Below are 120,055 nucleotides of genomic sequence, written 5' to 3' on the forward strand. Positions count from 1 at the left end.
AGGAGGAGTTCCAATTGTCCGTTTTACATCTCAAATCCGGCAAAGCACATCCCTCTACCACGTGCATTCCAATGTCCAACTAACGTATAAATTATCTGATGAACTTTTACTCCAGATTTGGTCAAATGGCAATTAAATCAAATAAAACGTGATGCGGCCGACTGATGGAACTTTTCTCGATTTCCACAGCATCCGAAAATGCCAGCCACCTGAGCAGCAATCAAGAAATCCACACACACACACATACCTATATATATATGTATATACTCGTATATATAAGTTGTATATGTTAAATGGACTGCAATTGAATATGTTAAGCCGAATCAGATCGCCGCACGCTTCATAACAGGCGTTGACGCAAAATTCAAATTGGCGCCGTTCGCTTTTGGTTCACTTACTTTTCATTTGATTTGATTTGATTTTAGTTGGCGACAATTGCCGAGAAGTCCAAAATTAAGAGACTCAATGAAAGCGCCCAGCAGAGGATGTTAGGTAAGGTGGTGGTGGTGGTGTTGGTGGTTATGGTGGTTAACTGTAGCGGGTGGCGACGGCCGTTAATGGCACCAATATGACGATGCCGAAGATTATTGAAATGGTGCTGGTGTTGCTGTTCGTGATGATGATGATGATGAAGATGCGTGTCATAAGCAACAATAAACAAAAGGCCAATGCATAAGAATCTGCATATTTATGGATCATGCCGCAGCGGTCAAACGGTCATTGGCCTGCTTGCGTATCGCCTCGACGCGTCGAGCATCGCATCGTATCTGAATCAGTATCTGTATATTTGTATCTCTAGACAGTATACTCGTAAATCGCTAAAGAGAAACATTTTGAAAAATATATGACCACGATGGTCATCTTGAGGGTGATTTATTTTTTATTCCACATAAGAAAAGAGGAAAGCTTTATTACAAAGGCATCCGTGGCAGCCATTCGTGGATGTTTTCAAAGGTGAAGTACTTTTCAACTTATCTATTATCCAAAATGGATTGCTTTGGATCCTTAACTTGTTTCTTAATATGATTGAATTGTGCTATTGGTTGTACATTCGAGAAACTATGGAGTAAATACTATAGATCAAAAATCATATTTTTGTAGTTTCCTTCACAATTTCAATGGAGCCGAATGCTGTAAAGATTGTTTCAACGTCAGATTATTGAAACCCTCTAATGATCTTTAAAATAGTTGTGAATCAGGAAAAGATTGTTGCAATGTCAGGGAATGGAAACCCTCTAATGATCTTTCAAATAGTTGTGAATCAGGAATTTTACTTATATCAGTCGGCTGTGCGTAAGTGAATTTGTGGTGAAGAGGTGCCGGAGGATCTTTTATTACACCTTATCTCAATCCGGAACAAGGTTAAAGGAGGCGTCTCTATTGATTTAATTGATTATGTATTTGGGTATAAAATGGATTACGAATTTTTCGGAGGCTTTAATTTTTCTTGTGACCCAATGGACGATCCTAGAACTAACTAAACAATAGGCAGGTTAAGTAATTAGCATAAATGTGTAGAACTAATCAAAATACAATGTTTATATTAGCAGAGAAGCCCATGTAAATATAAAGTCAATAGCTATTCTATTCCAGTTACCTATGACGATAGAAGAAGACTGTTAGAGCCGTTTGAATGTTAAAGATGTGATTAAAATTTCTTAAAGTATTTTCGACCTTTCGATGAATAGTTTTAAAAATCGGTTACACTTACTTATTTCAGGTTTGCAAATAATTTGCACAGAAATCTGTATTATTTTTTGAGTTTGCTCAGAAAAGTGATTCCCGAAGCAGTTTGTTCTCTCAAAAAAGTAGAATATTTATTGCCTTCATATTGGTTTAGTAGTTAGTTAAATTTTTGCAAATTATTTGCTCATAATTGTTCTTAGGTTTTGGGACAGTATTTGAAGAAACTTAAATCTTCCTTTTACATTCGCCATTTGATTGTAAGCTAATCGTTGACAAAATTTGAAGTAGAAAGCTATATAAGCTATAGAAATACTGCGAAAACAGATAAGTCATTGACGAGACCAGCTGTACAAATATATTTGAACTTCTACTCGTTTGCTTACGTCTCTTTTTCCCAAGGCAGCATATGCTCAATAGAAGAAGTAGTTTCTATGACAATGAGAAAAGTCTAAAAGGTTTCTTTTTCAGAGAAATCTTTGGTAAATTTCTTGCACCAACCTGGATGCCATACCCTTACAAAGGGCAGCTGGCTATCAAATATCAAACTTGATTGTTTATAGGGAGTAACAAATTTATCGGGAGGGAATCAGCATGCTTTTAGTAAATACTGTTCCAAATTTCACATTGCCTACATTAAGGTAGAATTGAAACGAATCTGTTACTCTACACACTGCCATGAAACTTTTTAAACGCTCTCCACTGTATTTGTGTCAGTACAGTATCTGTAACGACTACTGCGGTGGATTGGCACGTATGCAGGCCTCAGAGTCGCCTATCGGCGTCTTTCCACCATGTGGCACAGCTTACGCAAAATTATTTATAAAAACAGACAGCAGCGCAACAACAACACCAGCCAGAAGCGAAGAAATAGTGATTTGGATTCTTGCTATCAATCAGCAACGATACGACGAATGGAAATCACTCGAAGTTTTTGCTGTGAGGAAATTCCGCATCCATTTGCATACGTGTATTGTGACAAACGGCTTCTAAGTAATTACTTGGCACTTGTGTCTGTCTGTCTGTCTGTGGCTAACTCTGAACCTTGCCCATGTCCCTGTCCCATGTCCAACATCCACTGTCCATGATTGGAGCTTTGTTACAGCTGTGTTATTGATTTCATAATTTATTTTCCAGTTCGCTGTCAATGGCCGCTTAAATCAATTCATCCAAGCAGCCGTGCAAGTGCATAACAAACGCGCCGCATTTTGAATGAATTACGAAACGCGGCAACAACGCAGGCGGTGGCAACATCGACTTCCATGTCGACATCTACGAGTGTGATGGCGGCAACAGCATCAAAACTTATAAACAAATGACAAATCAATCTGCCGGCAATCAAAAACAACTTCCCTGTGTAGCTGCAACTACAATTTTCACCCAATAAGGAAGCAAAACGGCAGCCAGAGACGCAGTAGCAACAACAACTACAACAACAACCAGAAACTGCAGCCAAGCAAAACATAAAGCAGCAACAGTCTAGGCAGAGCGCCAACCAACTTGGCCCTACACATTAGATATGGGCGCGTGATTAAAATACGACGATCACGTGAAATCTTACAACACATATAGCAGATACACCACCAGCTTTGTAAGCGGTTTTCCAAAATTTCTTTTACTACCTTACTTTCAATTTTGGCAAAATTTAAGTTAACAATCGAATGGGGAATGCAAACAGGAGACTTACGTTTGAGCAATTATTATGCTATGTGACCAGCTATGGACACAGAGGCAAATATTTACACTACCGTGTGCCAAAAATATACTCTACTTAGGAAATCACTTTTCACATCAAACTTCTGAAATAATACAGAATGCTTGAGCAAATTATTTGCATGTCAATTATGTTTTTATTGAAAGGCATAATGAAGGGTATATATGTATGTAGCTTCGAAAAAAAAGATAATATGAGCATTAAATGCGAAAAAAAAGCAGAACGGCGATGTCATCTTTCAGAGTCCACACCGCGTTGCCAACTCAATTCAGAAACAACACAAGAACAAAAAGGCATAAAAATGGCAAAGGAATTAAACACTTTATAAGCCAAGGTAAAAAGGTTTTCATTAAAAATACATAAGTATATTTTACAAAATGTTTTAGCACATATGTTTCAAACTTACCATTATCCTGGCCATTTAAAAACATTAAAAATTTAGATAGCTCTTGCCTTTTTACATACATGGAGGCGTGGCAGACCCCACAAAGTATATATATTCTTGATCAGCATGACAAGACGAGTCACCTAGATCTCAGAGACTATAAGAGCTAGATACACCAAATTTTGCACAAAGATGCCTTATGTGTGTACGCTATACGAGTTTGTTTAATTTTTTTGATCCCCCCCCCCACTTCTCCCCTATGGGGGTTTTCCCGATTTTCCATTCGTAAAATCGCCTATATCTCGGAGACTATAAGACCTAGGAACACCAAATTTTAGTCCCAGGTGCCTTGTGTGAATACGCAGATGAATTTAGATCCCTCTCCCCTCTCCCAAGCAAATCGCGATTTTCTCTAACTCCCGTAATTCTTGGAATTTCGAACTTAACCTTAGCAAATACCTTCAGTTAGTTATTATGTGTCCGTACGCCAAGTTTTACCAAGATAGACCGATTTAACAAGAAGTTATAGCCATAAATATATTTGCTGCTGCAGCGCTGCTCAAGCGCTGCCCGCGGCTGTTGATGTTGCTGTTTGGTTGACTGCTAACATGTTTACACAGACACGAATAGATGCGCATAGGCATACATACACTCACACAGACGAAATTGCTATGTAAATGTGCAATTATACACCCTTTACGTGAGTTCGAATACCGAGAAAGGTAAAATCGATCAAATTTTTTTTTTAATTTTCTTAATTTTTTGTATTTTCTATAATTATTGTAAACATATGTACAGAGTATTTCAAAGTCGGGACACCCGACTTTAGCTTTTTTACTTGTTATTGTTGGTTCTGCATTTATTTTTACTCCACAAGCGCGTTCAATAAACATAAATTGAAACATTTTTTACGCACACAGCAATTTACGCGTCGATCAATTGCTCAGAAAGAAGTTTACATATCAGCTGCTTTGACTTCATTGTTGCCCCGCATTGTCCTGGTTATCGATTACAAGCAATCGCGACAATATCAATATCGCGCTTTATCGCTCTAATTGGCACGCGAAACGACCTACTGATGCCGTTGCGCAAATATACATAATTGTTTAAAGTTCGCGTGTGTTTTTTAAGTTGCTAGCAATTGTTTAACAAAATACTATTTAGTTGTGGCCATTAAAATCAAGAAAGCGTGTTGCGAAAATTGTTGATCAGTATTATACATACAAGAATGTGTGTATGTACATCAGAAAAGCATACATACATATGTATGTACGTTCATTTATGCTTATTGTTTTCGTTTATATTGCAATTACATGCTGATTCAAGAAATATGATTTACATGTGTAAATTAGTGTAATAACATGTGAGCAAATAAAAGTTCAAACATAATTTCTCATTGTTTACGCGTACAAGTTGCGTGCGGCGCATAACGCGACTTTAAAGTTAACAGCTTAGCCTTAACAGCAGATGTAAAAGAACTAACAGCTGTAAATAAATAACCAGATAACAGCAACTTAATGGTAAGTGAACATTGCTAAAATTTTCAAAATTGAATAATGTTAATGTTACATATATATTTGGCATTTCTTGACTGCATTATTTACATTATTATATTACATTATATTCAGTTCAATATATGTGTTTAAAATGTAACAAAAATATTTTCTATTATTTGTATTCAAAATTATTCGAATTAATGAAACAACGCCCACAAAACCTCAGCAGTGCAGAAGTACAACAAAAACTGCAGCTACAGTAGGCCAAAGCATTACTTTGACTGAAAATTCATACTTTCTGTACCCTGACTGCAGACAATTTTCCCCTATTTTAGGGATATTACAAAAATATACAAATACATTATACGAATTTTTTACCATACTTAAATTAATTCGAATTGTAACTGAAGAGCTCCATGCCTTGTTGAGAACCGAAAATTTTAAATTTTCGGCATTTTTACATAGGTATTCATTGGTTTTTATTTGAAACATCAAATAATCTCAATAATAGTGCTACATATTTTAAAAAGTAAATACTAAATACAGCTTTACACCTGCATTATTATGGAAATTCCATGTTTCATAAACTTTAATAAAAACCGTTCGATATGAATTAAAATTAAAATAATGTTGAATTTTATTTGTGAAAAGCGATTCAAAAATTTGAAATTCATTGGAAACTTCCAATTTTTTTTTAAATCGAACACCAAACATGTAGTATATTTATTTTGTTCTGATTTACTATCGGCTAAATATATTAATTTTGATAATCAAAAATCGTCAAGATTATAAATAGAGCTGCTTACATCAGGAATCTCAGAACTTTATCATTACAGATCAACTGATTGGTAGATGGTAGATTTCTAAAACTCTCAACAGTTTGTTGGTCTCTAAGTATTTTAAATTTAAAAGAGTAAGCTTATTTATGAATTTCCTTTTGAAGAAACATTTCGGCGAATTTCCTGCTTTCCGACATTTAGTTAGTTAATATACATTTTAGTAGTATACTGTTTGGTTCTTGTTCACGCTACACTCCCATCTCTACTAGTCTCATTTGCGAAAGCATGGCAAAGCTCTCTTTGGTGGTAAGAGTAAGCGACTTTGTGGCTACGATTGTGGATGCGGCTGCTGTCCAGACCAGTTGTTGTTATTATTATTGTTGCGACTAGCACGGCAACTTTGTTGTTGTGACTACCAGGCGGAGACGGCAGCGTGGGGCTCACAACGTCAGTTGGAAGTAAAAATAACCTCAGCTAAGTTCACTGGGGCGAGGTTGAATGAACTCCAAGACGAAGTGAAGTAAAAAAAGGCATAGAAAAACTTGTGACGGCACTAAATGTTATTGTTGGTTGTACGAGTAGTTGTTGTTGTTGGTAGCAACTTGCTTGCAACTTGTTGCACAGCCCCATGAAATGACCTGTTGAGCCAACCTGCAACATATAGCAGCTTCCCAGCGGATATATCAATGAAGTCGTCAGATATCATACAATTTGTTGTAATCCAACCGCTGTTGCATTTTGTTCAATTAATATTTTTCCATATATTTCTTGTTTTATTTAGTTTGCGAGCAATTTCGCAAAGCGCTGCAGACGACATACAATTAACTTATCGCGAAAAATTTCCGGAAACTGCCCACACAATCGGCAAGCGGCAAGGAAATGCGCGCAGACCTCGAATCTGAGTATAGCTGTGTGTGTGATGTGTGTAGTATCACAGACGAGGCTGCCTTTTAATATGTTTGTTGACATCCAATTAGAGCGATTTCCTTCCTCATTAAGAGCGCCGAGTGAGCTCGCGAGCTGGAACGGGAAGCGGGAGTCGAGAGTCGGGAATCGGGAGCACAGCGACTGGGACGTTGCGCAGACGTTGACGTTTTGAAATTTAACTCAAGCGTCAACAAAATTATAGCAAACATGAAAGAGATGCAGAGACACACTTGGATACATATATACAAGTATATGTATAAATATTGCAGTCGGTTGGCTGGCAATCTCAACGGCACGACAAACAATTAGAGCTGCTGTGGACATTGTTAGCAATGCATTTTCATAGACATGCCATGGCCCTCACACACAGCTACAGATACCACACTAAGAGCCCCAACACTCCTCAACAATTAGAGCTGGGCTAATGCCGAAGCTAAGGCTGAATCTGCTGCACGCTTAAAGTACAATAAACCCAGATACCAGCGCATACATACACCATACTTATAGATATACACAGATATATATATACAAGTACAGAGTAGAGTCGTGGGGTTTTTGAACTTGCACATTCGCCGGCGCTTGCCTTTGGCGAATTTTCTTTTTTTATGGCCATGGCGCCACTTTATGGCAAACATTTAGCAGCATTTAGCAGACAAATGGCTTGATTATTGATGCCTATGCGGGAATAGTGAAAGTTTTTGCACTTTATAGTGCCGTCCATAGGGTGTCTTGTTCTTACACATAATGCACTCTTTCTCGCTGATTGAATATGTAATTCTCAGTCATACATTTGCATAATCTGGCATATCAATGGATTGTGCTTCATTGCCCATGTAAATGGACTAGAATTAGCATTTTTTTCGTTCCACCTAACCTATACATATTTATAATGTTTCACACACGTATATGTATCTGAGAAATAATAAGAAAAGTCAGCTTTACTAACGAATATATTAAAAAGTTATCGGCTTAAAGTCAGAGCAAAGAACTTTAAAGTAAAAATAGTGTAACTGAAACTATTTTAGTGCAGTAAACCAATATAAAAGTCTTTTAGTATATGTAGGTAGAATCTAGTTATACTATGTATGCCAGTCCAAAGGTATTGAAACAGAGTAAAAGTTAAAGAATTCGTATTGAGATGTTAAATCGTTTAAATATACCAGAATTTATTGCAATTTAAATGACTTTTTCAAAAATCAATTGGATGATACTTCAAAGTATCTATTGTAGTTGAAATCCATTTTTCATTTCTCTTTCTTTTTTTTTTTTTTGTTAAGTTATAAGCAATTTCGTGAATTTTGGAGTTGCAAATGAATATATGTTGTTTGTTTTATTCGATTTTGTTGGACAAGCATCAACTGTACAAACAATTCATGTACAAATATTATTCCATTCCGCAACGATATTAAAGACGCGCTATTTAATTGTTCGCTTAGAACGTATCTGAAGAGCATTTGTTAATGAATATACATACTCGTATGTACATTTATCTGTCTTCTTTGGCCTGAATGATAAATAGGCTTAAAATAGGTTACCTACTATATATTAAGATCTAATGCAGTTTAAATTACTTTGAAAAGAACAAATTATTTTAGAACCCTAAAAGAATATTCCTTAGTGGAAATAAACATTTGATTCCACGTCCGATGGCATATAGAACTTCAACATCGGACCACCCGTTAAGCAATATTCATATAAGACCATTAATTTAATGTGCATTCACAAACTGCATTACAATTGCATGTGTCGATCCATCGATGGCTTTTGGAAAAATGAAATATTCATCAATACCACCGCCTGGTTGTCAAATTATAGATTCGAAAAAAGGTTCTATGAATAAAGAAGAAGAAGCATATACTCATTTAATCTTCTTCATACCTCATTTAGTTGAGGCTACAACTTTGCCGACCGTGGCAGGACGTATGCTTTTGGAGGTTTCCGAGAGGTTTCGAGGGACTTCGAGATGTTTTGAACGTCATCTTCACTTGCTTATAGCCTGCGTTGATATTGATTCGAATTTCCAATTCGACAACTGTTAAAGTAACGACGTATTCCAAACTTTATGCTTTAAAAAATAATAATGTTCATCGATAATTTCATATTTGAATAATAATTTACAAATCCTTAATGCCCCTCAAATTTTAAATTGCTTTACATCCACCATTGCATAAAAGTAGTAGCGTCAACAGACAGCCAAGGAGACTGCCGACAATTATGCCAATAATAACTTAATAAGTATAACTTTTGTGTTCATAAAATTTTTTAGCGTTTCTGGTAATTAAGGGATTTCCCAAAATGAATTAAAGCAGCAAGCCAATAGTTTGAATGTTATCCATGATAAAAGCACTCTTCCACTATAACTTGACGAATTGTTTATAGTGGAAGAGTGCTTTTATCAGTAATTTTGGCTGGACTTGTATTTTGTCTCACACATTATGCATCTTCCCGATTTATTCAACTAATTTAATTGGGCAGCAAAAAAGCCTTAAATTATTTCTGGCCTTCTTGTCTTGCTTTCCTTAAAAAGGAATGTTTTTTCTTATGCTGCTCTTGTGTAACAGCTTATTAGCCCGAGAATGTAACTGTTTGATGTCGTTGTGTGTGGTGTGTATTGACAGTGATTTGGACTCATGCAGCTATAGATGATGATTTGGGGAATGCTAAAGTTGACTCTGCTACTCAAATAGTCGAATAGTAGCTATGTGGTGGTGTTGGCCGATAAATACATAAGGACCATTCACTACATGCCAAGCTGCGCCAAGCCAAAACACATCTATATAGTAGACTATACTATATATCTCCCCCCTGCTATTTATATATAGACATAAAAGCCGACTATATGCCATATACATATTCCATTTACTGCACATAATACAAACGGAGGCCAAACACAATGTAGCTGTGTGTGAGAGAGTGTGTTTGAGTGTGTGTGAGAGTGTGCCTGCATAACAAATCTAAACATATGTACTACACATAAATATGTGTACCCCTGCTCGGCTAACTGGGGGGCAACATTATCCAGCGTAAATGGGAGAAAGAAAAAATAACAGGAGCGCTAAGGGCAAACAGGGTGAGTGTCGACAGACAGACAGACCGGCAGGCAGACAGACATACATATTTATATGTATATATAGCTATAGAAGACAGAGATAGGTAGAAGTACACACACACAGAGGCAGACTTGCAGTAGAACAATGTTAAATAACACGGAACGTGGAGCGTGTCGTCATGATACGAGTGCGAGTACCGTTATGCGGCAGAGGCACTCCAATAGCGCACACCACCCCCTTTTTGTTGCTGATGATACCCACGTAAATGGTCTGACACTTGCGCGCATATCCTGCGAACCTATTCGCATTTCATATACTTACATCATTGCGTTTGTATTTGTTTGCATGCGCCCCATGGCCGGGGAACGGGCGGGGCATGTGTGCAAGCAGCATGTATGTGCAGGATGTTTGTTGTGCCAACCCAAAAAGAATTACATTTAAATACATTAAATTGTGTAAATAATATGCTACACATGTTGCCACTCCATTAAATACATGCCACAGATATACTCGTACATGACCGTCAGCATGAATATACCAGCCTCCACACACATACTTGTACAAGCTATAGCTATAGCTGCTTTTATATGACTATATCATTGGGTGGGGGGTGGTTGTTGCATGTGTTACATGCGGTTGTAGCTTTACATGCCATGTCCTTGTCCGTGTCCGTGTGCCCTGCACATTCATTTGACCAGCAGTTTATTCATAGCTTTTATCAATTTTATTTAATTCCACGCGCATTCTTTTTCTTTCTTGTTTCTGTTTGTTTTTCTTTTTTTTGTGTTTTCGTGTTGTGTATTTTTCGTGCTCTCTCACCTCGAAAATTTGGTTAGTCGATTGTTGGCTGCTCGGCTCTGCTGTTAGCCTGTTAGCGTATCCTTTAAATGCGACTTGCGCGACGGCGCTGCCAGGCAACGCCCCAAATGACTGCTGAAGTGCCTGACAACAGGGCCAGGCTCTTTTGATCCTCTTAAGTTAATTAAATTGAGTTATGCCTGGAGCATGCTCAGGCGCTCGACATCAAAGCGTCTCTTAAGTGAGTTTATAATCTTCAAAGCTCCAGAAATTCATTTGTAACAGGCACACAGCGTCCATTGCCAGCATTTCCATTGCATTGCATACTTTCAGGCGCCCACCAAGTCGACCTCACTCGCTCAATTCGGTGCTTTGGCTATGGCTCTGTGTGTGTATGCGTGTGTGTGTGTGTGTCGCCATGCTTCTTAAATTGTATGTTGGAATTTTATTTACAGAAACTCTGCGCTACGTGACAGCATATGCCATCAGGCCACCCACCCAGTCAATGACACTGCCCTCATGTGCACACAAATACAGTGAAGCATCGTTATGAACAATATTCTGGCATGAAAGGCAAACAAGTAGCTTGCTTAACAAAACACTAAATTAAAATGTCCTGGTTATGTACCAAATCTTAATCGAAAACTGAAGCACGTGTTTGTCCAGTTTAAAATTGAGTAAACCACTGGGCAATTTTTCAAATATATAAGTAAATACTTCTTTTTATATTAGGAGCTTCATCCTGTAATATAATCTGCAATGTTTAAACAGTCCTTTCCTACAAAAATTATTGCAGCTAGAAAAGTACGATTTTAAAGTATACAAGAATACTCGCATTAGAGACTGACTTCGTTTGAATAAAATTAACAAAATTTCAAAGGTAAATTGCTCGCTCCTTTCTATCTTTAATATGAAATAAATATTTTATAAAACGTTCATGCAAACTAATTTGTCTATATAGGTCTTAAAAAGGGATCATTATTTTTTCCAATGATGATTACTTCAGATTCCTTATTTTCTCTCCATTTCTCTTTTGAAAAGTTATATCCACAAATCGGAGAATCGTGAACAGACAACTGCAGCCGAAATTATATGTATATGTTACACACTATCTATATTTACAATTGTAAACGTTGTATATATTTAAATGGTCGTTGGACATATTGAAAATTTAAACAAGTCTGTTTAATTTTCTATAATTAGTAAGCATTACAAATACATTGCTCATATTTAATGATAACGACCTATTATTTTATACAAAGATCAAAATAATATATTTTCGAATTTCGAATAAAGTGATTTTAAATTTAAAAATAAATGCTTCCACTACATTAGTTTTCAAAGTTTTTTTTGGAAAGTAGAACAAATTTTGGTAGAAATTAGTTGCTTCTCTTGCCGTAGCGTAACTCTATCCAACCATCTAACCTTTCTGGGTTTTTATAAAGCCTATAACGAGCATATGTGTATTAAATAATGCATTGCTGAAATGAAAATAGTTGTATATCTAAAATGTTGTTAGATAATGCGTTAGTTGGCTGCATTTGATCAAATTCTGAAAACTTAATGTTATTAATTTCAATTAATAATTAATTTAAAAGTTCACTAAAGGTTCACAAATTTTCCAACATTCGGACTACAATAAGTATTTCAATATAATAATTAGTTTAGATTAAATACGTGGGTTTTTTGTAAATTTCCTTCGCTTAGCCTTCTCCACTGTGCTCTTTAACGCCATACTGCTCAGTCCCCCATGAAAGTGTTATAGAGTTTGTAAGTATGCTGAGTATTCAAGCATATACTATAGTATGTGTGTATAGTATATGTAAACCACCCAGCCATCCATAAACACATACACTGCTTACACTCGAAAGCGATTGACAAAAAGGCAGGCCCCCAAAGATATTAGACGAGCATGGCCCATGCGCACAGCTGTCAGAGATGACAGAACACACACACATACACCCACACAGGCACACAAACACGCACACTCGTGCATTTGGTGAGCATTTGGCTTGTCTCTCTTAGCTTCGTCAATGTGCTAATGCCGAATGCCGCCTACTTGGGGTTGCTGCTCGCCTGTTAGCTTCTAATATCAAAATTCCCGGCATGTGCCAAGCTTAGAAATTTCTAACGCTTCGGCATCTGCCACCCCCCATTACCTGTCCGATTGTGGGGGCACGTGGCGTGCTTTAAAAAACCAACGTTGGCTCACCTTTTCTTCCATTTGCGTGTATTTTTATTTTGTTTGTTGTTTGGCGTGCGGCACGGCACCTACGGGAATTGAGGGCGCCAAGTGTGCTGCGACTTTTCCTGTGTGCCGGTTGTGCACAGGTAAATTATGCAATCTTTATCAGCTCAGGTGAATGTACCTAAAAAATACCTGACTGTGTGTGCGGGCCAATGGCAATTATAAAGAGGTGTTGCTGCCGCAGGTGAGTTCGGATTGTGGCCAATAGCTTGGCGCTCATAATATGTAATGGATTTTTCATATATTACCACAAGGCGCGCAGCATTTATTGTAGTGTGTGTGTGTGCGTGTGTGTTTGTGTCTGTGTGATGGTATTTGTATAATACAAATATATCAAATTTTATTTGCGAACAAAGCCATTATATGCACACTACCCCTCAAAATACACACACACGCACGCACACATACCCAAACACTCACACCCATACATATGTACACATACGCTGGACGCAAAACTAAAACTATGAAACTATAGTGTTTCAAAACTAACAGTATTACCATATCAGGCTATCAGGTGCTCAGCAACGAGTAGAATAGTAATCCACTATCTCAGTGTTCAGCTCTATACAAAATAGTTGCGCTCTCCCACACACTCGTGCATATGTGGGTGTGGTCTACGCACTAAAGAAAACGAAAGTGTCCTGCGCGCTCGTTACAAAAAACTACACACATGCGAAGGAAGCACAGCTACTTTGTCGGCTTTGCAGGACGTGCCAAGCAAGTCTCAAGGAGCAAGCAGCAAGCAACAAGAGTAAACAGTAAAAGCAATCCCCTCCCTTCACTTCGCACTACTCGTCCATCTAACACTGGCATGGCAAGCATGCTAACAGACAAAAATATAGTATTTCCTTAGCATTTTTCTGTAGCATACATTCAAGCGCCAGCAACCACCAGCCGTTGAAGGGCTCGCCCTTAACTGCCAGCGTATGCGTGTGTTTTTTTTGTCTGTGTGAGTGTGTGTGCAGTAAGTGAAAGTAACCCTTGCCGTGTCAAAGAGTCGGGCGCATAGAACTTATCAATAGGCAGCCCTCGACAGCAATTGGCGAGTAAAGCGCGCGCTCCAGTTCGGCGTAGGACGCACAAATATTTTTGGAGCTGCTATAAAAATACCGTCATTAGGCCAGCAGAGTGCCGTGCAGGCAACATCGGCATTCCAATGCGTGTGTGCAGAGCCAAAAAATGCCAAAAATTGTTGCACAAGTTCAAACACATTTTTGTGTATTTTGTAGCCACACGTGCCGCCGTTGGCGCCTCAAAAATGGCGGCCCCATAGCAACGATTCAAGCTAGAGAGCGTAAAGGCGAACTTTACAAATACATTGCGAGCAGGCGAACAGCCGTGGCAGGCAGAAAGTTCTGCTCTTATTAGGGGTTTTTGTGTGTTTGTTTTGGGCTATATATTGAAATGCGGCCGAGCCGGAAGTAAGCTAAATTATTCACTTCCGGTGTGGCGCCTGCTATGGGGCGTGCGTGCCTGGTAATTGAAAATGCAGTAGTTCCGCATGTGCGCGGCAGCTGTGGAATTCCATCGCATGGCGGGCGTGGCGGCAAAAGCTATTGATCCGTTGCATGTGTGGCATGCGGCCAACATAACAACAGAAGGCGGGCAGCGAGCATGTTTGTGCAAGTCAGCTGCCATAAGCCCTTCAAAATGGCGTTAAGTTCGAGCTGGCGAAGTTGCCTGCATTTCATCAAAATGGCGCCCGTTTCTTAAAGTGCCAACTTGTGGCTTTTAACGAACAGGTGTACAGCGTCCCCAGGCAGCTACAATTACAATTATTTTCATCTTGTCTTCAAAACATTTTTAAATATTTATATAATAAAAATAAACCGTCCTTTGTATGTTTGGGGAGGCAGGCACTCAGGACGCTCGCCTCTGCATATTAGTTGATTTAAAAAAATATTTTCGAACGCTGTCGAGCAGGCAAACATATCCAACGATATGTGTTTGTAGATAAAGGAAAAAACTGAGTTTCTTTCCAGGAAAAAAAGAAAACAAACACTCATCCATGCATACGTATGTGTGTGAGCGAATTCTGGTTGACTTTTATGGCCATTTAACACATCATTAAAACGTCAAGTCATCAATCTTCTCGCGCATTTGAACAGGCTCGCAGGCGCCATTGCCCATAGGCTGACCCTAAAAGCCGCCCAAAACAGCCTGCAGCCGAATTCAAATACTTTTTCGGCAAGTGCTGCGCAAGTTTTAAGAGCCCTCTCTCTCTCTCTCTCTCTCTTACTCGCCTTTCATCTCTCTCTCTTTCTCTAAGCTGAAGCCTTGGCGTCGTGAGCCACTACACCGTGTGGCCTAAAACATTGCTAGTTGGTCTAAACGACCATTAGAAAATTTCCATTTTCGTCACACGGTGTCAGGCACACAGCAGACGAGGGCAGAGTTGCCAATGCCAACCAAAGCGAACAGCTGAGCAGCTAAGCAGCCCACTTGGCAACAACGGAGCCGCATTCCAATCACCCGCTGGAGGTTGCTTGGCGCCTGTGCCGCAGATATTTGCATAGAAATTTTAGAAAAAGAAATGCTGCCGGCTTAGAAGTTGCTTAGAAAGGCAGACGTCAGCAGTGGCAGAGCAATGACCCAAGGTCATTCTGACAGTCGGTGGCTATAAATTTTGTATTTTAATGCGAAAACAGTCAACTTAGCGACGTCGATTTACAACAGGCGTCCAGCATTTGGCAGCAAGTCAGCACACGAGGTGACAAAGGACATGCGCATTGCGCGCTTACCAGGATAGGGATGCAAGAGTGTGTTACTAGCTACAGTGGAAAGGGTACATTAGCTATATAGAGCAATAACCATCAAGCTCAAGTTATATAGGTTAAAAATAAAAAAAACAAAAAAATACAAAACTCAGTTTAGAGAGCAGCAGTCAGAAGACTAAGTTATAAATACAAAAATAATGGTAATCGTTTTATTGCTAGATTTTACTTGGGCTTATATTACGAATATTATTTAGCTCAGCTTAGTAACAATACCAAAAGTTGCATCGCTGGATTTTACTTGGGCTTATATTTCCAAAATTTCTGAGCTCAGTTTAGAGAGCAACAGTCTTCAACTGAGCAGTGAGCAATCGCTTAATTTTTGAATTGGACAGATAAAGCAAAAGCTTCATTGCTGGATTTTACTTGGGATTATATACCCAATATTTCTGAACTCAGCTAAAGGAGCAACAGTCTTCAACTGAGCAGTAAACAATCGTTTCATTTCTGAATTTGACAAATAATGAGAGTAAGGACGTGTTAGTGCTTGTCGGATTCTTAAAGCATGAATCATATTTTCTCTCTTGCACATTTCGAAAACTTCCTTATGAACGTTTTTTCATTACTTATGTATAAATTTATGGTACTATTTCAGTTTCATACAATGCTTCATACAAGTAGTGAGATTTATCTACTGGAGTAAGGGCATTAGAAGTTCGTTTTGTTGAAATTCCAGCTTGTCTCCTATTAGTTTTTGTGTTTCCTACGCTAGGGGTGCCAACGTCGTCACCACCCACGCAACAAGAATTATGAGTGGCTACCAGGCAAGACATGACATTCGGTTGGCGGGACTTGACACCCCAGATACAGAGGTAGTTGTTACACCCACGACTTACTGCCAAATTTTGGGTGCCTAATACCGATGCGATAATGATAAGAAATTTTTATGCGGAGCACGTGGTACGACCAGGGCAGTAACACACATCCATCCATTAATACACACTGAGATACTCTAAGATATATCCTCTGCATACATTATCAATGCAAGTTTCGTCGCTGTTTTGGCGCCAAAAGCTTGGCGCTGCCTTGCGTGGGCGTCACATGCCCATGGAGAAAAAGAAATGTTGTAGATTCTGTTAGCAGGCACACAGAAAAGACCGAGTCCTAAACTTACAAAAACATGCACATGCATGTGCGCAGGTGCCGTGAGAGGGAGAGAGAGAGAGAGAGAGAGTAAGAGTGTGGGAGAGCCTTGGGCAGGATATGCACACTCATGATATCTCCCTCCCTTAGTCACACCATGGGCTCACAATGGCGTCTAAGTTATTAAATTGTTGACTGTTGACTTCATTCTAGTTACAATACACTACCACAAAAAGGGGGTGAATTGAGGAACAGAAACCTTTGTAAAATCAGGCATTCGCCTTTATTCCAGGTGATAAGATTTGACTTCCCAAGGCAATTGCAGTTGCATCTGTGAAAAATAATATGAACATAAATAATATTATAATTAATATATAAGTATTTTCGGTTACTACTTGAAAAACTACTCTGTTGCAATTACAAGAAACAAATATTGTGCGATATTCATTTAGGTTTCTTGATGTAGAGATAGGAAAGCAGCTCAGAACTAATAAAGTAATAAAGTAAAGGCCTTAAGCACCATTTAGACGAGCACTTATTCTATCACAGCTCTTTCTGGCAAATAATTTTGATGCCTTTTTATACCGAAAAACTGACTGTATCAGCTGTAGTCAACAATGAACTGACTTTCCCCACCCCATTTTGTTAAAGTTGGGTAAAAAATCCTGGATAGATGGAATTCAAAAGGGAAGCTCGTATGCTGTTATCTATTTTATTTAAATCATCTTTCTATCTGAGGCTGTCCCAGAGAATCCGAAAATTCTTTTAATTGTGCTATCTATTTTATTTATTTTATTTAAATCATCTTTCAATCTGAAGCTGTCTTAGAGAATCCGGAAAGCCGTCTTTTTTTATCTTTTAATTGTGCTTACATTTATTATCCGTCAACTATCTATTTTATTTATTTTATTTAAATCATCTCTCAATCAGGGACTGTTAAAGAGAATCCGGAAACGCCGTCTTTTGTTATCTTTTAATTGTGCTTACTTTTATTATCCGTCAACTATTTATTTTATTTAAAACATCTCTCAATCAGGGACTGTTAAAGAGAATCCGGAAACGCCGTCTTTTGTTATCTTTTAATTGTGCTTACTTTTATTATCCGTCAACTTTTGTTTGCTACTCTACAACATTAGGAATGCATTCTTTTTTCTGCGTGTACGAATATGTAACAACTAAGCCCTAGGACCACCCATCGCGCCCACTGTGCCACCACCTCTCAGAGAGACGCATATGGAGCATACAGACATACGAGTATGTATGTTTTGAGTTCTGAGTTGTGGTTCGCCATACGAGTACTCCGTGTACATACATATACGTGTATGTAAGGCCTGTTGGGCAGGCTGTTGCTGCTGTTTTGTAAGTGATGCCTCTAGTTGCGCCACATAGTAGTAAATTGTTGCGCGGGCTTAACAACGCTGCTTGCCTATTACCTTTTACAGAAATTTGTGCTACAAATTGAACAAAATTTACATGGTTAGCGGTGCTCTGTCCTCTCACAGGCTTACACTTCCACAAAACCACATGACATGGTTAGTTGGAGTGGGGGAGGGGGAGGGGGGCGCCAACATTGTAATGGCTTGTAATTTACTTTTGCTCACAACGCTGTGGCCCTAATACAAGTTTGCATATTTCTAAATTCTAAGCACATCTGTTGAGCAGACGCAGCCGCAGGGTCGTCCTAGAAAATGAGAGTAAAATGCGCACCCTTAATAAACGCACACACACACACAAAAGACTGGCGTTTAGCATAAAAAAATAAGCTGCGGCTGCTGTTGCTACGCCTCCAAAAAAAAAGAAAAGAAATAGGTAAAAAAATCATTTCCTCGATAACATCAAGGACTCTTAATAGAGGCGCAGACAATTGGCACCCCGACCACAACAAGGAAGGATCTTTTCACTTTTTTCTACTCAATCTATTTTTTTTTTTTTTTTTTTTGAACTCGCGGCTGCCACACTTCCTGGGGTACACAAGATGCTGCAATTTGAGGGTGCCTGCTGCTTTGGCCGCATCTTTCACTTTCAATAAGAGACGGAACAAAGCAAAACACAAAAAAAAACTCGTGAAAAAAAATATAGAAAAAACCAAGGCTGTGTCTGTGCGTTCTGTTTTTTTTTTTCTTCTTTTTTATGCAAAAGACAGCGTGTCCTGTGCCATGTGGCGCATGCCAGACGCTGGAGGAGTAGTTTTTTATGCCAAACGGATATGCGATACTTGGGCGTAGGCAATAGGGAATCCCTCACTCTCTCTGTCGAGTCAATGGCTTTTGTGGTCGCTTAGCACGCGTTTTGGTTTAGCGTTGCAGCTGTTGGGAAGCGAGCCACCGAGCCTTTGCATATGTGAGGGGTTTTGGCCAAATAGCAGCTGCCACAAGCTGAAGATTGTAAGGACGCCCCCAGCTCTGGCTGACTGGCGACTCAATCAAACGCTGTCCACTTAAGGACACGCTCAATTGAAGCGACACTTACATAGCTTACCTGCGCTCACCTCACCTTTTGACCCATCAGCACGAAGCCATTGAAAGCCATTCAAAGGGCTTGTCAATGCCATTCGTCACAGTTTTGCCTGCAGCCAAACAATGAGACTGCCCATCGTCCAAGTGCAATGTGTCAACGTCTGCGTTAATAATGCGATTTGCATTTCCCTTTCTACGCCTGCATTTGCTGTCCTTGCACACATACATGGCTGGCCTTGCCTGGCCTGCTGCTGTTTGATTGAGCTGTTGGCCATTATGCAGCCTAATCCTCACCTTTCACTGCCTGTGTCGCTCACATTGGTCAGCATTTTCTGTTCCGGCTTAGTTTAATTTGGCCATTTAAAAGATCACATGCTCATCTTGATTGACAGCCACATGCCACTGAATAGAACCAAAAAAAAAAAAAGAACAAAACAAAAAAAGTAAAAGTAAAATAAAGAGCAAAAAGTCTTGGTATTGCCGAAACCCGGGATTGAACCGGGGACCTTTAGATCTTCAGTCTAACGCTCTCCCAACTGAGCTATTTCGGCGCCATGGCGCAAAAGTTCCACAGACCCACTCGCTAACACACGGCCCCCAGCCGGCCGTCGCACACGCCTGCCTCGGAGCTTATCTAATCGGGTTGTACAAGTAGTATTAATAGAACTTTGCCGGCTGGTCGACGCTACAGTGTGTGCGTGACTAGCGTACCGGCCCAAGGTCCAACTAATGGCATTAGAATAATGCTATCAAGCAATGTAAATTGCTAACACATTTTACTATTTTCATGAGAAGCTTCCACGGCAATGTTTGGAAACTTCTTTAAAAGATATATTTTGTAGTGACTTAAGAATATCTCCGCTTAGCATTTTAGAGTCGAAAAGAGCTTACACTTAATATATATGTATGAAGATTATGCTATCGACCATTTACATATAGCACTTAAGAGTGATGATCCGAAATGTACCAAAAAATTTGCTTCAAATTTATACTTAATGTAGTTTTAGAAAATCGATTTTATTGAAAAATATTATTAACCACAAATTAAATTTATATAATTTTTGGTCACATAATTTTTGGTTATATAATTTTTGGTTATATAAATTTTGGTTATATATTGATTTAGGTTTTAATATTTAATTCAAATTTTTGTACTGAAAATTATACAAACTCTCAGATTTGTATTTCATTGTTTTAATTAAAATTTATTTTAAATGTTAAAATATGATCTCTTTTTTTAGGCTTTCTTCTCTGATTACAGGCAGAAAGAAGAAGCTCAGACCCTATACAGTATATAGAGTGGCGAACACATATGCCTCCCCCCACTCACTTACGGGTTTAAAAGCTTTTTTTGTGGTCGAAATTTCTTCGTTCCTGGTCTGTTCACATTGCTTCTTGTTCCGACTTGTTTCTAAAACGGCTGACCCCATATTGATCAAATTTGTTATGTAGACTCTGCGAATCCGTGGGCAACACGTGTTTATTTTATTCTTTTATTGATGCCTGTCCTCCTGCCTCGACTATTGCTTCCATCTTGTTTTGATTTATAAACTAGTCTGGCTATTAAAAAATTAGTTTAAAGAATTTTCAAATTTGTAGAAAAAAGGTTGATATGCTCCTAAATAGCATAAAAGACAGTTTAGTTTGACTAAAAAGTAATTTAAAGAAGGTTGATGGGACTAAGCGCTACGCGCTAAGTGCGAAATATTCATTTTTTTTTTGGACCCCTTTCCTTTAGAATCGAACGTCTATTTTACCAATTTTTTTATCCAACCTGGAACTAAATAATTTACTCTAATACCATGTTGCATATATGGTCAGCATCCATCTCTGCCTGTCCATGTATTTATCATATTTGGTACTGAACACCAAATTGCTGTTCTTGGAATGAAAATGACTCTTAGTCTCAAAAACATTTTCTTTTATAACGATAACACAACCAAATTTTATAGTTTATTTCCTTTTATAAATATACCATAGAGCCGTGGTAGAATTAGTATACTTAATGAGGCTCGCGTGTTGTTGCATCCCTTTTTAATTTGAAAAGTTTATTTCTTTGGTAAATAATTCAGTCCTTAACGTTAGCTGATAGGCGTGCAAGTTGGCAGTCTGAAGATGTTTGAAATATTCATTATTTGTTACACATATTCGTACTTAGTATGATTGAAAGAAAACTTAAATGCATTTAAATGGGTCTACTTATCAGTCTTTTTTCGGTCTCAAATTAAGCTTAAGATCGTGTTATTTTTAAGCAATTAAATCAATTGCAGTAACGCAACCAAAATCAGAATCAATATCTGTAATCGACGGTGCAGCGATTTATTTATACTTGTATACCGATGCATTTATCAGTACAAGCTGAATATAAATGCGTAATGAGATCCAGTAAGAGAAGAGAAAAAGTCTCTATACAAATATTATTGTAAAATATTTCATAACCACTACTTAAGTTAATTTGGGGACCAGTGTAGCTTACGCTAGCTAGAAACCCACAGTCAGCACCCAAATCATGTTTGTTCCGCTACGACACCGCATGGCATCTAATAAGGCAGAAGCTAGAGTCCAGAGAGATGGCCAGGGCCGGGGGCGGCGTTTGGAGTGTCGCACAGCTTTGCTGTAGCAACAAATCACACAACGACCGTGTCGGCAACTATGGCTATAGATATATGTAGCTATAGCTATGACTATGACTATGGCTATGGTCATGCAAGTTGAGGCCGAGCGACGAGCAAACCAAACCAAACCAGAAATGAAGCTGAAGCTTCGTGTTGTCGTTGTAAAAATGTTTGCTTGCACGCTTTCCAATGGATGTTGTTGTTGCTGTTGCTGCTGCTGCTGGTCGTGCTTTGCGGTCATTGCCCCGCTGTGACGTCACCGGTTCAATGGCAAAATGTGACCCAGATTGTCTGAGCTGCACAGCTAAGCTATAAGCTGCCTTTGTGTGCGTGCTTGTGTGTGTTTATGTGTGTATGTGTGTGTGTCTGTGTTAGCCTGGCGTGTCCAAGTGTGTCTAAGAGCGTACACCTCTAGAACCGAAAGAAAGAGAGGCAGAGCAGGCCTTGCTCTTAGCAGTTTTTCAACTGCCAAGTTCAATCTGAAGCCTCAATTGTAATATCCGTAACTAATCCACCATAGAATGCTGCCAGCTATGTGAACATTACCAATTTTTTTTCCAGCCGTGGGCGCTTTACAATTCTCTTCCCTCTCTCTCTCGCTCGCTCTCTCTTCGAAATGGGGACAACATTACGTCGATGTGTTGTTGTTGTTGTTGTTGTTCTTGTTCTTGCTGGCTGCCCGACCTCAGCATTGCGATTGTATTCCTTGCACTGTAATTATCGGCGATGTGCATGTCCACACGCTGGAAGTGGCAAGAGCATATATGCACCTATACTGGTAGTATATACGAGTACGTATTGAAGAGGAGGAGGACGGGGATCTGACGGGTCGGGTGGGTAGGGCGGTGCTTGGTTGGCCGGCCGCAGTGTTGCGTGTAATTTGTTATTTTATTTTATTGTTATTATTACCACATGCGACGTGCACTTTATTTTCATTACCAGTTGGGATTCTTTTCATGCATATATAAGTCTCATGTAGCCATGTTTGTATCTGATGCATGCACCTCGATGCTGTTGTTGTTCTTGCTTAGATATTGCACGTGCGAATGTTGCAGTTGGCACTGGGAGGAGTCGTCTGTCTGTGGCTGTGGCTGTGTCTGTGTCTGTGCCTGTATTTGTTTTTGTGTTTAGGTTTGGGTGTGCACGTTCGTGGCTAGGCTTTAAGCACCTACTAGTCTAATTAGAAATGCATAAATGGAAATTATGACTATAAATATAAATATGATAATTTCTTATGCAGTTCTCGATGGTGTTATGTAGGTGCTGTCCATAAATGAACGAATCGATCGAAAGAGAAATGTTAAGTACTTTCATAATTAGGCGAAGCTTTTGGCATTTTTATTAATTATCCCTTTATTTGTTTAGTTTGTCGAGTTGAAATTGCTTGTTCAATGAATTATCAAGGTGGTCTATTGAACTGTTAAATGACGATCTATTTTATAAGTTAATTAAGTTGTTTTTACAAAGAAATAATCTTTCAAAAGAATTGATGCATGATATAAAATTTGCTAAACTTGGAATTAATTTAAATTTCTGAAAAGAATTTTGTTTAAATGGCTTTACTTATGTTCCACACAGTTATTTATTCCAATTCGGTTTCAATTCAATAATTTTTCTTTTAAAATGTATAGTCTGAATAGAAGATTGAAGTTTACTAATAAAACACTGCTATTAAATTAAGATTAAATGTAGTTTGTTAAGGAACAAATTTAATACCGATACTGTTGGTTAAATTTCAGGACCAATTTTTTGTTTAAATATGGTTGAACTAGTATGTGTTTAATGCAGTCATTTTTTGAATGTACGTTTTTCCAGTACATTTTTACAATCCTCCCAGGTATAATTAATATCAGTGTTATCAGAGTTCTCTTTTGAAGCTGACAATGCATTAAATCAGTTCCAAGTCGATTCGTTTAACACCCACTTCCAGCATTTACTTACAACCGAACACTTCCTCATCAACTCAATCAGTCGATGATGTCCCCCAACTGTCCAAATGTCAATTGAGGCTAATAATGTGCGCAACTTAAACGCGCGACAAATCAACGGCAATCTGAGCAATTTTGCACAATTCATTAAAACGGTTTTGATTTGATATTGGCTCTGAGCAATTAATTGCACTTTTAACGAGCGGCGCTCAGTGCTCTCCTCCTCTGTCATGGCCAATGAGGCAGGCACCTCTCTTTCACATGTAAATTTGTAATATTCATGACACACACATGACAGGCAATATGAGCACAAAGACAGAGAGGGTGAGAGAGAGAGTGTGTGAGTGAGAGAGTTCAAACCGCAGGCAAAGGCGAGCATTTTGAGAGAGCTAGGCGAACAGTCTGTCAGTCATTCATACGAGAGAAAAAGTGCGTCTGCTTGGGGCATTAAGTGGGGGGAGCCCCCCAGACAAATGCTCGAAATTAACAATATTTATATAAACAAGTTATAAACAATGTTCGCCTAAACAGTGACAAACACTCACATACACACACACACACACTCGCACAAACACTGATGCTTAGGCCTGTTTTTTGTTTGCAGTCGAAACCAGTTCGCAGCGCCAACAACTTTGGCGCTCGGTTCCAAGTCACATGGGTAGTGTCGTCGACTGCGGCAGCAGCAGCGCCAACAGCGACGCTGACTGCATTACATGAGCGACGGATGCATGAGAAGCAGCAAAGCTGAACAGCAGGCAACGGCAACACTTCCGCATTACTTCGAGTTGTGTTGCTCAATCGACGTGCAGTTTGACGTCGACGTCAACGTCAACGGCACTGCAGCTGTGTGCATTGCCGGATCGTGCTCTCGCGCTCTTTGGCTCTTGTGTGGTGCTCTTTAAGACAGCTTTGCTGTGATAATTGTCGTAGTAATCAGCTGTTTTTGTTTTGCTTGAACTTTTGCCGGTGACTGAGCGTTGTGGGATGTTGCATTGGGGTGGGTGGGGTGTTGAAGAGTCCAAAGGTCGAGTTTATTTATTTTTCATTTCATCGCTCGTTCTTATGTTGCAAATGTCGCACCTTAGCATTAGCCATACCGCCGGGCGAGGGTGATTAACCGAATCAATGCACTTGCAAATAAATTGTCAGTAGTTCCTGTGCCACCCCACAATCTTGTGCTCTCTTGCTCTTCCAGTCTTTCTCTCTCTCCCTCTCTATCGACTCATCCATGGTGGTCATTAACGAAAAGTCAGCGCTCAAAGAGCGCGACTTACTGGCTGTCTGCTGTCCGTCTGTCTGGGGTCTGGGCCAGAAGCAGGCCAAACAGGAACGTGTTTCCAAAGCCATTACAACAAAATGTCGGCTTGTATATGAGAGTGTGTGCCAACCCACCGCCAGCGCACCGCCCAGCGGTTCCAGCTTTTGACTGTGGTGCCCTGGTCGCCACTGACAATGAAACGAAAATAAAATACCATTAAAAAAACTGCCGAAAAATTATACATGAATATGTGTACAGCCAAGCAACATGAAGGTGAACTTTTCCCCAAACTATTCATCGAGAGCTTTCATGCAGAAGCCTCAGTGGTTTATTTTTCGTAGTTTTCCGATTTCCTGTGGTCTGAAAACTTGCACAAATCACTAAAGTAGATTTCACAATCAAGTTTTTTTATTATTTAGTTATTTTATTGATGGAATGTAAACCTATTGATTGGCTTCTTGGTTTCCTTTTTTTATACTCGTTAAATTTGTATAAAAAATGTTACCTTTGATGATCGTTATCAACAACAAGTACTGGATGAAAAAGTTCTTAAAACAATTTTAAGCTTAAAAGAGGATTACTTTCAAGGTATTATTATGTTGAACGCCTTCGAATGTATCTAAGAATTCTTTTGATTGATATTTGCAGTATTTTATATGAAAAATTTAGTCTTGTTTCGCTATATTCTTTATTTTTCGGAATTAGTAAGCTTACTTTTTTGGGAGATCTTCAGACGAAACAGAATGTCAATAGCTTTGTCTTGCTTCTGAGCACCCATCTTTGTTTAATATTCTTTCCGACCCGGTTGTATAATATTTATAAGCAAGCTGTTGTTACAAGTATAAATCTGTAGAATTTACAAATATCTATGTTTTCTTCTACCATGAATTTAAGACTCTTCGACTTCCTATAATCTTGCATCTGAAACATTCTCCATATTTCTGCCGATCTGGTTGCAATTTTTGTTTAAACAAGCTGGATTGAACAAGCTTATAGCTCCATATAACTTGTTTTAGATCTGGATGTAAACTCCATTCTACCATTTTTGGGAGATCTTCATAATGACTCCTAGACTTTGCATCAAAAAATTCCAGCTGAGCGATTTCTCTAACAAGCCCGCATTGCATTGATTTCTAGAAACCTCTTTTTTCTATATTCCTGCCGATCTGATTGCGAATTCTTTATAAATAAGCTGGACTGTACAAACGTACACATCCATAGAATCGAAACGCACTTCATTATGTTTGTGTGTGTGTGTGTGTGTTTGTCAGTCAGTTGGTCTGCTGGCACTTTGTGTCCAACTATCGGCCACAGCTTGCGTTTGGTTACAGCACGGCATTGTTGTTGTTGCTGTTGTTACTTACATACTTTGTATGCTGCATATATGTATATAAGTATGTATATACATAAAAGTTTGTATATGTGTGTGTGTGCGTATATTTTTTTTGGGAGGTGAATGGCCGCAACTGTCGCTGCCACTTTGGTAACACCGTGGCGCATTAAACGTAGCAGCAACCAAGACCAAGACCAAGAGACGAAAGCGTCGTCATCATGGCAGCCAGTTGGAGTTTTGGCAAAGCCATCATGGGGCGGCAGCTCAATGTTTAATTTACTTTGCATTTGTTTGGCCAAACCAGCGACGCTTATGATGATGACGCTGCCCTGCCTGACTGAGTAACTGACGCGCTGACGGACTGACTGACTAACTGACGGACGACTCTGCCCTGCCGCCTGGGTTGGAGGAACGTAACTCACGCGTTTTTATGGCCCCACCAAATTTTTGTTGGTTTTGTTTTCATTGTTGTTGTTGTTGGTTCTTTGCTCGGTGTATGCCGCGCTTGCTTCCCACACTCTGATTCCCACTGATCCTCAAAGAGTTTGTAGTGTGTGCATGAAATGAATAAATATGCGATGTGTGCGCGCACTTGGCAACACAGTAGCTTATATCATACGACTACACACACACAGATCTATATTTGTTCAAGTATATAGTATAGATACATATATAAATTTATGAGTGAGTGATGTGTGTGTGTCTGTGATTGTAATTGATACAGTGCTAAGTAGCTTTGTTGCCACCGCTGCCAAGCACGGTACAAAATTAGACCAAACCTCTGCGGCTGCTGCCGCGGCCGGTTGCGGCTTAGACGCCACGCCACTGCGATAAATGAGATTGCTGGCAATTAAGAGCGGCCTTTACAGTTTGTTGCTGGGCCAGAATGCCAATAGGTGCCATCATGGGTCTCACACTCTCAGCAGAAACTACTATATGTTTATTCTTTGGCCACTCAACTGAGGCTTTATACACAAGAAATACATTTTTACACTACATCTTTACAATATTCGCCAAATTTGTTACATTTTGCAAACTCAAGACAATACAACTAGACTTTTTTAGGATTGTGGTCAGAGATTTCCCCGGACATTTATTTATTTTCATCGACAAACAATGCAGAGGATGTAAAAGAAAAAAATCAATACGATAAAGAAATTAAACTAAATAAAACTAAACAGATAAAAAAGCCTATAAAAATAACAAAAATAACGAATAAGGAATCGCTGGGGGAATTTACTTAAATAATAAAAGATAAAATATAATTAAAAGCTAAAGGTGAAGAACCACCCATCTGGTGGTTATAGATATCCGATAGAATAGAAAAAGAGTTCTTTTGGGAGCAGACGAGAAAGATAAATATAATGCGAAAACGATTTTGAAAAGCGTAATCAGTAGGCCAACAAGACAAGATAAATGAACACCAATTTTTTTTCGGTCTACAATAAACAAAAAGTTTAAACGCAGTAAGACAAACGAAAAAAAATTAAAATTTTGATTAAATAATGCACGATGCATTTCAAAAATAACTTATGCATATGATCAATGAAAAAACTTCAACAAATTCAACTAAGATTCATTTTAAGGCGAAATAGTTCGTCATAATAAAGAACGTGTGGTCGACTTTATATGGCAACAAATTTTCTAGGGGGGGACAACGCCCCCCCCCCCCCCCCCCGCCTACGCCCTTGAATATATGTATAGTACGTACTTATATCATAAACAAATGTGATATAAATTGTATAGTGCCTTGAGAGATGCTGAGGTTTCATCAAAATTGTCGCATTTTATCAAAGAACTTCCATAGGAAATTGGGCAACAAGTTATTTGTTTATGGGGATATCTAAAGCATATTACTTTTTAATTTCTAATACTAAGGGAAATTGCCTATTATCGCGAATGGTGTCTTTCTAATGAAAGATAAGATAGTACGAAAAGAGAGCTATATAGATTCGACGCAAATGAATATAACTTCTTGGCTTGATACTTATTTTGGGCTTAATATTTTTGTTGAATGTGTTTGTTTAACGTTACTCTGCTTTGTGTATTTATTACCTCTCCATTTGATGGGTGTATATCTTCCTTCAGGGAGTGGGCTTTTTAGTTTTTCACCTCGAAGTGTATTCTTCATTAGACTATCACAAATTTCATTCCATTAGATTTAAGACTAATGTTGTCTTTTCTTTGTACTCTCCTTTTCGACTGTCCATAGGTGTCATTTTCAAGTTAAGTAAATAAATATAAATACTTACCGATTATAAAGAGGAACTCATGAACATAAAATTTGCCAAAGATATCCTCAAAAACAAAACAGAAAGATCCTACTAATAGTGATTTTCCTATGACAGCTTTATGATATAGAATGCCGGTTGTGATGAAACTTCAGAATATCAGTTCACATCAGCAGATATCCTAATAAACAAAACAATTTTTAGTACTAGCTGTAGTTATATGATTAAGTGAGGGGGTTTTCCTAAATGGTGAGACGCTAGAAGTGTTTTAAATACCAAATTTTCGTATGATAGCATTCTTTTGTGGTATCTATTTCTCACCGCTGGGATACAGGATGATAATTATGATAAGAAGAACCCCTCTGCAAGGGTTCAAACTCCTATAATAAGACTATAATAACGCATTTCCGGGCGTTAATTAAACAGATTTGCCATTATGGGTCGTTATTGAACTCTTTTTTTTTTCTGTGTGTAGCTTAGAAGAACAGATGAGGCTCAAGAATCTCAATCAGTTGCCGATTCCTGGCCACATTTTCGTCATAGTTTATGCAACGGCTCGGCCCATGTTGCTCTTATTGTTATAGTTGTTGTTATTGTTGTCTGCGTGTGCAAAGTAAAACTAATTTTGTTTTAATTTCTCCTTTCAACACATGCTCGCGTGTAATGTGTACGAGTGAGTATCTATATACATACTATAGTATATGTACGTCGTATACCCCGCCTAGAGGTATTTGACCCTATGGCTCACAGCTGATTTATGGGAATTTATACGTCGCTCCTCTCCTCGTAACACGCCTGTCTCTATGTCTCCATGTCTCTCTATACATTTGTATGTATGTATTTATGTATGTGCACATACATACATATCTATGAGGCCAGCTTCTGCTTTGGCCCCAGAGTTGAATGTACGTTTTGCGTGAAAGTTTGTATGTTGTGTTTGTTGCTTTGCCGGCTTCATCTACGGCCAACAACGAATTGGAGGAGGAAGCGGACACGGACAAGGGCACGGGCACAGGTACGGATGCGGGTACGGGTACGGGTCGGGGCTGCGCTTCTGCGCTTCTGCGCGCATAGAAGAAAGCTAATTCATGACATGCTGACCATATTAATTTATCTTCTTTTTGCAAAAGCTTGTGCATGATTTGGCCATTACCACTGAGCCCTACTACGCTTCTCTGTATGTTTGTTGTGTATTGTGTATCTATGTGAGTGATCAGTTGGCTATAGCCATATGTTCGCCATAGTTTGTCGTACAATGAACTCCCGATGTGAGAATTGTTTGAAGTTTTGGTAACGAGATCATTGACACTATAACGCCGAATGCATTAAGTTTGTGACCAGCAGAAAGTCAGTGAACGGTTTTCGGTGCTCGGCTTTTATTGACTTGTGCGGTGTGCTAATGCGTGTGTGTCTCTGTGTCTCTGTGTGTGTGTGTGAGTGTGTGTGGCAAGAAAGTTGCTGCAAATGCGAGCCATTGATGTACTGGTTTTTCATCTTTCACACGTGCAACTCAACCATTAAAGCCAAACGAGTGTTAACCGTGACAAGCTTATTACCTTTCCTCACAAAAGGTGCCTTCAAATTCACGCATTTTTGTGAAATTGTTTAGACCTACATATATTGTTTAGTGCCTCCATAATCTAAACTTCTGAATGCAGCAAATTTTACCCGACCTGGGCCATTCAAACATAACTCCTTTCACAATCAAGGGAAGCTCATGCGGGATATGTCATTAAGGAATAATTTAACATTTTTGTAGAAGTGCTTGAGAAGCAAATATTTCAGTGGCTGAAAGCCTTCAATATCATCGGAAAATTTAAAGAACACTTGAGAATCATAGTGTTGGCGGCTGAAAATTAATTAGCATATGTCTTATGGATCGACTCAACATATTTTTTGGCTATGGAGCGCGTCGCCGCCAGAATCCCAATTCATAGATGTTTACCACGAGCCCATTTGTGGCTGAATTTTTGATCAAACATCGCTCAATTCTCCAGAATTGGCTTCCTATGATTTCTTCCTGTGTCGGAAACTCAAAAATCGTTAGAAATACTAGTAAAGGTAGTCAAGACCTTTTCGTCTGCGGTTCATACAGTTTTTAGAAGTGTATAGAAAACTGTATAAAATTAGCTTTAAAGAAACATGTTTCGATGTTGGTATTAGGGATTTATATTATATATGGTATATTATATTATGGTAATTTATTTTATTTGTGTTTTCTCAGTTAATCCTGTTCTGATAAAAACTAGATGTATAGTCTCCGTGTGGCAATTTCCACTTTAGATATAAGTGGGCGGCCAAATAATCCCACAATACCTAAGGGTATCGTGGTAACTTAAACACAAAAAAAAGATGTATAGTCTGTTCGAGCATTAATTGGGTAAATCCCTGGTCCCTCTTGTCATATCTCTTATAGCCTTTAAAATAAATTAAATTACAAAACCAAAGCTTATCGGCAAAATTTACTTCTCTAGCAATTATTTAAATTGTTGATTATCGAACATCAATGATTAATGATCCAACATCAATCACAATAAATTGGTAGCTGATACTGTAATTAAAAGACTCTACTTTTCCATTAAAATAAGCTTTTCATGCTAACCGCTTTTAACATAAAATATTTTTTATTATTAACTTCATCTTCCTATTATATTTCTCTTCAAAAAGAGATTATTTCACTTAGTTGTAATTTATTTATAAGATGCAAAGACTTAGGCCTAGTATAGTACTATTTTATAATCTATTTTCAAAATATTTAGTCTTATATTACTAGAATTTTATTGATTTATATAATCGAGTTGCGGATGTTGCTTGTATTATTAAATTATGGGAATTACATTTCTTTGTTTTTATTTAGGAATTATATTAATAATGTAGAGATAATAATTATTGCAGGATTAGTTACTATATGTGTTAGTTGCTAGTTATAACTAAGAGAGCACAAATTTCTTTTTCTTCTTCAATCTGCAAACAGTACTAGTATTTGTAAAGCAGATGAAAAGCTTAAGGCCAAACTCTGGCCCACAATAGGTAATATATTATATTTAAGTGTTTTGTTTCTTTATGCCCAGAAAAGCTGAACAATTCATTTAAATAATTTGCACATTCTTAAGACTTTGAAATTAGCATGAATGAGACACAAACAACGTTGAATTTATTATTATTCCTATAAATAAATATTAAAATGAAGAGAAGTGACAGCATATGGCTGCTCTCTGGGTTCACCGACACCTTATCAGGCTGTGGCAGAGTGCGGGAGATAAGAAGCCAAATCGACAACGACATTGCGAACATTGGAAACAATGCAATATTCTTCTTCTGCTTCTTCATCGTGTTCAGTTGCTTCTTCATCTTCGACTGCTGCTTGACAAGAACTCGTAATTACTCCATTACAATGGGTAGCTGGCGGCATGAGACGCTGCTAGTGCCAAAGCAGAGATAATGATAATGGTTTCAATTACCAGAAGGTAAAGAGAGATGGCAGCAACAACAACAACAACAACTGCAACTACAACAATAACAGAACGCCCCACAACAAAAGAGTGAACAAACATTTTTCGACTTTTTAGTGGTGTAAAATATGCGGAAATGCATTTCTATGGTCTTACTTACATACACACACACACACAAATACATATACACACATATGTATATATACACACACACACACACACACACACATTTGAAAAGCTGCAAGTCAAACAGCACAAGTCATGCCAGCCGGCAAACTTGCATGTGAGAGCGCCTTCATAAACATACAAACAGACTTACACACATACGCACACACAGTTGTAAGTATGTAAGCTAAATAAATATGTGTATGTGTGTGTGTGATGGAGATGACGATATTAATGTGGCTGTGGATGGTAATGATGATCATGATAATCACGAGAAAACCAAACCAAACCAAGCCAAGTCGATGGCAGCCAACAACATTGGACCTGTTTGGGGTATAATAAGAACACACAGCAATGCGGCTGAGTGTGTGTATGTGTTGGGCTGGGTGGGGGAGAGGGTGGGCGATAGCATTGCAACCAAAATGGCAACAACAACAACAACATTGGGCTGGGGGCCAGCAGGATGCATAAACGAGACGAGCGCTAAGAGATGCTGTGATGCTGATGCTGATGTTGTTGACGATCAACCTATAGCCCAAGTAAATTACGATGAAGGCGACGACGACGGCGACGGCAACTGCAACGCTGCACTCAGTCAAGTCAACCAGTCAAGTCAGTCAACAACAACAACAGCAGCCACAGCAACAACTGCCACACACGCTTGTGTGTGAGAAAAGTTAAGAAAGAAAGCCAGCCCCAAGTATAGAAGAAGCTGCCACAGCCACCGCCGCAGCTTCAGCTCCAGCTCCAGCTTCAGTCTCTGTTGACGTCGTAGTCGTTCGTCGTTGTGCTTTTTATACCCTGTACCCAAAGGGTACAAGGGTATATTAGTTTTGTGCGAGTGCACATGGAACACACAGAAGGAGGCTTGGTAGACCCCACAAAGTATATATATTCTTGATCAGCATGACAAGCCGAGTCGATATAGCCATGTCCGTCTGTCCGTCTGTCCGTCTGTCTGTCTGTCTGTCTGTCTGTATGAACGCAAGGATCTCCGAAAGTATAAGAGCTAGAATAACCAAACTTGGTATACAGATTCTCCTGAGACCGAGAAAGGACGAGTTTGTTCATTTTTTCTGATCCACCCCCCCACTCCCCCCCTATTAACGATTTTCTATAACTCCCGTAATTCTTGGAATTTTGAACTAAAATTTGGTAGACACATCCAGTTAGTAATTGTATATCCGTATACCAAGTTTCATTATGATAGAATGATCGGAAAGAAAGTTATAGCCATATAACCAGGCCCAATGCACACATACATACATATGTACAAGTACACAAACACGCATAAGGCACGATTCTGATGTAAATGTAAATGTATCTATGCATGCATGGAATATTTAGTTAATTAATTAAATTAATTTAGTTAATTAATTAAATTAATTAATTAAATTAATTAATTAAATTAAATTAATTAATTAATTTAATTAAATTAATTTAATTACTTTTTTGTGGGGTGGTACAGGGTATTTAAGAGTTGAGCCTGCTCGACTTTAGCATTCCTTTCTTGTTTCACTTCTTTTTCTTCTTCTTTTTGTTTTTTGTTCGTTTTATATTTACAAACGGCCAAAAGTTCGTTGACCGTACAAATAGTGACCCACTAACATCCGCGAGTACGTTCACCCTTGTGACGTATTACTTCCATGATCGAAGACGAACAAAGTGGTTGTCGGCTCAGTCTTCGTCTCAGTCGTCGTTGTAGCCGTCTTCGTTGTGCTTGGCAGCCAGCAGCAGCGAACATGGCTCAAACCTTTCAGCCTGGTTGTGGCTTAAAGCTGGTTTCGATGTTTGCTGGTTTGAAGCGAACCAAAACTGCGTTCGCATTCGGCCCCGATTTTAAGAGCATAGCGACGACTCACACAGTCTCTTAAGAGCTTTTTCGGATTGCGGCCCGTCCGATCGACTTGTCAAGCTGCTGCCTATTTTCGTTCACAATTTTGGTAATTAAAATGTTGGCTGCCCGACGCGGCCTCTTGATTTATAGTTGTTGAAGTTGCCGCCGCACGGACCACTGTGAGACGCGGAAATGTTGCACGTTGCACATTGCATGCACCGCTCCGTGTCCGTGTGTGCTTTAGTCTAATCTGTGCAGACATCTCCATCAGTGCAGATTAACAAGTTACCTTGCAGATTGGAATACCTTTGCTATTATTGCTCTTGTTGTATTTCTTGTTCTTAGTGGTATTTCAATTGGACAAAGGCAAGTGAACAAAAAAAAAATGAATTACACATATTTGGTAACAACTTAAAATGCATTCAGCATTTTTTAACAATAACTTGAAAGAACGACAATCCAAGATATCAATTTCTAGTTCGAAGAGATTTGTAACTCTTTTTAACAAAATGCTAATTTTTTAAACTCTACACTGAACACCTTTCATTTGAGCAGGCACAGAAGCCTTTTCGACTTCAGAAGATTCTTTAGATTATCAATACCTAAAATCGGAAACATTTTTGGCATTTTTTATATAAAATTGTCACTACTCAAAACAGTATTCCCAGTTTCTAATATTTCTCTTTTTTTGTGTATCATTTGTAGTCTCATTTATTGTTCCTTTGATCACAACAGATCGACTTCTTAAATTTTTTATGGAACTCTTCAAAATGTTTTGTTCCCGTGCCATTCTAGAACTTTGCCTCTCTAATTTGAAATATAGAACTGTTTTAATATAAGCTATACCGTCGAACGATTTTGTCAAATATTATTGTACAAAGTTCGAATTTTTGCTTTGGTTAACTTATTTTGAAGCTCAGTCTTGTTGTAAGAGCTAATTGAAACTAGAAGCAAAATCGATTTTTTACAAATTTTATAAAAATGGTTCAATGTCATAAAGTTCTATATTAAATTATATTTAAAAAAGGTTATTTGATAATTTCAGGAAAAGTACTTGATGGTTTAACTAATTGTTAGATGAACAAAACAAATTCCATGAACATTATAGCTTTTCTTATCAGTTATATTGGATTTACGTTTATTATTTTAAAACACCGATCTAGAACTGTAGTAAAACTAAAATCGATCGATGGAAATCAAACAGGAAACGAATTTCAGTTTAAATCGAAAGAATCGCTTTTGTGAAAACCCATATATCAATGTTTTCGCTTTTTAATCGCTTTTTTAAACTCATTCAGCCAATCTATATATTTGGATACCACTACTTAAAGGTTATAGAAATTAAAAAGGGGTTTGAAAAGAAACTTTGGACATTCCATAAATTATAAGTTCGAATAGAAACAAAATAATATATTACAACAACGTACAACTGGACATATGGATCTTTATACTTATCAAGAATAAAAAGTATGTATACATATATTTTGTGACTTGTGCCACGCGTCCTAAACTACAAAGTAAATCTTTCTATCCTGAATCAATATAAACATAAACTAAAAGTTTTGAAACTAAATATTTGTGCTAACATTTGAGTAAAATATGAGACATTTTCTGAAATGTAGAATTGTTTTATTTTAGTTACTAATTAAATATGTATAAAAATCCCGCAAAGTAAGTAGATCTGCAATACCTTTCTCCACAAACTTCTGATCATGCCGTAGGCAGAGAGTATTTCCTAGATGGGGCACACGTTCCCTAGAATATTGGGACTCGCATCTAAGCAACGTTACTTGCCAGCCAAACTCTATCATAAACTAATTAAACACTTTTTAACACAAAATAAACTTTGTATACAAAAATTGTGTTATTAACTATCTTCTCTTCTCGTCTGATCAATCATTATCAACCATTAATGCTAGTTATCTCTAAAGTCTCTACTTAAGAGTGTTTAACTTAAATGATTATAAATTCCTTAAACTATTCATTGCTGATGGCTTTTGAGCTTTTGAAACAATTTGTGTCTTGCATTTTCAAATGCCCACAACATTAATGCCGTTTTAGTTATGCCACCTAGTGTTTTAGTCGTATTATCTGTTCCTCTCGCTCCGGGCCTTTTGCTGGGTGTCAAGAGGACAGACCACACCTTCAGCTGCGACCTTTGTAGCCTTGACAATCACCATTGAGACAGCGCTTGTGTTCAAAGAAAAAGGCGGCTGACAAATGCCTCATGCGGTGAAAGTAAAAATTCATAATTTTTCACATTTTCCAGCGTGCGATAAAACTGGGAAAATGGCAATCAATGTGCAGCCTCTACGAGTGGATTGCAGCGTGCAACATGCGCCATGCGGTGTGCTGCATGCCGCGGCTTGCCGTTTCTCAAGCCCCTTTTTACCACTTCATTAGTCGCTGCGAGCGAAAGAGCGGGCCTTTCTTTTACTTTCGTTCGTGTGCGGCGCTTTTCCAAATAATTTTCCTCCAGCCAAGGTGTGGGTAAAAACATTTTCATGAACAGCAACAACAGCCACGACCGAGCCTCAAAATGCGGCTCAGTTTTTAAGGCCGACCCGACCGCTCTGATCATGAACATGACACAATATTGTAGATTATGAGCGTTGGCGGTGGTGCTGTTGTTGCTGTTGCTAGTGGTGCTGGCGGTGGTGGTGGTGCTGGTGTTGGTGTTGGCCTCGGCATCCGCTTTGTTGTCTTTTGTGCCTGCCGGCGTCTATGGTATCTCGTTGTTGTTGTTGCTGTGTGTGTGTGGAAAATTGGTTTGGCAAAACATTTTGGCTCTTACTTATCTCGTTTTGTAGTTCATAACTTAGCGTTTATTTATGAGTTGTCAAGCATTTCGTACGTGAGCGGTCTCTGAAGTTCAAGGTGTTGGTCCATTGGGTGAAAGTGTGGCGCCTCCGCATTTCTCGTTTAACAATTTTGATATTTATGAGTTTATGCAGAAATTTGTCTCGTCCTCCTTGGACCCTTACAGTTCTCAGAGCCTTGTGTGGCCCACACATTCTCACACGTTAAAGATTATGAATGAAACATGGACAGCGCCAGACAGGCAATTGCATCAGGCCACAGGACACTCAATATGCCTACACTAAGAAAAATTATTACGAAAACTCTAGCTTTAATATTGTAATATAGATAACCAATACTAGTTCGTTAAAAGTTTTTAGGCAGATGAAGAAGACAAGCAAGAAAACGTTATACACTTATATACAAAAGTGAGCAACTAATGTTGTTTTCTATTTTTCTTAAAATAAGAAATTCAATTCAATCTATTTCGAGGATTATTTGTTGATCCTGTAGCTCAACTCTAGGCCAGCGACATTTTCAAAGCTTTTTAATATATAAGAAGGAGAAGAAGATCAATATGAAAAAGAAAGCAATTTTTATATTCTCCAGTGTTTCAAGGCTTTAAAAGATAACACTGTCGCTGTTCTAAAATATTAAAAATCAAAACGTAGAAGAAACCCATCCAAAATATTTTGTTTTCTATGAAAACATAATCCCGGGAGTTGGAAAGACTATCTTTTAAGTAAATCCTTTGACAATCCAGCATCTTTCGTTTAGTTATGCGCCTAGAAATAAAGTTTCTTGGAGTTACAGGTTAACAAACGACTACAAAAGCTATTGTGCCTTTTTAAGCTTCTGAGTTACGAGAGGCTTGCCGATCCGGGCAAGGTCAAATCAACTGACCTTATAAAACGAACCTCAGAAAGTATTTAAATTCCTTTTTAGCATTTACAAAAACATCTATGGATAATAGACTTACTTCTTACTTACTTTAGTTTAGTTTAGTTCAGAAGAATGAATCTGGCATAATTTCTTTGAGTGTAGATTGAAAAAGTGTCACTGCATCCTTGAACCCAACTCGAGTAGGGCAGCTGGGCCCAACTGTTGCAGCTTCTCGCTTAGCAGTGGCTGCTATAGCTATATCCTTTCCAGCTGAATGCGCTCGACTTTCTGTGAGAATTTTTGGCAACAATTTTTTGGCTGAGCTTTTTTGTGGCTCTGCGGCTATCAAATAACTGCCTGCAGCATCACCAGCAGCACCACCAGCAGCAACAGCAGCTGCTTCCGATTTATGTAAATTGTATCTATGGGTTTCACACGCTCAGCGCTAGCTCGATGATCGGCTGACTCCCCTCCAGCCAACGGGGGCGTGCTTTGAACTCCCAATGCTGGCCAATTGGCTAACAATTTTTGCGCTTATTTTTTTTTTGCTGTTTTCATTGTTGTTGTGCTTTTGTGTTTTTGTTGAAGCGCGCTCAAGTGGCTGCAATCATTGGATTAATTTTAATATGTCCATGGCTATAAAATGTTCACGTTGTTGCTGCCATGTTGCCTTGTTGCCTTACTGCCAACCTGCATCTATGATTATGGACTCACGGCAATCGACTTGAACAGAGCTAAGCAAGCACACAAACACATGTATATAAATGTAGCAACATAGGCCGTGATGTTGTTGCTGTTGTTGTTGTTGTTGTTGCAGTGGTTGCCACTGGAATTGCGACCTCTTTGGGAGCACCACTCGATGCAGCTATAGCTGGTTACGAAACCCCAAGAAAAACTTCCGCATTCATTTAAGATCATTTCTGTCGTTGGTGCTCCAAGTGGTGGCTGCTATGATTGTTGCTGCTGCTGCTGTTGCTCTTGTGGTTGTTGTTGTTGTTGCCAGTGTTGCTGCTGCTGCTGTTGCTGCTTGTTGCAGCGGTGGCAACTGCATCCCCCCTCATTTGGTGTTGTTTTGCTATTATTAATGCCGTCCATGCTGCTTTGGTTGCTGCCGCTGTTGTTGTTTGTTGTTGTTTTCTTCATGTGTTTTGCGACGCTGTTTTGGCGAATTTATGGATCAACGCGGCATACCGCGCAACATCAACACCAACTATAAAACCTGCGCCATAGCGTCTGCTTGAGTCAAAAATCCAAATTGTCAAAGCATTTCTACAACTGTTGCCGCTGTTGTTGTTGTTGTTATTTGTGATATCAGATTGCTTGGCTAGACGAATAGATGCGCTCACATGAGACAGCTGGTCAATGGGGGCCTGTCTAGAGGTAGACAAATTCCAATTCCAATTAATTTAAAGTGAGGTTTACGGGAGCTTCAAAATTATATAACCTTTATGAACATCTAATAATTATAGGGGTAGTTACTTAAATTTTCACAAAACTTACCCAATGAATGCGAATGAAGATGCATACTATTTTATTTTTTTATTTTTATTTAAGAAATCAACAAATACAAATAGTACTGTCAGTACCTTCTAATAAAATTATTACAATATAACATTATTCTCTCCCGTTGAATTAGCTGTTACAATATTATTGTTTCTCGACATTTGAAAATGATAGATTATTTGAGAAATGATACTGAAATAGAACATACATTGTTTAAAACTTCCTTAGCCACCTCATCGAATTAGTTTGTAAAGAGAAATCGATTTTCTCAATTGGTTATAATTTCAAGACTTCATTTGGTTTAATTGGATTAATCAATTTAATTGAGATTAAAATAATATCAGATTAGAAAACAAGCAAAAAATGAAATATGATCATCTGAGGTATACGATATTGTTAACCATCGATACGAATTGTAAATAATTAGTATCTGAGTTTTACAGCACCTGTTGGGGAACACCAGCGCGATTATGTTTAATTATTCATCACCTTTATAGAGTATTTTGAATGCGTATATCGCTTAACTGCATGCTCAATTATTCACAACATTTGTTTTTGTGGTAAAGCCCAAATATAATTCCATTAACTGGAACTCTAGAAGAAGTGCAATAATTCATTATTGTTAGATGAATAATATTAGTATTGGATGAAAATGAGGTTGCAAAAATTGCAAATAATTCTAAATATTAGAATTAAAGCGTAGACCAACATTACAAGTATTTCGTAAATGAATACTTACTACTTACTGTATACATACTTAGAATTTTCTAACTAAGAACTTATGCAATTGTTGACAGCGCTTGTATCTAATGGTCTTCATTTTTGTTGTTGTAGTTTAATATATGTGTAATATTTATATTTAAATTTCATTTTGAACATTTCCATAATAGTTGAATAATTAACTTGGTTTTAAAATGTATTCCTATCCTATCTTGAGCGAGCATATCGAACTACGCAAATATTATTAACAAATAGTTTTAATGCAATAACTATGAAGTTAATCAAAAAAGAGTCTAACAATTAAGTTACTTCGTTTTGAATTAGTTTAGTTTAGTTAGTTCGACGATTGGTTTGCGGCTGTGGAAGACTTTTTTATCTGATATATATTTATGTAGATTAAGTATTCATTTGTTCCAAATTGCTGTTCCAGACAACCACATTGCATGTCTAACTAACATGTCAGCTTTATTGGCTGCTAACGCTGTAGCTGGCCAACACAACAACAACAACAGCGGCAGCAACGGCTGCAAGCAAGTTGTCCACCAGTCCTGCCATAATCAGGTCAAGCCGCTTGGCCCGTTAAAGTTAATGCAAAAAATGCATTTGCAGCCAAAGCGTCCAGAGAGTTCCCAATAAATTCACACTAACGGCAATTGGACACGGGCATGCATGTGTGTGTGTGTGAGTGTGTGGAAAACATTTACGTGCTCTTCATCATTAATAAATACCGTTAAAACGGCGCGGGACGCCCACCACAGCCAATGCAAAAAAAAAAAAATAAACCTCAGGCCGCGCTTGGCAATATGGACAAATAAAACTGGTAGTTGTTATTGCTGTTGCAGTTGTTGTTGTTGTTTTGGTTGTTGAGGTTGTTGTGTCACTGTCAAATGTGGAGGCATACGTCAATAAATTACGTGGAAGCGCACCCAAGAGCCCGCTGTCAAGACCAACTCCAACTGCCAGCCAAGAACAGAACCGAGTCGAACCGAACAGAACAAAAACGGCAGAAAGAAGAAAGCCAACGGTATATTATGCAATCACAGCATGAATGAGACACTCTTGACCGAGTTTCCAAAGCCAGGCACTAACGGTAAAAGGCTTTTGTGAGCGCAGAGTCGGGCCAAAGACGACAACGACAGCGAGTTACGCGGCAGCTGACATCCGCCGCGACGCCCCGCGCCAATGAGGCAAATGCGGCACTGCAGCCACTTTGCAGCCGCAAAGCAGCTCAAGCTCAGCAACTAACGGGTTCTGCAGCATAGAGAGGCGCATACTTGGGACTGGCATTGGGACTGGGACTGGGAGTGGGACTGTAATGTGCTGTGCAAAAAAAAAAACAATAACAGCGAAGCGCATAGAGTTGCTCAGGGAGTAGTGGAGGAGGAGCAGTTGAGAATTGAATTTAAATGCAGGGCGCCTATCAATTATGTAAGCAGAAGCGAGGTGTGTTCTCACTAAAGGGCAGACCAATAAATAGACTTTGTTCACTCTTCCAATACTGCTCGTTTAATCATAGAAGTTTCGTCAGAATAAAAAAAAAAAACGAAAAAAAACTATACTCCTTTAAGCGCTATCGGTAGAGATTGAATTTGAATTTAGTTTAATTCTTTTTAAATGAAATAGGCAGCTATGGACAGACCTGCAAATCATTTGCACACAAATTTCTGTTGTTCTACTAGTAGTCGTTCAAAAGTAAGTCAGTAAGAAGAATCCGAACAAAAAGGATTCGGTTTTATTAAATAAGCAATACATTCTTGACTTGCTTGGGAAATTCACCAAATTTGGGTGCAGATCGTTTGCCTGTCTGGCCATGTTTTCAAAATATGCAAGACAATCAAATAAATTGGACACCAAATATTAAAAATATAATGCAATCCATTCTACATTTCTCATTTATTTTTCTTATACACTTTACGAGGGTAGTTCCAAAAGTATGCGAGCTGTCAAAAAAACACAAATTTTTGCAAAATTATCTTTTATTCGATGGGCAAGTGTCTCTCAAAATTTAATCACGTTCTTGGTTAATGCAATAAAGCATGTGTGAACTAGTGAATTGTGTTTATAAAACAAAACTTTGTTGCCAAATGTGTTTGTTTTATCGTGATTCCATAGTCAATAAGTTCGCAAAATTCTCGCTGTTCATTGTTTTTCCTTTTGAAAGACAATCAATGAAAATATATCCCAAAAATTGACCTCATTACCTTGCCTGTAGATGGAACTGTCTTTGTGTTCTTTGGAGGCGGTTCTCTTCTTTCCTTCGCGTCGGGTGTAAAGTGAAGATATATCCATAGTCATGAGTCAGCTATATTTTTGTTTAACATGATCAAATACTTGACTAAAACATCCACACGATGTTGTATTTGTTCCATATGTGTTATTTTTAAAATATCGAAACCATTTGGGTCCGTAGAGCGATAACAAACAATTTAAAATTAAGGAAAAGGAAGAAAAATCTTCCTCAAATATATAGCTTACGAAATCTCGACAAATTGTGTGTTATTTCAGTCCAAATTCGCTTCCTACCTAAAACAGTTTCAAAGTTTTTGAGAAACGATCGATTGGAATAATTAATAAATCATCAGGGGGAATATAATGTTTATGTTATATATTATCTTATTATGGAGTCTCTTTTTGTCGAAATTGCAGTTCTACAAAACTAATAAGGTGCAAAAACCTGTGAAACAGATTAATTTTGGAAGTTTCGAACGTTGTTGCATTATTATTGCGATTTCTTATGGTTTTCTAAAGAGAGCCTTCATTATTTTGTATAAGATCTGTCATAAAATTTTTTACGTTTCAAATCACTTTTTTTTGACAATTTCGGGGCAAGAGTATCTTTGATGTCCTTCAGAATATTTAATTGCCTTACTTGAGAGCATCCCCAAAGCTTATCCATTGAATAGATAGAACAACTAGCTGCCAATGTGGCTAACAATTGAATCAAAGGAATTAATATATGAACATGTTTTTATTGATTTTAAAAATTTCGGCACATGTATAAGTACATTGGGCGCAGTGTGATGCAAAGAAGGAGGGATAAGTACACGTATTTAAGTAAAATATTTTCTAAATGCAACGCGGTCGGCCTAATTAAGGAGGTGAGTCTTCACCAGCGCCACAATGGGTGCCGCAGTGGGCATAAATGGATACTCTCCGGCGCTGCCGGCAATATCCAGATGGGTGTACTTCAGTGGGGTCGGCGACTCCACACCGTATTTATCTAGGCCTGCAGCCTTGATCATAAATGCAGCGGGCATCTGGTGACCACGTGGTGTTTTCACCGATGGCGCATTATTCGCTTGCACCAGATCCTCCCCAATGGTTTTGGGGTCGTTTGCGTCAAAGTCGCAACGACGCAGCACCGACACCTCGAAGGGCTCACCAAAGCACTGGCCAGCAGTTTGCAGCTTACGGGCATGATCGTCCAATTGTGCGACACTATTATCAACAATGATGCTCTGACCCTCGCCCGCAGACAGCCAAGCATGGCCAGTGAGCGTGGCAATGGTGAACAGATGAGGATCGGGTAGATTACCCTCAACGGCAAGTTCTTTCATACGACATAGTACATCGGCCATGCACATCCTGCCCTCGGCATCGGTGTTGCCGATGCGAATGCGAACGCCTGAACGCGATTTGATCATCTCGTCGGCGACGTAGCACTCCTCGCCCACAGAGTTGCGCACCAAGCTCATCGCGCCGATCACATGAATGTCATCGGGCTTCAGCTCGCTGACAATCTGCATGAAGCCGGCTACGGCGGCAGCCCCGCACTTGTCCCGTGACATGCCGGCCATCACACCGCCAGCCTTGATGTCAGCGCCACCCGTATCGTAGGTCACACCCTTGCCCACCAGCATAAGTGTCTTGCGCGCAGGTTTGGGGGGCACGTATTCGGCAAAGATGATGCGTCCCCTGTGACGATCGACCGCGTTAGCAGCGCGATTGACAGCCGCAAACAGGGGATATTCCTTTGTGATGGTGTCAACGTCGCTAATGACCGTTACCTTCAGATTGGACAGTAGCGGCTTGAGATACTCTTCCACTCGAGGTGGGGCCATGCGCTCCGGATCACCAACGCCTGTTGGCAGATAAGAGGGAGAAAAATGAAAAGGAAACAATACAGCTGTTTTTTCCCCCGTAGCTTACCAATATCACGAGCTACAAAACGACCCGACTCCAGGACCAAAGCCTCTCGTATAATATCCTCGGCCCGGGGATTGTCAATAAACAGTGACAGATTGGAAATGAGGCTCTTCTTCTCAGGCACATCCTCACGTAATTGGATCGGCTAGCAAGGGAATTAATCAGTGCTCTTAAAATCAATTTACAGTAAAGTTGTTGAAAACTTACCACATAGAGCCCCTCTAAAGCACCCAGGACGGTACAGAGTTCAGTCTGTGCAAAACGCGAATTGTTCGGCACCACTAACAACGGAGACTTAAAGCCGCCCTGCAATTATACGAATTGAAGTTCAGCAACAGGATATTTAGATAAGTTGATAAATGATTAACAAACCTTAATAGCACGCTTTAGGGACTCCCTTGCTGCTTTCTGATAGCTACGCACATCGTCGTAGTCCGTCAACTCCGGAACTGGCGCATAAACTACGGGGATATCGAGTTTCTCGGACTTGAAGCACGAAACTGAGCTATCAAACCCCTTATCGAAGGAGCGCAACTCATTGAATTGTGCAGCCAGCTCGGCGGGCACTTTGCGATCAATGACGCAGAGTACATCGCAGCCCGACTTCTGTGCGATCTTCGAGAGTCGGACGGAGCAAGGAACAAGTCTGAAAAAAAATCAACATGTTTTATTTCAAAACCCAATCAGCAGTCACTCATTTTTAATGAGTAATATGCAAAATAATCACGTCTGCATTGTCAGCATTTTGCGTTTATCAATTACATACTTGTATAGTATGTATGTACATTCTTGTTTGTTTATTGCTCACTTGTTTACCACAACGCCCCCGCATTTATTGTTTACCAAAGCATAACATGGCAACTGATGGGCGAAGAAACTGCCCAGTGGCGTTTAGATAATCTTAACTCTATGAAGCTACAAACAAGTGCAATAAATAATCGCGATAAGATGAACAAATAGCATTTATTATTGAGACGTTGCGAAATAGTACTTGAAATGCCGTTAAATCTAGATGGCAAACGCAAGCAGGAAAAGCTTTTTATGAAGCTGCCTCTGACATTGCGCCGCGTGATCTTTTATTAATAGTGCTGTCAGTAATTGCCGCCACTATCCAACAATAGAATAATATTTGACATACAGATACATATGTATGTATGTATGTTCATTATATTGTACTCACTTGTCCATTGTGCTGATGAGCTAGATTTGAAGTTGTGGATTGATACAATGATGTTTCCAAGCAGGCGACGGGCGGCACAATGTTTGGCACAACTGTATCGGGCAGCAAGTGTTTCAAAACTGAGGAGGCAGCAGTGTAAAGCGATTTGAGACGTTGTATGCAGGCTGCTGATAAGAACGATTTTCTTATCACAACACAAACACAATTAATACTTATAAACGAAGGCAGAGTAGCGCTCTGTATTGGCTGGCAAATTGCAATGATGCGACCAATCGTCCACCACTGGGCTTTTATAGGAAATTGCGTGCAGCTGTTTTGTGTTTATAGATGGAGGTAGCTAGCTAACAAATTGCACGGTTTATGAATAATCATACGAGTGTCTTAATTGAAATTGTAGCTTCTCGTTGACGACAATAACAAAAGAAAAAAGTTTACTCACGTCGCCGGACAAAACAACAACCGAAACAGCTCAGGTTTGTTGTTTTTTTCTGCTAGTCACGTTCGATGCGAATGCCGGCGAAAAATCAAAACAGCTGATGCCCGCACAGCGTTGCCAACTACATTCATTAAAAAAAAAAATACATAGAATACATGTGCGTTTGTATGTATGCAGTAAACAATATTTATTATTCGCCATTTATATAGCCTTTGATGTCATTTATGAGTTGCGGCAATTGCTCGGCCTCAAAGATCAATACCTTCCGGTAAGGAGTGAGCACCGCATCACCCTCCAGCCAATCGCCCGCCATCCCCGAATCACATTCGCCGGCCACCGAGTATTCGAAACTGAGTTTCGCGCGCTCAGCAATGAGTTCCTCTTCGGCATTCGTGTAGGTATCCTCAGCTGGTTTGCCCTTTTTCGCCTCCTTCCGGTAGAGCTTGACCAGCATCAGGTATGTGCCAAAGTCAAATTTCATTTTCTTCGCCTTGGCCGCCACAATTTCCTCATGCAGGTTCTGAAGCAGTGGCACGGATATTTGTGCCGGTATATTGATGAAACGCTCGTTAATTATTAAGCCTACATGGCGTGTTGCATTCTCCAGCAGTTCGTGCAGTTCTTGCTGCACCTCCTTCGGGGCGTGCTTTTGTGCGCGTTCAAGCAAGTAGCTACGCAGCTGTATTACACTGGGCTGCTCCTTCTTGGCGGTCAGATTAAGCACCGATGTAATGCCAAATATGGTGCCATCTTCGACCATGCCATCGTCATCGGTTTCACTCTCGGCGCCCTCGTCCTCGCACTGACAGATAACGCTGCCCACATAGTTTTGAGCTGTTCAAATTCCAGAACATGCATTAGCTTATGAATAAAACTATCCGCTGGTATGGCTTACCAATAAGCAAATCGGCCATTTGATTACAATTGATGTGCGCACGAAGGAAGAGTCGCTGCAACAGCTGTGAAATGCCCTCTCCATCCGGATCAATTGGAGCACGGCCCTCAAAATCAACCTGCACTTCCTGTCAACAATATAATAATGTTTATTTGGATGCCTATTAAAGCGGGTATCGCCACGCACCTCGTTCCCCCGATACGCATCAGGATGGGTTCCGTCTTCTACATCGTCATCGTCATCGCTGGAGCTGGAATCCTCCTCGTTTGCATCGATTTCCATTTTATTTAAATTCTTGCGCTTCTTAGCCGACATTCTGCACTTGTATAAATATTTGGGACCCCACAAGAATTAAAGTCAATTAAGCCAAAACAGCTGATAGACGCGCTCACGTGGAGCTGCGGTCCTGCCAACCTGTTTGCCGCCGGCACTCTGCGAACTACAAGTTAAAAATATTCACTGGTTCATAACTCACATTGCAGTTAAATTTATTTGAAAGTTTTGTAATAAAAAATGCTAATTTCACGTAGCAACCGCTGCCTCGTCTACTGCAATATTGCTAGTCTCTTGCACATATTTTTCGTAATCTGCATGTGTCATCAGACTCGCCTTAATGTCATCACAGTTCTCAATTTTCGGCAGCAAGATGGCAAAATATCCTGCGCCTTCCTCTGCCTGTTCCAATAGTTTGGGTTGTGCGATTAGTTCCGTGTGTACCTCCACCAGCTTGCCTCGTATACAGCTGGGAATCTTGTAGACATTGCCTTTTTCTGTTGTGAGCAGCGCCAACGTGGAATCCGCCTGCAAGACCATGCCACCCCTCTTAGCCTTACCCTTGACCACGTTCTGGCTGCGATCCACATTTCCCACATCAAAATTAACGGAGGCAATGCCTTCAGCAAAGGCCGGATGTGAAGGAGCCAGGCATATCAGGCAGATGCGATTCGAGTGGTACAGAACTTGAAAGGGTGCCTGCTTGCCGCCACTTGTTTTGAGATAGTAATAGCGTGTAAAGAAACGGTCCACAACACTCGGATAGTTCTCGTCATAGTTCTTGGTAATAGGACTTACGGGTCGACCACAAATCTGCTGCTCTTCCTCTTTAAAGTAGTACTGTTCGAAGGGATCTTCGTGAGTTATTGTAAGGCTGCTCATTCTGTGTGTTTATTGCTTAGGCGGATGCTTCCTGTCGAATGCGCTCCTTGTATCTGGCCTGCTCCTCCCTAGCTCTGGCCCGATTTGCTGCTGAGCGTGCTATGCGCTCCGCTTTAAGGCACTTGACGACTTTGTCGTCAATGGTGTTACAAATGCCAATGAATTTGCGGAATCCGTGCTGTGGAGAATTGAATAAATTGTTCATATAGCCTTCTAATGTTGCGGACACTTACGTTTTCGTGGCACGCTTTAAGCTCCTCTATGAGTTGGTTGCAGTTGGGCGTATGCAAGTGCGGCGACAAATCCGTGTGCATCTTCCGATTTGTCCAAAATTCTACTCCGCTGCCGAATGTTTTGTTGTTAGGTAACACAGCTGACAAACAAATTTATCGATTGCTATTTGAGAAGTAATCGGTTACTCGTCGTTGACAGCTAAAGAGGCAACGGTTGCTTTTTGAATTTAAAAAGCTACCGACAGTTGAATTTAGAGAACTTACAGCTTCTAAAACATTTTGAACTCTTAAAACGTAAAATAATTCCCTGTAATTAGTTTTCTCCCTTTTTTTTTTTGGTAATATAATTGACTAAAATACAATTTTTTTAAATTAAACTGGTGAGCTCATTATCTGAGATTGCGATTTCTGAAAACTATCAAGGAAACAAGCGAGAATGTTTGCAGTTTGGTTTCAGCGTAAAATGTTTACGCTAATAACTCGGTTATTGCTGAGAAATAACCGATTTGGATACGATTTTTAACAGACAAAGAGATTTACACAAAATGTTTAGATTATGTAATTAAAATCGTAGACAGTACTGAGACCGTTGTGTAGGGGCTGAAGGAGGTGGAAGGTCCCTCAAAAATAATATAAATTCGTGTTTCCTAGTAAAGTATTTCTACCAATTTTGGTTTAGAAAGAAAGAAACGTTCCGACGGACTGTTAAACATATATGGTGTTAAGAAAAATAATATCAAAAACTGATTGGGGTTTTCTGTTGTTTTTTATTTCATTGTGTATTTTACCCGCTCTCACAGTTGTTTTTACATAGGCTCTCAGTTTGTAAAATTGATAATAGATATATATGTATTTCATTTTATTACAATATTTTATCTCACATGCTCTTAGGTCATTCATGCAAATAGTTATGTATAGTTATTCTTTTATTTTTTTAAACGTCTTCACTGTTCACTTTTATCAAAAGTCTTATCAACTACGCCATCGAAAAGGGTTTGTCTCAAAAACTAACATGTTTGCTGCTTCCTCAAAAAAAGTCTGAAAACTCGCTAACTCTCAAAATCGTGCGCTGTTGTTACAACTAATAGAAAATTCACAGTCGGGGTTGTGTTTTCCAATCGTTTGGTTGGTTGGTTGGATTAAGTGGCTTGGAGGTTGTATAGTATGTGTGTGTGTGTGTTAGAAATCGTCATTTTTATTATCGTAAGATTTGCTAATTCGTTAGGTTTACTATAAGTAGTTGTATTAATTAAAAGCTGATCTACTCGGCTACAATGGCATGTGCTATCTCTCTACCGTGTTGCTCAAAGACGTGCGTGTACAAGTATGTGTGTGTGCTTGTGTGTGTGTATATAAGTATATAATTTTCTGCTAATATATGCTCTCATTTACTCCCCTCTCATTAAGCTCTCAGTTCGGTTATATTATATAGTAATTAATCAAATAAAAATGTTGCAACTCAGTTGAAAATAAAAGTTGACTAAAGACCAAACATTTGCACAGCAACCGCTGCTACTTCAAATAACAAAATTCGCCTACAAATTCTCGCTCTCTTGTCTTACGCTGTTGTTCTCGTTGATATGGGTACGAAAACAAAGATTTGCTCTCACTTGTAGCCCTCTCCCAGTTGATGCTGTTAATTCTCCATAGACGGTTACTAGTGCCGATGTCACATTCTCTCTATCTCTCACTAAAACAAACTAAATGGCAGGTTTTACTCCCCAATCGGAGCCAACACCTCAACTCTTCGTCTTTTTGGGATCAGCCTCCGCATCGATTACTTCAGCCTGTTTGGCTTCGATGCTGGACAGCGCAGCCTCAGACATTTTCTTGTATTTGCCAGCCAACTCGGGCAACTCGTACGCAATGGCCACGTCCAGTTTGGTGATGGGACAGCCTCGGAAATATGTGCACGTTTCCGTCAATTTCTTGAACTCGTACAATGGATTCAAACGGAAGAAGTCACGATAGACTTCCGGATCGGGCAAGTCATACCGCGAGATGTTGGTAAGCGTGGAGAGGCCCTCGTAGATGTGATAATTCTGTGGATGATCGATGATATCATCGGCAATTCGCTTTTTGTTGCCAAAGAGCGTCTTATGGTTGTAATAGGTATTCAGATAACAGTCGACCATCTTCGCATGATTACGCACACGCACCTACAAAACAATTAAATGTTATCAGTGATAGTCCTGGAGTAGAGTTTCGCTTTGGGGACTTACAGCAAAACGACGAGCGCTGGCAATTTTGTGTTCAATACGTTTGTCAATAGCGGTGCGTAGATCACGCAGGAAGGCACGTTCCTGGGCAAGTAGCAGGCGTGCCGGAGCACCATCCTGATACGGATGCGTCCACAACGAGGTGGTGTACATGAGTGGTGGCTGCGCCGACGACATCAGCGGCGAGATGTTCCAAATGAGTGCGCCCTGCACGCGTAGCAATTCTTCAGGCTTGACGGTGTCTGCCTTGTTTAGAATGATGCGAGTCTGATACTCGCGGCCCTTCAGCTGATCGAGTATCGCCTCGGTCTCGGGGCCGACATCTAACTTGGCTGGGTCGTAGACCAGAAAGATGATGTCGGCGCGATCAATGAACCACTGGCAGGCGTCGTTGAAGGGAAATACGCGCGAGACCTGCTTGCGCACTTCGAGAATGCCGGGTATCTCAACGATGTTGACCTGAAATGCAGTGGCAAGAGTTTAAATTTAGTGGACGTCTTGTTATTTTCGGGGCCGACCAACCACCAATGTGGCTAAAATTGTTTCTGCATTAATTTTTTAATAACAAAATTAATACGAAATGTGTGTGCTATAAACGCGGTCGGGCACATTGCCAGAGAATTGCTAAATTTCGAAACAATTTCCCAATCGGCGGGATGCGCTGCCAAAATAATACTTGAGAGATAAGTAAATGCACTTAATAACAACAGCAAGCTTGTATAGTATAATGTCTGTCTGTCGAACGCACCTTCTCGAGCAACTTGCTCTTCATTTTCAAACCACGCAAGCGTTCCTCAAGACCCTGACCGAACTTCTGCAAGCCGGAGAACGTGTAGTCGGCGGCCAGTTGGGTGCCATCCAAAACCTCAGTCTCATTGCCCCACATCAGTATGTTGAAGTAGGCCGGTGAGGGCTCGGCACCTACATAAAATATATGCTATAGCCATTTGGGTCTTAATTTGAATACTAGATTGAGACTTACCAGTTCTTAGAGAGTTTGGCGTGTATTCGTTGTCTGTCAAATAGTTAAGAATAGACGACTTGCCGCCGGACCATGGACCCATGAACAAAATCAGTGGCTTCGAAAAGATCTCTGGATCGCTGAAGTGACGATTGCTCAAATCGCGGTATTTGTACATTGTCTCCAGTGGCTTAATGGCACTCTCGTAGATGCGTTTGATGTCGCGCAAGATAATCTCGGCGACATTGTCGGTGGCCTTTTCACGTGCATTGAACTCGTCGTCCAATTGCAGTAGCTCTGTGATGTGCTGACGGCTACGACGATTCTGGGGGACTTCGCCCTCCTAGAAAGAATTGTATAAATACCGTATATAATGATTTATTCTTTTTTGCAACCCACCCAAAGCAGCTCATCTTCTGGAGTGTCTTCCTCGTCTTCCTGAGGCTCGTCAGCAACGGCAGTTTCAACAGTCTGTGGTTCGATTGCTTCGGGCTCGATAACATCCTCATGTACCTCGGCTGCTTGTGGGACAACTTCTTCCTCGGCTTCTTCCTCGACTTCTACCACAGCAGGTTCTTCTTCTGCTTTTTCTTCTTCGACAACAGGCTCGGGTTCAGTCTCAGGCTCGGTTTCTACCGGGACTTCTTCAACAACTTTCACGATTTCCTCCTCGACGGGGAACTCATCAGCAGGATTTGGTGCTTCAACGTCCAAAACTGGAGCTGCATCCACATCGCGCTTACGACGTTTCTTGACGTCCTCTTCCTCCTCCTCTTCGTCATCGTCGACTTCGTGGCTATCATCATCGTGCTCATTTGGCACACCATCACCATCCACATCTTTGTCATGGATATTTAAGATGCCATCACCGTCCATATCCTCGTCTTTTTCGTTTTTCTTGTTGTCGCCATCAATGTCGTCATCCTCATCGTTTGGCACACCATCGCCATCGATGTCCATGCTCTTGGGTTCTTCGGAATTAGGCAGGCCATCACCATCAATATCGTTATCCTGATCATTCTTCACACCATCTCCGTCGATGTCGTGATCTTCTTCGTTATCTACACCATCGCCATCGATGTCCTCATCCTCATCATTTGGGGTGCCATCGCCATCGAGGTCAGTGTCCTCTGTACAATTTTAATTTAGTTCAAAAACAAATCAAACACACATTTTGAAATTTTAATACCATGATTGAGGGTACCGTCTCCATCGAGGTCATCGTCCTCTGCGCAAGCGTAAAATAACTATAGCACTACGATTGAAGAAAGCCGTTTGTTACTCACCATGATTAGCTTTACCATCTCCATCCAAGTCCTCATCCTCGTCATTTGGCAGGCCATCGCCATCCAAATCATTGTCGTCTATAATTCAAGATCAAATTAAATATCTTTCCGAGCAGTATATCTATATTGTAACCCTGAAAGTAACCAAATACCATACGTATTCGGTCCCTACCCACCATCATTTGGCCTTCCATCACCATCCAAATCATCATCATCTTTGTTAGGTATACCGTCGCCATCAATGTCATGATCCTTGGCATTTGGCACGCCATCACCGTCTATGTCCTCATCCTTGGCATTGGGAATGCCGTCGCCATCGATGTCGTTATCCTTGGTGTTTGGTATTCCATCGCCATCAATGTCGTCATCCTCGGTGTTAGGTATTCCATCGCCATCAATGTCGTCGTCCTCAGTGTTTGGTATTCCGTCACCGTCGATGTCATCATCTTCGTCATTAGGTATACCATCGCCATCAATGTCATCGTCCTTCTCATTCGGTATTCCATCGCCGTCAATGTCATCATCTTCATCATTTGGTATTCCATCGCCGTCAATATCATCGTCCTGATTATTGGGTATACCATCGCCATCAATGTCATCGTCTTCGTCATCAGGAATGCCATCTCCATCGAGGTCGTTTGCGCTATTCGCGTCCTCTGTGGAATCCACATCAGTTATTTCAACAGTTTCTTTCTCATTATTCCCAAGCCCACCATCATCGTCGTCATCATCGTCCCCCCTACGCGGTTGATCGGATTGCATTTCTCCAGAACCATTGCTACTCGTGACACCATCTAACGATTGGGGAAGACATGAAAATTAAAAGAGCTAAGAATGCTAGTCTCTAAGGTCTGTTAAGACTTACCTGTTTTCAATTCATTTATAGCCTTTTCAATGTAGGGTCGACATTCTGATTCGCTTGGTCCGACATCGGCATTGGCAAACCCAACTGCAAGTCATTACAATGAACATGACAGTTTAGTATTTATTGTTAGACTTAGTGGGGGGGATACGTAAGGAGCTGTGCTGACACTATTTTTGAGAACAATTGGTGCACCTTCGAGGCCATTTTATCTTTTTAAACTTGACATTATTTATGGTATGTACTCGCAACACACAAAAAAAATCTGCGCGCTTAATTTATGAATTTTATTTTTAAAAGTAGAATCTTCAAACATATTTATCGCCTTATATATGAGTGAATGGGTATAAATTTTAGTTGGCTACTCGCCCACTTCACCTTTCCGTTTCGCCTACTCTTCCCGCTTTATATACTTTTGTGTGTGTGTGTGTGTATCTGTGTGTGTGTGTGTGTGTGCGTTGGTAGATTCTAAGTAATTTAAGGTCGCTATTTCTTGAGTGACAGCTTTCTTTAAGGTCGGCGCTAATTACTAATAGCCAGGCACGTGGACGGGTGACTGAAAACAGCGGGACTGGAGTCCAACGAGGCTGCTCATTCTTAAGATCTAAGTATATATATATATTGGTATATAGCTAGCTATATTTTGTTCATGAAGCCATTTAGACCATTTTCGCTCTATTCAAGTTTATTTATGCTCGACTTTTATACGTTTTCAATATGCATTGTAGCCGTCAGCAGGTAATTCCTTAGATTTATTGCAAATACTCTGGGCAGGTTTTGTGCTATTTGAGAAATTTTGTGTTTCATTGCTTTCCGCATAAATAGAATTATTTATACAGTTTCGCCAGCCCTCACCGGCCCGCTAGCTGCATTATACTACTACGAGTATATTGTGTTTATGTTGGTGCAATCTGGCCGATCAGAACAAGATCACTTGTCCTCTTATTTGTGCTTCTTCTGCAAACAAAATCGCATACATATAGCAAAACATTTGCTCAACACACAAAATAACTTAAGAATTCTAAATATAAAAATATTACAAACGATGACAACCAAGAGCGACCAACCAAACAGCTACCGAAGGCGATCGTTTGCGTTTAGCAGTATACTAAGTATATGTATCGCGTATATATAATGTTGGGCAAAATTGTAGATAGTATTTTCAAAGTGTCGTCGCTGACGTTTGCACACAGATACAGATACATAGATACACACAACGCACAAGTCAGCCAAATATTTTTAAATATGTGGTGGTTGATACACATATATATTTAAAAATTTTTGTTCGCCGTTTTTTCCTGTCTTTTTGTTATAAAAATTGCATAATGCCTGGCCTGACGGACGCAATTTGCGGACTATTTAAAATTATGCTGCGCCCTAGACTTATATAATAGTAGGCCCTTCTAGGTTCTATTGTTACTCACCATTATTGGAGACGGCGATTAACGTTAGTCCCAGCAGGAACCAAATAGTTAGCCGCCCCATAATAATCAAATCAAAAAAGTATCCTTGAGTTTCCCAGCGTGGTTAGCACTTTTGCCACGTCATATATTTTTATTTTTTCTCGAACTTTTCCGTAATTATGAATAATTAGGAAAAATTATAAAATCACTTGCTCGTATTCTGCATATATATCCGCTATATATGCGCTCGTTTAAATGCACTGCATGAGAAATAAAAAATGCATTATTATTTATTTTAATATAAATTATTTTTGCAAATATTTATATTAAGCATTTATATGGGAATATAAATATATTTATTATTATTTATAATTAGGGGCTCGCACAAATTTCTTTGCTAAATAATTCTTTTTAGAATCTTGCACTTATTCGTTTTTTGTCACTTGGCAGGTCGTTTTTGGATTTCGCGTTTATTTCTTTATCATTGAATGCGGCCGTGCCTTTAGCCATTTAACCAACAATCGTCGGCTGGGTAATCCTTTGTGTCCCTTTCGACGATTGTCAGCTAAATAATTTGCTTATTTTTGGCTCGTCGTCTGTGCACGCCGTGTGCGTGTCGTTTTTTGAATAGCCACGAATTTATTGGTACATATATCTATTTTCTGTTAGAGCCAGCAAGCAGCCAGCAGCAGGCAAGCAATTTCAAATGAAATTCTAATTCAAATTCTACTTTGCGTACACGAGTATACGAGACGATCTCTCCCGGTCCAAAACCAATTCGTAACTCAACTTGCATATACCATGAATTTACCTTGTGACCGCGAAAATATTTTGATTTTGATATTTGTGTAGCAAAAATTGTCAAAAAGCACACAAGCTGAGTGAGTTTTTCTGCTTTGGCCGCCTTCTGATCTTCCTTCTGCTCAGCGTTCTTTTATGTGTTGGGGACAGTGGCGGTGTGTTTGTGGGATACCAAAAAATTGTGTCATAAATGAAAAGTTGAACAGAGAGAGAAAAATAAAAAATACTAAATTATTTATATTGTAGAACTTTTTAAAGTACAGCCTAAAATTAAATTACAATAAATAATTATTCTCAAGAGACGCTTTTTCTTGTCATAAAACAAATTAGGTGAACAATGGAAACGAAAGGAATATAAATGATAAATGTATGTATAATAATATGTGCCCTCCAACTATCTCTCTTTGTATTGCCTATTCTTTCCATATAAAATATAATTATATAATACGAATATTTCTCAGATTATCACTCAAACTCCAATCTGACAAATTTCTAAATTCAACTTGCATGAACATTTTTAGTTTTATAACATTTAAGAGACTGGTATGGCTCCAGAAGAAACTAGAGTAGAAGCATTGCTTGATTTATCTTTTCAAATCTTCTTTCCGTATACTGCAAGAACTCGAATAGAATCAGACAGAGCTTTCCTTCCTTATCCTTCCGATTGTGCTTCAAGTACAAACGGATAAGAACGGGCTTTTTAATCATGATCCTCGGGATTGTCGGGCTGCAGACTTCCAACGACTTAATGATGCGTAGAACTTGGACAATCATGCAGAAAGGTGCCGATTTTAGAAGTCTTCAGACCCGTCATCCTTAGCCATTTCAATTGTTTTTTTTATCACGCCAACAAAAAATTCCTTGTAAAATCTGTCGTATGAAGAAATGAAGTCTTTCTTCACATAGAGTTAGTTTTAAAAAATTTATGAAAATAGTAGTAGAGGATAGTATTCTCTCTAAGATCCCAGCACTGAAGAAGAAGCTCTGCTCATGTTCTGTTGGAGCACTGTTTAATAATAGCAAATGCTATCCCATTAGAAACCCACTCAAAAGTACACGCTGCTACAACGTTCTCATAATTTTTCATTTTGAGTAAATTATATGTCTTTTCGAAGGCAATGGAATGAGAATCTGCCAACGCTCTCGCTCAGCAGTGAAAGCTGTCAGAGATCCTCAAAAACATCGGCAAACTATAGGGCTAGGCCATATGATTTGTTTGTAGTCAGAAGCGATTTATTTCAACTCATCTCTTGGTGTCGCACTCTCGCGCTCAGTAGCCTGTGATTACAAAAATAAAATTGAAAATCTTAAATATTAAAATGAACATTTCTTGTAGCATTTATCACTGCTCATTTGTACGCTTGATTGCCCGAACAGCTGTTGGCTGTGTCTTTCGGTCCAAGGCGATGCCTCGCCACAGACAAGTGCAAAATGCCTCAACTCATTGCGTTTATTAGCGCATAATGCAAATCGAAATTTTGCTCGGATTCATGCGTCCCCGTCCATGTGAGAGGCTACACTGCATTCGATTTATGTAATACTTTTCTTTTGAATCTGATATTCTTCGCCTGAAACTACCTATGTTTGAATAAAATAGTTGAACAGTCTTCAAGAGAGAGGCTAGACTGCATTCGATTTACGTAATACTACTTTAATTTATTTGCATAAAGTTCTCTTTCAAGCATATCTTCAATAGCAATAGTTGACAGAACTCTTCAATTTTAATTTCCGAAGCGAAGTTCATGTTCAACCCTTAATTTCCATAGAGAGACTGCACTATATTAAATTTTTGAAATACTTTGCTTTTATCTGATATTATTTGGTTAAAACTGTGTTCGGGGCACTTTTTTTATGGCAATATTTGACCGAAATCTTATATTTTCATTTACAAAGTGAAGCTCATTTTTTCAACAATTAATTTTTATAGGGAGGCTACAAATATGAAATTAATTCTGCTTAAAGCTGTGCTTAAAACGAACTGTATTAAACTGGCATCAAATATTCAGCGGAAATCTTACATTTTCATTTACGAAGTGAAGTTAATTTTTTCAACCATTCATTTCCATAGAGTATAGCCTATACGGCATTATATTTACGTAATATTTCCTATTTAAGTGGGATTCTCTGCTTAAAGTTGTGTTTGATGCAAAACTTTGATGTCAATATTTAACAGAAATTTTAAATCTTATGCGTTTTTCATGAAATGAAGCCTATGTTTTGAATAATCAAATTCAATAAATTGAAAAAATGCTACTACTTATTTGTGTTGAACTCTTATATAAACGCATTCTTGTTATTATAAAAACTATATTATTTTACAATAGCGAACCCAATTTAAAAGCTAATCATAGAAACACGAATTAAACGTTTCAATAAGGTAATTGATATTTATCGAATCGCATTTTTCCCAAACAAATTACGAGAAAATGAAAAATGTATGAATGGGTTATTCTCTTACTATTAGAACTGTTTTGTAAAGAATCAGCCTATTAGAGCTAAACAAAATAACTGAAAAGCTTCTCTTACATCTTCCTCTCAAGTAAGAGATAATTCTTTCATCACATAGAAACGACGTGTGAATAAATTATTCATAGTAGCAACATTGTTTTTTGTTTATGTTTTGTTTTTGTTTTGTTAATTTATATTCAAACATTATATAAAATTTTATTTAAATTGGTGCATTATATCATAAAGCTGTTAAATAACCCTTCTCCCTGGTTTATTGGGTGGATAAGATTATATTTAAATATATACCAGTGCTTAACACAAAATTTAAAGAGAGCAAGAAATTTAAACTCTCCACACTTAGTAGCTTGGGCTGTGCTTTGATAAGTTATTTAGTTAATTACACTTTAAAATTTACTTTGATTATTATTTATGGCATTGTATAGTTGAGAAAGTCTTTTCTTTTAAACCTATAGAAGTATAATAGTGGTATTATATATTCCATTTACCTTTTAGTTGAGTCAACATTCATATTTACGCTGATTTATGAATTCAGCTTATGTGAGTCAGCTAAAATATTGCATTTAATGGCTCATCAAGAACCACTTTTCTTTTATCTTATTTGAAATTTAGTTTTATTGTTTTCGTCTCATGCATAAATCCTATTTGCAGGAATGTGCGGAAACTTAGTTTACGGCGCGTCGGAACTTTTAATATGAATTGCTTATAAAATTAAACACGCATCTCACATCGAGAATTTGCGTACTCTTCTAAATGTAGTCATAAATATAGGTTGCTATAAATAAATATAAATTTAAATATTTAGTGGGCTTCATTGCCACTATGTCTCTGCTTGTTTTTCGTGCAGTAATAACGATCGCTATTCTCGATCCAATCGCAGACATTCAAAACGGTATGAAAAGCTGTGCCCTCCTTGCACTCGAACTCAACGGGCTTGCCGTGCACACAACGGATATACTGGAAAATATAAATTCACATAGATATTCGGAGAATATACGAATGGGAACCCACCTTTCGGCAATTGGGATGAGGCACATAGTCACGATTGGTGCAGTCTATTTCGCTTGGATCGAATTGAGGACCGGCGGGCTGCTCGGGATCTACAATTTCCTCTGGCTCTTCTGTGATTTTCTCGGGCATTGGCGTGCTTGTTGTTGTTGTAGTCTTACTAGTCGTAGTCTTCTTGGGTTTCTTAGGTCTCTGCAAGTGTGTGTGTGTGTGTGTGCCTCGTTGAATGATGTGTAAAATAAGCGACGAACTGTCAACCTACCTTTGTAGTTGATTTCTTGGTGGTGCTGCTCGCTGTTGGCACCGGCGCTTGCGTTGTGCTCACTGGTGCTGACGTAGGTTTTGGCTTCGGTTTGGTCGGCCTACGCGTCGTCGTCACCGCTGGCTGTACAAAGGCGTCTTCATCGGGATTGGGCGGTGTGGCGGGCGGTTTCGCCCACTCTGGCTGCAAGTGCAAAACAGCAAAGCATATTCATTGGCTTTCGTTTGGCATGGGTCCAACAACTTACTCTTGGCGTCGTTTCGCGCGTCGGTTCCGGCACACGATAGTTTTTCATATTATCGTAGAGTATCTGCATTAGTCCATTCTTGGGACCGCAAAGTCCATGAAAATCGTCCATATCAATGGCCCAAGTCATGGCGCCCGCATAGCCCTTGGCCTTGATGAAGTCCATTTTGATCTGCACCGATGCCTCGTTCTCGTAGCCCACCCACTGTGTGTCCTTGTAGGTGTACGGCACCATGCCCGCATCATCCCATTCAACTGTCCAGCCTTTCGATTTGTCCATTACTTCAGTGCAGATCTCATAGTAGGCCAAGAATCCACTGGCATTGGTATAGGGTCCCGGAGCCCCACCACCCGCTTCCTTGTTGATATATGTGCCCATATTATAGTTTTTGTTGGACTGGCTCAGTGTGAATGTGCGGCCGTAGAATGGTACGCCAACGACCAGCTTGTTGGCCGGGCAGCCCATCTCCTCCCACAGCGCCAGGCCGTCATTCTTGAATGGCATTGCTAATTAGTTGGCTGTGTCCCATCAAAGCTGTATGATGCAGATACTTACGACATTTAGTTTCTCGTAGGCGTACTGATCGTGTTTGCGTTTGTACAACGGACTGTGCACATCGGCGAAGCCGGCCCAGTTTCCCCGCAGATCGTATGTCATTGCGTGTATGGCATCTAGTAGTCTGTGTTCGAAACAAAACTGAATCAGCGCCAGCAGATTAGTTCTAAATTTTGACTTACTCGCACAACTCAGGCACATGATAGCCCTCCTGCAGCCGGAACTTGGCCACCGGCACGGCCATAGTTATTTCCCAGCCACGTCCCTCACGATCAAAGGCACGCCGCAGCTCCTGCACAAAGTATAGGAATTTGTCCTTATCGCCGTAGGAGCCACCACGATCCGTCGCGCCAGGATATTCCCAATCCAGATCGAAGCCATCGAAGTCGTACTTCTTCATGAAGTTGACTACGCTTCGTATGAAGCTCTGACGACGCTCTCGCACCGCTGACATTTTCGAATACTTCGAACCACCCTCGGCCCATCCACCCACAGCTATTTGTAGCTTCAACTTGGGGTGCGTCTGACGCAGTTCCGTGAATTTCTTAAAGCCCTCCTGATCCACATCCAAGTCAGGATCAATGACCAACACATCCCAGCCCTCGTCGTTCACACCGATGAACGAGTAAACGAGATGTGTACACAAATCGGCGGGCACATCCTCCAGTCCGTAACGCCCAATGCCCGGACGATACACGGCCCAATTGCTGAAGTAGCACACAATGCGAGCAGGCTGATCGCTCGCCCGACACACCTGGCCGGCACAAAAGACGATGAGCAGGGCCAGCAGCAGTCTCTGGCAAACATGATGATGCACTATGTGGGGAAATAGAGCGTCGATCAGATATTGCCTGGCTTGGTTGCTTGGCATTTAAAGTGAATTCGAAAAGCGTCTGGAATCGTCTGGTGTTACGACTTGTCTTATTCGATTTGTGCCCTCTACACGACTTGCATACGTAATGCCACATGTTTCGTAAAACTCTTTGAGTGCACTTGAAGGTTTAGTGTTTATGTATTTTTGATCGTGCTAAGGTTACGTGCCCATAATTCTGGATACACGGAGTTCATTCACCGTTCGTACTTAGAAGAGAGACCAGCGCCAACTTATGCATTATGTATGCGCGACCAGGCTTACCCATTTCTTAATGCTCCACACTCTCGACACTCGCGACTGGGACTCAGTTTTTGGATTACGATGCGCAACCGACGTTCGTTTGCCACCAAATGACACTCAAATAATCGCCAGCAAAGCTTTTATAGTGGGAGGCACGGCGTCTGCTTCGGTCCGGTTCTTTGAGCGGGCCTTTGTTCCTGCGTAAAGTGCGTGAGACGCGACGCTTTGTTGTTTTGATGATTGTGTTCGTGTTGTGCTCATTTAAAGATCACCACCACCTCAGTAGCCGCGTCTTCGACTTTCTTTCATTTCGTTTGTTTTGCATTCGCTTTTTATGGGCTGCTTTTAAAAAATAAACCGCACGCTTTTGTTTATGTTCTAGAATTACCATATATCTGTGTGACTGTGTGACAGGCGCATTGGGGGGCACGACTCGGGAGCCAGGTTTAAGGTTACGCTGTGCATTCGCAACGATGGGCATCCTGGCATGAAAGTGCAGCTACAAATGGCAAAAGAGTTCAATGGCCACTTGACCAACTTAATGGACCAAATAACTTAGCCAGCAAATTATTTAAAAGTCAGAGGTTTTAATGCACACAAGCTTTTGCAACTACATATAGTATTGAGATTGGAAACTTAGGTCTAACTAAGTGCCAATACGCAAGTCAATATTCAGAGCTGGTTCCTCTGTGGGGGTAGTTGTTGTTGGAGTAGTTGTTGTTGTGACAGCAGCTGTGGGCTGAGGCTGAGGCTGAGGCTGTACCCTATCGGTTGTGCTTGTTCTGGGCTCTGCGGGCGTAGCTTTTGCATTATCATCTAAAGTAAAGTCACAAGTATGGTCTATAATTAAGACAACCTTAAAGGTAATGAGATGCACCTACCTCCAAATGGCGCCAAAGGTGCCTTAAAAGGATACTCTGGTGTCTTGGGAGGAAAGTGTCCATAGCCAGGCGGCGGAAATCCATGGGGTGGAAAACCATGAGACGGAAAACCATTATGCGCCCGTGGACCAAAATCATCAAAATCAAATTCATCGGAGTCATGATGACAACCCTGATGATGTTGATGGCCATATCCATGTTCCCACTTCCTAAGATGAGGATAGTCGGCGTGGTGGGGATGGCTACGATGGCGCTTGTGACTGTGGTTGTGGCTGTGGATGTGGCTCCTCTTCAAGACCGGCGCCACTTTTAACGAAAGTGACTTTTGCGTTTCCTCTGCTACCAGATCATCATTTGTATAGGCGCTGTGGTCGTAAAACAAGATAGATAGTTATAGTCGAGCAGGCCTGATAGTAAAAACAGATACTTTTTAATGTTTTCCACATCCAAAGCAAGAGCAAAGAAATAAGAACAGAGAACAATTTTTAAAAATATGATGTTCTATGATAGTTTTAGTGTGGTTTTGGAATTGTGAACAGTATTGACAAAATTCTGTAGAGGGAGATGAGGAGGGACTAGGAAAGGGTGCGTACCAAGTGTGATCAAAGTTGGTTCAGGTGTTTCCAAAATACAGGCTTTCATACATGCAGACGGACGGACAGATAGATGTACAGAAATGTCTAGATCGATTTGTCTTATGGTGGTGACAAAGAATAGTTTCAATTTATGGCGGTAGAGATGCGTCCAATAAGAATATAAATTAACTTTGATCCAGGACTATAAAAAAGCCAAAGCTTAATACTTACGCATTGTCAATGGAAGGTGCAGCCATCAGTTCTTGCACCCCGAGGCTCACCAGCAGCAGAGCAAACTATAAAAAAATATCGGAAAAATGCTCTGTTTTTTTATTTCTTTATTTAAATCGAGAGGCTTACCAATGCACTGCACGGCCGTTGCATATCTGTGAGGTTCGTAAATCTGTCGCTTCGAGTTGAACTTCACGGCTTAGCTACAGAAAGCTGACTAAAACGAACGAGTCGGCCGATTGACTTTATTCCGCACAATTAAAGCCGCTACAATGTCAATGTTAGGTTTTTTTATATTTTTCAACTCAGACTTTGAGTATTTTATCTGCGCATCATTGGAAGCAGCGACATCAAGTATTGTGCAAACCTGATTGGTTTAATGATTTTACAGGTTTTTGAACGCTCATATGCAGGCTATTTCTGAATGTATCAACGCGTGTATTTAAAGTTAATTAGCACATTGTTGTTGTCGCTTTTTTTCCTTATATCTAGAGGGCTCGCAATATGACTACAGTTGAGTGAAATATCGGAACGCGTTTGTGGTGCGAATTTTTTTTGACGTCACTTGGCAGCGAGTCTTTATCATTTTGAATACAGATGTTGTGGTAATTTACGCGGCTGTCTTAAATTTCGCAACTATTTTTTAACGGAAACTGTACAGTGAAGCAGCACTAAGCTGTAAAGAAATATATGTTCTTTAAAACAAAGTTTTACTCTCACTGTTGACATAAATATTTATGACTAATTCCCCATTCATCGTAGGCGTTTTTGCACGCATTTCTTGCGGCGCGTGCTCTACACACTGGAAAAAAACGACTCTCTGTTTTTCTGAAATAAAAGTTATATTGAAAATGTGATGAACAGATGGACCAGTGGAAAGTAACGATAATATCGTGATAGACCATTAATGGAATGAAAGCTTGACATTAAGCCGACCAAAAACATCCTAATCATCAATTTCTTTATAGTCTTGATATCAACAATCGTCGCCTTAAAGAAATATATCTACAATGCAATCCTCGGAAGTTTTAACCCTTTGTTTATTATATCTTAAAGTTTAATATATTACATTTGCTCAATTTTATATTAAAATTTCTTTATATATTAAATGGGTATACAACAAGCTACAACTTTCTGTTAACATTTCATCCACGACCTCTGAAAGTCCTTATCTTAATAATTACTTATTCTATGACTACTTTCAACATAGGTTTGTACCTTATTAATCAACCTGTCCGTGCATGGCTCTGCGTCCAAACAAATTCCCATCTGCCAATCAAACAGCTTTATAAAATTATAATGATCTCTTAGGCCTCCAGGGTCCAGCAGAGCCATTAAACTTAAATACTGCTCCGACTAGGCTACACTCTCTTGCATACAGCGACTCAAACTCAACCTCAACATCACCGTCACCGTGAATAAATTTCCACGATGTGGTCGTTCGGATGATCGGCCCATCAATCACGGTATTTTACGTAGTTGCACTCTTGGCGGTATGATAAATCCGCTTGGTAGCAATACGAGTATGTAGATCAAGAATAAATAAAGAAAAAGCCGTAAGCAAAGGTTTCTCGAAACCCACAAAGTGTATTTGTACTGTACATTACTTGTTAGTCATCGGAGCCAATACTTGTAGTTGTTTTCAAAATTGTGAACTCAAATGTCAAAAGTTACGATTGTTCGAATACACTAAAACACATTTGACGAGTGAGTTCAATTTAATGTTTTCGTAAATTAGTACATACAAAGCTGCCTTAAGTCTGGTTGGAACAGCTAAACCGAAAATGCAACCCATAAAGTATGCTTGGATTTTGTTCGAAACCTAGTTGGCAATGCTTTCCACTCGAAAGTGATTTGAATTATTGGACATTATTGAATGAAATGGACACCAGATTGCGTTCACAATGTAAATGAGAAAATGTGAAGAATTAATTAATTCCAAAAGATACATTCAGAATTTTCAACCGATTGCATTAAAAATGGTGTCTACACGTTGAGAACAAATCCGAAACAAACTGCTCTCGTCGTTTTTTTGTTTTAATTTTTGGGGCTGCGTTATTGGGTTTTTGTGTCAAAATTTGGAACTAAAAAAAAATTGTCTCAAAAATTCGAACACTAAAGGACTCTTAAGCTTGTACTTTAATAAAAGAAATATATCGGCGTTTGAACTTATTTAGAATTATCATCTCAAAATAATATATTACAAAATATTTGAATTATGTATGGTAGCTAATACTAGGTATAGAGTTTGATAACTCTTTCTTTATCACTAGGAAATCTAGCATTCAGAAAAATGATGTGATTAGTTGGATTAGGATTATTATTGTCCCTGTTTTTTTATAGCCTGTACCCAAAGGGTGAAAAGCTATACTAGTTTTGTGCGCATGTATGTAACACACAGAAGGAGGCGTGGCAGACCCCACAAAGTATATATATTCTTGATCAGGATGAGAAGACGAGTCGATATAGCCATGTCCGTCTGTCTGTATGAGCGCAAGGATCTCAGTAAGTACAAGAGCTAGGATAACCAAAATTGGTATCAAGGTTCCTATAAGCCCTAGGCAGAACGAGTTTGTTTATTTTTTCTGATACACCCCCCCCCCCCCCCCACTCCCCCGCTATTCGTATTTTTTCTGATAACTTCCGTAATTCTCGGAATTTTGAAATCAATTTTGGTAGGTACATCCAGTTAGTACTAATGTGTCCGTGTGCCGAATTTCATCATGATAGGTCAATTCTGAAGAAAGTTATAGCCATAAGTAAAATCGCTGCTCATGCGCTGCCTGCAGCTCTGTCGGCAGCGCTGCCCGCAGCTGTTGTTGTTGTTGCTGCTTTGGTTCAACTTTGTGCTGCATACATACACGCATATAAACACGCATAGGTACGTGATGTAAATGTATGCTGTTTAAACTGAACATAAACATGTATTCTAATTTAATTTAATTAATTAATTCATTAACTTTTTTTAATCATTTAATTTTTTTTTTGAATTTTTTTTTTTTGTGGAGAGTACAGGCTATTTTACTGTCGGGCTTGCTCGACTGTAGCGTTCTATCTTGTTTTCTTGTGAATTAAAGTTGAATATTTACCTGCGACTGTGTTTTTAAGCGACTTCAAAAAAGGAGGAGGTTATCAATTTGCCTGTATTTTTTTTTTTCAAAAAAAATCTAATAGAAAAAAAGTAGTCACTCGCTGGAGACTAATCAGGGATTGACATTATTAAATCATACACCCTGTTAATATAAGTCTGGATAAGCAAGGTTCAACTGTAACTCTGCACAAGAGTTAAAAAAATTCGTACACATTTTTAAACTGGTTTTGGGGCAATTCACGTTATTTATGATTTCTGAAAAGCTCTACGAACCAATAACCACACAAGTTGTAACCTAGAATTGTTTCCGGTGTAGTTATATGCTAATGTGATATTAAACATTTGATAAGGCTTTTAGAAAGTTATACATACGAGTGTGTAGAATGAATGCTCTGCTTCTGTGCGCTTGTGGTGTCAGAAATAAACCAATTTCACCAGCTTTACCCACATCTTGGCCACTGCCCAATCAACTAGTCGTCGGCCAGCCACCCACACACACACACAATGCCAGCAACTGTTGCCCCTCCCGTTCCCGATGCGTCTTTGTGGCTGTTTGTCATGCCTTAAGTGTCGTGTCGCGCCTGCCGCGGTTTTTATTTTGCTGTGTTTTGGTTGTTGTTGTTGTTGTTTTTTTTGCGGCACACGTATCAGCATTTTGATATTCATTGTGATTCATGCCGGAGACCAGCCCGGTTGTCGACGCATTCACATTTTGTTTTAATAGACTTAACATTGATCTTGAATTGCGCTGCGAGCGCTTCAATTGAGGCACGTCTCGTAACTGCGCCCAGCGGCTGGGCATTGTACAAATATCTTCCTGTTCCGTACTACGAGTAGTTGGCGAAAATAAGAGAATTTCCATTTGAATTTTCAACTATTAATCTTTATTGATAACATTTGTCGCTTGCAGTGTCAATTTTGTCTCGTTTGTAACTTGTATGTCGTACATTAGGTATATATATATATATATATGTAGTATATATATAATTAGGTATATGTGTATATATGTGCAATAAATATTTGTGTTTTATGGATGCTGCAGCGGGACTCAATAATTTTCAATAGATATATTTATATTTTTTTTCGACAATATTAGACTTCGGGCCGCTAATTATGGATGCAACTTAATTGTAATGATAAGGTGGCCAATATTCGCTTGTTTAGGGTCCTACTTAAGCTTTGACTCTGCCTGCTCCCTTTAGCTTTGTGCAGCAATAACTTAATCCGAAAAGCATTTGAAGCAAAATGTACAAATACATATAGCACCACGAAATATACAAATATATATAAGTGTATGTATGTATATCAAATAAAAATTGTATAGCGCTTGATGACGTTTGTTAAAGAACTAAACAAAAATTGTGTAACAACTAAAAGCTAGTAACTTAAAATATGTTTGTACAATTTGCATGCCATATATGTATGTCTGTATCCTATATATGTAGTATTTATGGATGTATGTATATAACTAATTATTTCTTACTTTGTTCATATCATATACTTGTATTTCATATTTAACAGTTTATCGTTGTATGCATGTGGCGATATATAGGTATGGGTAGGGTTTATGTTTATGTTTATTTATCTACGATATATTCATATGTATATTCTCTGTATAATTTCATGCAATTCTCAATAACTTTTCAAGTTATAGCATAGACAATAACTTTAACTAGCATTGTAGTATGTATGTATATTTAGATTTGTATGTAAACATTATCATTGACTTGCATTGCCGTTTAAAAACATTTATCAACACTTGTAATCATCTCATCTCATCTTTTCAATAAACGAATATAGTATGTATATATGTATAGTATATAATAAATTGCCCGTCTAATTGACCTAATTTAAATAATTTGATTTGTATGTACTATATAGTATATATAGATTTAAAATTAATATATATTAATATATATATATATATATATATATATATATATATATATATATATATATATATGCATGTATTTCAGCGTTATGTTGCTTGGGTTTTAAATACAATTAAATTATATTCTTGTGATAGGTACGTTTGCAATTGCAATTGCCAAGGTTTTGAAGGCTTTAAGGTTTCCGAAGTTCTTGAATGGTGCGCCGTGAGTCCGTGAAGTTGACGATTCTACGATTTCGTTCGATTTAGATATCTTATCGCTATCAACTACACACTATCTTTGATGCCATGCTGCTGTTTGATTTTCTATTTAAAAACTCTAATTTTATTTGTATATCAAATGCAATAGTTGGCTCAAAAATTGTTCTTATCATTGTTGGTATGTATATTGTTGAGTCTCTATATAGTTGTTGCTGTTGTTGTTTATTATAGTCTGTATGTCTGCACTATATAGGTATGTATGTATAGTATATTAAAGGACTTTATAGGGGAAAATGCGCTACTTCTCAAAGTCTATTACAAAAGTCTTCACTGTTATTGTATTTAGTTTTGTCAAGACAAATGTTTGCACATGCCACTGTCCTTTCATTAGCCTGCAATCGAAATGATACAAAAAAATGCACAGGAACGTTTACAAAACTGACATCAAAGTTACAATATACTCGTGCATGCAATAGACAATAATTAACTGACTGCCAACAATCTTTATGATAGTTTAAAGAACGCTTTTCTAACACTTTATGTAATTGATTTAACATTGACATTGATATGTTGCATCTTTGATTTCCACATATGTATACAAACACACATATGTACATAGAGTTTATATGTATATTGTATAGTATATAGTTATAGGCATATATATGCATAGTTTACGCTCTAACAACACAAATTGTTTACGATGCTTGCTCAAAAATTCGTTAATTTGCCCCTCAATTAATTGTTGCTGGTGAATAGTCTTTTAACAAATTTTTACTTCAGTCCCATATAAAAAACATTGATATACGAATTCGCTATTTTGTTGTTGTTTCGATTTCGATTAAATTGTTAGCAAAGTTTTAGTTTGATTTTTAATATAAATGCAGCTGTTATTGTGCTTCTTCTTTTTTTTCTTCGGTAGATTTTTATATATTTCTTCTTTTTGTTTTCATTTAACTATAAAAATTGTCGCGTTGTTGGTATATCGGCAGTGGTTCGCTTGGTGATTCCGAGCGGCGTTGTTCCTCATCGCTCGCCTGGTTCGACTTTCCGGCTGTTTTCGACATGGCTTTCTCTGTGGAAGAGAGTGGAACAGTTTGTTAGTTATATATGTTTTAAATGATGATTTCAATGATGCCACAAAACCTTCCGAAGCGTGCTGTAATAGTTAGGAAAAGTACGTAATAGAAAACAGTTGAATATATGCTTGTAAGTTTTTTGGTTTGTTTGTGTAGATATGTATGTATGTTGGTATGTAGCAAGTATAGTATGTTTGTTTGGTCGCTGACTGCAGTTAGTTTTCTGGTGCATTCGAGCTTATACTTACTCATCTGTTGAGCGTTTCTGCGCAATTGACTGTTTAACACGACTTTTTACGCATTTTAAGCAGTGCAGCAAAATTGATTAACCACTAAGCGAATATTTTGAATGCAAACTAAACTTTTCTCCTTTCTCATTTTTTTACGATATCCACATCTTGTAAATGCCCTTTTGCAGAATTTTCTAAAACCTAACTGTGTAGACTGATTGAATATTTAGCAGGCTTGTTCTCTTTTTTGAATTCGAGCTTATTTTTCAGACTGAAATGAAAATCGATAGTACATCACTAGTTTTGAGATAAAATCAGCATTCACCACTTTCGATTCCGCATTATTTAATCGAATTCGGAAGGAGATGCTGTCCCCTATAGTATAGAGCCTATACAACTGATAAAGTATCCTAAAGTCTATTTGTTTCTGTCCATATTTTGAACAAGCAGATTAATTTTTTGTTCTTTTTTTTGTTAACATTGTCACAATAGTTGGGTTTTTTATTACTTTAACTTTTATGTTATGGACACGTTATGCAAATTATCGCCATTATTATTAAATTATAAATTATTATACAGCGATTACATATTATTTATGTTTTCAACATCAATAGTTTAAATAGACTTTGTTACTGTATTATAGAATATTTAGTAAAATATATGCTTTTTAATAACCTATGTAGACCAACAAACAACTACAAATTCTCAACTTAAAATTTCATTTCTTTTTTAAATTTTGAATCAAAATAAAAAAAATAAAAAAAAATACTACGTCTTTAGTTTCAAAAGTTTTCTTTAGTAAAATTAAAATTATTTATCGAATATTTAACTATCAGTTTTTTATTTATTTTATGATGAACTTTTTAAAGTTTTTTAATAAAATATGTTTAAAGTCTGTTAAAACCATAGACGCCTGCATAGATAACTTAATAAATTGAAAAGTTTTTTCAATTTACTCTTAGTGGATATCACTGTGAATGTAAATTTAAGACTTCTGGGACTGCCTAACATTTCATTTATAAAAATTAATATTGCAAACCAAAATATCAAGAACTTCTCAGAAGATAATATGTCTTCATATTTGCAGTTATTTTTCCACTCTTCTAACTGAAAATGTCCTTTTAATATAATTCCACTATTTGAGTACGGTGCGCTCATTACAAGTGCTCTCTGGGTTGTCCGCTAGACTAACTTTTTTTTTGAGTGTATATTGTTTAACTACTTTGGAGTGTGGTTGTTTGTTGGGGAGTGACTTTTTGTGAGTGTTTGAGTGAAGGTTAAAATAATTGTATCAGTGCTTTAGGAAAGAGCGTGCTGGATAGTTAGACCAATCCAATATATATATAGTAGATATATCTATTATTTAAACCGCCTTTTCTCTTACAAGCTAATCAATTGAAGGCCGTTGATATGGACAGCAAACTACATTTATAAAAATGTGATAAATTGTACAAACCTTGACTTACGATATAGTTTATCTGTGGTGCTTATTGTTGTTGTTGTTGTTGCTATTGCGTTGATGTCTATATTGTTGTAGTTGTTGTTGTTGTTCTTGTTGTCGTTTAGTATATTTTGTGAATTGTTTGTTTCGATTTGCATTTGCAATTAATTGAATTGCGTGAGCTTAGCATGCTTTAATCTCAGCTTCGCGTGTCTTTACTGTGATTGCATTGTGGTGGTATTACATATATATGTATGTTTGTATGAATGTGGTAGTGGTTGTTGTTGTTGTTATTGTTTGCTGTTGTTCTTGTTGCTGTTAAGTTGTATTTTGTTACTCGTATGTGCGCGAATGTTTGCGAATTATTGCGAACATTCCTTTTCACATACATAATTCTCAATTAAATGTAAACAAACCAATTGCAACAACAGAAATGCAAAAGAACACAAAAACACAAAATGTGAACACAAAATAAAACGACGACAGCTACTACATATTGAATTAGTTTTGACTAGTGGGATTGCCTAGAAGTATGCAAAATAAATAAAATAAAATAATAAAATAATATTGTTAAAAGTATAGTACATGGTACAAGAATATGGTCGAACATAAAATATATTGTAACAATAAAACATTTCAAATACTTTAATAAACAAACATTTATTAACTGCACGTTTTCAAAGTCTTAAAATGTTGATATGCATGGCGTATGCGCTATTTATAAAACTTCATAGAACTTAATGCATATAGATATTAGGTATTGGGTATATAATTCGATTAGAGGGCTATACATAGTTATACAATAATGGTCGAGGTGCCATGTCATATGAGAAGGGCAATGTAGGCAACATGTTTATTGTATAACATGTATGATTGACTGACTTTATAGTATAGAGTTGGTGTTGGTGTTGTGGTGTATGTGGATTAGATGAAATGAATTCTCTTTCACGCCGCGCTGGTGATGAACACGCAATGAAGTGCAGGTGAAACGCTTGGGGTTTTTATATGGAAATCGTAAGGATGAACTTTGCGCTCTTTATAATATTTAGTATGCATATGGTATGTATTTATCTTTAATCATCTAAAAAGTTAGAGAAAGTTGAAAGAGATACATAGATTAGAAGAGAAGAAGTGACAGTTTCATTTAAAAGAGGGATCGGTCAGGTTGATATTTTGAAACACACGTATATGATAGAGAGCTGTACCAACTCTGGCCATTTAAAAAACACTGAATTAACGCTTAGAAATATTTACACACTCATTATGTAAAACATGAAAGAATATAAACAATTTCCTATTTAAGCATATTAGTATTTTGAAAATCAAATGAAAACATTGAACAAAAACGCAACTTGCAAAAGGCATTGCACACAATTTGCTGTTATATCAATGGGATTTGTTTAAAATAACGCAAAAATAATCCTTATGATCAGCGGCAGCACATGAAAACGTGCAGTAATGGGCGTCTAGGCGATATTCTTTTTACTCACCAGCAACTATCTTGCTAACTTGCATGACCTGTTGGGCCAAGATCTGATTTAGTTGCAGCAAGTGTTCGCGTTGTTTCTTTTCCGCATTGATCTTACTGGGCGGCAAGCTCTCGTTCTCCTGTAATTAATGTAGAATGGGAATTAATATTTGGCAGAAATCTCTACTCATAAAATACAATTGGTTTAGACTGGCTTATCGGGAGAAAGATTTGAACACAAAACCCGGAAAAAATTGTGCATCTAGACAAGATGAATGGAAAATAATTCATTCAACGAATAGAAAAGTTAAGACGACGTAAGAGGGCAGAGGAGTGCACTTCGTCAATAATCTGCTTGTGAAGAAAACATCATGTGAAGAACAAAACAGCGGATGCTAATGGTTATTTATAATTTTCTTAATAACATATTATATGTACTTATTTAAAATTCGGCATTAAGTCTCGACCCTCTTTCTCTCTTCAAAAAACCCATTAAATTGTAAGAAAGAAAACACAATTTCGGTTCCTAGAAGTACTTCTTAGTTTACTGAGGACCAGAAGTATTATGATGCCATAAAAATATACAATAAGCTAAATGGACCATTAGCCTTCGTACATTTTTGCTGCCTACTTTTCTTCTTTTACATTACTTGTATTGGTCTATTGTAGCTACGGTTATGTGTAAACCCTAAAAAGCAACTTACATTGGCAGTGCTTATGGGCGCCTCGGCCAGCATTTTCTTAATCGACTCGACCTTCTCTTGGCGACGCTTCTTCTCCTCAGGCGACAGTTCGGGCGTCTGCAATAAGAAATTAGTTATGAGTAACAGTTATATACACTCGCTTTTAAGACTTACTGTTTCGGGTATATAACGTTCAGGTATGACAATTTTATTCGGCGCCAACAGCAAGTTGTCGATGGTGTTCTCAGAGATTTTCTCGCCATGCCCGCCCAGAGCGGATCGCACCACATCTGGTGCATTCATGCGTGGTCGCAACGCTACCTCCATGTCCAGATCATCACGTGCCCGCCAGTTGGTATTCTGCAGAGACTAAAGTTTTAGTTAAATGGAAACTTCAGCCACAGAAAGCTAACCCCCCCACATACATTGCGGTTCATATCGTTCTCCGCCTGCACCTTCTCCATGGCCTTCTGATTCACATTATTGGGTGCTGTGTAGTGGCGACGCTTTTCGCGCGGCACAGCTCGCCGATGCTTATGAGATGCCGGTACTTTCTCCACTAACTTCTCTGTGTCCTCAGATGCAGAGCCAGCGGACATTTCGTTGATGATTTGACGTGCGGCCACGCTCTGGAACACCGGTTCAGGACTGATGTCCGTGAGACTCTTGTTCAGACTCTGCAGCGAATCGGTATTGGTGCGTAGAGCAACGCGGGCACTGTCCCGGGAGGGATGTGCCTGCTGCTGCAGTTGCTTAGCAAAATAGGCATTGGCCAGAGGATTCAGATGCTCGCGCGTCCCGCCATTGCTCAATGGGGCCTGCAACTGCTGCTGCTGCTGCTGCTCGTAGTTACTATTGCGATCGTAGTCGTTGGCAGCGTAATGGTGATGACCATTCTGTTTGGCCACACCGTTAAGATGCTTGCTGTGTCGTGGCTTTGGTGGCTCGCTGTAATTACGTGGCAACGACTTGGAACGACTGTGGCCATTCTGCATGTGCTCCTCGGCATAGCCGCCACTCACGGCCCCATTGGTGTGTGCGTAATGGTGGTTCGCATACTGCTGTTGTTGTTCTTCCTCCAGCACCTGATCCAAATTCTGCTGTGAGCTGCTCAGTCCGCGCTCACTGCGATCTCGATGCCGACGCTCCGACTCCCGCTTGACAATGCGCACCGTCTTGATCTCCTGCTTCTCCAGATTGCTTAGATTTGCAAAGGGATTGGTGTCCAGAAAACCATCGCTATCGACACCGCTCATCTCAAGCGCATCGCTTGAGTCGTTGTAGCGTTGGTAATCGCTCAGCTTGTTATTGGTGCTGGTGTCCACGTAGAGGGGCGTCGATAGGTTCAGTGTGGAGTCGCTCAACTGCCGGTTGCCACTGTGTGTGGCATCCAAATCGGTCTCTGTCCAACTGGTCGAATTGCTGCGCTTCTTTAGACTGCCATTTGTGCTACCCGGTGTCATTTCCTTGTTACCAATTTCCTGATACAAACGCGAAGAGTTCTCTGTTAGCTGACGCACCGCGGAGCTCAACTCATGCCGTTGTCTCTGCATATCGCCCACCAGCGACTGCACACGCTCGAGCTCAGACTGCAGAACGGCAGCCGTTTGATTGCTCGCACCGTTGCCATTTAAATGCGAGCCATCGTTGCCTACCCGGGAGGCTTGAACCTTTTGGCGCAGCACCAGCAACTCCTGCTCCAAGCGTGCATTTCCCGCCACTGTCTGCTCCAGTTTCTGGAAAAAGTACAAAGCACTTGTTTTAGTCTCGTAATTTGATTGCGGTCGTGGCACATGCAGCTAGAGGGCTACAAAATGAGGCGAGTGGACGTAGAAGTCTTTTGCATTCGTTTGCTTTGCACAAAACACATGGCTGTTAGTTCTGGTTTTGGTGTTTGAATATGGTTTCGAATTAGTTACAAAAGCGACAAAGCGACAAGGCGACATGCGAAGCTCCAGATACAAATATAAAGAAGTATCTGGCACACACATACACATATAGTATATAGTAGAGTACACATGGTACGACTTAAGAATAGTTATGCAAAAAACTTCTACTAGGCACCTTCGCTACCTTTGAGTTCTCGGCAAGCAGCTGATGGACACGTGACAGCTCACGCTCCAGTATGTGCTGCTGCTTCTTGGCCGCCTCCAGTGCCATCGGAGTGGCATTGTTGTCGTGTATGCGAGCTCGCAAGCCACCCAAAGCACGTTCCAGGTCCTCCTTATCCCGCTGCAGGCTCTGCAAAGTACCTGACTCCTCCTGCAGCAACTGATCTAGCTGATAGAGTTGACGCACCTTGGCCTGTTCAACGACAATAAATTGTAAATCATTTATAAGTTATTGGTTCTTGAAAATAGACTTAACATAAAGTATTTATAAGACTAGGCTTTAAACTATTTTAATACAAGGTGTAAATTACAAAATATAACTCGCCTGTAGCTCGGCTTGATTGGGACTCAGACGGTCCCATTGCTTTTGTTCCTCCTGCAACATTTGGCGCTCCTGCATGCGCTGATTGAACTCGAGGCGATCCAAGGTGGCCGGCTCATTGCTGCGCGCATCGTTGCGGTAGAGCGAACCCAACTTGACCATATTGTCCACCAGATTGACCAACGGCTTGCTCTTCTCATACTGTCGCTCCAGATCGAGCAAATGTTGCTTCAAATAGTCCAAACGTTGTATGCTCTCGGCGCGTGTAAGACCCTCGGCAGTGCGTAGCCGGTTCTGCAGAAGTTCCAAGATATTTTAAAAATAGCGAATAGTCAGAGCATATAGTCTGTTAAGTCTATAAGTAATATTAGTTAAGTAGTAACGCATTTCCAACACCAAAAATTAAACTCTGTTAGCTAGCCAGTCAGCCCATCCCACAACCGAACAAAAATGTATTTGGTTTTTGGTAACAACCTGCACGTCGTGTATATCGCTGCAACATTGTTCGATGGCGCGTGCCGTGTTGCTGCTCTGGCGTCGCAATTGTATTAACAGCAGTACCAACTCCTCATGTGTGCGACTTAGCAAATCGCCAGCAGATACATCCAGGTTCTGTGTGGGCAAGTGGTTCGTGTGTTCAATGAATAGAAATTAAAACCCACCCCAGCGTCCACACAAAGTTTCAAATCCATTCTTTTCAAACCCCAACAACTTACCCGTATTTGCGTGCTGGTCTCACGTTCCAGCATATCGATTTCAGCTCGACTGCCGGCACGTCGTAGAGCAAACTGCTGCTGTTGTTGTTGTTGTTGTTGTTGCTGCTGCTGCTGCAATGGCGTTGATGTGGATGGACCATAAAGACCGCGATCCGTCAGCGCTGTGGCCTTGGCGTATTTCGTCTCCTGTGCATTGCCGTAGTAGGACTGCATTTGATCGTACTGGTGCTGCCTCACATCCGACGGCTCGGGCTTCACAGTTAGGGTGCCTTTGGGCAAATTGTTCACGTTGCGCACCGAAATGGAAGCTGTAAGTTTAGCGGAAATGCAAAACGTAAAGAGAGAGAGCGAGACAGCACATTGGAAAAAAGAGCTTAATTCATGGCTATGGAGTAGCATGTAATTAAAATGCGTGCGCGAAATAAGAAGCAACGAAGCGTCGGTACATAAAATTATACAAAAAAAAAAAACAAAAACAACAAAAGGTTCGCTGTTGGCCGAGGTGCAGTCGCAGTTTTGTGGGGAGTGGAGTGGGAAGGAGTAGCGTAAATTAGTGCACTACAAAGTTGAAGCAACTAAATGGAACGCACATACTAGTGCTAATCTTTTTAATTCATTTTTGCTTGCTGTCTTTTGCTTTGCGCACAAATGTATGCTGGTTTTTTTTTTCAAACAAATCTCATTGCTCTAAAGAAATGTGTGTGGTGTGTGTGTGTGTGTGCGTGTGCGTGCGTGCGTGCTGTATATTTACAAGCGCTTGCAAGTTTACTTAAAAATGCATATGTGAAATGTTTTGTAATATAAGAAATTTGCTTACCATATTTTGTTTTTTCTTTTTCTCTCTTTTTATTTTTGTTAATTGAACAAAATGCAAAACAACACAAACAACAACAATAGTGACAACAACAATAACAAAAATAATAGACAAAACTAACTAGCAACATGAAGTAAGCAACAAAAACGTCGAGCTCAACCATTTAATGCAAGCGCCAATTGAAAGAGAACACAAAATGTAGCCTACTTTTAGGCGCGGCTGTAAATCGTAGTGGAGGTGGGTGTGTGGGTGTTTTTTATTCTCAGTTCTTTCGTGATTTCGGCATCTTGGCCGTCGCAACAATGGAATTGCCATTGTCGTCATTATTGCCGCTATTCAATTGTTGTATTATGGAGCGCACATTACTCGTCAGCGGCAGAACGGGACCAGCACTGGAGGGCACTGGAGCTGTTGGCTCTGCCACACCCGTGCCTGATTCTACATTATTGTTCTTCAAGAGACCACTAGACATGGCATCCCACTGTCGTATTGTCTCGCGATCCAGCTCTGTGGACTTGTGCGATAAATTCGAAGCCGTCTCTTCGCGCAATACTTCGTACACATCCTGCTCCTCATCATCCGGCATTGCCGAGCTGGAGATGGCATTGGAGGTGGCAGCTGCCAATAGCTGCACATAAACATCATGCTCGTCGGGGGGATGGACACGACGCGTCTTGTAGCTAGCACGCACATGGTGCGACACATTATCATTCACGTAGGTCACATCACGCGTGAGTCGCGAAGTCTTGGGCACACTTGGTGGGGGTGGTGGAGCTGCGGTTATGCGATCGAGATCATCTAGCGAGCGAGCATGACGCTGCGAGACGCGACGCAGACTCTCGCGCCACAGTGCATCCTCCTCCCAGAGCAGTTCGCCACCTAAAACTGAGAGTTCATTGGCATTATTGGTAGCTATTGCGGCTATTTCTGTTGCTGCTCCAGCTGCTGCTGTTCCTTCTGCCGCTGCTGTCGTGGAGGGCTTAACAATGTCACCAACACCAACCACGCCAACCAGGCCAATCAGACTACCATTACCCTTACGACTCAGATTTGTATTTTTAGTAGAAGTTGTGGTTGCAATGCTCTCAATGTTGCTGTTGCTGTTACTGGTAGTAGTGTATGAATATGCTGGATTAATTGGCATTGTCTGACTGCTGCTGGGACCTAACTCTGGACTAAGTCCCATGTTATTGTTTAGTTTCAGTTTGAACGGCATTTCGCTGGCCGACTTCAGATTTTTGGCACAGCTATAGCTTAGCTTCTCGTTGTTATCCTTGACGCTGTACAAATTCTTACTATCAATAGCCTGATCCTTGTCCACCAGCGCATCCATATTAAATTGATGCCGATCTATAGGATTGTGTATGTGGGCTATATTTAAGCCATGGGCGTGTATATCCCGCTGATTATTCAGCGGTGAGCTCGCCGGCAGTTCGGAATAGTAGTATGGAGCAGATTGTGTCGAGATGTTGCTATTGTTCCGACTATGCAAGGGCGTGACATATCGTTGCTGTGGTGTCAGGCAATCAGCACTTCCACCCGCACCACCACCCAATTGCTGTATGGAATCGGTGGAAGACAAAAAGTGTATATTGCCATAGAAATGCTCCTCATGTTCGGCGTTACGAAATGTCTTAGGTGGCTTGATGAGATTAGTGAGAATATCAGCGCCTGCGGCAGCATGTACATCGCTCATCAGCTGGCTGGAGCTGCCAGCATGCTGATAGGGCAGTAGCTCGCTGCCCTGTAAATGACTTAGGTATGTGTCCAGCTCGTGACTACTGAGTGTCTCCTCGAACTGCTCGCTGAGCGATTCGATCTCGCTTATGGATTCCTGGGAGAGGGGACGACGCGAACGTTGGCGCTCTAGCTCCGAGTCGGAACCCTGACGTTGCTGCCGAAACTCGACAGACTCATTCTCGCTGCTATCTCCGACATATCGCAATGGCAACGGCAGTGAATTGTTGCTGGAGCTGCGTCCCGGCGCCGGATTTACCAAGGCTGGCGAACGCTGCTGCAACTTGTGATAGAGCTCCAGATCGGAGCTGGTGCGCGAGGAGCTATTGTCCGTGTGGCAGCTGTAGTTCGAATCCGAGAGGGTGCGAGCATGTTGTTGCTGAAGCAGCAAAGTAGGCGTGGTTGCCATTCTTGGCACTTGACCACGAACCTTGGCAAAGTGATCGGGCAGCGAAAGACGACTGCTCTTCAGCACTGCTGCTGCAGCTGCTGTTGTCTCCGGTTTGGACAAATTCAGCGACGTGTTGCTCGCATGCATTTTTGGCAGCTGCTCGTAGGACAGGTGGACGGGCGCCTTGCTGCCGCTGCTATCACGTCGCTTCACCGTATCGTAGTGTTCCGAAGAGAAGATCTCCTCGGTCTTAAGCTCCTCCATGGGCGGCGGTGATGCTGGTATGGGGGGCGGAGGCACAATCTCACTGTCTGAGCTCTCTGCATAATTGTTGAGTGGTGTGGTGGCTCCCAAATAATACGAGGCCGGGCGGAAAGTGTCCGACAGACTGAAACGTGAACGGGAGCGCAACTTCTTGGCCTCCAGTTGCTGCTTGCTGCTTTCATCATCTGCATCGGAACTGTCGCTAACTAATGCCAAGGCACTCTTTGCAGGCTTCAGTATATCTGGCATGTCCTTACCCTGTCGCTTATTATGTCCACGTTCGGAGTTTGGTTTTTTGGTTTTCTTCTTTAACGTTTCGCTGCTGCACTTTTTACTCTTCTTTAGCGTAGAGCGACCAGAAGAGCAGTGAGATTCCTCAGCAGCAGCGGCTGCTGCAGCAGTACCTACTCTTACACCTGCTAGTTCCATATAGACCGGTTCAGTCTTTGCCTTGGTCTGACTAACACTGCTAGCTATGCACATGATCTCATAGTTGCTCCTATTATCATCCTCAGTGAGATCTTTAGTCATTTCAACATAGTGGTTCTCCTCCGCTTCGGTGAGACTTTCATTTGTGGCTACAAGGCTCAGCGTGCCCGACAGTCCCACTTCCACTTTCTTTGGTGTCATGGGCAGATAATGACTCTCATCAAACTGTTGGTCAGTGGTAAGGGTTATAGACTCATTCATATAAAACTGTTGGCTCTCCTCGTTGCTGGTCGTGGAGTTGTCCTCCTTAATTGCTGGCGCAGTAATATCAGCCTCATCATCCTGTGCCAAAGCCTCGTCTATATCATCATCTGTGTACTCTTCGCAGGCCGTGCTCTCCTCGTCTTCATCTTCATTTGGGGGTTCTTCATCATCTGTCGCTGCCTGCGCTTCAGTTTCATTGACAGGCTCTGATATATTGGGGACTTCCTCTGCCGTTGGGGTCAAGTCATTCTCCTGCTCCTCCAGGCGTTGCTGCTTAGCCTCTTGGGTTTCCTTATACAGCTTTAAGTGCATCAGCATGGGTGTCTCTTCGGCATCGTGTATTAAAGCTATTGGCTCCGGTCTCTTTGGCGCTGTCTCCCTACTGGGCGCAAACTCCACGTTCTCATAGGTGCTGTTGTTGCCGGTGACCAACTTGTTGCTATAAACTGGCACATAGTTTGTGTTCTGTGGAGATTTGGGCGCCTTTTTCTTTGGCAGAATGGGAAGAGGTGCTTCGTCATCGTCATCCTCATCATCGTTATCATCAACATTGAGTCTCGTAGGCAATTTTAATTTGAGTTTAGGCTTCGTTTCTGAAGACTTGGGCTGCACTTGTATGATGGGCGTCTTGCTGGCCTCGTGCACTTTTAGTATCGGTTTTAGCTGAAACTTGATATCTGTCGTCGGTGCTGTTGCAGTTGTTGTTGTTGTTGTGCTAGCTACATCTGTTGTTAATGATGTTGTTGTTGATTGTTTTGTATATGAAATATTCGTGTTACTAGTACTACATATGTTTGCTATTGTTGTTATTGCTGTTGCTGCTGCTGGTGCTGTTAATGTTGTTGTTGTTTTTGCTGTGTCTTGTGTACTTGTTGTTGTCGTTCTTGTTGTTGTTGTTGCTGACCTTCCTGCCGGCGCACTTAAGTTATCATCCACAGTCCCAGCTGTTTCGTGTGTGTGATTTGTTTTTTCACCCATTTACAACATATAAATACAGTTTTTGATTTTTCGTTTGGTACAAAGTTGTGTGTGTGTGAAAAAATCAACCAAAATGTGTATACACAAAAATAGGAAAAAAAGAGAATTATAAAACAATGTTTTTTTTTTCGTTTTTGTTTTAAATATTTGTTTGTTGTTATGCATTAGAAACAAATGGTTTGTTGGCTGATGAGTTTTAAAGACTACAGCGGCTTTAGATTGTTCGATGTACAAAAGGTGTTTAGTTGAAAATTGTTGAAAAAAAAACCCAAGAAATTACACACCAATCACCCATATACGAAAATACACACAACACAATCACCAACTACATAAAATATTTAAAATGTTTACACCATTTCCACGTTAGGCGGGGGCGTAGAAATCGAAAAAAGAGCAAAAAGTGCTACAGAGTTCAAATTGAAACGTAAACAACAATGTTCAAGAGTCAAGCTTACATATTTTTCCCATTTGCGGCATTAGACATTTAAGTTTGCCCCTCTCTCTCCCCCTGCCACTTGACCACATTGTGCATGTGTGCACACACACACACGCACACACATACCCACACATATACTACTAGAACTTTTACCCAAATACTTCATTTGCTTCAGTTGCTAAAGTACCGTTGGTTGTTTGCTACAAATTTGTTGCCTACTGTTAGGCTCTTCGGGCAACGAAACTACAATTTTCCATGCTCTTCCATGTTTCATTTAACTTCATTTGCATTAATTAAATATTTAAATCGTTTATGTGCGCACAGCAGGAAGGTTTCTTTGTTTGCTCGTTCGTTCGTTCGTTCGTTCGTACGTTTGTTGATTGGTTATAAATCGCATTTTGTTATTTTATTTTTTCTCTTTTATTGTTTGTGCATGCATTTGATAATATTAATTAAAACATAAAAGTGATGCATCAATAGCTCAACGAATATCAACTACAGCTGAACTAGCAAAATGAAATACAACTAAAAACAATTGGCATAAAATATTAGCAATGAAACAAGCAAAAAGCGGCATTAATTGATATTGTTTATACATACAAGTATGAGTTTATTTGGTTAGGTGGAATTACAAATAGGAATCATTATCAGGGTCAATTTAAATTTTGAAATTTGAAAATTATGTTTTAAGGGATATTTGTGGGGCTTTTCAAAACGCGCTCAAATTATCAATTAAATTGAGGTTACAATAAAGTTGTATATAAATTAATGTTTCCATATAATTTGCTGCAGTTGGCAGATTTATTTAATTTATAATAGAACCCTTCAAAACCAAACAGAGACAAGAACGGTGCTAAGTTATATTGAATGTTCATTAGACTTTTAAATGGCTTCTACGTTTGTTCTTTAATCGAAAACTGTGGCTTAAATCGGTAACGAACGCTTTTATGGCTTGTGCGATGCACACACCTCTCAGTAGCTGAAATAGCCGACAACTTTGAAGATACTCCTTCCTTATTGAAATTTAAGTATCATTATAACTAATCGTTGAAGAATTTTGATATAGAAATATATATATCCGTTCACTAAAGTTGACTTTGCAACGCAGCTTGTAATGTAAATGCGTTATTTCGCTTGGCCATGAAACTGATATAAATATATTTTAACAACAAATAACTGAAGCCTAGTGATTTAAAAGATTTGATTTTAGTTAATATCTAAGCCTCTAAATATGATCTCACTGCTTCACAAACAGTTCTCTTTAAGGCAGTTCTCTATAAAGACCCCCCCCCTTTAATATGATGAGAAATGAGTTCCACATGCATAGGAACTGCAATTACGGCTAAAAGTGATGTTAGAAGGATGTAGACACCAAAGGCAGAGTAATTGTCAAAGCATACATACGACTACGACTAAAAGTAATAGAGTAACAGGCAGCAAAGTCAAAGACAGCAACACGCAGTTAGCAACTGGACGAAGAGGAACAGAACAGTGAGTATACAAGTATATAGACAGAGTTGCATAAAAGTGACAGCGCATAGAGATTTACTCAGTATAGAAAAAAGCACATAACGCATACATAGAAAAGATTTGAGGCAAAGCAAAAAATACTTATACTGGTACGCACCTTCATCGTCCGATGAGTAGTTGCTGTAGACCACACCGCCGGGACCCACATTGGCGTGTGTCTCGGAGCGTGAACGCTGAATGCCCGCAGCTGACCCCGAAGATGTGGTTGCCGCTGTGCCTGGAACAGCAGCTACAAGGCCCGTTTTGCCAGCCTGTGGTGCATAGCGTGCTCCACTGGCCACGGCAGTGGAGGCCAATAATATGTTGGGATTGCTACCCAGCTTGGACATGGCCGACATATTGCTGCCACCCTGCTGTACGCCCTTGCGCGTCAGTGGCGATTGCAGCATGCGCTGTTTCCACTCCAACAGACGCTTCATGGACTCCTCACGCTTGCGTTCGCCATCTTGAGGGTTTAGGGATGGCGCTGGTCCGATTGGGCCAGTTTGTGTGGGTGATGTGGTAGCCGAGTTGCTGGCCGAGTAATCATCATCGAGGCCGCCACTGCGCTTAGGCAAACGCGCACTCGCCGACCGCAAAAATTGCTCATTTTTATTGATTATCTCTTGTGTGGACATCGAAGGCGGAAATATCGAACCAGGATGCACATTGAGGGGCGGCAGGTCCTCTTGCGATGAGGGCGATTGTGCCGCATGTGTGGAGGCAGATCTCACGCCGCCACTACCCGCTCCCTGACTGGCCGAACGACTCATTCTGGGCATGCTGGCGCCGCTTTGCACTTGGGTTTCTGCGAGCAATTCCTGCCGCTTGTAGGCACGCTCGTAAGGATTCTCATAACCAATGGTGTGCATGCCCATGCCCTGGCCGAAGTCCATGCCTGAGGCAGTGCGATAGCTGCCCGCCTGCTGCGGCTGAGCAGAGGCGCCTCCGCTTTGCAAATATAGCGCACTCTTCCTCATTTTTTCCGCATAGCTGGCCTCCGAGTAGTAGAAGCTGTCGGGCGTACGATTGATGTCCAAGCTAGACTTCGGTCGAGGAGCACGTCCCGCCTCGTGCTTGCCAGCACTCATTTGGGCGGCAGCCGCAGCAGCCGCTGCTGCCTCTGCACGCGCTTCATACTCCAGAAAATCGGCGGAGTGCGGCCTCACAATGGAAGCCGCAGAACGTGCACGCATGTCCAAGTTATTGATTAGTTGATCAGCCGGTGTGGGCTGCAAACAAAGCGAAAGAGAGAAAGTGTGGAAGTTAGAGGAATGTGAAATTATTGTTCGTTTACACTGCATTTAAAACATGGAAATTGGTGGGTCATAACTCAGGCACAGCTGCTAACCTAACCGCCTGGCATGCACATGAATGATGTATGCAACTTAAACACACTTGCCGCTTGCCGCCTGCCACTTGCCGCTTGCCTGCGACCCACAAAGAAGAACGCGCCACGAAATTGCGTTTTCAACCAAATTGCAGTGGCAGCCCTGCAAGTCCGAAATGTCTGCAATTTTACAACCCACTGACACACTAAACCATAATTAAGAAGTGTGTGTTTGTGTTAGTGTTTCGAGTCGTTGAAACAGAAAGTTAAGCAAATGCTCAAGTAGTCAAATGTTTGCAAGTTCTGTGGAGAAGGATTGAGGGGAAGCACTCGGAGTAGCTGTCTCGCAAAATGGGTCGGACTCACCCACCTTTTGACTTTGTCAAATCTTAAGAATCTTTTGACGCTTTTCGTTTCCGTTTCGTTTTTGGGTTCGACTGCATTACAATATGACTTGAATCTTGCGATTTCGTAGGTGCCATGGAATTGTATATTAAAACCAACATTGTCAGCTAGCTGGTCTAAGAAGACGTCTGTTTTGGGGTGCCAATGCTAAGTAACCTGGCACTACTAACAACTAAGTTAGTTCATAAACTACCTCGCGCGTTGAGACTCTAATTTGTTTGAGAGAAGCAAGAAATTTTGCACTTACCTCTAAATGGTTGGGCGTGTAACGCGACGGCATGGCCGGCACATGCTTGCTGCCATCATAGCTGGGTGGGCTAAGGGGTCTCCTATAGCTGGCTGCCTCCTGTAGCAGTGCTTCTTGCGCCGAAGTCGGACCATTACCGGCCAACTGTGACATGTTGTAAATGTCCTCATAGTCGGCGGCAAACATGCGCTGCTTGGAGCGTCCATATGCGTCCGGTGTTCGTCTTTCCGCTTGAAGCTGTGCAGCCGGATAGCCACGTTGTAGTAGCTTGGCCATGTAGAGTTCACGCTCGCCATAGATCTCCTCAGCAGCACGCTGCTGTTGCAAACGCGCTATCTGCTCCTCCATATCTATATAGTTGCTCGGGGAAATGGGCAGTTCACCGCCGCCGCCGGCCAATGCCAATTGCTGCTGGAATTGTGCCTCGAGAGTGTCTAGCGCGTAGTGCTGCTGCGCCAGAGATGTTGAAACATGACCAGTGCGTGTATCATAGATGGCGTGATGCTGCTGCGGCTGCTGAGATCGTTGCTGCTGTTGCTGTTGGTAGAGCTGCTGCGTGGGCGACATGATACCGCTGCGGCGACTAGAGTGATGGGTCGAGTGGTGCTTGTTCTCGTTTTCAAAGGATTGTTCGGGAGATGGCGATGAGTAGCCGCCGTCGTTGATGCGTCGCGGCTTGGGCGGTGCATTGGCGTAAAGGGGCTGTGCACCACCGCCAGCAGCATTGCCAGTAGCACTCTGAGTACCGCCGGTATTATCAGATGCGGGCGTAACCTGTCCCTGACTCAATTTTCCATTACCCGGCTGGGATTGCAAGGTGTGTATGCCCGAATCGGAATTTTCGCCGCTGTGATTCAGTGACGAGCTTACGCTCGGCTGCGATGTCTGATCCGATTCCCCACTGCTAGGAGCCTGCATCATGGTGGCGGCAGTTAAAGCGCGTACCCACTGCATCATAGCATCCGCAGTTTCAGCTGCAAGCCAGTAAGTGCGCATATTCTGATGCTCGCACTTGAAAGCGAACTTCCGATAGATCTTGTCCTCGGGCAGGCAAGCCGAAACCCGATACGAGGGCAGGAGCACCGAACCCAATAGCTTCTCCTCCTCAGGACCCTTGTAGTAGTACAAGCAATATTCGGCGAGAACGAACCAACGCTTGCGCCACACTTTCAGGCCATCGGAGCCCTGTTTATGCAGCCAGCCAGAGAGCGCGACATGCGATGTCGGCGGTCGCTTCGTTATAGGAGACTTGAGGGCCTGTATGGAACCGGCACTCTTCTTGCGATCCAATGGTGCATGCGTGGGACTTTTCGTCGATGACGTGGCTGTGGATTCCTCCGAACTGGGCGTTGACTTGTTGGTACCACTGGTGGCAGCCGTAGCTGCGCTACCGGGTACAGGCTTAACCGCCGATATCTGTGTCTGGCAGGCCTGATTGACCACGTGCCCCGGATGATTCTGCTGTATATAGACGGGTCCGTGCTCGCTGCCCGGAGTCTGCATATCCGACTTGTGCCGCTGCTGCTGCTGCTGGTGTTGTTGCTGCTGCTGGTGTTGTTGCTGCTGCTGAAGTTGTTGCTGCTGCTGCTGCTGTTGCTGAAGCTGTTGCTGATGTTGCAGCTGCAACTGCAACTGTTGCTGCTGCTGTGCGTACAATTGCTCTTGGTAGTGTGGCGGCATCTTTTGCTGTACCTTCAATGGTCCCGTGGCCGGTTGATATTGATTTGGTAGGTTTAGCGTGGAAGGCGGCGCGCGTTGCTGTTGTTGCTGCTGTTGCTGCTGCTGTTGTTGCTGTTGCAGCGTTATGTTCGATACCATGCTGGCCGATTGACTCATGTGATAATGACCTGTGGGGGGATTGAGCGCCTGTCGCATAGCAAATGTACGTTGCTGTTGTTGCACTGCCTCGTTCTGCGTGGCCAACTGGGCTTGCATTTTCGCCTGCTGTAGTTGTTGGTATTGCGCCTGCAGTGCTGAAATGGGATGATGGCCGGCCGTGGCGTTGCTCGCCTGCAGTCGGCCAGCGGCGGCCAAATATGTGCGCTCCGTGGGTGACTGATAGAGCTGCTCCTCGCGTCCACCTCCGACGCCGCCGCTGCTGCTGTATGACTGATGATAGGGCGAGCTATGGGAGCTGCTCGATGTACCTCCATGGCCATGCTTCAGCATGCCGTGCTTGGCCTGTGGCTGCATTTCAATAGGCGATAGTGGACCACCACTGGAGGAGGTGGCTGTTGGCGATTGCTGGTATAGTGCCTGTGACTGCATGTGATAACCCGCACCCATGCCCTGAAACACCGGCGAGTGTGTGGCTGTGCGATAGTCGATGAGGTTCGTTTGATAGGCCAGTGGCAGTTTCTTCTGCTGCTGCGCGGTTGCCGCTTGCAACTGTTGCAGCTTCTTGGCGTCCATGGTGGCGGCTGTGAAGAGCGGTGGCGCCTCCAACCTGCAACACAGAAACAAAGAGAGAGAATGACAGAGGGAACCAAATTAGTAATTGCTGTGATTGCATTCAATTAGCAAAGGTCGCGCGCGTTAATTCAATTGCGGACTGTTGCGAGTGGCCATCGTTAAGCCATCGCCAGGCCTTTTCAATTTGAAATCCGTGTTCATTCCAGCTTAATGAAAAATGTGAACGGCTCAGCACGTAATTGGCTGTAATTGATTAACTGCACAGCTGCAGGGCCCAGACACGCTGGGTCGTACTGGGGGCGACCTCGCGTTCTTATTTTGCAATTTGTTCAATTGGAATGTGCGCGAAAACCATACAGAAAATTTAAAAAAAAATGCATGCGTTGCATTTTCTAATTTAGATTTAACTTTACTCACCAGTCCCATAGCTGATAAATGCAGCCAAACATGATTGTTGCCTTTGTATTGTTACTATTACGTTTGAATTAATGTATTAATAATTTAATTGGCTCTATTTTGTAGAATACTCAATTGCACTAATTTCTGTTTTTTTCTGATTTTTTTTAGATATTATTATGGCGTATAATGCGTTTTAATTTTATTTTTCAGATGAGTGTGAAAATTCAATTACATTTTTCACTTTCCATTGAATGGCTTTTGTGAGTCTCTTTTCGTTCGTTTCTCGTGATATGTTTTTATGTGTGCTAGCAGGCAGAATAGAAAGAAAAAAAACGCACCGCATTCACCCAATTGCAATGAAAACAGCGTGTATTTTCTATTTTTATTGAGGACGACCGCACATTTTGTTAATTTGCGAGCGGGCGAGAGAAGAAAAATGTTGCTGGGCTAGTCAACAGAAAAAAGCTTTTCATTCGAGGCTTTAATGCTCTTTTTTCATTGCGGATTTTTGTACAATTTGTAAAATGCTAGCAGCAAGGATCGGTTGAATGGGGATTAGAGGACCACGGGCATAAGACGATTGATAAAATTACAAGAAAACAGTGTTGCAATGATTTGTACCTGCATTAGTAGATTAAACTCCCTTGAGCTGACGTAGAATAATTAGACAGACACCATGGAATTGATAATATTTTTTATGATTCTAATTAAATAAAAACTATTCTGACAATCCAAATGTTCAACCGCCTCAGAAGCTGTGAGGGCCGTGTAAAGAACATATTCCTCCAAGCAGGCGTTAATCCATTTAGTTTAGAGAAGAGTACAAAAATATTGAATCTATGTCGAACAAAGAAAATTTCTTAAGAGAAAGAAGAAAATCTGTAAAGCAAATGTAAAATTTCTCTAAAAGCTCAATTCATTCTAGCAGTTAAGTATTTTAGAGATACATAGATAAATATAAAAAACAATGTTCTCTAAAAAAGTGTGTGTCATGCGTAATTAATCGTTCAATTTTGTTTAAACTAAATTTATTGATAAACAAAACTGGAATTTCGAACAATTCATATAAGCAATCAATTATTAATTAATTAATCGATTTGACTAGCATGGCCCTAGCAGGTTCAGATTTCACAGACAATTATTTTATCAATTTGCTTGATTATAGGTAAATCAATGCGTTTATTCTACATACTTATATCACTCGTATGCATTTAAATTGAAGCTTTTGCATGAATCGACTTATTATTTTGTAGCTTATAGGAATTCAATGCTTTGCAAAGTTTGGTTATTGTTTGTGATAGACTCAGAGAAGTTGAAACTAAACATGACAACCGTATTAATAGTCATAGTATATGAGACATTTTCGAATTTTGTTTGGCAGGAGCTCATTCATAAAATGCACTACAAGAATGAATAAAATATATGGAAATCAATGCAATATATTTGACTGTAAACAGACATCGGAGGCAGGCAGGCACATAATCGCCATTCACCGCATCATTTGACGCGTTTAATACGATTGACCGCCGGACAAACATGTACTATACGTAAATGAAAAGTTATATGTTTAATTACCTTGGCATGTGGGCCACATTGCCACATGAATTACAAATTGCATTTATTTATGCGCACACAGAGCCTGAACACTCAATTCTGTCGCACGGGTATTCTACGTATTGTACGTACATATAAGTAATGTAGTGCAATGAAAATGAAAATGGGTTTTCAAATATTTAATGCATGCGCTGAGGCACAAACTGGCGCACACAAGTGAATTGTGTGAAGCTAAATGGCATATGTTACGACTATGTAAATCAAATGCGCCTGGGCTGCAGGGCGTATACGCAATAACGTATAATGGCTGCAAAGCAAACGATAGGAGTAACACCAACAACAGCAATATCCAAACAACAATAAAACTTGGCGCATACATCGTCTAAGGCTAAGGACTCCAGCACCGCCAACGACGATGCCGATGTTCGTGCATTAAAAGCAAAGTCCTGTTGAAAATTTTGCGCAATATATAAACAATTGATCCGAGCATTTTATGCACACAATTCACAACTCATGTGCTGTGTGTGTTTGTGTGTGTATGTCTATGTGTGAGTAACACCGGCTTGCCAGAAAATTTAAAGTAATGCTTTATCCAGCTTGCCAATAGCGTTTATTCTCGAATAGCAGGGCGCTAGAAAGTATGCAACAGAAATATTTTATAATTGGCCCTAGCCTTAAGCCAGCGTCGACAATGGAGAACGGCCATATTTTGTATGGATTTCAATTAACGCCAAGCCAAATGCCCAACGGCAACTGTAAAAGCAGTAATCAAGAAAAAGCAGAAGAAGGAGCATGAGCAGGACGTGACTAAAGAGGAAAAGGCACAATAAAATATTTGCAGGAACAACAATAAAATCGATGGTGATTAAAGAACCGAGCTGTCTGGACAATGTAAAAGGAGCTGCCTGTCTACCTCTTCCTGCCCACCTACCCCAACATATTGGTTTATTTGAAAGGCATTGCAAAAGTTGACGACTTTTTTATGCACTTTATAATCAAAATAGGAAATAAAATGCTTTCAAAAAGTGTAACGCATTAAAGAATATATAATATCAATACGAAAGCATTATAAAAACAATTGTAACTATACATTATTCTAATATAAGTTTTATAAGCAGAGCTCCTCCAACAAAATATTAATTCTGATCTTTCATTGAATTGTGTTTGGCTTCGGCTAATTAATAAGTCGAGAATTACACACAAAAAAGAAAAAGGGTCTAATATACAAAAAGTTTAATAATATTTTTGATTCTATTTGAATTTTTAGAATCTCATCAGTGTACATTGAAAATTTAAGTTTACAATTACAATTAAGGATTAAAGGCATATGTATATGTAATTCAACAATTCGACAAGTTACCTTCCAAATATGCCACATAATAAATATAGCTAAACTCTTTGGCTTTTACTTTAAATGTATTTATAAAAATGATATGTTTTGTTTCTTAAAACTGCCTTTGTTATTATTTATACTCCTGTCAGTAGTGGGTTTGTAAAAGCTCTCAAATATTCGTATAATTCATTAACTAAGGAGTACAAATAATTTGTTATTAAGCTTTACAATAGTTGAGAACTTTAAGAGATAATATCTCAAAAACCAATTACATTTCTCATTTTATTATCTCTATGGTTTTCGTATTTTCTCGGCTAGGCATCTTTTTTGTTACATTTGAATCCCAGCTTTAATCATCATTTCACTATCTCTATTAAATAAATTTCCATTGTGAAAGGTATTATGGTTTCGGTATTTTCTCGGTTAGGCATCTGTTTTTGTTACATTTGCATCCCAGCTTTAATGCGCCTTCTGACAGACGTCACGTCTGTTCTATATAAATATGTATATGTGCATAAAAAAAAGGCATGTATAGTAAAGCTTATACAAGACGTATGTGTATGGCATGCGAGTAAACTATATGCAACAGCTTCACTAATGTGTGCATGAAAAATTGCCGAAAAATATTTTATGCACACAACGAGCAACAGGGGGGGAGGGCGACAAGCGACAGACGACAGGCGACGAACACATTAAGCACAGTCAGGCAGCTCAGTGCCCTAGAAAATGTGCCAAAAAAAACCAGAGATGTTCTCATACATACATATATATGTTTGTGTATTTCTTTATATAAGAAGGAGGCATTACAAAGCTGCCACGGAATATGATATAATATTTGGCACAAAGCCAAGGGAATTATGCGCAGAGCAATGATGCTATTGGTGCTGCTGCTGCTGCTGCTGCTGGCATTGTTATATATTGCTGTTGATGCCCATAATATGCTTATTTATACAACAAATTACAATAGAGAGAAAGAGCTGATTAGAGGTCATCTCTATAAGAGTTTATGTATGTGTCTATGGGAGCGTATTATTACGCATTTTGTTTGCATTTTGATTTTGGTTTTATGTGCAAACAATTTGCCCCTTCAACACATTCCGAAATGCCAACAATTATAGTAAATGTAGCCTGCATCATGTATGTATGTATCTGTATGTATGTGCGCGGCTCAATTTCAATATTTCAACGCTGTCAAATTTTTGAAATGATAATGGGCAGCATTATGCACATAGCATGTGAAGACGGTGGGGGCTAGTATGCACAGCCCAGGGCGGCTTATGCCTTTTGATTGACATTTGAATTTGGCAGAATTGAAGCGCTCAACTGAACCAAATTATTGTGTATACGCAGCGTTGGCGCTGCCTAAATGGTTGCCTGACTGCCTTGCTGGGGGCTGGCTGGCTGTTTGGTTTTTGATTTGAACTGACGTGTATATTATGACGTTGCTAGACATGATGAAAAATTAAAATGCAACGAAGCATAATAAGGGCAGTGGAACAAACTCATAGAACATTAATGTTTAAATACGGCAAAAGTCGGATATATCAATACCATATGAGACGCCATAACGTTATTAAATTCCCAGGCGATGAAAAAATGTGCGGATCATTCGCAATCTTCACAATGTAATAAAGTACAATTCAATAAACTGGTTGAAAAAGTTAGTAAAGATACTAAACATCTTAGGAACAAAGGGAAGAAACATATTTGCACTACAAAACAAGCGGAGCGGCTGCTTTTTTTGTTTGAAATGAATCTTCTATATTTCCGTTAGGTAGGCGTGGAGTTAAGAAATGCAGAGTATTACTTATATCTTTATTAAAGCAATGTGTTGGTGGGGTGCAAAAATGTTAAATGGTTAACCATAATTTAAACCCAAACAAACAAAACCTTTTTTTAATATTTATTTTTCCCACTACCCTTTTTGTGAGGAGCAATGATTGCAATGTGGTGGAGCATATGAAACGATACTATACGATGAAGTAAACAACTTTTTATTGTTTAAAGTTTAAAAGTCCTAAACAAAAATTTGCTGCCTTCATTTTAATCCTATTTTTGATACGATTAATAAAATAAAACAAATCAATGCGGTCAATCAAAAACTCAACTGTGCTCCCGCCAATACATGGTGAACGTTTATTGAAAATTGCAATTCTGTGTTCGCTTAAGCCACATTTTTATTATTTTCTCCCAATTCAAGAATTCATTAAGAATCTGGATTTGTTTTTCAATTGACCGTTTTTTTTTCTCTTTCTTTTTTAATAAGAAACAACATATAATGTTCATTGTCTTCATACATTTACCATCTACGACGTTTATTTCACAAATGCGCCCATTGAGTCGTTTAAAATATATCTTCTATATTTCCATGTTTGACTAACAATTGCTGCTTTTAATCTCTCAATTGTCAGCGTTTAACGTGCAGGCAAAAAAACATTGCCTATTTCTGTGTGCTACCAAGTGTTCGCATTCACTTGACGGCACTTAAGTCTATTTGTGGTACGTTTTAATTGCTGCGACATATGCAACAGCACGTCAACCACATACAGACAGATAGCTCACCCACACACATACAAACATAAGCACACATACGTGCACCTTAAGACCGCTGCCAATCAAACCGCCAGCTGTCCATTTTCCACAGCCGCAATGACGTCATTACGCGTTAGTAGAAAATGGGCACTCAAACCAAGAATGGCAACAGTAACAACAAAGGCAACAACAAAATACTCAACCAGTCATTTTGGCTCAAATTGCTGTGGTAGCCGAATTGAAGCAGCATAAGTAGCCGGACAGCAGCCACTAGCCATAGTTGGCAAACTTAATTAATATTAAAACCTCCTTCGGCCAGGGGGGGAGAGGGGCGCCAAAGACAGACAAACTGTCCATGCAGCTCTCGTAATACGTTAAGTGCAATTATAAATACTCATCAGGCAGATTTCAAGTGGAAACGGGAGCAGCAACAACGAAAGCCTTGAGCCATTCTGCCAGGACAACCAAATTGCCAGCACTGCTATGAGAGCGACTCGACGGGTTCTAGAAGTTCCAGAACTAGAATTTCAATATTTTTGTAATGGAAGAACATTACAAATGCAACTTCTGGAATAACTAGAATTTTTATTATAGAATTTTATTTTATAACTGGCAACGTACGATTCACAGTCTTAACTGTCCATTCCATTTTCCGTGAGGTTGTGAACATCTAAAGGTTAGTTATACGATTTTTAAAATTTCCCAAATTATTCCATAAAGAAACTCTTTAAAATTTGTGTGCTAAGAATGCAATGTCTGCAGTCGACAGGTTAAATATATTGTAGAGAGATTTATATAACCAGGTTATGTAAAACCACAAGTTTTTGAATGGCACAAAATGTTCAAAGAGCGTCGAGAAAGACGAGCAATCAAAGAATCTATTGACAACTAGAGACATTGCTGATGTTATTCTCGTTTCTAATAGATCTGTCAAGAGGAGATTTGTGCCTTCCTTTTGGCTCCATAAAATCCCATTTATCTTCACTGAAAGCAGCTTCGAAATCAGGATCCATACCATGTTTTTATCAATTTATTATAAATAGTTAACTATTTAAAAAAGTTCCTTACGAACTAGTTTAGCAACTGCTAGTTCACAGCATTGGTGGCTCGAAAGAGAGGCTATTTGGCCTCTGGGCGTAAAAGCAAATGGCCAAAGCGACAACAAATAAAGTGAAAAAATGTGTACGGCGGCAGAAGCAGCGGCGAAAAGGGAAAATCAATAAACAGCAAGCAACAAAGGCGAAGAAAATAATTTGCCCCCGAAACTGTAACACGCTCGCTATACACACACATACAAATACCCGTATATGTGTGTGTGTGAGAGTATTTGTACTTTCTGTGACAAGCACAAACAAAGTCGAGTGGCAGGCAGATAAAAAAGAAAAACAATTTTTTTCCATCGCCTTAGGGGGCAAGATGAACGAACGACCTTGCTGTGTCTGCTTTGATGACTTGTCAACGGGCAACGATGTAGCGTTTTAGTTTCTCGCATAGCATACTTTTTTGGGGTCAGCAAGTGTTGTTGCATAATATTTGAGCCCTTTTAACAGTTTATATTTATGATATTTGTATCGCCATTTTGGCACGCTTCAATGAAATTAAATCTCAATGCAGATGTAAATGTAAATGAGTGTGTTTCGCAGACGCGTTTATTGTTTTAATATAAATGTTGATAAATTTGCATTTGCAAACAATTGAAAGCAATTAAACTCATATCAATCAATATGTTTATATGTATGTATACAAATATATATATACATACATATAGTATATCTGTGGATGTGCGGTGTGCATGTGCTTTGTCATGCTTAATGACAAGGGGCAGCAATCTGTTTTTGTGGGCGGTGTACGCATTAACATTGCAACCGTAAATGAAACTGAAACAGAGACATCGTCAACTGGCCACCACATTGGTCAGCTCCCTCCACTGACTCTCCCATGGACAAGTAGATTTGCGTGCAGTCATAAATCAGGACACAGTCACACACACACACACACAGCCCACTCACTCATACGAACACGCACAAGTTAGCGTCTAAGCAGTGGCCATTAAAGTCCAATAATTGGCTGCATGGTAGCTTCAAAATGGTGCCGCTTAGCAAAACGCAAAGCTTGCATTTATACAACTCTAATTTCCATTGACATACAAACGGAAGCTAACCAAGGTACTCTGGTCTACATGTTAGATTTCTTCGACTGATATTCTACTCGTAAATTCTATTCTTTAAGCACATAATTAAATTGTATTTGGTCGACAAAAAGGTGTTAGTGAGTAGTTTTCTGAAAGTTGAAATTTCTTTCATATTATTGCAATCGATTAATGGTAGGCTTTTGCTTTTATATTCATATCGCTTTACATGCGTGTTCAAGTTAAAGGAATATTTTCCATAACATACACATTTCATTAATTTAGAATAGTCGTAAATGTATAATGTAGGAGGGGAATGTCGAGATTTAAAAATAAATGTATAGTGTAGCAGGCCTAAAGAAGAAGAATTTCACGACCATTTCCTTTTCTAGTTGGCATATTGATAACTTATACCTTTTTATTGAAAAATCTATAAAGTAGGAAAACTTCAGATTAAAGTTTTTGGCCAGAGTTGGCCAGGAGAACACATTTTAATGCTAAGTATTGATTTAAAAAATAATGGCGAGGAATGCAATTAGGTGGTGTGAGAACGTTAAAATATATCTCTATTCCCTTTATATCCCTCTTCGCCTGTCAATCCTGGTTTATGAAACAGTATTAACTGGTCTATGAAACAGCATAAGCTGGTAATTTTCTAAAACAAATCGGAAACTAAAACAATCGCTAGAATTGCTAAATATAGGAAAGGAAATAATTGAATGAGGTTAACAAGCAGCATAGGAATTAACAACAAGCGTATTTTATGAAACCACAGTTTTTGTGCAATTTTTTAACGATTTTGCAGACTTTTAATATATAATTACAAGTCAATGCCAACATAAAACAACCAACTTGCGGACCATAGTGCAAGGGCGGGGCTGACCTCCTTACCACAAAAATTAACTGAGCTTTATGTGAAATGTAGGTGTGCGTGTTGCCTTAAACGATTGCGCAAAGTTGAGTTGCTTAAATAAGCGAATTTTAGCGCGCATTTACATACTATGTAGTACGAGTACTTAGGCCATGTGTATTGGTGAAGAACTTTTCAAAAGCAGCGCACTCCAAACAACACCCAGAACATGGCCTGACAACAGCAGCAATACCAACAACATCAACAATAAGAAGAGGAGCAACGGCAGAGATGTAGAAAACACATCTCACCTATTCCAGCTGGCAGACAACGAAACAAAAAAACAAACAAACAAACAGAGAGAAATGCGAATACAAAACACTGGCAACAAACATAAATATTCATTGCACACATGGCCACTCTAATAGAGCTGCATGTGTCCCTTTCTACATGTGTGTGCCTGGGTCTGTGTGTGTGAGTGTGTATGAGTGTGCCAACTTCCGTCCACAATGACACTTGATGATGAAGATTTTGTTGCTTTCACTTTTGTCGTCGCCGGCTTGATTGGCATAGCATTGCAAAGTGCATAAAAAACGCACGAATAGCAACAATGGTGGGTGAGGAAGTTGGTGGCAGGCGAGTGTCACGTGCCTTGTTAAGAGTATGCCCTCTATTGAATAGGGCAACGTTTTTGCTTTGCTCTAACGTTCGCACTTAGAAAAAACTATTCGTCTTACAGACAGACCCATATTTTCACTTTGATTTAAAATTTCACACTTAAATTTTATGGCTTGGATATTTGTAAAATATCTTATCGCACTTTAGAGTTATCAGTAGTTGCAGTAATTTTGTGGACTGTGGAACTGAAAAGAGTAGTCGGGGAAAAAATATTTGCATACAAATTAGCGATGGTCATGTGCTGGCTACGAAATGGAACTTTAAAAACATGCACGACGCATATATTTCGATTTGATACAAATTCGAACTACGAAACCGTATCAGTAGCCCATCTAAGAGTTGGTCAGAAGCTGAAAGAGTAATTTCACGTATGGAAATAATTTTACATTGCCTTGCGTAGACAAAGGCCAAATGGATTATATATATAATATTTTATTTTTTAATTATATTAAGTTTTTTAATAACATAAATTAACACAATTTTATGGCAGCTTTTATGAACAAAAACGATTGTTATTGAAACGAAATAACATGATTTTTTAATCGATATAGAGATTGAAAAATATATAACTCTCTTAGCTGAGTTGAGGCAATTGAGGATTATGTGGTTTTCATATCCATATTAATAATAAGTTCTGTTCATCAGACCTACTTTGTGTAACAAATATTTCAAATGAGCTATTACATTCGGAAGCGTATTAGGGATTTTTATGAAATGCATTTATAATTATTATTATTAAGCTCGTCAACTCTTACCAGGTTTCAGAGACCAGTTAAAAAAATGGACAAGAATTGAGATAATCAATATTTGAAAAAACCAGTTATTTTTTATTTTTCCAATATTCTTTATTCTTTCTCATTGAATATGTTCCCTATGGAAAGTGTTCAGTTCCCCAGTTCTTGGCTAACAACAATAACAATTTCAAAGAGACCCGAAACATTTCTCTGAGTGTGTTTGTGTCTACGAGTATGTGGAAGGTGTGAATTCGATAAGGCGACACCTGCATCTCACCTGGCAGTATGTAATGGCAAATGATATTGGAGTATGTCGGGCTCTCTTATTAAAGTGACACAACAGTGCTGGTAGAGATTATCATATTCATGCACACACACATACACATACACCTGCATCTAAATTGAGCAAACAGGATAATGGAAAAGTTCAGGAGCGCACATGACATAAGTGAGTTGTAGAGCAGGGCAGGGACTGTTTTGCAAAAATTTCATCATCACCATCAGCATCATCAGCATGTCATCAACGCGTAGCCTTGGCTTATGAGCAGATAGACTTTGGGCTTAGCCATGCCGACGTCGGTGCCTAGCAGGCACATTTTCGTAATACTCGTATTCATTTGCACGCGCCGCCAGCAAAAGTTAAAAATTTAAATCAAGGCAGCAGCGACAATGGCAAGCAGCGCTCAGGAGCAAGGACACGCTGGCAACCTAAAACAGCAAGGCAGGCAAAGGCTTTATCACAAAACATGAGCGACGGCTGTCATTCATGTTGCATACTAATTTAAATACTTTGCACGCACGTACACACAAACACACACATGCATGCACACACACACACACCCATAGACACGTACAAACACACTCACTCACATATCCACACACCCACCGACACACATCATCGCCACTTGCTGTCACCCATTTCCGCTTTTTGCAACACAAAAGCCACTCGGCCTCTCGCCTTATGCCAGAGGATGTGTGCCATGTTTATGGCTCTCAATGCATGCATTTGTATGTGTGTGTATATGTGTGTTTGTGTGGGTGTGTAGTGGCATAACAAAAGAAAAACAAAAAATATTTTCCTGTATTAGTTGTCGCAAAAGTTTGCGTCTGCTTCTGTGTGTGTGTGTGTGTGTGTGTGTTTCGGAGCATGTTTTGTGTGCTTTTGTTTATTGTGTATTTGTTTTGCTTTTTTCTTTCATGCAGTTTTGGCAAAATAGCGACGAGAGTTGACCAATAAATTCTTTATAGCAACAATAACGTTTTTGTTCCCAATTTTTTATGAGCATATCAAATGTTATGAAAAACTCTTCAAAAGCCTTTAATCGCTAATATTTATTTCTTTAATTATTTATTTATTTGTGTCGACTCACGAAGTATGAAAAATGGAAAATAAGACTTAAGAGCTGCGTCACGCTATTATTATTTGCCCATCTGGCCAGCTGTGAAAGATTTCAGTTCACAAAAAATATAATATTTTATTTCTTCTATTAGTAATAGTTTGAAAATTAAATGAAAGAAATTTTAAGTAAAGCCTTCAAATATGGCTCCTTCTTTTGCAATATTATTAAGTGCATCCTAGGACTTTTTAAAAATATATCTTCTACATTCTATAACATTTTCTAAGAATTAAACCTTCGGGAGACATTACAAGTATTAAAGAGTCAGAAAGGTCCAAACATTCTTGTGCAAGTAAATTTCAGTTCAATCCAGTACCCAAGCATCAATATGCTGAATGGAAACGTGAATGAACGTAAACCAAAAAAAAATATATATACTATATATATAGAAATAGACAGTTTTTCTTAGTCTTCAAAGCCTGCAGTAATTTTCATTAACTATGACCTAATCTGTAAAATTCCATTTTCAATTAACGCAACTCTTAAGATTTCAATAAAAATGTTGTCTCGGAAAAATAATCTGCCAATGCCAGTAACGTACCCTGATCTGGTATAGAATTGTTTGAATTTATCAAAACGTTAAAAAGCAATATAGACCTGTATTATCCAAAACTTGAGAAAGCTCAAAAATATTTGCTTATCAAAACATTAAAAGGGCTGAAAATCTTGCAATATCACTGAAGTACTATTATCTGGAACAGGATTGTTTCACTCCATATAGACCAGTAATGAGCATGAAAAGAATCCGTTTTCTTGAAAACTTGAAAAAGCTGGAACATCTAGCAATGTCAGCAATTTAGAACAGAATGGACCAGCATTGAGCATAAAAAGTATTCGGTTATCAAAGTTAGAACTCCTAAAACAGAATAATTTAACCCCATGTATTGTGTACATCACTATTGAGTATTGAAGGTATTCTTTTAAAAATCTTTCTCTTAAACTATAACTACAGTTACTTTTTCCCTCAAGTAACCCACGAAAATATAACATACGGGTACATAGAAACATATTCATGTATGTCTTCATTTTATGTTATATAGTATTTGCTATTTTCCTGCTTTCTGTGTCTTTTCATTTTTTTTTTTATTTTTATTGTGGAATGCTGGCCGAATACATTTGGCATTTGATATTGCTCGTTTTTGTGTGGAGAATTGTGTGTCGTTTGCTTGTGCTATGGTCCGAGGCGAGTCCCTTGTTTGCCTGTCTCTCTGTCAGAATGTCTGTGTGTATGTGTGCGTGTGTGGAGTAAAATGTGCACGGAATGTCCGTTGAATGTATGTTGGTATATATAAATGCAAATTGTTATTGATTATGCTGCACATAAACTGAAACGCAAACAGACAATCAACTACTAGCTGCAGCCTTCCCGCTCTAGCCGTTTGCCATAATAAATTTGAGCATTTGCAATTTTTTGACCCTACAATTCTGGGACTGCTCCTTCTTTTCTTGTCTTTTGTCTGCCCTTTTTTGCTTGCTTGGGCATTTTGCTTGGCAAAAATTCAAGCAAGTAGCGCAACACAAAAGCTGAATGCATAACAATCAAGACTAACAATTTTCATTTGCACGCTAAGTTAAACGAAAATAAAACATATACACGTATACTCGTCATATGTGTGTTACGTATACGCCGTGTGACATACATATATGTGTGTTTGTGTGTGTGCTTGGAAGCACGCACACGCACTCACACCGATGCTGATGCTGATGCCGACACAGAACGTATTGCGATAAATTCATTTTGAAATGCACTTTGACTGCTTGACTTTCGGCTTAAAACTGCAAGTGCGGTAAGTTGGAGTTAAAGTTGCCGTTGAGTGTTTTTAGGGAGGGGTGAAGGAGTAGAAGGAGCAGAAGGAGGGGTTCAACTCGTTCAACTGCCGCCATATTTTATGCCACGGCTTTTAGTTAGACAGCCTCCCACGTCATGTGGAGTTTAGCAAACAGTTTGCTATTTGCTCCATGTGGCTACAAAACTCAAACAGTTCTCGTAAAACTTTTGGCACTGACATATACGTGTACACACCACATACATACATACATACACACACACATATGTATGTAGTTATGTCATAGAATGAAAGCATCTCTACACCTATGGGCAAGTTTGTAATGTCGGTAGCAGCTACCTACGACCTCAATCGTGGGCGCTGCACTGCCAACGCATAATGACTTTCGTAATTACATGGCGAGTCCTGATGAGTTGTTGGCAATTACCTGCTGAATCGACTGTTTTAACTTTTAATTGCTGATGCATGCGGATTGAAGGCTGGGGAGTGGCACAACAGCGGGCGCCAGCGTAAGTGACAGCAAGCCACAAAACACGCAACAAATTGAGCGCGTGGCAAGCATCAGAGACGGAAAGTGGCACGATGGGCGACGTTTACAATTTCTTGTAATTCATTTGCCGCATACAAATCTAATTTTATATTTACATTTAGCTCCAGGGATATTCGCATATCTACAGCTGGGAGAAGCAGAGAGAGAGCGGGCGGGAGAGAGCGAAGAAGAGTGCTGCGGAAATTTATGAAACGCCAGCCCTCACATCTCATCATCATCATCATCGTTGCTTGCCTGTAGTTGTCGGTTACTCGGAATTAAGCAAGGCCATTACAAAATTATGAAAATTTTGGGCTAGGCGCCCCAAACTGCGACTTGTGGGTGGGTGTGTCTGTGTGTGTGTTTTCTGGCATGTGTTTGTATGCGTGTGTGTGGGCGCAGGTGCGCGAATGAGGTTGCCAAAACTTTCTGCACAGACTTGGGTTAAATTTATACATAAAGAAGGAGAAGTGTGTGTGTGTGTGTGAGTGCCAGTCAGTGCAGCTGCTCGACATCAAATGATATATTTGCCAAGAATATAACACACTACATATATGGGAGTAGAAACTAACAGACAGGTGGTAATGGGGCATACCGAAATGCAAATTACCTATCAAAGCCACGCTCTGACATCTGCCAGGGAACTTGATGAGGATCTTAAAACTGAACATGCCCGCTGAAGGGCAACTAGTAAATTTCTGAAAAAATAATAAATCTTATCTCAACGAAACTAATTGGAAGCAACCAGAGAGAAAATCTGCATTGTCTCAAAACTGCACAATAGGGATAACATCTTTTGACATAACTTGTGGCTAATTCTATTAAAATAAAATACATAGCCATTAACTTATCATTAGTTTTATCACACGACTTTTTATAAAACCTTGGAATTAGCGCAGAGCGTATAATACTACTATTTGAATATTTAAGTATTTGTATTGTACTGTTAATCTTTATCAAGCTGTTGGGCATTATAGCAGAGTCTTTTACTTACTCTTGAGGTCGCATTATGCAAGTCACAATCCTAAATTAGGTTAGTTTGTCTTAGATTTAAAAATTTAAAACGCATCATGATTAATGAATTATGCTTTGTATAGGATATACTTTGAGAATTAACCCGCAAATGACTGAAAAACTACGTATTTTCAATGCAAGTTGGGCTAAGATTGAGTATTGTATGAATTTCAATCTATCTTTTGCATTTCGACTTTTCTGGTAAAGCGGACAGTCTATCTATTTATATGAGTGTATCTGACTATATTTGGTACTTTACTTGGAATGTGTCTTATTAAAGTTCTCAATTAAAACTATTATCGTTTAATGGCCCTTTCAGGATTTTGAGTGATTTTAGCATGATGGCCGTTGCTTTAGATAAGCTCACTTATTATCTAGACCGTTTATTAGCTAGCTTCAACTAGAACCTAGATATTGAGATATTTAAGATGTTTCAACTTTTTCCTAAGTACTATTGCAGATACTTTTGAGAATTTATTGCTTCATAACTTCTGCGCTAACTAAATGTTTCACTTATTCTGGACAAGAGCTATTAAAAGAATAAATTTGAAGTTTTTTAAACAGAGTTTCAAGGCTCTTTAGAACTTTTCAACCATAGAGCTAACCACCAAAAAGTAACACACACAGGCAAGCAAAACTTTAATTCTGTGTATTTACAGACATGAGTTGGTGGGTAGGTAGGTTGATGGTGTACTTTAACCAAAGGGCTACTCTCAAGCCACACACACACACACGCCAGAGCCCCTGCACGAGCATACACATGCATATGCACATACTACATCGAAGCATTGCATTAAGATTTAATTGAATAAACGTAAGCGCATGAAAGGCTTTTCATTTAATTAGCAGCCAGCGCTTTCCATAGAAGCACTGCACGAATGTCAACATCTTTTTTATGGACGCCAATTAGTTGAATTGCTAGAAAATTTGATTTGTATTAAGCGACGTTGGTCGTTGGTCGTGGGTTCACAGGCATGTGGGTCAAGCTTATTTGTTAGTCCTTGTTACTGATTGTTATGCATGAGGCGCGGCTTGCCAATGTGTAGATACTTTTTAAATAACTTATTCATTATGCGGGGCCGCGCATGTGTGTGGCTGGGTGCTTGTATATACTTGTATTTATAATCTGCACCAGGCATAATAAATTGTCTTAAAAAGAAGCGCCTACAACGATGGCAGCACGAATCCTTATGTGTATATACAAACTCTGGTATACACGTGGCAATAATTTGGTTGCCTATGTATATTGCTGCCACAGTTATTGTTGTTGTTGTTGGTGCTAGGTTTTCAGGTGCTGCTGGTTTGTATTTCGGTCCACACATACGCACATACACACACACAGAAACTCCCATACATGTGAAACGCGATAAGAACGGCGCCAAACAAAAAAGGATACGCCAAAAGAATCAGCAAGAGGGAGAACGACGCGAACTTGATAGGTACTTTATATCAAAATGGCTGGGAGGACAAACGGCAGCCCTTGGCAGGACGGGAGAAGTCGCGGCGCTTTCACTCGCAACAGACAGGACACCAACGCATGCACTAAAGTTTAATGTTGTGCCCACAGCGGTCGTCTTAGTGGACAAACAGGACTCGGCTCGATAACGACGGCAACGACGACGACGACGACGATGTTAGTAACGACGATGACGACGATGCTATATAATTTACATAATATACGTCGAAAACAACAACAACAGCCACAACAACAACTAGCGAAAGAATTTCCACTTCACTTCCTTCCACCATGAATTAGGATCTGTATTTCATATTTTCACTCTCGCCCACACACACGCACACGCACAACAATTTCTTGTTTTTGTTGTTGGTGTGCATTTTTTTATGTAACAATTTTTTTCTAATTCATTTTCATTTTACTTTTATTCTCTGCGCACATATCCGCCCCTCCCCCCTGCGCCTGCGATATCAGAGTCGTTATACTGCGCGCACGTGTTGCCAAATTCCGACCTTGGCTGCCGTCGCTGGCGAATTTCGTGAGGAGACTGTCTGAGGAAAATCGTTGGGCCAACGTTTTCTGATTCGTTCGCAAAGTTTCGCGCTTCGTGTACAATTTTTTTCCCACACATGCAAAGGACATGCTCTGAACTGCGAGTGAAAGCTCTGCGAGCTTTCTCTCTATGGAAAGCTACAAGGGCTGTTTGAAAAGTTTCGCCGGCTAGTGACAAATATTGCGCATACGCCACATCCAACTACAATGTTTAAAAAGCACTCCAATTCCTCAATTGAGTGAAAGCTTTTGCTCTTCGAACGCTTCTCACGTGCTGCACGTAGGCCCAAATCAAAGCGTTAACATTTATGTATCTGTATATGTGTGTGGATGTGTGTGTGTTTGCCACGTGTTTATAAAAAATAAGCATCAAGACTAAAGCTTTTATTTCTAATTTGGCCTAAGCGTCAGAAGCAAGAAAAAACACCGGCAGCATTAAATATGAACAAAGCTAAAGCTGCCGCTAACGCTTTTGGCTAAAATAGAAGCCTCTGCATATTTCAATGCAATTGAAGTATCTACCAAGGGCCGTATTTTAAAAAGAAAAAAATGTTCGCGCTTCTAGCAATGCACTAATGAAATACTGCACGGGCTCAATTTTAGTTGTATGAAGTGTGGGAAGAAATCTTAGTTTAGCAAATAATAAACAAATAAGGAGCTCCTGCCTCCGGGCCTGCTACCTAATAGGGTCATATTAAAAGATAACTATAATTAGGTACTTCTTAGAAGAAGACAGCATTAGAAATAAGATAAGCTTTTAATGCATAACATGGACCTATCTTCCACAATCCAAGTGGCTATAATTACAGCAATGTATAGTGTATATTTAACTTCATATGAGTTTGGGAATCTTTAAATCTTATCTGAAATAGGTATACCGATTCAATCTTCTTTGGAAGTACTTTTTCAGCAAAACACAGATTTGGCTATTAATTTTTTATTTATCATTAAATGTCATAACATTTTCAAGTTAAGTTCGTTAACGGTGTTCTTTGTGTATAAAAATGTAACAGACTTGTCGAAAGAGCAACACTAAGAACGACGTCGTATATGCTGGCAGCATTTCTATCTGCTCTAATCTCATTTTATTCAAATTCTAATGCAATTGTTATGCACTTTTCTACCCATTTTAAGCTGGTCTCTACCCCACTGTGCCACCATTTAGAGTCATGAGAATTGAGAACAGTGATGCACGGCATGTGGATGAGATCATAAAATGTGCGCTAATTCGTAAATAGTGCCTGTGTAGAGGCGCTAATTTCGTAGTTTATGTGAGGCTAGCAATTTACGTTGTTTAGCCCAAGTTAGAGAGCTCATAAAATCCAAATCAACTTACCTTTTTCTGTATGCCTTCTATGAGTGCCAGTAATAAATTTTAGTCACTGCGCCGCTCAGCCATCATGCACTGCAATGAAAAGAAGGAAAATAGCCAACAATGTAATTATTTTGTCGTGCTCATTGGTATGCATGAGGGAGAGAGTAGCTGGGAGCGTGTAAAAAACGCGTATGTCAATTAAAAGGCTATAACAAGCAGACAATTCGAAAAACAAACTGCACGAGAATATGGCTAAAAGACACCAAAGACAGCAAAAATCAACTTCTGGCTGATTGTCTATGCTCGGCCCATACAAAAATTCAAAGCGACATGCAACACAGAAAATGTAGAGAAAGACATGAACCGAGTGTAGAAGAAGTAAAGGGGAAACAGATATGTTGGCTGGGAATGTCTGTAATAACGACAAATTGGACACACAAGTCACGTGCACGCAAAACGACAAAACACGCGCTTCAAATGTGCCGCAACAAAGCATGCACACTCACACATGTACGAATACATAGTATACAAGTATATGTAGATATATGCAACTGCACCCACTTGGCCTAAAGCTGGAAAATGTACTCCACACAATTGACAGAGATCCTAAAAGAAAATTGAAGTATCCCGAGGCCATAAGACATCACTTACCTTTTGCGGCTGCGCGTCATTCGATGCACAACTAATGGCCGGTAAGACTAGGAGGCAGACATCTCTACCCAATACGAGCATGTGTGCAGATTTGTGTTGAAACGTCTAGTTAGTCTTTTGGCATGTAAAGCATACAAATGTTTGCACAAGCTGTGGCATTTGTGGCATGCAAAGTGCATTTCATAATTAATAAATATTTTGTTTATAGCAGGAGGACAATCAGTATGAGAGGGAGGGGAGGAGGGGAACTAGAATGTATGTCTGATATGCCATAACGATGCCATTTTGTCGTTTATAAGCACACATCCTACACAACCATTCCTACATGCCACAACAAATTTTTAATGCGAATATGTGCCCAGTATCAATGGACTTTGGCAAGTGGTGGGTGGTTGGAGCACGTTTCTCTAACTAATTTGTCATTGAATGTCAGTAAACTGCAATTAGCATACAACTTTTTGTGCTCCGGCGCCATTCAAAACAATTAGCAAGCTGGGCCGAAACTGAGCAAAGGGATGTCATAGTCCTAATTGCACAGTTAGAGTGCTGGGCCACGCAAATTTAATGCCGGGGGCATGCAGAAATTACATCCTCAATTGCAAAGGCAGCATCGCCTCGTCTGTTGCAACTCTTGATGATGATGGTGATGATGATGCTTCAGAGGCAAGCGGTGAAGCATGCAAGGACACAAAAGCCTACACACACACACACACTCCGCCAGTCCAAATTCAATAAACAAGGCGCTCGTGCGGGTGTCACTCGCAAACAGACCGTGCATGCTCGATGCACTCAAGCGTACAGCGTCCCAGACCTGACTCACAAAGACAGTCGCAAAGACAAGGACAAAAACAAATACCAAGCTGTAGGTGGTAGCAGGACACTGTAGATAGGCTGGCCAGCAACACTTCAAAAAACTTTCAAGCTTTCAGCCCGAATTCTTAGTTCTAATTCGCATCAAATTTAATTTCAGTTGCCAGCCTAAGTTTCAGCGACTATGTTTAAACGTACGACTGTATTCATCAGGGCCACTCTTTAAGAGGCAGAGAGCACTGGATGCATAAGCAGAGTAGGCCACGTGGGCCACAATGTAAGCGACTATAGCTCCCCTTAGGAAGTTTATCAATTGTCCCATTCCATTATTTTTATTTTTCTCTACCTATCTACATAGAATTGTTACATTTTTCGCGAAAGACAAAATATTTAAAAACTGATTAAAGATTTCTATCAGTACTTGTTCTCAACATTGTGGAATTACATTGAGAAATTTCTGAAAAATTAAATAAAAATATTGTAGTCGCACTTCATACGAAGTACCTAAGTGCTGGCAAATCGAGAGTTAAATTGTGAAATTTCTAAAAAATTAAACATACTATTTATTCTTAAAGTAAATAACCAAGTGTAAGGTAAAGTCACCTACACTTTAACAGGAAACTTGTGTCAAATTACAGCTTCCTAGCTCTTATCCTTTGGGCTGTGTGTTGATTGCACATAGCTTTTCGTGTCCCAATCTTTCCATGAGAAAATCATTATAATTTAGGCACCAGGAAAAATAGCAACAAAAAAAAAAACAAGTATATTGGTTTCTTTAATTCTTTCTAAGAGTATACAAACTAAATTTTAAGTTAATTAGATGCAAATTGTAGAGTTTTCATACAAACGTTGGAGCTCGTTTTCCCCCCTCTCGTGTTAGAATTTCCCATACCGCTTCTTAGTGCTCACTTTCACTGTGAAAACAAATAAGGAAGGATCTGTCGTAAACAGATATAGCGACAGAAATCTTAAAGAAGAAAGCATTTATAAAAAAATTTGAGGGTGAATGCCCTTTTTTAGATATAGTTCTAGTATTTATGAAGTATTTACATTCTTCACATTTCTTTTCATAAGTTAAAGTGAACTGACGCTGATATTAAAGTTGCGGACTCAGTTTCAGTTGCCTTCGCCTCATCGGCTTCACTGAGGCAACCCAAACAATATTATGGCATTGTCCGAATTAATGAGATTATGCTGTGCTTTTTCCATACGTACTGTGTGTGTTACATAAATTTATATAAATATTACATATATTTTATCGCAATTATAAGCCATAACTTCTTTGTGCCTTATCTTTAATAATTTATCAATTGTGTTGCACATGGTGTCCTGCTCCCTTCCGGCCTGTCTCGCATTGCACCAAAAAGTAGGCAACATAAATTTGCACATATCCATACGTACAACCATAAGTCACACATACAAACGACGCACACGCACGGTTCCATATATGAAGCCATTAGTCTGGCCAGTGGCCACGCATTAGTGCGTGCAGCCAAGCTGACAAAATGCCTGTCCAAGCAATGGCCAACGACAAATTCCGAAAACACTTTCCCAGAACCCGCTTACAACGTTGACAATAAAGCTTTACGAGCCCGAGCTCTAAAAAGCAGTAAACAAGAACAACTACTGCACGACCGCGTTTTGCGTGCACAAAATTCAATTCGAATGGACAAGAGCAAACACACAGACACAACATACACACACACACACAAAGAGCCATGCACACAGCATGCGTAGGTAAGCCGACCATCAATTGGCTGGCTGCGTCTCAGCCCGCGGCCGTACTGTTCACTGGTCGGTGCAGTGGAGTGTGCAGCACAAGGTAGTTGAGGCAGCGCTTACGCTCCATTGCCTTGCCACATCGACGGTGAACGTATTTCGCCAATTACACATTTACCTTTGACAGCCAGCGCCGCTTGCAATGTCGGCATACTTGCGTCTCCGTGTTTAAGGTGGCAATTGATTGTCGTAAACAATTGGCGGCATCAATTTGGGGGCGGACCTTTCAGCCACACATTAGCAGAGACACCTACGGAGCCAAACAATGTGCGAAGCGCATTAATATCAACCATGCCTTCTGTATAAGTGCAACGCTTACTTTACGCCATTAGCGGCCCAGACAACATAACTGTGCGAACATCGAGGCAGCAAATCAGCAGTTTTAGCTAAAAGGGCTCAACATTTTCTTACATAAACTTGATCTCATACATTACTTTTTCGAATATTCAAAACTAATTTAAAGATTACAGTATGATTCCTAATGGTAAATATTTCCCATAGATTTTAGTGTATACAACTTGTAATGCTTTTTTTCAAAGAAACAGCAGCCTTTTAATCTCTCTAATTGAATTGTTCTTTATCGTGTTTGTAAATAATAAACAAATAAGCTTTATTGTTTTCAGCTGTTAATAAATTGAAAATGAGAACAAAGTAAAATTAAAATAAATGCAAATCGTACAAACAATTTTCTGTACCAGATATTTAATTTTGATAAAAACTGATGCAGATAAAAGCTTCGTTCAATATTAAAAAGCTGCGAACATAGCTGTAGAGCCATTACAATTGAATTGTTGAATGTTAAAAGGAATAATAATATAATCCCTGTAGAGAGATTTTTATGATATATCAGCAATTCCTAACTATAATGTTTCCTTTAATCATAAAAGCTATTGGTACGTATAAGCGATTTTGATATTATAATATAAAATAGTAGTAAAAATAGTAAAAAAAATAAAGTCGTGTCTCGTCTCGTGTCTCGTGTCTCTAAAAAAGTGTCCCGACTTTGAAATACTCTATACATATGTTTAGAATAAATATAAAAATTAAAAAAAGTCAGAGAATTAAAAAAAAAAATTACATCGATTTTACTTTTTTTGGTTTTCGAACTCACGTTAAGGGTGTATAATTGCACATATACAAAGAACAGTAAGAAAGAAAGTACAGAGTATAAAAAGATATACAAGTACGGATACAAGATATTTAATATGGATGAAAACTGGTGCTGACAAATGCTAAAAATGTAATGTTGCTGTGTCCTAAAATGAAATAGTTGAAAGCAAAATGGAATGGCGACAATCTTTTTAATCCCAATTATTATCTTTCCTTCAAAATAGTTTTTTTTGACTAATCTGTCTCTTTCTCTCAATATCTGATGTCTATCTCTGATCTTTATATCTCTGATGTCTATCTTTGATCTCCACCTCTGATCTCTATCGCTTGTCTCTACATCTGATTTTTATCGTTGGCCTCTACCTTAATATTTTTTTGATCACTGTTCAAAAGCTTACTAATTACCAAATCCCTTCTGTTTCCTTAGATTAGTAAAATACATATTTATTTGCTGAATCCTTTTCCCATTGGCTTTTGATTAATTAACATCGGCTTGAAATGTCTTGCGGAAAACCGTAAACTAATTTGGAGTTTTCCCATAGTGCCAAAGCTTCCGTTGCTGTCAACAGTGCTAGTGCCTGGGGCATTGAACTCGAAGCTGCCCTTACACACATACTCTCTCGCTTTTTGTACCGCTTGTAGCTGTCAATTTCGCAGCCTAATGCATAATTAAGTACGCTTGTACTATGTCGGTGTGTGTGTGTGCGAATATATACTTATATATAGACATGTGAGGGTCTCTGCACTTGCGTTTAACTATGCGTAAATAATGCCATGCTGTGCCGCAGCCAACTTCATGAGCCTTGCAAATGACTGACACACTTACAAGGCAACAAACTGCACTTACATATGTATGTACATACATCTGTATAAATATACTATATCTGTATATATCTGTATGTTTGTATGTTTGTAAGAGTGTCTGACAAGCATAAACAAATGGCAGTCTATAGCTGAGGCTCATTTGCTGTCAATGCTGCGCATCGCTTTAAGCCACATAGCAGCAAAAGTCACGTTCTGTTTGCTGTTTTTGTCGCTACAAAAACGCCAGCAAACCGCAACCGTTGCACACATCTTCACATTTGACATTTTGCCTACAATAAACGTAAACTGTTAGCTGAGAGCTGAGAGTGTCATCAAAGTAACTAACATTAAGCCAACGTCGAAACGTCTCTCACACTCATTCACAGTTGTTGTGATTTCGGTGCCGCAGGCGGTAAATTGTTCGATTTACGTTTACAAATTGCGCTTGACTTCCGATTTTTGTTTCGCTGCGCAGTGTCATGCAATTCCGCAACACCCCGGCCCAGCCACCCCGCCGCTCAGATCAGACAATGTTCAAGTGGTTTTAGATTGATTTGTCCCAAGAAATTTGCGGTTGTCGTTGCGCTCTTTGTGTTTTTATTTTTCCCTTTTGCTAGTTAGTCTGTGGATTCGATGTTTGCAGCGACAATCTTCATCAATCAGCTGCATCGCCACAATCGTCATCATCATCAGCATCATCAGCATTTGCACAACAACCTATAAAGTGGGTCAAAAGTTGATTTCCCCGCTAGTCACTTTTTGTGGCAAATTACGAAGCGCCAAGGTGATGGACTGTCTATCCAACTGTCTAGTTTTCTCTCGCTCTGCACGGGGTTGGCAACTATTTGTGAAAATGCAAATTCACAGTTTCCCATAATGATCAGAGTATGCTGCATGTGGTTTTGCGGCTACCGGAAAACTCATGTGTTAATGGCGCCCACTTATGTAGTTATGTAGTTATGTATTTATGTTTAAATGTCTGTCTGAATGCATAAATCACACGAGTGAGCGCCCACTATTTTGGAGGCCTTTATTCGGCTCGCTGCACTTGAACTTGATCTTGAAAATGTGTTCATGTTCATAATAAGTATCGTAAGTATCGTTCATTCAAGCCATGTTATATCATATTTTCCTACGCATTTCCACTCTACTTAATTACAAATTAACTTCACTCCACTCCCCTCTCCTAGCCATGCTCAGCCATCGCACTCATGTTTTGTCTGCCCCGCTGCTTTGGTTTTTCTTTTTCATTTTCTGTTTTTTTTTTTGTTTTGTTTGCTTTTCAGCGCTTCTAAATTGTCGAGTGTGTGTGCGGCGTTGCATGTCGCACATGAACAACTAAATTTGCTGTTACTGTTGTTGTTGTTGCTGCTGTAGTTGTGTTTTGCTGCAAAAATAAAAAATTAAAAACAAAACATACAAACAACTGTACAATTATTGTGCTCAAAGTCGCGTAACATTCAAAAGGCCGGCAAGTTGGCGCACATTTCAACTTTCTGTCGTTTTTTGTCTAAAAATAAGTTGAGAAAAAAAGACAAATATTTTGAAATTTGCATTCACAGTATTTGCATTTTTTAGAATTTGCAAATGTGTCACACCACCACTACTCTATGTATAGTATTTGTAAATTCGTTTTCATTTCGCTCACTTAGCTGACATTTGCGATGACCTACAAAGTAAGGGTAAGCTTTGAATTTGTTTAACTTTTAATGGCCCATGAAATCGGTTCGTCAACTGGGCAAAGAAAATGTTTGAATGTATGTTTTCTAAATAAGGTTACTAGTTCTAAAATTCAAATAGCGTGAAAGCACTTTGAAAACTTTCAAGTTGATTAACAAGTCAAAATACTTTGTTACCGTTTTAATAATTTAGTTATCGCAAAGAAACTTGACATAATTACATGTTTGAACAAATATATTGTAGCATATCTCTAGATAATTTTCCCAAATTTCATAGGCAACGAACGTCTTCACTTTTTTAAAGTATTTAAAGTAAAACTTTCACATGCTTATTTTTTATTTGACATAAACAAACTTAAATCCCCAAATCGTAACTATGAATTAGATTGGTACTCAACATTCACATTAACCTCAATATATTGATGCGTGCAATAAGCTTTAGTATGTTAAAATACCTGTAACTTTATAAAACTAAAAATAATATTGAATAATAATAATATTATACTTTCGGAGTGATTTCCCCACAACACAAATATGCCATAAAGCAGATTTTGAGGGAGCTAAAAATATTGAACATTGAGTCGAGAAACAACAAGACTGACGATAGATACTCTAAGAATATAACAGCAAGGGGAAAACACCATTAAATAAACATAGAGAAGACAAACAACAGCACTTACAGTTAAGACATTGTGCAAAATCAAAATAAAAAAAGTGCAATATATGTATGTACAAGTATATAGATGAAGAAAATATCTAATTATAGGATTGTACATACATATGTTTTAGGAAAACAAAAGCAGACTCCCTGATGAATGCGCGATATGCTGCCAAAACTTGTTTCAGCAAAAAATTTTAAAACGTAGTTTAAAGTATTAAATGAGCAACTCATAGACACACAACGCAATGCCTTCACTGTACCACTGTTTTTTCTGAATATTTAATTGCAGGCTTTTGGGAAAAATACCCAAAATTGTAAGGTGTTTTCTTCATAACTGCTTTTTAACGTTGTTTACATATTTAAAAGCATATGTACTTCCATGTAATTATATTCTTAAAAAGATCAAATGTTCGGCTCCGATCTGGGTAGTAAATAAAAAGCCACTACCTGATATCCCTGTGTGTAGTTGTTGTCGCGTTTGTGGCAGTTTCGTAATTTAAACTTAACTTATGAACATGTTTTCTCCTAGCAAAGGAGGGAAGTAGGCTGCAGCACCAATTAGATGTGACAACAGAAGGCTGCTTCGGAGAACTGGTTGCTGTTGTCTTTAATACTCGGTATCTAGAACCATCAAGCAAAGTATAAGTGTGAAAAGAACGTTGTCACTTGAAGCAAGGATTAATATTTGCGGACACTTGGACAGGAATATAATCTTATATAAAGCTATGCATTGACATGATACACAGATAGAAAAAGTATACCGTATTTGTTGAGAATTCTAACTGTAATAATTTTATTGCTGAAAAGCTTACTCAGACCAGACGAACACTTGGGAGTACTTGTAGTTACAGAGAATCAATTATGGAAATTCCATAAAAACCAAATGAATTAATTTCAAAAAAAATCATAAAGAGTTGTCATCTATGTACATATCACATTTTAAGCGTCTTGGTTGTCCATTTTCCCGTTGTTAATGATAAGTTCTGCTGTGACTTACACAAAATAGGTCTGTCTCTTCTATTTCTTCTAACTCGTAATTATCCACGAGTATATAAATTGCACACTGTGGTTTGTCTGTTTTTTTATTCAAATTATTTGATCGTACCAATATTTATCAATATTTTATTTACTTATGATTATGAATATTAATTACTTATGGACATTTAAATACATAAGATTTATTGGATTTATTTACTTTCAAATTATGAAATGCTCTACTATAGAGATAATTACTATATTTATTTAAAGACGCTATTCGGAAAAGTAAGTATATAAGTATTACGAGGGTAATAGTCCCAGAAGCACCCGACCCAACAAGGAAAACACAAATAATTAGCTCGATACAACCGTTCCCAGCTTTGTTCAACGATTTCAAGCAATACTTTACGAAGCTTTAAAATTAATTTAATTGTTTAGTTGCCTGTTTTTGTCTTCGCCGAATACAAAGCGTACCTATACTTTTATATATTATTTGTCTCCTTTAGTCAACTGTTTTGTTGTTGTTGTCCGTAGCGATGTGGCACCTGCAGCTGCACACAATTTGGCTGTCGATATAAACCCAAAAAAGTTGCATGAATTGTTTATTAGTTAGCTTCGATGTTGCAATTTAAAATGCTTCAGCTTCGTGCATGTCTCATGGCCGACTGAGGCTTTGGAGTCGCGCAACCGTTATTTTGTGCACTCGGTACATACACATAAACGATGTCTGTATCGTTTCATTAGCCAATTTCGCGCATGATCAGCGAATTTCCACTTGGCTTTAAATTACAACAACTAACAGAGGAAACAAGAATATCGTCAAGTGTCTGCAAAGCAGAAAATGAGCGCACGTATATTTTTAATAATCAGCAATTTATACTGTTGGCATTTTTTCTTGCTGCTGTTGTTGTTGTTGTTGTAATTTGGCATTTCAAAGCATTAGTGTTGTAGCATTAATTTCAAAGAAATCATAAACTTTAAGCACTTCCCCAAATGGAAAGCGCGCGCGTGGCATGTCAAGCTTATCAATAATTTAGATTCTTTCTCTTGCTATCCAACGCGGCGTCACGTTGCACAAAACAATTAAAGAAAATACAAACGCTGCCAATACTATCTCCCACAATATGTGCGACAACAAAAACAACAATAAGATGCAATGCATCGCTTGGAAAGTAAAAGTGGCCCCAAATTGTTGTAGATGCAACGAGTCCAGTCACTGAGCAATCAGACAGACTGACAAGCAGACATTGGACTCTGCCACTTGTCGTGTACTTCGAAATGTGCGCCATTTGTCAGGCGCAGTGCAACAACAATAAAAGGCAATTTAATGAGAGGCGCTTGTAAGAATTTGCGCTAAATTGACACAAAATTACAAAATTACAAAAGCCCGACATAGTAGACAACCACAACTGAAATAACAGCAGCTGCTGAATGTCGTCGTTGTTGTTGCCTTGTTGCAGCAATGACGGGCCAACATTTCTTGCAACATGCTGCCCTTATCAGCGCCCTAAAATGTGTCAAGCCGATAAGAGCTAGAGAAAATGTGTAGCGTTCTTCATGTCTCTCTGCTGTCAATATTGTTGTGGCCCAATTAGGTTGTTCAATACAATTTTATGGTATGGTGACTGGGTGAACTATAATTTAATGCTTATGTCATCTACAATAATTGAAAACTTTGTGCTACAGTGGATTTACGATTTTGTAAAGAACCTTGTTCTGATTAGTCTAGTTTTTTGTTTTCAATTAGTATATTTAAGCTGTAAATATGTATAATTTCTGTGTAAATATAGAAAAGACTATGAAACGGCCAAGCAACTATGGATTATGGTTTATTAGAAGTGCGTATTCCTGTACAAATATATCAAATAATTGAAAAGAAACACTTTTTTCTAATAATAAAATGATTAAATACATAAGTGCTTCAAACGCCTATTAAAAGGAATGTACATAACAAATATGGGTTTGGGGAAGTCTTTTCTCTATTACATGATAGTAACACACTTTTTGTCATCTTTTCCTTGATATTTCTTTATTGGTTAGAATCACCTTTTTAATTACCCTCAATATGACCTTATAGTTTGCCTATTTGAGCTATTTCTGATTTAAATTAAAATTAAATATTTAACAGCAATCTATTTAAGATTGCGTGATGGTGTGGTCTCTAGATTTATGCCAATTCCCCAAAATTCTTATTTTATTATTTTAGAAATCAATTTTAATCAACTTCTTTGTATAAATCTCCATCTTCTCTATTATTATTTTGTAATAAGTTGATTTATATGCGTAACTGATTATTATCAAAAGGATTAATCATTTAGTATAAGTCGCTTGATTTCGTCTAGTTTTTCTATGATACTATAATCTTCCTTTTAATATGTTCCTAACTTAAGCCTCATTTGTTTTTTATTAATACAAAAAAATTAAAGCATCGATATCTCAAACAGTCGTCTTACTCGACAATATTGTCCATCTAAACCAAATAGGAAAACTGCAATTCAAATAAGTGCAAATCAAAACCCCTAATAACAATTATAAGAAACATAACGATGAAAAAGAAGTTGAAAAAGCTTAGAAATTCAAATATCTAGCTTAGAACCTTAAATTTATGCTGCATAAATAAATGAAAAATATCGTTTTCAAGCAAGAAAGGAATTTCAAAGGCAACGATTGCTAGCAAATGGATTTCAATCTTAAAGTAATACATATATTGTAATTCTCTGCTTTAAGGACTAAACATTCACTTACACAAAGGCTTTTAAAAGAGCTTCAGAACATCAACACCCTGCTCCCTAACTACAGTTCATCGTAGCACACATGCACTGTACAAACATGAAGGCAAAACATGCGGAATTTATTGCCCCATGACGAGCTACAAATCGAATTGCCCACGACATTAAAAACAAACTTGCGCCGACCACAAAGTTCCGACATTTAAGTAAAGCGTAGAAGCGGCGCGCCCCAAGCCACCAACGCTTTATGTTTGGCCAGTAGACCGGGCAATCACTAGGGTACACATGCTGCTTGTTCGGAACTCGCAGCGACCAACGAACCAAGCGAACCCCGTCCGAGGTTTGGGGCTAAAGCCGACAGTGGGGCTACCAAACCAACAGCAACTGTTACAATTTGTTTAAAGAGTGTGGTGGTCCCACGGGCCAAGCAGGCGAAGAGCCGAAGCAACGAAGAGGCAGCAGCAACAAATGCAACATCGATCAAACATTTGGCACCACCACTGGGCAGTATATAGTATGTGTGTGCCTCGCAACAAGCGGCAAGTGCATTTTGTAGATTGATTTGTGCAATGTTGTTGCACAGCCCTAAACTATTTTAATATTGCCACGGGCAGACATACTCGTATATTGGCTGGTATGGGGTGTGATGGGACTGAGATTTATGTTATGCGCTCTGTTGCAGACGCGCTCTAGGCGGGCAGCATCAGAGCTGGGGGGGTGCATGTCAATATTCATAAACGTAAATCCCATTGGCGCCACTCCAGCCTCTCATCCCCCTATTCAAAATGAAAATAAAAAATTAAAATGAAACGAGCAAACCAGGGAACGAACGAATTTTATTCATCACGTTACGAGCGCATTTGAATAAGCAACGTTTGCATATTGAAATCAGAAATGTGTGGAAATCTACGCAAATGGAAAGTCGTAGCACACACACACACAAACACACACATACACAGGTTTGCTGGGTGCACATGTGTGCGCAAGGGTTTTAAGCACATAAACTTGTAAAACTCATAAAAACCGCGCAACAATGCCAACAACATTGTGAAAGCATTTTCTGCTGCAAGCTTTAAAAACCTTACGTGGTTACATCAACAAGCCAACCCAAACAATTTCTTAAAGTCCCAAACGTGTTTTTCTTTTCGGGGTTTACTTAACTTAACCAGCCAGACAACAACAACAATCACAACCAAATCAATGCACTCGCGTTGCATTTCTCTCTGTCTTTCTCAAAAAATGTACATAATTGAACATTTTAGTGACCCCATTTTGGTGCTTGAAGCCGTCGCCGCCGCAGCCGTTGTCGTCGATTTCGTTGGCGTCACCAACGCCCAAAAAACAAATTGCTGCGCGTTGCACCAACCACGCCCCACTACACTACACTACACTTCGCTGCCTGCCGCCTCCCCCCACCCTGCCTTCTCCCAAGACGGTGCGTGCGTATAAGCCAAGTTTGTTTTATGTGGCGCATTGATTTTATTTGCTTGGCAGCCAAGTCAAAGTTTCAGCGCACAAAAGTCGCATTTACTCAAGCATATACTAAGTACAGGGTGCGCCATCTTTTATGTCGGTATGTAAACATTGAATATCTTTGAAAATAAACAACCGATTTTCAAGTATGAGATATTTTTATATAATTTGGTTCTGTACAATTTCTTGAGCTGAGGTTTTCAACACTGGTCTACTCAAGTCAATCGGTTCACTAATGACAAAGTTATTCAATATTTACATACCGACATAAAAGGTGGCGCACCCTGTATATACGCTGGGAGAGGGTATTGTGAGTTTAGTCTCTGATAACTAATGGCTAGAAACACTAACATAGCGCCGACGAAAGCAAATATTAGTCACTAAATTATAGAAAGCAACGATCTAATACTCGTATATAAGCAACCAAGAGATTTAAAACTCATTTCATGAATTTTAACCGCGATGGTTTGACATAAAATAGTAGTAATGGGGACGAATTAGTAAGCGCCATGATGAAAAATTTCTTTTCTGTAAATATATTGATTTAGGATCTCAAACCTAACACTCAGTTTGATAACAAAAATTAAAACACATCCCAAACAAAACTTCAGAAAGTTTAATGCAAATTTCTATTTGAAAGAAAACCAATCCTTATATAAGGATAAGGGTTATAAATAAATAAATAAATAAATATTAACATAACTTTGGTATCCCTATTATTACTTATTTTTACCCTATCAACTAAAAAGATATTAAAATCTTTAGGCAAATCAATGCAATTCTATCATCCCGATATTATCTGAGATTCATAAAACAAATTTTGTGTTGCTAACAAACCAACAAATTCTTTGATATACTTTTGGGTAGTGGCAGAGAAGGAGCTCTCTTTCCTCTTTATCTCTACAGATTCTGCAGAAATCATTGAATCCTTTTGTTTTGATAGCTTGCATGTTATGATAAGAAACTACAAAGTTTTTTATAAAGTTTGTCATAGATATGTTTATGTTTTTTGTATAAAAAGTCTTCCTTGAAATTATGTGTTATTTCAATATAATTAGCCCATAGGTCAGATAAATATAGCTTCATAAAATAATTCTTTTTAAAACTTGCTTCTTCCTTTGGAGGCGAGTTCATTAGTTGATGATGAAATAACTTTTCTCAGATTATTTGGCGATCTTGAAATTTGAGAAATGTTTGCTGATCAATTTAAAGAATTCCTTCGCTTTTCTTACTATGAAACATATTGCATCGAAAGAGCAAAATTTATGTAAAATCGAACACAATTTTCCAAACTTCATAACAAATCAAGCGAGTATATCATATATAGCTGTTGTATATGAACAGAGTATATAAGTGTATGTAGAGAACGCCGAAGAGTTTTCCCCTTTATTTTTTCCTTGATTTAACTTCGCCCCTTTGGCAGATCTGACCGCAAATTCGTTGCGCATGAAAACTTCAGAGTTCGTACGTAACTGAAAACTGGCTGCAACTGTTATGTAGGTATGTGTGTGTGTGTGCATGAGTGCCTGAGAATGTGTGTGTGTGTGTGTAAGTATGTACGTGTACACTTGTGGCCAATAACTTTCAAATGCCAAGCAATGCCAGCAATGACCAAGTTTGAAAGTTGGTAAAAGCTGTGCCGCTA

General features: G+C 39.4%; 8 protein-coding genes and 1 non-coding gene across 16 annotated transcripts; all 9 read right to left on the bottom strand.

The window, feature by feature from the left end:
* Nucleotides 1-19,871: 19,871 nt before the first annotated feature.
* On the bottom strand, nt 19,872-19,944 carry Trnaf-gaa. The gene has a single exon. It is a non-coding gene; the product is annotated as a tRNA-Phe (tRNA).
* Nucleotides 19,945-43,065: 23,121 nt separating this feature from the next.
* Nucleotides 43,066-45,852, bottom strand: LOC115620654 (putative aminopeptidase W07G4.4). The gene is made up of 5 exons (XM_030514004.1): nt 45,443-45,852; nt 44,635-44,908; nt 44,470-44,568; nt 44,266-44,407; nt 43,066-44,197 (listed from the first exon to the last, which is right to left on the bottom strand). Exons 1-5 carry the CDS (start codon nt 45,448-45,450, stop codon nt 43,203-43,205), a joined length of 1,518 nt encoding a protein of 505 aa, XP_030369864.1. The 5' UTR covers nt 45,451-45,852; the 3' UTR covers nt 43,066-43,202.
* Nucleotides 45,853-46,036: 184 nt separating this feature from the next.
* LOC115621372 (protein BCCIP homolog) lies at nt 46,037-47,131 on the bottom strand. Its single transcript, XM_030514999.1, has 3 exons — nt 46,960-47,131; nt 46,774-46,900; nt 46,037-46,712 (listed from the first exon to the last, which is right to left on the bottom strand). Exons 1-3 carry the CDS (start codon nt 47,086-47,088, stop codon nt 46,069-46,071), a joined length of 900 nt encoding a protein of 299 aa, XP_030370859.1. The 5' UTR covers nt 47,089-47,131; the 3' UTR covers nt 46,037-46,068.
* Nucleotides 47,132-47,236: 105 nt separating this feature from the next.
* LOC115621212 (protein Abitram) lies at nt 47,237-47,965 on the bottom strand. The gene has a single exon (XM_030514794.1). It carries the CDS (start codon nt 47,926-47,928, stop codon nt 47,296-47,298), a length of 633 nt encoding a protein of 210 aa, XP_030370654.1. The 5' UTR covers nt 47,929-47,965; the 3' UTR covers nt 47,237-47,295.
* LOC115621213 (COX assembly mitochondrial protein 2 homolog) lies at nt 47,920-48,295 on the bottom strand. Its single transcript, XM_030514795.1, has 2 exons — nt 48,162-48,295; nt 47,920-48,106 (listed from the first exon to the last, which is right to left on the bottom strand). The coding sequence occupies exons 1-2, from the start codon at nt 48,240-48,242 to the stop codon at nt 47,945-47,947; spliced, it is 243 nt and encodes an 80-aa protein (XP_030370655.1). The 5' UTR covers nt 48,243-48,295; the 3' UTR covers nt 47,920-47,944.
* Nucleotides 48,296-49,007: 712 nt separating this feature from the next.
* On the bottom strand, nt 49,008-55,646 carry LOC115620495 (sarcalumenin). 5 transcript variants are annotated; one of them, XM_030513744.1, is made up of 12 exons: nt 55,279-55,474; nt 54,914-55,152; nt 53,493-53,576; nt 53,341-53,421; nt 52,804-53,283; nt 52,628-52,705; nt 52,531-52,569; nt 51,741-52,471; nt 51,363-51,684; nt 51,129-51,301; nt 50,384-50,839; nt 49,008-50,320 (listed from the first exon to the last, which is right to left on the bottom strand). In XM_030513744.1, exons 2-12 carry the CDS (start codon nt 54,972-54,974, stop codon nt 49,901-49,903), a joined length of 2,925 nt encoding a protein of 974 aa, XP_030369604.1. In that variant the 5' UTR covers nt 54,975-55,152; nt 55,279-55,474; the 3' UTR covers nt 49,008-49,900. The 5 variants fall into 5 exon arrangements, with proteins under 5 accessions (XP_030369604.1, XP_030369602.1, XP_030369601.1 ...); XM_030513742.1 differs by lacking the exon at nt 55,279-55,474 and adding an exon at nt 55,632-55,646 and having other exon boundaries at nt 52,804-53,421; XM_030513741.1 differs by having other exon boundaries at nt 52,804-53,421; nt 55,279-55,476.
* Nucleotides 55,647-58,844: 3,198 nt separating this feature from the next.
* LOC115622008 (endochitinase) lies at nt 58,845-61,370 on the bottom strand. The gene is made up of 7 exons (XM_030515863.1): nt 61,367-61,370; nt 60,414-61,047; nt 60,232-60,355; nt 59,677-60,168; nt 59,430-59,612; nt 59,171-59,359; nt 58,845-59,116 (listed from the first exon to the last, which is right to left on the bottom strand). Exons 1-7 carry the CDS (start codon nt 61,368-61,370, stop codon nt 58,961-58,963), a joined length of 1,782 nt encoding a protein of 593 aa, XP_030371723.1. The 3' UTR covers nt 58,845-58,960.
* A 621-nt stretch (nt 61,371-61,991) lies between these two features.
* On the bottom strand, nt 61,992-63,265 carry LOC115622009 (uncharacterized histidine-rich protein DDB_G0274557). The gene is made up of 4 exons (XM_030515864.1): nt 63,162-63,265; nt 63,033-63,097; nt 62,227-62,591; nt 61,992-62,161 (listed from the first exon to the last, which is right to left on the bottom strand). The coding sequence occupies exons 1-4, from the start codon at nt 63,183-63,185 to the stop codon at nt 61,992-61,994; spliced, it is 624 nt and encodes a 207-aa protein (XP_030371724.1). The 5' UTR covers nt 63,186-63,265.
* Nucleotides 63,266-68,093: 4,828 nt separating this feature from the next.
* Nucleotides 68,094-87,929, bottom strand: LOC115622048 (serine-rich adhesin for platelets). Of its 4 annotated transcripts, XM_030515920.1 has the most exons (13): nt 87,896-87,929; nt 87,365-87,512; nt 85,067-87,322; nt 83,203-84,316; nt 77,377-81,105; nt 76,263-76,576; nt 75,550-75,840; nt 75,187-75,411; nt 73,539-74,849; nt 73,288-73,473; nt 73,135-73,230; nt 72,453-72,570; nt 68,094-69,287 (listed from the first exon to the last, which is right to left on the bottom strand). In XM_030515920.1, exons 1-13 carry the CDS (start codon nt 87,925-87,927, stop codon nt 69,166-69,168), a joined length of 9,942 nt encoding a protein of 3,313 aa, XP_030371780.1. In that variant the 5' UTR covers nt 87,928-87,929; the 3' UTR covers nt 68,094-69,165. The 4 variants fall into 4 exon arrangements, with proteins under 4 accessions (XP_030371780.1, XP_030371782.1, XP_030371781.1 ...); XM_030515922.1 differs by lacking the exon at nt 77,377-81,105 and adding an exon at nt 76,021-76,158 and having other exon boundaries at nt 75,187-75,417; nt 76,263-76,570; nt 85,067-87,512; XM_030515921.1 differs by lacking the exon at nt 77,377-81,105 and adding an exon at nt 76,021-76,158 and having other exon boundaries at nt 73,288-73,482; nt 75,187-75,417; nt 76,263-76,570; nt 85,067-87,512.
* Nucleotides 87,930-120,055: the final 32,126 nt, after the last annotated feature.

The sequence above is a fragment of the Scaptodrosophila lebanonensis genome, unplaced genomic scaffold (assembly GCF_003285725.1).
Source record: "Scaptodrosophila lebanonensis strain 11010-0011.00,11010-0021.00 unplaced genomic scaffold, SlebRS2 tig00000024-arrow-pilon, whole genome shotgun sequence".
Lineage (NCBI taxonomy): Eukaryota > Metazoa > Arthropoda > Insecta > Diptera > Drosophilidae > Scaptodrosophila > Scaptodrosophila lebanonensis.

Bases quoted from the DNA above. Each gene is read 5' to 3' on its own strand.
- LOC115622008 (XM_030515863.1), bottom strand. The intron at 60,169-60,231 runs GTAAGTATCTGC...ATGCCATTCAAG, and splicing joins CCTACGAGAAACTAAATGTC to AATGACGGCCTGGCGCTGTG. The intron at 59,613-59,676 runs GTAAGTTGTTGG...TTGCACTTGCAG, and splicing joins CGCGCGAAACGACGCCAAGA to CCAGAGTGGGCGAAACCGCC.
- LOC115622009 (XM_030515864.1), bottom strand. From the start codon at position 63,185: ATGCAACGGCCGTGCAGTGCATTG. The intron at 63,098-63,161 runs GTAAGCCTCTCG...ATTTTTTTATAG, and splicing joins AACGGCCGTGCAGTGCATTG to TTTGCTCTGCTGCTGGTGAG. The intron at 62,162-62,226 runs GTAGGTGCATCT...ACTTTACTTTAG, and splicing joins ACCTTTGGCGCCATTTGGAG to ATGATAATGCAAAAGCTACG.
- LOC115622048 (XM_030515920.1), bottom strand. From the start codon at position 87,927: ATGTTTGGCTGCATTTATCAGCTATGGGACTG. The intron at 87,323-87,364 runs GTGTTTCAGGGC...ATGCAGTCACAG, and splicing joins GCACAGCCACACACTCGCCG to GCACTATACCAGCAATCGCC. The intron at 75,412-75,549 runs GCGAGTTATATT...GAACAGGCCAAG, and splicing joins CCAATCAAGCCGAGCTACAG to GTGCGTCAACTCTATCAGCT.
- LOC115621212 (XM_030514794.1), bottom strand. From the start codon at position 47,928: ATGAGCAGCCTTACAATAACTCACGAAGATCCCTTCGAACAGTACTAC.
- LOC115621372 (XM_030514999.1), bottom strand. From the start codon at position 47,088: ATGTCGGCTAAGAAGCGCAAGAATTTAAATAAAATGGAAATCGATGCA. The intron at 46,901-46,959 runs GTGCGTGGCGAT...TATTGTTGACAG, and splicing joins ATGCGTATCGGGGGAACGAG to GAAGTGCAGGTTGATTTTGA. The intron at 46,713-46,773 runs GTAAGCCATACC...GAATTTGAACAG, and splicing joins AATGGCCGATTTGCTTATTG to CTCAAAACTATGTGGGCAGC.
- LOC115621213 (XM_030514795.1), bottom strand. From the start codon at position 48,242: ATGCACACGGATTTGTCGCCGCACTTGCATACGCCCAACTGCAACCAA. The intron at 48,107-48,161 runs GTAAGTGTCCGC...AATTCTCCACAG, and splicing joins TTAAAGCGTGCCACGAAAAC to CACGGATTCCGCAAATTCAT.
- LOC115620495 (XM_030513742.1), bottom strand. From the start codon at position 54,974: ATGGGGCGGCTAACTATTTGGTTCCTGCTGGGACTAACGTTAATCGCC. The intron at 51,685-51,740 runs GTGGGTTGCAAA...AATTCTTTCTAG, and splicing joins CAGAAGATGAGCTGCTTTGG to GAGGGCGAAGTCCCCCAGAA. The intron at 50,840-51,128 runs GTGCGTTCGACA...ACTGCATTTCAG, and splicing joins AGAGCAAGTTGCTCGAGAAG to GTCAACATCGTTGAGATACC.
- LOC115620654 (XM_030514004.1), bottom strand. The intron at 44,569-44,634 runs GTTTGTTAATCA...GTATAATTGCAG, and splicing joins CCCTAAAGCGTGCTATTAAG to GGCGGCTTTAAGTCTCCGTT. The intron at 44,198-44,265 runs GTAAGCTACGGG...ATCTGCCAACAG, and splicing joins TTTTGTAGCTCGTGATATTG to GCGTTGGTGATCCGGAGCGC.